General features: G+C 36.1%; 6 protein-coding genes, 1 long non-coding RNA gene and 1 pseudogene across 7 annotated transcripts in view; 5 read left to right on the top strand and 3 right to left on the bottom strand.

Moving 5' to 3' along the window:
- Nucleotides 1-14269: 14269 nt before the first annotated feature.
- On the bottom strand, nt 14270-34608 carry LOC110735455 (AP-4 complex subunit epsilon-like). Its single transcript, XM_021915645.1, has 12 exons — nt 34497-34608; nt 33402-34228; nt 26888-27073; nt 25459-25674; nt 25261-25371; nt 23533-23730; nt 23319-23450; nt 21681-21737; nt 21080-21196; nt 20124-20201; nt 16491-16634; nt 14270-15957 (listed from the first exon to the last, which is right to left on the bottom strand). The coding sequence occupies exons 1-12, from the start codon at nt 34606-34608 to the stop codon at nt 14893-14895; spliced, it is 3243 nt and encodes a 1080-aa protein (XP_021771337.1). The 3' UTR covers nt 14270-14892.
- Nucleotides 34609-37136: 2528 nt separating this feature from the next.
- Nucleotides 37137-51579, top strand: LOC110735428 (protein SIEL-like). Its single transcript, XM_021915620.1, has 9 exons — nt 37137-39116; nt 39522-39605; nt 41280-41513; nt 42696-42887; nt 46507-46647; nt 46757-46846; nt 47658-47874; nt 47976-48159; nt 49854-51579. Exons 1-9 carry the CDS (start codon nt 38469-38471, stop codon nt 50782-50784), a joined length of 2721 nt encoding a protein of 906 aa, XP_021771312.1. The 5' UTR covers nt 37137-38468; the 3' UTR covers nt 50785-51579.
- Nucleotides 51580-52353: 774 nt separating this feature from the next.
- Nucleotides 52354-53451, top strand: LOC110735454. Its single transcript, XM_021915644.1, has 2 exons — nt 52354-53146; nt 53249-53451. Exons 1-2 carry the CDS (start codon nt 52354-52356, stop codon nt 53449-53451), a joined length of 996 nt encoding a protein of 331 aa, XP_021771336.1.
- Nucleotides 53452-60407: 6956 nt separating this feature from the next.
- LOC110735453 (protein MAIN-LIKE 1-like) lies at nt 60408-61043 on the top strand. Its single transcript, XM_021915643.1, has one exon. It carries the CDS (start codon nt 60408-60410, stop codon nt 61041-61043), a length of 636 nt encoding a protein of 211 aa, XP_021771335.1.
- Nucleotides 61044-65428: 4385 nt separating this feature from the next.
- On the top strand, nt 65429-66907 carry LOC110735427 (serine/threonine-protein phosphatase 7 long form homolog). Its single transcript, XM_021915619.1, has 2 exons — nt 65429-66290; nt 66372-66907. Exons 1-2 carry the CDS (start codon nt 65859-65861, stop codon nt 66693-66695), a joined length of 756 nt encoding a protein of 251 aa, XP_021771311.1. The 5' UTR covers nt 65429-65858; the 3' UTR covers nt 66696-66907.
- Nucleotides 66908-75568: 8661 nt separating this feature from the next.
- LOC110735425 lies at nt 75569-85894 on the bottom strand (annotated as a pseudogene).
- A 30669-nt stretch (nt 85895-116563) lies between these two features.
- LOC110735424 lies at nt 116564-119479 on the bottom strand. Its single transcript, XR_002514108.1, has 4 exons — nt 119283-119479; nt 119090-119163; nt 118232-118477; nt 116564-116739 (listed from the first exon to the last, which is right to left on the bottom strand). It is a non-coding gene; the product is annotated as an uncharacterized LOC110735424 (long non-coding RNA).
- A 24448-nt stretch (nt 119480-143927) lies between these two features.
- The window catches only part of LOC110735451 (peptidyl-prolyl cis-trans isomerase FKBP62-like), a 507-nt gene continuing 255 nt past the window's right edge, over nt 143928-144179 (top strand). The window contains exon 1 of the mRNA XM_021915642.1: nt 143928-144179. This exon is cut by the window's right edge and continues 255 nt beyond it. Coding sequence (XP_021771334.1) covers nt 143928-144179 — 252 coding nt within the window.

Below are 144179 nucleotides of genomic sequence, written 5' to 3'. Positions count from 1 at the left end.
ACCTCTACTACTCAATCAAGATTGTGACAAAGACTAAGTAACTCCTATGTTACCTTAATAGTCACTCAAACTTAGTATGAAGCCTAAAAGGTATGAGTCGTCCACTTGTTTTTAATAAACAAAGGCTCTCAACCAATACTCTTGCTAGGTTAAAAAATAACGAGTTTAAAGCCAACATTGGCAATAAAGGGAAACAACCGGTACCCGCCGCTTGTTTTCCTACTTAAAATCCTTGGCTACTAGGTAATTCTATTTACTTGGTCAAATTGAATAAAGAGTTCGAATACCGATTGATTAAATGGCCGACTGATCATCTATCCTGAAAACAGACAACCAGTCGTCCAGGGGCATAGGCGGCATACTTACCTGTCTAAACGTTTGGCCATACACAACAGTCGGTCAAGTGAGCAAACTTCAAATACTTAGACAAATTTGAACAAAAACAAAATATTTGATTAAAATGAGCCGGCCATAAAAGACCAGCAGAATATTCAAAACCCCGGCCCCTGGCCGGGTAATTACAAAGCAAACGGCACGCAGGCCGTGAAAAGAAAAAAATATACTTAAAGCTTAAGAAGGGGGCAGTTCAGTATCAGCAGCAGCCGCCTGGTCAGCACTCTTCTTGCTGGACTCGGCCTTAGCTGCATCATTTTTTGATGCCTTACCCCCAAGTGGCACAAGCGCCACAACCGGCTCTTCCTCCTCCAACGCAACGTCCATCGCCTCTTCTTCAGCAGCCGCCAGGATCTGTTGATTATATATTTCCGAACACTGGCGGTACGTTCTTTCCCATGAGGCAAAGTCGGCACTGGGGAACAGTCGTTCCCAGGTCATGCGTTGGATTTGGGCGGAGTCTTCCACCATCTCCCGGACGAGCTCTTGTTTCTCTTGCTCGGCCTTGTCCGAGAGCTCTTGGGTAAGACTCTTCTCCTGGTTCACCAGGCGTTCTTTTACGTTAGCCAAAGATTTCTCCATGGCTTCGTAAGAGTGCATTTTTTGGCGAAGGGGTTTCAGCTCGATTTTAAGTTTGGTGACGGTCCCCTCCAGCTCGTCAACCTTCTTTTGGGCCGTCTCTAGCTGAGCCCGAACAGCGGCGGTCGCCTGCGCCTGATAATAAAGAAGATCAAGGGTCAGTACTTCATTTTGGGCAATTTGAAACATTGCCTTATCACAGCTGGAGGCGGCCATAGCCTTTGCGGCCTTTACCTCTTTGTTTTTCCGATCAATCGGCTTGCGAAGGCTGTTGACTCGGAGCAGGGCCTAAGTACAAAGAAAAACAGGCGTCAGTTTCCAATCAAAAGAGTTAACAGGCGTCCTGGAACTCAAAAGCTCAAAAAGGTGCTAAGTATACCTCAGCTAGGATCCCCGAAATTCCATCGAGGTCAAGGGTGCCGGCACCCTTGACCGCCTCCCTGTCAGATGGAGGAACTATTTTAACCATTGACTTGGCTACCTCAACCAAGTCAAGTCCCTGGGGGCCGGCTGCATTAAGCGAAAGGAAAAAACAAGTTAGACCTAATCAAGAAGGAAGCAAGGGTGAGTTTTTACAAGCAAGTGTCCATACATCTAGGCGGCCCCGCCTGGGTTTTTGAAGAAGTGGCCGGCTGCTTCTCAGCCGCCACTGTTTTCCTGGAAGACCCAGGAGAGCTTGCAACAGTCGTCCTCCGGGCCTTGGGGTCCGGCTGTTGCGAGGAAGAAGCCCTTGGAGTGCCAGACTGAAAACAAAAAGAGTTAGTATATGCATAATACAACTAAAAGGAGGAGTTTTCAAAGCTTACCAAGGGTGCCTCCTTGCTGGGGGAGTCGACATACGACTGCTTCATTAGTGAGACCCGCAGCATGGCCGCCGCAGTCTTAGATGCTGATATTTTACTCATGGCGTCGGCTGAAAGAAATAAACAGCAAAGTTAGTAAAAATTCCAAGTAAACAAGGCGTGAAAAAACAGAGTATTCGTCAGGCCGGCTACCTCTAGAGCACCGACTGCCGAGGCCACAGGCGGCCAAGAAGTACTCGTCATAGAGCCACTTGAAGCTCGGGACGCAATTTAGGGGTACTTGCTCTCGTACCCCTGAAGTAGAGTTCACCCTAGTCTCTACTTTGAAGAGTCCTTTGTCTAGGATCTCTTTTTTAGCCTTTGGGGGAACAGGCGGCATGCTGCGGCCGCCTGCGAGAAGAGGTGGATCCCTGTTCCACTTATTAAAACGTTTGTTCAGCTCCGTGTCTGAACTCTCGATAATAAGGAAGGTGTTCCGCCAATCCTTCCATTTGTTTGCCTTACCTCTCGTCATGAGGTAACCCCTATGGCTTGTCAATTGATACCAGCCGGTACCTCCCGACTTGGGGGTCCGGCTGAGATAGTTCATGTGGGCGAAAGCCTCAAAACTTGGCTCCACCCCGTTCAGTTCGCACCCGGCCACATAGCCGAGTACGTTTACCCAAGAGTTGGGGGCTAACTGCCATAACCCCAGATCATACCCATCTAAAATCCGCTGAACAGCCGGATGTAATGGGAAGCGCAGTCCAGCTTTGATGGCCGCCACATAGCAGCCAAAGCAGCCGTCACCATAGCTGGTACCAGCCGGCCAGACGACAGTATCTTCTGGATCCGGCACAAACAGTAAATACTCCGGGCCCATTTTGTGGTTAGCAATAAAGCTCGCCACGTTGTCTCGCATGGTTGCAATCCGGCCCCGGGGCACCCTGCAGTAGTAGGGGGCGTTTTCCTCTCTGTAAGAGGCGGACGGCTCTGCCCAATTATCCCCCTTCTCCACTGCATGAGAACTTCTCGCCTCTTGTAGGCGGCTATGTTTTTCTTCTGAGCCAGAAGAACTATGGTCAGAAGAGCTGGATTCGGACTCGTCCCCTGACGAGTCCGAAGAGGACGACTCCTCCCCTCTCCTAGAGGGGCCCGCCTCCTCTCCCTTAGAAGGAGCAGAAGGAAAATTAGACATGTCCACGGTTAGATGAGAAGGGAACACCTTGGTCCCTCTCTCAGCACTGTCAGCTTGACAGTCGCCTCGTTCTACATCTGGCGCCTGGTCAGATGTTTCGCTAAGGAGCACCCTTTGGGAGGAGCCGTCTGAGTTTGATATCATAGCAGTCTTTTTTGTTCTGGCCATCACGTTCTGCATAGACACAGATTCAGTCGGACTTTGTATAAAGGGCAAAGATGGGTCCAGAAAAGGGCAGGCGGCACTCCTAGTCCTAGATTCAGCCGTCCCCGGTGACCGGCTGATCACTAACTTAGGGCGTGTCGTGTGCTTCCATGGTGCCATTTCAAAAAATAAAAAGAAAATTAAGAGTAAGAGAACTGAGTTACCTGAACGGGTGACGGTTGATGAAGTCCTGGAAGTTCGGGTCAGTCGGCTTGTCAGAACAGGCGGTAGGCAGAAAAAGTCCGAAAATGTCAGAGCAAGTTCAGGGGTCCGAATGTTCTCGCAAAAGTTCTCAAATGTGAAAATGACCGAAGTCAGCACTTCCTTTTATAGGCAAAATGAGAAGGCGAAGGGTCGCTTCCAAATTCAAATTTGGGCGGGAAAATCTCTCGGCCGTCTGCAAGGTGACACCTGTAACGGGCCGTCGCCTGTCACCGTGCGACACCTGTCACAGGCGACACGTGACCAGTCGCGTGCCACCTGTGAGGGGCAAATGATTAGGGGATTTTTATCCACCAATCACCGTCTGACAAGTGGACCAACCAGGTTCCGCCACGTGTCCTTCACGAAGGCCAACAGGAGCTTGCCACGTGTCAGTCACAGATACGTCCTCCACGGACCACTTAAGACACGCCACGTGTCCACCCATGCCAAGTGGGACAACCGGCCATCAAGGCCCATTTCAGTCTAGAGGCCCGATCAGCCCTAGGTTTACCTTAAGCCTAGAGAGTTGCACGCTTCCCAAGGCTATAAATACTCGATTAATCCTCATTAATCAGGGAACAAAAAAACAACCGAATAATTAAGAGATCAAGCAGAGAAGAACAGACTTATTAACAACCGGCTAATCTCGCTAACGACGCAGATTACCAACACTAAGCACTCTCACCTAGAGAGATCTCATTACTTTACTTTCTGTATTGATTACTCCTTAATCAGGTACTAACTTGACCGTTGGAGGCGGAGCTCTCAGGAGTCTCCGTTATTTTGCAGGTACAGACGTCCGGTTCCAGTCTCGGAATTGTAACTCTCCCGCAGGACATCAGAAAACCCCGAAACACCGAGTATGTTTTATTATGTTAGTTAATACTCCCTCCGTTTTTAAATACTTGCTCCACTATCCTTTTTCAGCCGTTTTTAAATACTTGCTCAATTTCCTTATTTGGAAAACTTTTACAATATTTAATTAAATTCTCTCAACTAGCGGACTCACCATTAATCATATTTTATTAATTTCATGTTCTCTCTCCTCCAATTCTCTCCACTACCTTTGCTTTTTACAATTTTTTTATCTCTTAACTACCCCACTACCTTCATATTTTATTAATTTCTCCAATTTCTCCTAAAACTCCGCGCTAGGAAAATTGGACCAAGTATTTAAAAACGGAGAGAGTAATAAAAGTCAAAGTTAATACAAAGTATATAAATAATGAAAAAAAAAGTCTAACATGTCATTTATTTTGGGGACAGAGATAGTAAAATACATTATTTTATCAAAAAATGATTTGTATCAATACTTCCCGTCATTCTTTTATTATCGAACTACATAGGTTAGGCACAATATTTTTGGTACGATAGTGGGAAAACGGAAGAAAGAGAAGGGTAGAAGTACAACATTAAATATGTAATGTAAACATAAACTAAAGAATCAAGTGTTAAAAATAAGGGTATATTTGGTATATGTAATGGTGTAATTATGAAATTTATTTAAAAGGCAAATGATGCTATAATAAAAAATGAAAAATAAAAAATAAAAAATAAAAGAAGAAGAGGAAGTATATGATTTTGATAGTTGTTAGGAGCACGGTGCTAGCATTTTTCCTTGGACCTTGGTTGTCTTTTTTCAACTGATATCTCTCTCTAGTTTATTTCTCTAAATGGTAGACTAAAGAAGGGTGTAAATGGTACTCATACTTTTAATAGTAACTGGGTACGGTGGATTTGGGATTAAAAAACGGCCGTAAGTCGGTAGGTTGAATCCACATTTAGATGATGAATTGATGATAAATGTATGAAGGACAATGACGTGTTTTAAGTGGACTTCTATTTAATTACGAGTCTTTTTTTTTTTTTTTTTTTTTTTAATTTTTTTATCCATCTATCCTATCCAATTATTGTTTATTTATTACCACATTTAGTGTTGAACGGTATTGTTTAAATTCGGTCCGACCTTACTCACTCAAAACGAAATAATGTGTGAAATTATAACTAATTTAGCCCAAAACTTTATTACTCAAACTTTGACATGCGCTCAAAATGACATTTATTGACAACTCATCTGAGTCAATTGGACAATGAAATGAACTCGAACTACCAATTGCACCGAACACAATAATTAGGAACCCATTGTAATTTGACATAACCTATTTTTAACCCAAGCCAAAAAGAGGTGACTTACAACATGATTAGATGCAGGACTGACCCTTAATTGGTGTGCCTTGAACATTTGCAAAGGGCCCCAACTTTACAATCTCTCTCTCTCTTTTTCCGAAAAAATTATAAAGGCTACATATAAAAAGCTAAAACAAAAAGTTTGAGAATTTATAAACACTAATCACACCGATCTACATGTGTATTTTTGTCATAATTTTCTAAATTAATATACCATTGTGTTAATTGTTTATATGTATTGCTTAAGGCTATATGTGTCATTTGAAAATTCTACATTAGTTATTTGAAAATGACGAACATAATTTTTAAAAATGAATGGTTGTGAAAGGGTGATTGCTTGAGAAAAGTGCATATACTCGTAGACTGTTCTCATAAACTAAACTCAGCTGAACTGAACTGAACTAAACTGAGCTGAACTGACCTGAACTGAATTGAAGTGAATATTTTATAAGAGAAGGAAATTAGGAGCTGAACTGAACTGAAATAAATATGAGAACGGGCCCTAAATATAAATCAACTTAGCATAATTAAGTTGCCTCAAACATAACCTGAATATACTTGAACCCAAAATTTTATTCGGCTCAAATTCGCCTCAAATTGATCCTAACCTACATTGAAAGATGATCCATTAATGCTGGTGCACTCATACATATTTGATATTTTCATCCTTAATTGATTGGTTCTATGTTTTCATGCCCTACAATCATGTATAATCTCACAAGTCAAAAACAAAAGTCACCCTTATAACCTATTTGCCTATACTTCATGGGACTAATGAATGATCTCTCATCATTAAGACTTTATAATAGTGAAATTAATTTTGACTAATGGGATTGAGTAAAGGGATAATTGTTGGCTCTCTAATAGTCTAGCATTAGCTCCTATAAAAGAGAAGGCATGCATATATTGTTATTTGAAAAGTCACCTGGCCTCTAATCAAAAGTAATAAACCAACCCAAGTTAGTGGTAAAGTCGATTATTTGATTTAAAGCATATGATTTATGAAAATGTAGGTTGACTCACGCTCACCTCTGTCGCAAAGCAGCCATTGTCGTAAAGCCATTAATTCTTGACCCAAATTTAATATGGTAACTGCCTGAAATTATATAAAATGCTGCAAACCAAGGAAGGCTCTTTGATTGGTGGTTTCTAATTAAATTAACGTGGTGATATTTATACACCAATATTATTTTATTCTCGGTTGTTTAAAAAAAAGTGTCATTTGTCTTTAACACAAAGTTTTACAAAAATGATAGGGAGTAGTTTGTTGAATTCAAACGAAATACAAAAAGAAAACAAGAAAGTGATTGATTAAAGTGAGTTAAAAGAAATAGTGGAGCTAGGTAGATAAAAAAAAAAAAAAAAAAAAAAAAAAAAAAAAAAAAAAAAAGGTACTAATAAAGCTAGATTTTTATTAAGAACGAAATTTATTTTTGAAAGGAAAAATTATCCGGAATAATCCAATCTTTGGGGCGTCCATCCAAAATAATCTCACTTTTGGGATTTTTTTTAATAATACGACCTTTTATACCCAATCTGCTAAAAATGTTCCAAGTGACCTATAATCGGTTGAAGAGGTAATTTTTGTTTTTTAAGTTTAATTTACATGTATTACAACTTGATTTGTCCAAAATTAACAAAAAAAAATTGACAAAAAAAAATCAAATAAAAAAATAAAAAAACTACCACCATCTAAGTTTCAACCACCACCATCCCTAATAAAGGTGGGCATGGGCCGTGCTGGCCCACGGGTGGCACGAGCACACAGTGGTGACACGACCCGGCACAAGCCCGCCAGCGGCACGACACGACATGGTGACTGAGGAGTGGACCGTGGGCCTTGAACACGATTTTGATTAATCAACATGAGCACGACACGTTAATTTGTCCTGTCAGCACGACCCACCAACACGGCACGCGGCACGGCCCAGCACGACACACGGCATGCCACGGTCCGTGCAAATGAGTATATTTCACTGCTTTCAACAGCCATAAAACGGCTATAATAAAAAAGTAAAAGAACTATAATAATAAAAATAAGAATAATAAAAATAAGAATAATAAAAACAACAATAATAATAAGGAAAAATTGTCAAAAATAATACAAACTTTGAGCGTTCTGCTAAAAACAAGTCAATCTTTTAATTATTTCTAAATAATAAAAAGTTTGAGGGATATCCGTTTAAAACAAGTTATTTAACTTACGACTTATTTAGCCGGTTAATTTTTTTAATTTATCTTATAAAGTTGTTTGATAGTTTTTAAAAAATAATACAATGTCACGTGTTTTATATAAGTTGTTCATCAGGTAACTAATCGGTTTTAACTTGTTTAAAGTGGATACCCCTCAAAGTTCGTATTATTCAAAAATAATTAAAAGGTTGACATGTTTTAGTGGATTGCTCAAAGTTTGTATTATTTTTGACAATTTTTCCTAATAATAATAATAATACAAAAACACATATGTAGTATATAAATTAATAAAATTATTTAAATATACTTTTTTTCACAAGTTGTTCAAAATATAATTATTATTTAAATATAATTATTTCTAAATATATTCGTTTAAATATATATGCTAATTGAGTTTAGGGGAATTTTATATATAAATCAAGGAATAAATCAAGGAATTATATATATATATATATATATATATATATATATATATATATATATATATATATATATATATATGCTAATTTGCATCAATTTCATTCATGTATTATGTATTCGGTTTGTACCAAAATTATGAAATCATTACTAATAATTATTGTTATAAAAAATAAAGGTTAATATGTCATTTGGGGTTTTTTTTTTAGATTGAATAATTTATCTACATTATGAATTATAATCATGAATTGGGCATATATATTTGTTTAATATAAAGTTAATCAATGTAAATAACGGTTATTTAAAAATATTATTGTAATTTTTAAAGTTCTCCTAATATGGGATAAATTAAATTTAAGGGAAGATAACAACAAATTATAATTGATAGAGTATATGTTCAATTACTTGATTATTTTGTGTGAGTTGAATTATGTCAAATACCACCAAATTCTTTTACCTAATCCAAATTTGATGTTTAATTTGGTTAAAGTACAAAACAATTGAACATAAGGATTGAATGAGAAAAAAGGCACAATGACGTTATTTATTAACTATTACTAAAACTGAAAATGATGACATCATCACTGCCCATATGTCATTCTTTTAATAAAAAAAATTTCTGCCTAAATGCAATGATGATGTCTTTTATTTTATTTATTTATTTATTTTTACTTTTTTTTTTGTAGAGTTATTCTATTTAACATTTTTGAAATTTAAATATTAGAAGCTGCTATCTTACTACTAAAACCTACCAATTTATTGTTGAAAATTTCATCATACACTCAGGTGTACCATGCTCATGGTACACCTAGTCAAAATACAAGAATTATAAAAACGTGGAAAGAACATTGTGTACAACTACAAAGTATACGAGCAAAAAAAATTCAAATTGATTCTCTCCTTGATTTAAGGGATTAATTTGTTCCTTGATTTATTATTTACATTTTATATCACTTCTGATAAACAAAACTTTTTTTTTTGTTAAGAGAGAGAAATTGAGTTTATATATAGAGAGATAAATCATAATAAAACTTTAATTTTGAAGAGATTTAATGAAATTACGGAGTTAATTATATCATATTGATGAATCTTTTAATTGAAACATGTAATTGATGAATTTGTTGTTGAGGGAAAAGGTAATTTACAATTTTTTTTCCCCTTCTTTTTAATCTACTTCTCTATTCTAGTGTTATATTTTCTAAGGTTGAAGATGATGTTCTTTATATTCTGATAAATGTTCTTTTATCACTTTTTAATTGGATTGAAATATGTTTCCGGAGTTTAATCAATATGTTCTTTAAGTCTATACTATATGTTCATTACGTTACAGATAATGTTTATTAAGGTATATAAATTAATTATGTTCTTTGGGTATCAATAATACAAATTATGTTCTTTTTACTTAAATAGTAGTATATTTTTAAATTTTGAATTATATTTGAGCGAAAATAATTGTAAATAGAAGAATTTTTATATTTGAAATGATTTGAATTAATTTTTTTTGGTAAAATTCAATTAATAGTTATCTTTTACCTTATTTTAAAAACTATGCTCAGAAATATTGTATCTTTATATTTCAGTATTATGTTCCTTTATATATTCATGATGTTCTTTGTAATTATGTACTATGTTTGTTTTGGGGTTTTTTGTACATACCCGAATGGAGGGTGTGTACGTCCCTCGGGAGACAGATCTGCAATGCAACACTCGAACGACCCGATCACCTGCAAAACAACGGACCCCGGAGGGCCGGAGGTCCGCCTCCGACGATCAAGTCAGTGACCGAAATAATGTATTTTAGAGAGATAAAGTAGAGAGAAGGGAGAGTAAATGTGGGGGGCATTGCCCTTGGAGACAGAATTGGATCCCCTTAAACTGATGTAATGATCAGTATTTATAGAGCATTGGGATATGTGCCTCTTAGGTTATTTAACCTAAGTAGATTGGCTTCCCACCGTTTTACGGTTTCTAGGGTTGTGGGCTTAGAGCCCATTTTCACCCTTCTATCATTGAGTGACACGTGTCATGCTCTAATTGGCTCATTGAGCGCTGAGCTTGCAGACACGTGTCGAGGTGGCATTGGTCCACATATATAGGGGGTATTTTTTACCCCCAAACATTAGCCCCTCGGAAGGGGTAATTTCGCTTTCAAGAGGAATTACTCCTTTCGAAATCAAGGCTTTATTTTCCGCTTGTTCAAAAGCTCTATGGGCGGCATATGTCTAGTTCAATAAAAGAGGGATTTGATTAACTTGGAAAATCTGATACTTTAAATGGTATGATATTTTCTAAGTTAATCAATCATAATAATGATTGCCGCCTGAACTAGACAGATGACGACTTTTATTTCTTTCAGCCCCACTATGGTGGTCATATGACCTTTGGGAGACTTAGAATATTTTTGAGACGTTTGACATCCCATAAGGCAGGAGGCGAATGGCTGCCTGGGGGCATGAGGCAAATGGCCGCCTGGGGGCAGGCCGGAGGCAAATGGCCGCCTGACTCTTCACAGGGCAGGAGGCAAATGGCCGCTTGGAGGTAGGAGGCAAATGTCGCTTGGGGGCAGGAGGCAAATAGCCGCCTGACTCTTCATAGAAAAGGAGGCAAATGGCCGCCTGACTCTTCATAGTGCAGGAGGCAAATGGCCGCCTGACTCTTCATAGGGCAGGAAGCAAATGGTCGCCTGACTCTTCATAGGGCAGGAGGCAAATGTCGCTTGGGGGCAGGAGGCAAATGGCCGCCTGATAGGGCAGGAGGCAAATGGCCGCCTGACTCTTCATAGGGCAGGAGGCAAGTGGTCGCCTGACTCTTCATAGGGAAGAAGGCAAATGCCGCCTGGGGGCAGGAGGCAAATCGCCGCCTGGGGTGTTTGTAATCCAATTATACTCTCAATGTCTTTCTACCCCATTGGGAGGACTTGTATAATTTCGGAAGGTAATCTAGGTTAGAACTTTGGTCGATCACCGGCTGATGTCTTTTGGACATCCGGTTCCCGAAGACTTGGTCGTTCTTTAGATTACCCAGGTCAGGCGGCTATGAGTTGACCAATGAGGTCGTTCAATTTTTGCCGCCTGCATGCGTACGTAAAGCAAACGATAGAGTGCTTTCTGCGACGATTACACCCGGAGGGGTGTCACCGGACGCCATATTTCACATTAGAGCAGACGAATTTACAAAACTGTATAAACATCCGGCCATTGGCCTCATGTCTTTTTCAAGACGGTTGTATAGCCATTGCACAACTCTTTTTTCCCCAATGGGAGAGATTGTGAAATTTTGGAATGAAAAGCCTAAGTAAGAACTTCAGTCGATCACCGACTGATGTCTTAGGGCATCTGGTGTTCCGAAAACTTAGTCGTTCTTTAGACTGTTCTGGTCAGACGGCTATGAGTTGACCAATTTGGTCGTTCAATCTTTGTCGTCTGCATAGGTACGTAGAGCAAGCAAGTAGGCGGCTCTCTGCGACGATCGCACCCGGAGGGGTGTCGTCGGACGCCATTGTCCATGTTGGGACAAGAAATTTTATGAAAAAAGCAACCATCCGGCCATTGGCCTCTAGTCTAGATTGAGACCGGTTGTATAGCCACTAAGCAGTTTTGTGCCTAGTTTAGTTATCTGGCCATTGGCCGCATGTCACTTGGACGTTGAATTCGCTACTAAGTTTCAAACTTAGTTTATTATCCGGCCATTGGCCTCACGTCACTTGGACGTTAGTTTAGCTACTAAGTTTCAAACTTAGTTTATTATCCGGTCATTGGCCTCACGTCACTTGGACGTTTGTTTAGCTACTAAGTTTTTTTTATTTTAAAACTTAGTTTATTGAATTAATAAATCAATATTCAATAATAATAATAATGATTATAATGAAAACTCATTATAATTATTATTATTATAAGAGAATAAATCAGTAATTATTATACTGTTACCTCAAACATTCAATGCTTAGCGCGGCTTTGATTTGCTTTAAAAGCTTCCTTGTTGTAGTGCCATGCGGCATTTGTCATTGTTAGAGGACAAAGCAGCCCACAGCCGGGAGGGGGGATAGATGAGCAAAGCAGCCCCTTCAGCCGGGGTAAATTGGGGAAGGAAGTTGCTCATACAACCGGGATAAATTAATGAGCCGAATGCCCATACAGCCGCTTAATTGAGGCACTGCTCATAGCTTTGACCAGCTGCCGTATGGCTAGTAATCTAATAACTTGGTACACATGTATAATGTATACTTAAGTGTTGCATGCTTTTATTTTTCCACCAAAATGACCATGCAGTTAGGCGGCTTTCCCACTTTCTTTTTCTTTTGCATTTTTTTTAACGGCTATTTCATCAAATGTCACTGAGTAATTTCGAAATTCACCAAATACCATCGAACTTTTCCAAATTCACCAAATGTCACCGAGTTTTAACAAAATTCACCAAATGCCATTAATGACTGGTGAGCGCTGAGCTTGCAGACACGTGTCGAGGTGGCATTGGTCCACATATATAGGGGGTATTTTTTACCCCCAAACAATGTTGTTTCCGCTTTAATTCTGGTGCATGGTACACCTGGGTGTACGAACCACCAATTGATTTTGTTTAATTTATCAAGGTGATAAGTTTGTATCTCTTTATATATACCAAGGGGGAGATTGACCCTTTTAAGTTTAACACTCCCTCGGTCTCCTTTTGATAGTCACTTTTGGTAGAATATCACGGGAATTAATAAACATAAATAAGAAGTAGCAAAAGTACATTGAAAAAGTAAGTTTACATTAGGTATGCAAAAAATTAGAGAGAGAAAGTAATTAAAGTACATGGAAAAGTTAAATTTGCAAATATTTTTGCAAATGGGAGAGAATTTTGGTAAAAAAAAAAATGCTCCCTCCGTGTTTTTTCAAGTGTTACAGTTTGACCGGCACATAGTTTTAGGCAATTTAATTGACTTAAATAAAATAAGAGGTAAGTGAGGTACTTGGAGTATTAAAAAACTGTAAAAGAAAGATAGTGGAGTTAATAGTTTATTGAAAAGTAATAAATGTGAGAGGAAAGATATAATACAAAAGTAGTAGTGGGTTTGAGTGGGGGTCATGAGAGGAGAGAAATAGAATATTTTAATGTAGTTTTTTGCCAAAAAAGGAAATGTAACACTTAAAAAAAACACGGCCGAAAATGGGAAGTGTAACACTTAAAAAACACGGAGAAAGTAATAATAATGGTACTTAAAAAAAGCAAATGTGACTAACATTTTGGGTTATCGAAAATGGCATAAGTGACTATCAAAAGGGGACGGAGGGAGTAATATCTATTAACTATTACTAAAACAAAAGTTGCTAACATCATCATTGTCTACGTGTTGCTATCTCAATAAAAAATTTCCCGCCTTAATGCAATGATGATTTCAACCTTTTTTTTTTTTTTTTGGCAAAGCTATCATATTTAACATTTTTGAAATTTAAATATTGAAAGTTTCTATATTACAACTAAAATCTATCAATTTATCATAGTAAATTGAACAAATTTAAAATATCACACTAATAAATGACCTCCTACATTAAACTATGAATTAGAAAACGTTGAATAGATATATCATAATTTTGATTAAAATAAAAAAATCAATAATTACAAAATACGTAATTCTTATTTATATTCATGTATAATAGCGATTTATTTTTAAAATATACAAATTAAAAATAGATTTTATATAGAACTTGCATCGCACAGGTTCTAACCTAATTTTCTAATATTCCAGATAAAATTTCAATCAAGCAGTAATTGGAAAATTGAAAAAATTAGAGTCAAATACTTAATCAATCAATTTTAATGGAAAAAAAAATAAATCTAAAGTGATATAAAACTAACACTCTAAATTGGTAAAAGAAAATTAAGTATTACTATTTTTGAAAAAAAAATCAAGAAAAATGGCAAAATAAAAAACCAAAAATTTGAAGTTAGATTTTTGTTTATCACGAAGATAAACTTGTATTTTTGTATATAATAGCTCTCATCACATTACATAGTCCCTGCTCTTATATTCATCTAACTTTCCTTACCTACGTGATGTTCTAACCATTGCACATAATACTATTTTATTAGCAAACGTAATTTGGTTAAGCAAGCTAATGGATTCCAAATATAAATTAAAATTCGTTCATCAATAAACACTTGAAAAAGGTGATCAAAATAACTATAAGAAAATGTAAGCATCTTCAATGTTACACTCAAGAGCAAGCTTTGCAGTAGGTAGCTTCAGTAGCCGTTACATTTAAAAAAGAGGAACTATTTATATTAAAAAAAATAAAAATAAAATTACTGATACAAATTTTATTGGTACCATTATTACAACAGAGGATTATCAGTAAGAGCACCTACTTCACTTAGAAAAGAAACAAAGCATTGGTCAAAAAGCACCAAAATTGTTGAACATCTCTCAGCATATGCAAGGGGAAAATAGCCCCCATATATGAATAACTGGAAAGTGAGATCCAAAATCCCAAATATACACCACCAAACTCTTAAAATGGCACTAGTTGTACAAAGACATCACCATCGAGGAACAAGAACTGAACCAGAGGATCCGAATTTGAGAATGTACTCAGAAGTTTTTACCCATTCACTTCACTGAAATCCTTTACACGACATCATATTACCTAGACTAGCACAATACTTCTAGCCAGCAGCTTCAAGCATTGTGCCCTTCCGTATCTTTGCCAACCCAAGTGACTAGTGAGAGAAACTAGAGAATTGCTGTCGAGTAACTTAGCCAAACAAGTCCTTGAACAAGTTGGGGTTTTGACTTGTTGGGGTTACACCCATCTGCCTCACCAAGGCATCCTTCTGCAGTGCATCCTTCAGGTTAGGGCCTTTGCTTTCTTGGGATTGGTGGACATGACCATTCTTATTGGTTGCATCTGATGACCCAAAATTAAGGTTATCATCTTTACTGAGAGTATCAACAAAATCAGATTGTGTGCTCATAGGCATATCTCCATAAAGCGACATAAGATCAGACTCTTTAGCAGAACTGACGGAGCTAGAATTAGCTGCAGATGATGCACCCGGACCTGCCTCTAAAAGACCTTCCAACTGGGTGAAAGGATCAATTATTGATGAACCTCCCATGTTATCAGGTTCACCGAAATCTAGCAAGTCGGGAGGGGGAGGTGGTGGTGGTGTCATCTCTGCCACTGATCTTGTTTCTTGGGACTTCCCAACATGACTGGATGTTTTTGAAGATTTATAGCTGGTTGTAGACGGCCTTTTTTCTTCTTTTGAAAGACCACCAAACAGTGAAGCAGCAAGCCTCTGTTTCTCGGGATCAATTTCCACTGTCTGCTTCTTGTAACCATACGAAGTATCCTTAGATTTTGAGCTTACAGCGCCTACTTCATTATTCTGTGAACCTCCATTACTAACATTCTGAGAGGAAGAATTTGAAGTTGACGGTGGAGAGGAATAATTTGGCCTTCCCCATTTCTTTTGGACCCCATCAAGCCGTAGCTTGATTTCATTTGACCCAGCATCAGCCGATGGTCTCACTGATGCAGACTGTTGGAACTCTCGAGTATATGATGGCTCAGATACAGAGACAAGATCTGTCGAAAGAACATGTGAAGCCAAAGTAGGCTTTGGCTGCTCAATAGGCTTTGGAAGTTCATAGGCCTCAAACCTAAGTCCATGAGCGGATGACTCATGGTGAGTTTGGCTTCTAAAGTTGCTGATAACTGGCATTGCAGAATGTTGATTCTCAGAGACATAGGGTTGAGCCCCATTTTCTAGAGATTTTTGCACGTAACCGTTGAGGAATGAGAGGCTTTTGTCAACCTGCAAGTATTTAAGTACAAGAATGGGCGACACAAATAAGAATTATTGATGATACAAATTTACAAATGGATATTGATGACATTAAGTGTTATAATCAAAAAGGAAAAAGCAAATGTCAGAACCCCAACGATACAATATTTTAATGTAATTAAATATTTATGATGACAAAATAAGATAGGAAATACACCGTAAACATAACATTGCATAGTTAACAAGAAAACCCAAGAAATCAGCATACCCACGAACATGTTCTTTGTTTAGAATATTAAAAAGCAATTTATTTCCTCAGATTCATCGAATCACTTGTCCAACCCACATATATATCTAGCTTGTCCTCTTTCTAGACCCTCAAACAAATAAAGTGAACCTAATCTAGATGCTTTCAATATATATACGAGACATAATGTTGAGACTCTTGACAAATGCAGACTGTTTAGCTGTCAAGCTGATGTACCATGCGCAGAAAAATTAAAATAGTAAGGAAACCCTTGCAAGTAATTAAAGCCTCAGCGTATAAAGCTAGAGTATATGACCTCAATATCTTCACAGCTTGCATCAAATGGCAGTATAGTTTCAACAGCTTGAGAATCCAAACCAATTACAGCTTGCAGTTCATATGCACGCTGCTGCAAATCTGTTGAATGGGACGCTGACAGCTCTTCAATCAATGACTGACACTGAGAGGAGGACCAAAAACATCAGAATGTATAGCAGTAAATAATTTGCAACGTTCATCATTAGATGTTAAATAGAATTACCAAAAGAAATGCATGCAATCCAAGACTAGCAAACTTTTTAGTTTTTTCAAGATAACCAAAATATTTGCTCCAGAAGCATTAAACAAAAATTAAAAAAAATTAATAAAATAATCAAAACTCATAATTAAAAAAAATTAATTAATGAGACTATTATATTCACATTCAGCTGTTAAGTATTAGTAGTCTCTCTCCTCTCCCTAAAATACTAGCCTCCATTGTTGAATTTTGGAGAGGCTTTCATCAGTTTTTGTGGAAAGCCCCAATCTTTGTCTCTTGTGCATATTTTCTCTGTATTTTTGTTTGTTTTTAGGTTTATAATAACTCTTCCTCTTTTAGTAGGAAAGCTTCCCCCTCAAATGACAAGAGTTCATCTTCTTCTTTAGGAGGGTTTTTCTCTTTCAAAAGACCGGGTTTTTGTTCTCTCTTTTGAAGGAAGATTTGGTTTTTTGCTTGACGAATTGCTGTAAAGTTGTTTTCCGGTAAAGATTTTGCAAGGTTCGAAAAAGAGGTAAAACCTTCAATTACAATCAGATGAATCAAACAGCTACAACAAATTCTTACACCCCTTGTCGAAGAAAGCTATAAATCACAGCGATACGAAAGAAGGTTATGAACTACGTTACTCATACTCTTCATTTCACTTAACGTACCCATGTCAGACCCTCGACACTCAAACATGAGTATGACAGCCCGACACTTCACTTTTAATTCAAAATCATGGAATTTTTTAACAAAATAGCCGAGTCGGACGCTTGGACACGTATCCGCGTTGGACATGGGTACCCGAGTCCAAGTAACATAGGTTATGAAAAATGAACAATTTGCAATAAAGATTATAGTTTTGATGAAAGGATATTTTTTTTTTATTCAATTGTCATGTATTTATGAGGTATAAATCTTTTTATAGACTAAGGAGGTTAACTCGCGCATCACAAATAGCTAGCCATGTTTTGAAATCTCTTTCAATTTGGTTTTAAGTCACAACTTTAGTTTTAAAGGGAATAATTATCCAAACACTATTTATAAGAATTATCTAAAAAAATTTAAAAGTTAGGAAAAAAAAAAGGCAAAAAGCTATGATGGTAAAAACAAAAGGAAAATAAAAAGAAAGAATGTTACACATGTGATTTGCCTACATAAATGAGGGTCTATATGTAAACAGACATTTTAAGGGATACAAGCAACAACACACGCTACGCGTGTACATTATAGGAAATTTATTATTGTACTATATTGTTATTGTGGATTTTTTCTAAAATCAATACTTACATAAACTTTAAATTCTAGAACGAAAAAGAAAATTATCAATAGGACATCTACTCCACTTCGTGTACCTCAGTTAACCTTAAAAAATATTGTTGATCGTTGAGTTTTTATATAAAAGATTGAAAACTATAGAGTGAACATCTACGGTAATATTACATACATAGATTAGATTGATGTATAATTTTTCCTTTTATTTTTTCCAATAAATTTTAAGGTTTTTTTTTTTTCTTCTTTGTAACGTAGATTTTTTTGAGGGAACTACATTGGTATTAATTTTCCTTTTTTTTTAATAAAATCATGATATAGCTATCTTTCAACAAAGTTTAACGTGGTTTTTTCAATTAAAAAAAAAAGTAAATGTGGTTTATGGTTAGTTACATTCTTTTTTATTTATGAAAAGTAGATAATTTTTGTGTGTTTTTAGTGATAATGATTATAGTTAGTGGGTAGTTAGTTTTTAGTTTTTATTTTTTATTTGAATGAATAGATTTTTTTTTTTTTTTTTTTAGCAGTTATGAATGAATTTTTTTTTCAATTTCTTTTTTTTTAAAAATATTAATTAATGAATAAGTAATTTTGTAAATTAAGAAGGGCATTTTGGGAAAAGACAAATTTATCACCCAAAAGGCCTTTTCTCTTTATATAGTAGTATAGATAGTTGGCATAACACTATTCATAAGCTTTTGGTTACGCTTTAATAAGGTAGAGATATCATATGACTTTGTAAATATGAATCAATCTTTATTCAAAAAAAATTAATGAAAGAAAGATTGTCTACAAAGAGTCAAAAACCAGTTATGCACATGCAGAAAAGATTTTTTATTCTATACAAAATCCCAAAAGACCTGGATGTCAAGTTGAGGATTATTGCATTAATACACTAATTACCTAAAAAGCATGTAACACATAACTGGACCAAGCATCAACAAGTAGGAAACAAGAAAAATACCCAGAATAGTAGGAGACCGTGATTCAAAAGTTCACATCTACAGAATGATCTGCCTTTGGTTGACATTTTAACTTTAGAGAAAATTAACCATCCATACACTAGAAGATAATGTTCATTCTTAACAACAGAAAACAAGAACAACATTGAAGCCTTAATCCTAATGGTGGGTCAACTACATGAACCACGATTCAACTCCAATGATCGTCAACCATGATCCTCTCTCCCTCAACTCCCTTCTCTCAAGTGATATACACACCCAAATTTCTTCATATCCTTCTTAACTCCTTCCATCCAAGTCATCTTTGGTCTCCCTCTTAGTTAAAAAGCACAACTAAGTGCCAGGCAAGTTAAAGAGCATATCAAATTGCCTTAACCTAATTAGACACAACGCATTCCAAAAAGTAACAAAAAGTGCATGCCTCAAGCCACCTCAAACAAGGCACAAGGCAAAGGGCCTAGGCCACCTCATTGCGAGAGAAAGAGTAGATCAAAGGTCAAAATAAACACAATGCATTCCAAAAGGTGACAAAAGTGTGTGCCTCGGGCCACCTCAACCAAGGCACAAGAGGCCGCCTCATGTTCAAATGCAAGAGAAAGAGTAGACCAAAATTAGATTTATAAAAAAATTTAAACAAAAAAATTAAGGTTTCTTTGTATCTTTCTCACCCAACTCATTCAACCCATGCAATGAGAGCCCTACTACTAACTACTTCATTCTCTTTTTTCTATTTTAGGTGATGTGGGGTCCTGCACTTAGTTTTTCTCCATCAACCTATTAATTTATTCGTAATTTTTCACTATCTATCAAGGAGCATACACCATCCTACCATCTTCTCTGAATATGTGTGCCCAAGCCTAAGAAAATAATTTGAGGGTGGAGGGAGTATTATTAAAACTGCACATCCAAGATACAACAGTAAAAGTATAGCAGGACAAGGTATCCTGGGAAAGAGACAGAAGATCAGAACAGCAAGTAAGACCAATAAATTATTACACAATGATTATGCTTAGAACTCGTGACAAAGTTTCCAACAAAACTCAACTTAAAACAGCAAGTGTAGATACTTTATAGAAGGTCAGATAGAAAGGACATCCTTTTCATAGAAAAGGGAAAACTTATTAGGACACAGCATATATCTGCATACCAATAATTTTAACAAAGAATAAAATTGATTTTGAAGAGATGACACTACCTCAGGAAGCATGTCCACTTTTCGTCCCGCAGCTTTTTCAAATGCATAGATCTTCATAAGAGCTGTAAGTGCATATGCCTTCAAAAAAAGACAATAACATAAGCCATCAGAAGAGGCAAAACACTAAAACCTGTGCGTATATAAAATCACATTATCATCGTACAACAATAATTCAGTTAACCTACTAGGTTGCTTGGGAGAGGGGGGTAACCCATTAGTATAGCTGGCCCCCAAGCAGCCAAGCCCACATTGAGGAGGGATACATATAAGCAGCCTTTAGCCAGAAAAAGAATTTTGTCAGAGTTTCTTGCATCAGTCAGATAATAAGGTAGTTTCAAGTAGCTGCATATTGAATTACATGTTTGTCGGGCTCTTAAGTAAATATTTTTGCATTCTTACTAGATCTCAAGCATTTTCCTGGATTTTGTAATCCCTCCATTATGAATTATCATCAATTGGTAATCATCTGAAGCAAGAGAGCTGAATCCAATTGGCAACTGAAGGCTAAAGCCCTAATCTAGGGTTTTGAAAATCAATCAATGCTGTCAATCTAAGATTTCTGATTGCAAATTTGAGATTTAAAAGAGATTGGACTTCTTTTCAAATCCATTTGAATATTATTGCCTGTGAAGTATGAGCTGTGTCAAAGAGGTACCAAGAGGTTAAGTTATGAATTTTGGCTTATATGTGAATTCAGTTTCATATATGCACATAACACGAGCAATGTTTCAATATGTCCTATTTGAGCTCAAAATTGTAGATAAGTAAACAAAAGGTTTCTGAGATGTATTCTTTTTAAATATTTGCACCCTGTAGAGCATCAATGTGCAGATGTATCTGTCCATAGTGGAAATAAATACTAATAATGCAGTGGGAAAAAAAAATCATCCACGAAAATTGAAAGCTCTACAAATGAAAAGAGATGACTTAAGAGACCAAAAGGTTCAACGTTTTACCTTCACTGTGTCATCGGTCGAATAGGCTTCTGCCACATCACAGAGCTTTCCAGTAATGTATGAAGCGGAATATTTTCCATAAGCAATTCCATACTCCCCTAACACCCAACAAATAACCTGTAAAGGAATCAACAATAGAATAAAGTTAACTTTTAAACAAAAAAGACTATGTTTATTATGGCCTTGTGGGATATTTGAAAGCTAATTAGAGTTGTAATGCAGATCAAGGAAGTGGACGTTTATTGAGAAAAATACTTAATTAATTAGTGGTAGCAATAAAAAGGAGAGGAGGGCTTATTTTAACTTCAGAGTGGGTCTGCTGGCATAGAAATAAATTTGGCAGACACAAAATGCAGTTGTGTGCATTGTAGATGATAGCTTGTCTTCATTTAATTTGATAGCTGGTCTACAATTAATGTAAAAAGCAGCATCTCCGTCTAAATTTAGTGTACCTCCTTATCACGACAGTTTTAAACTTTTAGGAGGAGTTATAGAGTGAATCAAATTTCTTGTTTAATAAAAAGGAAAATGAAAATGTTTATACAGTATTTAAAAGAGCAAAAATGCTAGAGCAGAAGCACTGATAACACAGAACGCTTACTTGAAGGAAAGCAGATGGAAGCTTTGGTTCACCAATGATTCTTAAATAAGACTCAACCTGTAAATCCAAATCAAATGTACAGAACTTGATTAGTTGAGAATTACAATCCTACATAACTCAGAATTGATATGATATGCAAATCAATACATTCAATAATAATCTTAATTGAAGCATATTTTTCACATTGATCTAATCATCAATAGAGCATAATTTCTTTGGAAAACCATGTCTGAGTACTAAAGCAGACTTTCCACAGGAAAACACCTAAAAACTTAAAAGCCTTTCCAAATAAACTGATAAGGGGATATAGTTACAAATTTAACAGATTCTCTTGCAGATAAATAAAAGAACAGTAATAAAGTCTATTAGGCATCCCAAAAGACTTCCTAGAAGATCCTATATTTAAACGACTTTAAAAGTATGGCACACCATTTAAGAGCTCACTTTCAAGTATACCATCTAAGGGCCCGTTCTGATTGACTGAACTAAGTTGAACTGGACTTATTGGAGCTGAACTGGACTTATTGGAGCTGAACTGAACTTAACTGAACTGAATATTTTACGAGGAGGAAATTAAGAACTGAACTGAACTGAAAATAATCTGAAGAGAACAGGCCCTAAATATATTTTTTCACCCAAGTACGTAAGTCGTATAAAAAACTTTAGGTCCCAAAAGTTATTCTACCTACTCATCACATATGATTTAGAAAAGTAATGCAGTTATCTGGACAGGCTAGCACCAAACTGAAAATGTTTAACACTGCCCGCTTAAATCCAGTATCTACTAAATATTTAAGGGTTTGGCTATGTGGAATTTAGCCAATTCATGTAGCATCTTCAATCCATAGAGTAGACCTCACAAACAGGTAACCTTACTTTGACCCTACATGAATCAAATCAACCAACAATTAATTTATATAATTATCTTGTTGAATACCCATAAAAAGCTAATTAACCCAATTTGAAACAAGAAGAACAAAATATGAACCAAGCATGTTCCTAAGTATACCAACTTCAGAATCAAGTCATTTGCAAACAAGGCCATACAGCTCTGAGATTCGATAATACGTTATCCTGCCCTTTGTTCACAGGTTGAGTAAGGCCAACCTGAAGAGCCAATAAATAATTTTTCTTTTTCATCTGTCCCAACTTATATGTCCATCTCTAAAATTGGCAATGACAAACTATTAGTTTTATTACCTCTCTCTTCCCAATAACTTCTGGTATCACACTCAGTTCAGTTCAGTTCAATTCAATAAATAAATAAATAAATAATTTAAAGCAAACCTTTCCGCTATCTCCTCTGACATCTACCTTTTTATTAAGATAACATGTTATAACAAAAAATACCAACATACCTCTATAACTATGTACCATAATAAGTGAGCACACTAAATTGGGACGGAGGGAGTAATCATAAAACAAATTTCTTGAAGCTGTTTAAAGCCAGGTTAGTTTTTCCAGTTTTGATCCTATACTACAGAGATTAACATAACAAAATCATTGCCCAGAAATCATCCCAACATAGAATATTGAAAAAAAGTGTTTGGTAATTTTTTTTTTTATTCATAAAGCAGGCAGAAAATAAGCTTTAAACAGAAATATATTAACACAATAGAATCAGTTGTAGAAACGCACAGCAGATAATCTTAGCTGCCCATCTGCAGTATCATCCTCCTCTCCAAATCCCTCTGCAATCAAACGCATTAAATTGTGCACCACCTTAATATTTACCAAATCGCCAGCATGCTCGAAAACTTTGTTCATTGTCTGGGGAAAGCCAAAACATAGTGAGATCGGTAGATGTCAATTGCTAAATAAACAGAAGCACAAACTATGGAACTGAGCATACCTGAATAAACCACTGATTACTTGGGGCAAATTGCTCAGCAAGTTCAACACACCGTGATGCGATTTCAGTTTTATAATGACTATCATTTATACTTATCATGTACTCAATCATTCGGTCAACAATCACTTCCACATTAGAGGACTTGGTCATCTTATACAGTAGCTCAAAAGTTTTTCGCTTCAGGGAATCATCCGGATCCTGCACATAAAGGTCAGCAAACATTTTGTTAGGTAGCAAATTAACTGAACTCTATGGAAAATGGCTCTTTTTGAGAGCAAAAACATCATTGATAACATTTTTATTGTATTTATGTTTTTGAAGCATAAGCATATTAACATGGCACCTACAAAAACCAGTAGTTAGTTTACCCAGTGGCCAGCACATTATCCTGAAGCTGCTATGTGATGACTATCATCTACTTTATTTATACATAGATTTAACCACCAGCTAAGACGACTACTGTTGACCGAGAAATTCGTCAATTGCAACTATAACACTACAGTTTAAATGTAAAACACAGAGATACTCAATGGGCAGGTTCAAGCCCAACCCACCAAGAAAGAACCAGCTTGTTAAAGAGCTATCCATGTTTAGCGCAGTGGTTACCTGGCCCCAGTGGCCAAACTACCCACCTAAATTATCTTTGATACAGGCGGGCCACTGGTTGAAGTTAAGCCTGATCAGCCAAAGTCCAACTAAATAAACAACTTAAAGGATCAAAATTTTGAAAAGTAGATTTTAAATGTAACCCTTAGGGCTATGCTGCTATGATTAAGATAGAATATAAAGCATCCAATTATGATAAAAAAAAAAAACAAAAATTGTTGGATGCTTTTACAATGACCTAGATACGAAATAATCCTTATTCAAAGAAATACTAAACCCAATTCTTTTTCCAGGAGCCACCCATTTTTCCTCATTTCTCCCAAAACCCTTATCTTTCTCAAAGGTTGGATCAGTAGAGGCAGAGATTTAGAACTGACTAGCTAACTGCAACTGACACACGGCTAAGTTCAATTTCACTCTTACTGATGATCAAATGACTGACCACTTTTACATTGGCAATATGTTATGTCTCGCTCTTCCACTCAAATATGAAATTGTGAAGCAATCTAATGCCTAAGTTCAGCCAATCCACCTTAAGCCATCTATGAGTACTAGTCAACCAATTATCCCCTGAAGCCTTGAAGATTATTCATGGCAAAAAAAACCCACAAATTAAGGCCCTGTTTGGTAATTAGTTGTTAACTAATTGATATAGCTGATTGTATTACCTAATTTGTCTAATTGGTTATATTAGTTGATTCGACTAGCTGGTTGTAAATAGCTTATTGTGTAGAAGTGTTTGGTAAATAGTTTATTTTTAGCCGTTTCAGTGTATTTAATACCCAAAAAGCTAATTGTACAATAAGCTAATTTCAAAAACATTTCATAATGAACTTTTTTAAAAGAGCTTTTCAGCCCAAATAGCTCTTTTAATAAGCTATTTACCAAACGCCAAAATTAGCTTTCATTAAGGTCAAATTTCTAATAGTGCTCAATAAGCTAAAAGCTTTCCAAAAAGGCAAAAAGCTTTGTACCAAACAAGGCCTAAATAGCTTTCCTAAACATAATAAAATATAGGACCGGATTCTGAAGAGCAGTTACATCCAACTGATTACAAAATGGAAATTCAAAAATAAAAAGGACCTCAAGAGAAACCAATCTTTCGGGGAAAAATGTTCTCACCTCCAGGCAATCAATCACTGCCAGTTGATGCTGTTCTGCGACTCCGGGACTTAGCTTTATCAATCTTCCAAGGGCATCAATGCCCATGTATTTTAAATTATGACTATCACTCTGCTCATTAGGTAAAGAAAGTTGCATACGATCAGATAAAAACTATCAGTAATTAAACACTAATTAACAGCTTATCAGAGAATATACCTTCAAAAACTTCGATATTGCATCAGCTGCTGCTTCCAATAATTTTGTATTGGGATGGATAGCAGATGCACAACACACACTTTCATAGAGCACCGCATTTCCTATGTTGCTAGATGAATCAGACTTCCTAATTAAGTCACCTAGAACAGTATACATTTGTTCACTTGCATGCTTGTCACCACTGCCCAACAATGCCAGAATTTTGAGCAATTTAATCTGTATTATCAAGGTATGATACAAAGTCATCAGGTAGAGATCTCATGGCTTGATAGGGGAAAATAGCAGGATTCCATTTATAACTAAGACCATCAAGAATAGTCAGAGAACAAGGTGTTCTCACATAGAGATACAATACTAAACTAATCCCTGGTGTTAATCTATGGAAAGCCTGAGCTTGTCAATAGGCTTTATCTAAAAATAAGTCATGCTAGTACTCTAGTAGTCTCCTCAGTCTTGAGGTTTAACTATCTAACCCTTCAAGCAGACACTATAGATAGTATTTGGGTTTATCTTACCAATTCTCTAGCAAGGACCCAATTGTTCAAAAGGCTTTCAAGTTCTTGCTTGATCAGTTAGTGCAAGTAATTAAGGGTGTGTTCTATCTTCTATTCACCTGATTTTCACTTATATGAACTTATTTTACCTTAACTAAACTTATCTTATCTTATCTAAACTTACCTGAATTTATATGAACTTATCTCAACTTATTATACCTTATTTAAACTTATTATACAAGTAGTTGTAATTTGTAGTTGGGTAACCCTTATCCTAAAGTGAACTTATTTGAACTTAACTGAACTTATTACACCTTTAAGTGAAAATAAGGTGAACAAATTACACCCTAAGTTTGTTATTAAAAATATAGAGCAAACAGTGAAAATCCCAACATTTTAACAAAGCTAGTTAAAAAAGAAGAATGGGAACCGCCAAAAATAATCAATTTGCAAGTTTTCTTAATTCCTTTGTATCTTCTTGTATTAATAATTTGGGAAGGCGCCAGCAACTCTAACCCATAAAGTAACTGCGAAAAATCACAAAAGTAGAGTTGTTTTTAATCTAATCTATAATTCTAAGCATGTTTGACTCTTTTCCTTTTTCTTTTAATATCCCATTTACTGTCTATTTTGATTTTAGAAACAGTTGAATTTTCCTTTCTTTTCAAAAAAAAAATGTTCTTGGAAAATTAATCAATAAAAAGGATCTTACAACTTATTACTCTCAATCTGAAATTGATTCTACGAGAATGTGCTGATTCCTTTAACGAGAGACTTAGCTCCTATCATACAAAACGCACAATGCTTTTTAAAACTAAGTGATAACAGATTTAAAATCATGTTCAAGAACAGATAAAGAGTACAACACAACCTGCTTTATTATCCAATTTTAAGCTCTCCATACAACAGAATGAATTAAAATAGAAATAACATGCCTGAATGAATGGAGCAGGCATCTGATGATAGTCATAGCTTTTGGGCAATCTTCTTTCTGCTACTTGCTTTAAAATACTCACAAAGCTTCCAACTAGATCTTTATAGGAATTAGCATCTATCGTGATCAGATCAAAAAGAGGACATAATGCAGCACCCATCACTGAAGGGTCATTATCAGAAAGCTTCTGCAGAAACAAAAAAATCATGTAACCAACACAGCACAACAAAAGAAGCAAGTAAATATATGACAGCAAGTAAACATCATAGCAGAGCGCAGAAGCTACATTATTCGGACTCTTTATTTCACCTCAAGTACCCATGCCAAATCCTCAATACTCTGACATGGGTAGAAGTGTAGAACACTAGGATACTTCAACCAAAATCATATACACTTTTCACAAAATAGTTGAGCCCACCACTTGGACACTTATCTATGCCGGACACAAGTGCCCAAGCCCCATGTTATGGACTGACTTAGTATTTTCTGATTTAAAGACTAATTAAGAGATAAAAGCTTGATACTTCGATTAATAATGGCTGAAATTGGATGCAAAAGGATAGATTAATAGCTTAAGGCTACCACTCTTCAAAAGTGAGTTTAGCTCACAACTCTCCAAAAGTGACTTGAGGTCACAAGTTTCATCCAATATTTGCCTAGCCATTTCTTTCCCTTACCTCCCTATTTATACTAAGGACTATTAACCCTAATAAACTAATATTACTAGAATACCTATACTACCCCTCCAGGTTAGTCTATTACAATACCGGCCCCCTAAACTTCCACCTTGTCCTCAAGGTGGATAGTAGTTTGCACTGAATTTCCGGCCTCGGCAACATTGATGCTTGTTAGAACTCTTGAAAAAGCCAACAGTGAGAGTGAGCTGCTGTGAGAGTTGCTGTTCATTGTTGAAGGTTAGTACTCTTAACATGGCATAAGAAACTGAAAAATGCTGTAGCTTGTCAGGTAGGATAATTGAATTATGAGTAGAGCAAGTGGTGTCTACACAGAAGCAAGAAGTGTGGAAATAAGGATTACTGGGCAATGCTGACTTTAGGAAATAGAAGGTAAAGGGCTTTAAACAAAGGATGCTGGATGGAAGTAAGGATTGCTGGGTAATGTTGGGCTTCAGGCCATGAATTAGGAAATTGGGCCATGTTGCAAGGGGCCCAAATAAAAACCTGCCTTCAAAAAATAATAGATTCATTTCCAACGCACAGTAAGCAATCTCAGCATGATTATCATCCTTTCCCACATCATCAAGCCTCATATTTACAATTCTACCCTTACTAGTACCTTCTATGTTTGGCTTCCTCCACAAGCCAAAGAAAATTGCAGTCAAACTTCTGCCAAAAGCTGCTCCTTCTGCATACTTCAAGAACCCGCCAAGTAACCACTCCCATTGAAACCTTCCTTCTGCTTCACCTCCGGTCAAACACCCGCCGCCTGTAAAACCACCAGAGAAGTCACCACCCCTTTTTGCAACCAATGGTGGCGGTGAATCTGTTCCCCAGACAGACCCACCTTGACTTGCGCCGCTTCTCCTACCACCTTGCCGGTACACTTCACCACATTCTCCGGTGGACCTACCTGGACCACTGCCGGATCCGCTACCGTCGACACCGCCTTTTTCAAAAACCCCTTCTATCCTACCTCCGTCAAACAGACCAGCCTTTCCTCTCCGTACGATAAAAAGAACACCTTCAAATTCACTAGTCCCACCACCAAAATCGCCAGCAAAGTTGTCTTGACCTCTCTTCACGAAAATTCTCCCACCACTGTAGAGGTTGTCCACTGGATTTCCTGGCCCACCAAAACCCCCTGTAAAAACCACTTTCGAAAGTGGTCACTGTTCCACCCAAATCACCGGGGAAGCCACTTTCAGAAATTATTGCTCCACCATCAACACAGCTAGCACCGGCAGTTCCCTGTGCATACCCACCAACACCTCCACCCGATTCACCGGCGAAGCCACCTTGACCTCCACCGGTAAAACCCGCTCCGTAATCACCAAGCCTTCCACCAGGTTTAACTTTTCTTGCGACACCTCTAACTCCACAACCCAACTCACCGTTAATGTTATCGGAGCCACCACGAGTTACACCCCCAACAAAAACTCCGTTTTCATCTTTTGACATGGAGTGTACCTGCTCCTCCTCTTCATTACCTGCAATTTCCTCTTCTGATTTTGCTTGATAGTCTTCTTCCTTCATCTTCATTGGAGAAGAGGCTTTGTTAGTGATTTTGCCCAAATCCTTTAGAACATTTCCGATGATTCTCTTTGTGATTTCATCTACCTCCTTTGAAAATGTCTGAGATGACACCTTCGTTTCCTCTTCGATTGATTGTTTCAAAATTGGAGTTGGTTGCTTCTGCCAGGACGTTATAGATGACAAGCCGAAACGACTCACCAACACTCCCTTCAGAACCCGCCACTCACGTATTGATAGCCACCTGTGTTCACCTTCAAACCACTGCAACACTTTGCCATTAAGACCTATTATGGCAGCCTTAAGTTTAACCTCTTCACTTAAGTGAAAAAAATGAAAGAAATCTTCCATTTGAAAGATCCAATCATCCAAGTTTCTTCCATTGAACTCATGAATCTGAAGCTCTAGACGAATGTTTTGCTCTTCCTCATAATCTAAAATTCCGTGTTCTCTCTTGCTGGAAATGTATGCATACTCTTCGCAGATCCATTTATGCATCTGTTGTGCTACACTTCTTTCGGCAGACTCAAAGATCATTGCTGACTTTTTTTTTTTTTTAATGAAACGAAAATCAGCAGACTTCTCATAACAGAACTGCTCTGATACCAATTGTTATGAACTGACTTGGTATTTTCTGATTTAAAGATTAATTAAGAGATAAAAGCTTGATACTTTGATTAATAATGGCTGAAATTCGATACAAAAGGATAAATTAATAGTTTAAGGCTATCACTCTTCAAATGTGAGTTTAGCTCACAACTCTCCAAAAGTGACTCGAGGCACAACTCTCAACAAGTTTCATCCAATATTTGCCTACCCATTTCTTTCCCTTACCTCCCTATCTATACTAAGGACTATTAACCCTAATAAACTAATATTATTAGAATACCTATACTACCCCTCCAGGTTAGTCTATTACACCCCAGTAAGCAATTAATATAGGAGCAGATCATCCAAACAGCTTAAGCATCATGCCATCACTAGATACTAAGATCAAGTTTAGCCCCGAGTCTTAAGACTTGGGGTGACATCATCATCTTGAGTCGTAAGACTTATGTTTAAGACTTCTCCCATTTTTCTTCTTAAATCTCAAGCAAGTCTCAAGTTGAGTCTTGAAATTCCAAGACTCAACTTAACACTTGAGATTGGGACACACCTCAATTTTATTTTTATCATCCTTTTTTTTCATTCACTTTTCTACATATAATATGTCATATATTTGAGTCTTAGGGCTAAAGTGATAAATTTGGACAAGTCAAGTGAGTCTTAACGAGAATTTGATGACATAATTTTCAATGGGGACCACCAAAAATGATGTCACATCCGACTTGGGGGTAAACTTGCTCTAACACAGGCACCTTGCTGTTTGTAAATTATTCATCTAGTCATCTATTATGTCTAGACTATATGCCAGCCAAAAAGCAATAACAAATTCATAACTGAATTAAAAAGATAAACTACAATAGCCAGGAACCATATGCCCTGTTTACATATTCTCATCCATAAATATGGACCATAAAGAGTTCCAAGGTAGACACTGAAACTTGATAGGTAAAGCCAGGAAAGTAGGAACCAGGAGGTTGCAATATATTAGTATGAAAGATAAATACTATTATTTTCCAGAGTTGGTTACAGCCAGCCTTGGTGGAGTTTGTTAAGCAGTCAGATCTCTACCAATAGTAAATTCCTAAGAAAGCTAAGAATTCAAAGTATATCTTTATTCTCTGTCAGTTTTATCATAAACTTTGGTCCCCATACTAACATTTCTCATATATCACCATTATTCAGGGATGCCCTATGAGAATCACCACATCCCTGTAACAGAAGACGTTCTCAAATCAATTCAGGTTCATATTTTAACTAGGTATAATGTAGCTAGCAAATGTTCACCTGACCCAAAAACCCAATTAAAGCTCACTCTTGAGCACATTATTCAACTCAAAATTAAAAATTAACATATAATCAATTACAAGATATCTAAAAAAGATGACCCAAAATCACCAACAACTCAACATGTACAGAAGGTAACAAAACCAAAACTTATTAAACCCAGAACTAGACTGGAAGACAGGTCTAGAGGACTCTAGACTATTGTGTCACAAACTTAGCAAGAAGAATGATAAAAGGCTGATTGGAGATTATAGAAGTAAGAACCTTTGAAATGTTTGACACCTGTGATTAATCCACAAAACCCATTAACCCTCTCCAGTTGTACAGTAAGTGTTAATAGGTCATAACTAATCCCTCCTTCCTAAAGTGTCAGTCCCTTATGAAAAGTTCAGCATTTAAAGAGAAATAATAATAACTGAGCACACATAGAACTATATTGTTGTGACTTGAAAGAGTACAAAGTTGCCTCTAACAAGTAAGAAAATTAACAATAAGTAGAAGTGACTAGAAATCTTTTAATTGAATTTGAATCTTTCATTGTTAAGAAACATTTTTAAGGATTTACATTTTGCTCGGAAGTTGACTAAATGTATAACACCAGAATATATTAAGGGTCATATTATTGGTACTGAGGAATAATTAGAAGAAAAAAAAAAAGAAAAAAAATCAACTTTCAAAATGGAAATTTAACACCAATAACAAAAGACTAGTTTTTTTTCCGTTCACATAACCCACCAAACCACAAAGGTAGGCACTTCATTAATTCCTTATTGTCTGCTTCAATAAGGTAATACCATCTTCATAAAACAAGACTACCAAACCAATTGCTACAATGAAGCACTGAAGATTAAACACTTAATTAATCGCAGGTAATGACAAGAAGACAGCTTAACTGTATTTGACAAGCAGCACCACAATCTATCATCACTAAACCCCCTGTTTTCCTTGCATATTTTCATCCAACGAGATCTTCACGCTTAAGGGCCAAATTCAGTAATTTTCGTGCATACATGTGTAAACTCCTATCAAAGATTTTTAACCCAGATTTTTGGCACATGTAACCGATCCCACTTATGGAATTAAGGCTTTGATTAATTGATTGATTGAATCTTGGCACAGCCTCTCCTTAACACTCATCAACAATCCAACATAATCTACAAACTAGTAGCACATATCTGCAACTTTATTAAATTATCAGACTAAGTTAGACAAAATATCACAATCCTCATTAGCCCAACAATTCCTACTCTCAACCAAACAGCCTCAAAACCAAACAATATTGACAAATAGTCAAATTTCGATCTGTAAAGAGAAATGTACTACCAAAAAGTCAAAAACTGTCCCCAAAAAGCTTTACCCAAAATATATACATAAAACTCTTGATAGGCAAATATTAGCAGTGAAGTATGGCAAGAACAGCTACAGAGTGATGGTTAATCCTTGCCTTGTGGCCTAGTCTCTTTGCTTCAAGAAGTATCAAAGCTTACCAATATAACTTAAGATTTAGAACTCCCCTTCATTGGTTGAAACAGGGAATGAAAAGAAATATTTTAGATCAATAACCCTTTTTCCCATCTCTAGGAAGTCGAATATTCAGTTTTGCTCACAATTCACAAGTCCAAAGTTCCATCAGTCACATTCCTATCAGAAAATATATGGGAGCACTGATATTGAATCTAGATTACTGTGGATTGAGACAAAGATCAGGAAAAAAAACTATTCCAAGGGCCATACCTCACTACTTTAGAGTTACTTATACCTCTGTCTAACTTCATGTATCAGTGTTGCAGTGGCTCAAAATATGCACATATCCAAGGGGCCAAACTAACTTTACTGGGGTGATGAAACTAAGAATCATACTACATTTTTTTTCTAATATAATGCTACTTTTCAATTCCTAAAACCGGAAAGAAGTTTGCTTTGACTTCACTTAATTACCACCACGAATCATCAAGCAAAACTCTGCCAGGAAATATAAGGCATATCAACAATGCACAGCTCCAGAATTGCACCCTGAATACCCATGCTTTTGAGAAAATGATCAAACACAAATCTACTCCGAGGGCTTAAACTCATTACTTCACTACTTTAAGTTACATCTACCTTTGTCTAATTCCATGTATCTAGCCTTAAAATAGCAAATCATAAGCACAGAACTGGCGGTCGAATCCTCCTAATTGTGTTGAATCAAAAAGGCATATTACAATAGCCACAGATATAATGCTAAAACCAGAAAGAAGTTCACTTTCACTTCAGTTAACCAGGGCATCCCACATTGACATGCAAATCCTTCCGGTATTTCAGGGCACAAATTGTAACTATTACTAATACAATGCACAGTTTAAAACCCACAATAATTCAAAAAAATTACAAGTCATAAATAAACATTATAATCCACAACCAAAATTCTTTCACCTTGCGAAAATTCGAGACGAGGTGCGAAACCGAAGATGGGGACTGCTGATAAAACCGATGCAAAGCCATAACAGCCTTCTTCTTAACAGCCTCTTTAGGGTGATTAAGCAAGTCAACAACCTGGGGCAAAACCGCGGGAATTGTCTCCTCATTGATCAACCGACAAACCGCATTCAAAGCAGCACAAACCACAAGATAATTATCAGACTTCAAATCCTTCTGAATTGTATTAACAATCAAGATGATGAGATCATGATCATCATTGAGGAAAAGGGTAACAGCCAAATACCCAGTTCGCTTAAGAAGAATATTATCATCATGAGTCATTTTCACCGCATGAATGTACCCAAAAGAGGCGTCATGCCCAAGCATCTCAACATAGACGAGACGAATGATGAACTCCTTCATCTTTCGTTTGGGGATATCGGGTTCGATAATTCGGCGTTTTAGGGTTTCGATTTCGTTGAGAACGATGCGATCTTCTTCGGAACGAGATCGAGCTTCGCCGATTGATTTGACGAGATCTAGGAATTCTTTGGATTGGCCGAAACCGCCTTGGGAGCCCATTGCGAGCTCCCGGCCGATGGTCTTGAGCTGCTCCAGGTTTGCTCTGAGGGAGTGAGTGAGTGAGGAGAGAGAAAGTGAAGGGGGGTTTGATCTGAGAGGAGAGAGAAATTGAGGAGGAAGAAGATGAAGAAGGAAGTTGTGAAAGAAAGTCTGGTGAAATTGGACTCTTATTGAAGGGATGTTGATTGTACTGTGGAGTAGTACGAGTATTTGTTGGATTTGTTGATTTTTGGGCGTGTTAAATGTGGTATGAAATTTGCCTTATTCCGAATTGTACATGTAATTAGAGCATCCATATTAATGAGAATTTACAAATGGAGTAGTACGAAGTAGGTTTTTGCTATAAATTACTCCGTACTTGGAAGTTTTTAGTGATTGTTATTTTAATATATATATATATATATATATATATATATATATATATATATATATATATTATTAGTGTAAGTTTACTTGATTAAATTAACTATCTCTTGAGTTTATTCGACATGCGAGCTTATTATAAAGATAATTTGTAAATATTAATACACTTTTGAATATTGAGTGATGAATTATTTGTCTCTAGAAGTAGGTGGTTTTGTCCTGGTAGAGGGGTGGTTCGAGTTAATTCAGATGCTACTAAGGTGCCTGGTGGTCTCATGGGGATTGGTGCGGTTGTCAGGGATGAGAGAAATGTGCAGATTACTGATGTTGTTCGAAGAGTACAAGACAATGGGCCGGTTGTTTTGGCTGAAGCACTTGCTGCCATAATGGGGAATTTCCTTGCCTGCCAATTGGGGGTGTGTCATGTCAAGATTGAGAGTGATGCTGCTACTTTGTTTTCAGGCTATTTGTGTGCCGACGTTTGAGGATAGGACGCCTTGTGCATTGGTTATGGAGGATATCAATTTTGCTAAGGGGCGCTTTGATAGTTTTGCTTGCAGTCATGTTAAAAGAAATGGTAATGTTGTTGCCTGTTGCGCATCTAGCTGCTAGGTTAGCTCCTATTAATGGGGGTTAAAGAAGTATTTCTGATTTCCTTCCCTTAAGGTCTCATTAGCCTTGAGGAGTTGGACGTTGTGTAATTTTTCCTTAGCTATGAATAAAATCCCCCAGTTTAAAGTATTGAATAATTATAATTGAAAATGATGTTGTAAATGAACTTGCACCGATTGATCTATTATTCTATTATATTAACCAGTGTTGTAATATAATGTGCAACAATATTAAAACGTTAGTTCACAATTTGTCTACCTCAGTTGCTAAGTCAACTTTAAAGGAAACTGCCTGAAAATATTGTTTGCTAACTCTTTATCATTTGTCAACTCCAAGCTTCTTACACTGAACCTTCCACTGACACCACAACTAACACCATCATCTTCATCGTGTCCAAGCTTCGTCCATTGAACCTTCCACCAAAATCACCATTTTCGCCGTGTCTAAGTTTCCGCCATTCAACGTATAGGGTAGAGTGAGAGCTTTGTTAACGTGTGTATTTTCCTTACCAGCTTTATGCTCTCCCCTTTAGATTGAACCAATAATGACCCATTGTACGCTATGCAATTTATTGCTCATCAAAGTCATGGGTTGGTTCACTATCCATTTCATATCCCAATTTTTTTACTCCTCTTACCCATTAATATCAACAATAGTGCTACAAAAACCAACATGATCTTGTTGCAGCGGGTGTGGGATAGAACAAATAATAAATGCAAAATAAATAACACACAAATTTACGTGATTCACTAACGATGTGTTGGCTACATCCATAGACAGGTAAGAGGAAAAACTAAATTGATCTCGATGAATACCATTTGCAATGAAAAGGCTAAGAAATACCCCAAAGGAGTAAAATATATAGTGCTCCCAAGAATAGAAAAAATATATCCCACGGATAATGAACAAGCCTTGAGATGAAGTTAAAACTTAGTGCTTGAAGTTCTCAATTGGCGCAGGTGTGCCACAACGGACTCCTTACGATCCTTCAGGAAACTTTAGATGAGGCACGCCTATGAGGCCATGGCTCCATAAAGTTAGGGTTAGGGTTAGGGTTTAGGGGTAAAAATGATATAATGTCCAGTTTTATAACTAACATTGTCATTATAGGTAATTATTATGCAAGATCATTGATAAAAATCTTATTTGAAACTGAATAATATTATGATTTAAAACAATAAGTGCGATATCCACAAATCTTAACCCAATTTTTTATTCTCATAAATGCAACTCGAAACAGAGCAAATATAATTTTCTTGATTCATAATTTTTATGCAAAATCATACTTTGATGGATAGCCCATGAAATAAAAAAATCTGTAGATATCTCATAAGCCCAATTTCAATTTAAAACAAAGAAAATATGATTAAAACACTAAACACGATCGAAAACCAACACCTAATTTGGTCATATCTTAAGATCTAGAAATGAAATTTAACTAATTCTAATGGAAACATACACTTAAATAATCCCAACTATGGGCAATTTACTTCTAATAATCCCAACTAAGGTTTATTATCCAATAATCCAAACTATGGGGGGTCAGTTTACCTCCAATGGTCCTAATGACCGGTGACCTGCTGAAATAATTTTTTTTTTTTTTTTTTAATTGTCATGTGTCAACACATGAATGATCCAAAATTAAGAAAAAAAAACATAATTTAAAAAAAAAAACAAAGTTCTAGCGACCCTTTTCCCCACCCCCTGACACAATATATACTCCTAGAGTATTATGGTCATAGTACTCCTTACAAAATATATATGAGTTATTTTGTGCACACTTTATGTTATTTTGCTTAAATGTTGTGTTATTTTGTTACAACAATATGTTATTTACTTATTTATTACTTTAACCTCAACTCATGCTATTTTTAAGTTACATTAAATAACATGTACTTATTTAAAAATAAAATATATATAAATTGAAATAATAATAAATTCACATCAAAATAATATTAGCATTGTTGAGTTTTAAGGTATCGTGAAGAGAATCAAACATTTTAGAAGATACTAAATTTCTAGACATAAACACATTTAAACCCTTAAATTACCTTCAGATCAATTGATTTCTAAGAAACAAAGAAAATTAGACGAATAAAAGAGGAGAGACAAAGTGTGTTTGATTTAGAGTTGGAGTAGTGAGAGCAAAAGAGAGAGAGTGAGAGTGAGGTTGATTCCTCAAAAACCCAAAAATTGAAAGAAGAAAGGAGAGAGAAAGTGTATGATTTTGTTGGAGTAGCCGAGAGGAAGAGAGAGTGAGTGCGGAAGGAAGATGAATGGGAAAAGGGCAAAATAACATAAATATATTTAAAAATAACATATACATAATTTGAAGTAACAAAGAGTTAACATCAAAATTACATTAGCTTTATAAAACCTGGAGTACACGGAGTAGGATAGAAATTGCGGTTCTAGCCACCCTTTTCCCCACCCCCTGACCTCTCCGGAACCCTCTCTCCACCCTCTAACCTCATCAGAAACCACCCAACAACCCCCTTTATCACCAAAAACGGCCAGCCGACCTCTACCACCCATCCCCGACCTTAGAAATCACCCACCCAGCCCTCCCCGATCCCCAAAATCACCCACCCACCCCTCCCCGACCCTAATTCAACTCTCTCAATTTCTCTCTCCTCATCAACAATGGCAACGACATCATTCAATCGGAGGAGACTCCAATTCCATCTCCACAACAAGCCGGACACAACATCGTCGTCTTACCACCGCCGGTCGCAATTAGGGAAATTTTGTGGTTGCTGTGTTGTTCCTAGTGGCTGAAGTTAGTTGCGGTTGCCGCTACTGTGTTGGTGGCTGGAGTTGCGTCTGTAGTTGCTCTAATGGTGGTTGGAGTTGGAGGTGGTGGTGGTTTGATGTGTGTAGCGGCTGCGAGGTGGAGGAGGGTTGTGCTCTGGTTGTCAGGGCTGCTACTTGGGTTTGGAGGGAGCAGGGGATGGCGATATTGGTTGGTGGTGCGGTGTAGGTTAGCAGTTAGAGTGGTGGAGGTTAAGGTAGGCAACAATTAGGGTTTTTTTTTTTTTATTTTTTTAATGTTTTTTTATTTATTTAGGACCAATCTTGTGTTGGTGATGGCGATGTTATGAAGTCAAGGCTACTGCCTGGGTTTTGAGGGAGCAGGGGATGGCGATATTGGTTAGTTGGTGCAGTGTAGGTTAGGAGTTAGAGTGGTGGAGGTTAAGGACTTAAGGTAGGCAACAATTATTATTATTATTATTATTTTTTTTTAATTTTAAATTTTGGACCAATTGACACGTGTCATGATAACTTGCTATAACAAGTTATTGACTTGTTGTTGACCGTTGAGACTATTGTAGGCAAACACATAACATAGTTTAGATTATTAAATAATAATAAACCTTCTTTGAGATTATTAAAAGTAAATCGCCCAACTTAAAAAAAAAAAAAAAAAAAACACCGAAATTCCTAGTGAGAAACGCTTTGAAAATCTCAGGCGTTTTAGCGTTTTGCCTCTAAAAACAAGATGAACTGTTAATCCAGTGAGCAAAAATGGAGCAACAACTATGGCGGGAAACCCAGAAAAACCTCACCACCACCAACACCAACACCCTCTCTCTGCAACTCCTCTCACAACTCCAAACCCTCATCACCAACCCCTCAACCACACCCTCCACCATCTCCGCCATCCTCGAAACCCTTACCAACTCCCCCTCCCTCCTTCTCAACCACCACATTTTCTCTCTCCTCCACTCCCTCCATCTCCACCACCCTCCCTTCTCCTCTTCTCTCTCCTCCACTCTCCCCTCTCTCACCACCTCCCTCCTCTCCGACCCCACTTCCTCCGCCATCGCCGCCGCCGCCGCACTCTCTCTTCTCGCCTCACTCTCCGCCGCCGACTCCCTCGATCACAGTCTTGTCATCTCTCTGTGTTTCCGCCCGAGCGTTTCGGCTCGGGTTTGGGTTTTGAATAATGTGATCAAGTTATCGATTCCTCCCAATTTGTTGCTGCCGGTTATGCTAGGGTTTACTAAGGATCCTTACCCTTGTGTTCGTCAAGCTGCGTTGGAGGGGTTGGTGGGTGTTTGTCATTCTGGGGTTGTGGTTGAGGATTCTGAGATTGTTGAAGGGTGTTATTTTCGTGCCGTTGAGCTTCTTCTTGATCAACATGATTATGTTCGCTTGGCTGCTCTTCGTGCAGTGAGTTATTACTTCCTCCGTTTTTTTTAATTGCAACGTTTGGAATTTGACACTATTCACACACTCATTTGATTGTTTTTTGTGGTTTATATGTTGGAATAATAGTAATGTGGTATCATGTTAGGTGCAAGACTCACAATTTAGCTTTAATAGTTATTAGAATACAAAATACATATATTGCCTTAAAATGTGGTATATTTGGAGCCATTAAGTAAGTTGTGGAGAATTGAAAGAAAGAGAGCATAATTCAGGTGCGTTTTCGACTTTTCGTGTGTGGTAGATGTTTTCAGCAGTTCGGGCACTGGTTGCCACAACTAAGAAGGGAGGGGGTATAGTGACAACTAACAATACTAGGAGTGATTGAATCCCATGAATAATATATTTATTTATTTATCTATATTTCAGGTAAGAACGTGGGGGTGCATGCTTGCTGCATCTAAGGAAGAGGAAGAAGATAGGAGAGACTGTTCAGATGGTGTATTTTTGCTGGTACATGACCTAAGTAATTCAATATGTATGTTTGGTAGTCTTTGTGATGTTTACTTGGTAGTCTTTGTGATGTTTACTTGGGTGTTCTGTTGCTGCTAGTGCTGCAGCATAGATTTGTGCAGCAGTAATGTTGTGACATAGGAGAATTTCTTTAGTATAAAAGCCTTTCAATATTTAGTTGTAATGCTTGATTGGCTATCGACTTTATGTATCTTTCTTTGAAGGAGTTTATAATGCTAAGAAAAACCATTTACCAGCCTCTGTATTTGTAAGTTAGTTGCATAATTACTTGGACTAAATAGGATATATGTTTTATTATTTAACAATAATTTTTATGAGGAGTATATCTACATAATGGCACATGAAATACCTATTTGTCCGCACTTGTGATTGTTAATACATGTATTTTTCTATCTTTTCATCCACATCTTTTTATAAAAAAATTTCAAATAATTCTATCCTTTCACCCACATCTTTTTATCAAAATATTTCAAATGATTCTGAAATAAATGATCTACAGGTTCTTTAACCCTCTACAAGCCTAGAGTAGTCTATAGCCGCAAACTATAGATAAAAAAAAAATTGTTACATCTGGTTTGAGTTTGTTCTGTATCTTCTATAGAGGCATTTGATACAAACTTTGAAAACAGAATGGAAAGGAAACAATTAAGAGAGGGAAAGAAACTATCAAACTCTTACCTTTTCATTTGTTTGGTTTAATCGTGGAAATGAATCACTTAAATTGAACTCCCTTTCTTCTCGTGAAAGGAATCACTTGCAAGATAACATTTGATGAGGTAGAGAGCTGAAAAGAGAGAAAATGAAATTTTTGGAAGTGAGAGAGAGAAGCCGGAATTTTTTTGTGTTTGAGGAGGGTAATGGTAATTAATACCTTTTGTTTTAGAGAGGTAACAACTAGGTGGAAACTATTATCCCTAGGTAATGATAATTGTTACCCAAACCTTATTACCAAAACACTTGGAAATGGTAATGTTTTATTGAATCAGTTTCCAAACATGCTCTACATGTTTTAGGTTGATAAAGCTGGAACTTTGGGGATATTGGATCCTGACTTCCTATATTTTTAGTTGAGATGCTTCTTTGAGATGAAAAAACTGTGAGGGGCTGTAATTTGGTCCTGGAAGTTGAACTCTACCCTGAGTTCTTAATGTACATGGTGCCCTACAGCATCTCTATTTGTAACTCCTGAACTCTGGACTAAAACAAAACAGATTAATGATTTTGATAAGCTTAAATGGTTGGACGTTTAATCACCGAGGCATTTTAAGTTACAACTGATCTGTATCGTCCTATATCTAAACTTATTTGGTTTTGTTTTGCTTTGATTGTGTTTTACGTTGCAATACATGAATCACCATGTTGCTATCTTCAACAAATCTATTTCAAAGGCACCCTGATGCCTCATTGGCCTGATGACTGATGTTGTGACTCACTGTGATGTAGTCAGCCCTTGCCTATTGTAGGTTGTGATGTGGGCTAATGAGTAGAGGAATGCTTTTTTTTTTTTTTTAATCCTTTTTTTTTGTCTTGTATTTGTGGTGATCATGGTACTCATCTCCTCATTATGTCTTTAGTGGGTGCCATCCTGTAACTGCCATTAATTGTTTTCTTCATAGATCTGCTAACAAAGTTTTGCTTGGTTTGGCTTCACAGATATGTTCTATGGTCAGAGATATGAATGTGGGAGTCAGGGTGGAGGCTTTTACTGCCCTGGGAAAAATTACTTATGTATCTGAAGATATTTTGTCGCAGACCCTTAACAAAAAGGTTGACGAAGCAATTAAAGTGAAACAATCCTTAGCTCTGTTTAGCTCAAAATCACATGAAATTCATGCTGGTGTTGCTGCTGGTGCATTTATTCATGGTCTAGAGGATGAATACAGCGAGGTAATTGCAAAATTTTGGTTGTGTTCTAATTCAGTAATTTGTATTACTTCATGTTTTTTTTAAGCTAATCCTAAACTAATGCATTTACAAACTTTAGAGCGTAGCCTAGCCAAATGATATTCTATTCACCAATTGTTACAAAGGCATTTATGTCCATGAAAAACTAGTGTCTCTCTCGCTTTATATCATGTTATCTGACCTCTTAGCTACTACCTACTTTAATAATAACTTTAATGCTTCCAGTTTTGGATTTGGTAAAAGAAAGTTGACATTCCTTTTCTAGCAAGTGGTTTCCTCTTTCTCTCTCTCCTCACCGTATGGGAAATATATCTCGTTGTTCTCTCTCTCTCTCTACTCATCACTGTGCTGTATAAAAAAGCCTGACATTTCTCTGTGGAAGATATTGTGATTTGGTAGGAGTAACTTTTTTCATTCCATATTATGCGTTTCTCAACTGGACAATTATATGTTCATTTAATATACAAATCTAATCTAATCTAATATATATGTTTAAAGGGGAGATTTTTTCCCCGAGTATTTAGAGAGCCACGTAGGATTTAATTTTCTTAGCACGCCATGTAGGATTATAAATTTAAGTGGTATCCAATTAAATAATTCAAATGCCACGTAAGCAAAATTGGCGAATGAAATTTTAAAGTTTAAATTAATTAAATACAAAATATTATCTTTTGAGATTAGGAATTTTATCTAATATTTTAAAACTAATATAATAACAATTTTAATCACATAAATATGAAAAATATTTTTTGTAAAAAAATGCTAACAAACCGTGCGGGCTTCATCTAGTGCATTACAAATTGCCACTCTTGATTTCAATTTCAATAACCAGCTTTTAAAAAAAATTGTGCAGTCTTAGACAACAGTGATGAAAATGGAATAGTGGGAATATATTTTAGGTTTTATTAATGCCAATTTTTGATGGCTTCCTTTTGTTTTTGTTCACTGTACTTCATATTTATTTTTTTTATTAATTTTATTATTTATTTTTTTTACACCCAAAATTACTTGGCCATTTTAAACTGCCCAAACAATTTTAACAAAAGTTGTAGAATTGGTTGTAAGACAATTGTTTGGGATGGAGGGACTGCACATTCTGATGTTAAATATGTTTCCCATCATGCCACTAGCTGACCCTGTGTAATATGTATGGCTATCCTGAAGGTACAACGGGTTGCATGTATCTCCTTGCAAATGCTTTGTGTCATCTCTGGTCGATTTGCTCCTGATGCGGTTAATATATTGAGCTATGTTCTGAATGACGACTCGGTTATTGCCAGGTTAGAGGCATTAAAGACAATCCATTGCATGGCAATTTCTGGATGTGTAGTGATGAAAGAGGCACATATAGATATGGTATGCTTTTTATACTACCATAAACATTTTAGGTTTTTTTTTAACATGAGGTATATTGCTCTGAGATAACCTTCTTTTGTTTAAAATTATATTACTCTCCTTTTATGTAATAAGCCCACCTTAGCCCAGGCCTAAGGTGCAGCACCTGTAGGTTTAGGTAAGACACTAGTTTGCAGACATGGCGCAAACTAGACGCAAACCAGTGTCTTACTTACTGGTGCTGCACCTTACGCCTGGGCTTAGGCGTGCCTGAGTGCGCCTTTTGAATGCGGTTGAGCCTATCAATGAAAAGGTGCAAAGGCTTGCTCTCTGGTACATGGGATTTTTATAGGATTCAAGTTTTTTACAATGTAACATTACGATGTTTACAAAAGTTGAATGTGAAGGTCTTGGATTAACAAGCTTGATAAACAATTTACGCTGTCTTGCAATTTATAGTGAATACCCTTCTCTCTAAATATTATAGGGAGTTCCACAAAGTTTTAGTTTGTTATTAAAGCTAGGAGCTAGCTAATGCTCCCTACAAGTTCTTAAAGTTTACTGCTTATGATATCAACTTTTTAATTTTGTAAACCATCATATGGAAATCATGTACTATTTTCTTACCAAAGCATGGACATGGAGTTACATCTAACGAAGGTCCTATTCTCAATGGAATCAAACAATAACACTATGTTTGGATAACAATAGTGTAGAGAAAGGGAGGGGAAGGAAAAAGAGGGAAGGGAAAGGGAGGTGAGGGGAGGGAGAAGCAGACCTTCCATTTTCCTTCCAAATCTCTTCAACAATGGAGGGATTTGATTCATTAAAAGTAGAGGGAAAATATATCCTTCCAATTCCCTCCCCTTCCCTCCTTGTATTAGGTATCCAAACAAGGGAGGATGCATCCCTCCATTTCCCTCTATCCAAACATATTCTAAGTGCCAACAAACAACTTGTTTTGTGGGACAAATTTAATCTAACCAACTTTTTTAGCTTTCAGTGAGAAGCTGTTGTTCATCAATTAGTTGTGCTAACTAGTTTTTTAGCAACCAGTCTTCACTTCTAGAAAGACTTTCGTAGTAGTGGTAAAGTAATTCTGACGCAAAAAAATTCTCTTTATGGATAACTGGATAAGTAACCACCAAAAAAACTTTATAGTTCTGCCAGATTGACAAAAATATAGTCCATAACCGAAGCTCCGGAAGTAGTAGGCTTGGATCTTGGGCTTGGTTTACATTCTCAATCACCATTCGTAAATTTTGTGTTTTGACCCGGTTATTTGTCTGTACTCGATCTGGAAGGCTTAAAAAAAAACACTTATTTATATTTAGAATTTTGACAGTTTTTCTTTTCCTTTTATAATAGGAAAAATTGACATGAATATTATGACCTTTGCTCAGTCCGCCATAAATATAACCACCTTTTGATAATCCCCCAATAAAACGACCTTTAACATTGATCTTCCAAAAAATAGGACGAAACCGGTTGGTAACCAGTTTAATAGGTTAATATGACATGTGTCACTTTGAAATTGGTAAGTTTTTTTTATTTTTATTTTTTTATTTTATTTTTTTTACAATTTTCTTATGAATAAATTGGTTTTAACTCAAAAAAAAAAAAAAAAAACAACAAAAACCCCCAACAGCCACCTCCCACTCCGTCATCAGCGACCCTACCCCACCCACCACCTTCCCGGAACCCCTTCACCGACCACCCTGCCGAAATCCTTTTTCCGACTACCCACTTTGCACCCAACACCACTAACCCCAAAACCCCAGTCCCCAATCCCACCACCACTAGCCCAAAACCTTACCCACCGGCCACCGTAATTGAAACCCATTAAAAAGGGGTGGAGATGGGGAGGGTTTCAAAGATTGGCGAGGGTCATGGTCGGAGATGGGAGGGTTGAACTGGAGGGGATTATGGCGCTGCGGCGGTCGACGAGGCTAAATGGCGAGTTGTTGATGACGCCTTGTTGAATGGGAAGCAGGAGATTTTAAAGAGGGTGTTGGATTGGTGGTGGGACAGCTGGAGAAAGCTTTCGAGTTTGTGACCAGGTGGGGTTTGGGTTTCAGTGCAGAGCTTTCATGGTAGAGGTCAGTGGAGCTTCCATGGTAAGAGCTTCCATGGCAATGGGGTGTTCACGGTGAAGAAGTGGTGGTGAGGGTGAGTTTTTATTTATTTATTTATTATTATTATTATTATTAAAATCAAATATATATATATATAGGGGAGGGATCCGGTGAGAATAGGTTCATATGTGAGAATTCATACTTATATGAGAACTGATTTTAAATTTAGAACATGTGAGTAAAAGTTTAGAACATACGAGTAAAAATTTAGAACATGTGTCTAAAATTAAAATTTAGAACATCTGAGTTATATGTTTAGAACATTTGATTTAAGAATTAGAACAAGTGATTAAAAATTTATAAAATCTACTTTATGAAATTTTAAACATATGAGTAAAATTTAGAACATCTGCTTAAGATTATGAACATGTGAATAAAAATTTAGAACAAACTGATATAGAATATAGAAAGTGTGAGTAAAAAATTTAAAACATACGAATAAAAAAATAGAACATACACTTTAAAATTTGGAACATATAATTAAAAATCTTAGAACACACATTTTAAAATTTAGAACATATAAGTTAAAATTTTGGAACAAGTTATTTAAAAATTTATGATATTAAACTTAACTAATATATGGTTTAGAACATGTGAGTACTAAATTTGAACACTTGATTTAATTTAGAACACCTAAGGAAAAGTTTAGAACATCAGATTTAAAATTTAGAACATACGAGTAAAAATTTAGAACATAAAGAGTGTTCTCACATAAGAAAAATTCTCACATAAGAAAATTTCTCACGAGAGCCTCCCCCTATATATATATATATATGTTAAAATTGAAATTAAAAATCTAACCAATTATGATGTGACATGTGTCTTTCCATAACCTATTAAACAAGTCACCGGTTTTTTATCCTATTTTTGGAAGATGATGTGCAAAGGTCGTTTTATTGGGGGATTATCAAAAGGTGGTTTTATTTATGGCGGAACGGGCAAAGGTCATAATATTTCTGTCAATTTTTCCTTTATAATATACAAAGTACTTAATTAGGGAAACATATACTTTGTATTATTGTTCCTTTACTGTCATGGCTCAACCAAACAGCATAATTGGGAATCAGAATTCATTTTTGAAATGTACCAAACATACTAATAAGAATCAATGTCCAAACCATACCTTCCTAATGTCATTTTTTAATTCCAGACCTGTAGCGTATTTTGTACAATGATTACTTCTTCTTGGCCTATTGATATCTTATTCTTATTGCGGTGGGGGGAGGGTGACTGAACTGCGTGTAATGTCTCAAGCATGAATGCTTTGCTTTGTGCTTGTTCTAGATTTATTTGTTATTGGCGCTCTATACAGCTATGCTTGTTGCTAATCTCATTATTTTGTGTTCTATTGCATATGTAACTTTTCTGGCATGTAGATTCTGTTTGCCAGCATATCCTGTTGCTTGTACTAAGTTAATATAATCTGCATGTGTTTTTCGATATGCTATGCTGTGTTATTTATGGAATTCAGAGTTAAAACAATCTCTCATTTGTCCTTATTGCAGGTGCTTGGTACCCTTGTTGACAGGAACTCCCAGATAAGATCCAGAGCCTTTGATTTGCTTGGATCAGTTAAATTGCCTGACCTGAAAGTGTCCAAATTAACTGTTGAAAGCCTCTTTAGAAGTCTGGACATCTATCCTAAGGTTGTTAAGTCATGTCATATTAACACTATGTATTGCTTCATTTGATTCTTCATTGTTTAATCTTCCTGTCATTCTTTTTTAATTTATTGGGTTTCCTGTAATGTTCCAGAGTGAAGCCGAAATCTTTCGTACATTGTTCAATATAGGTCAAAATCATGGCAAATTTGCAGTCAGGATTGTCAAGGACCATTATAACGAGGTTAGCATTTTTTCAGTCATCATTATGCGTATCTTCTGTACATAGTGCTACAACTAATCAAATTTAGGTCCTTTCTCTTCACCTGATTCTCACTGAAGTGAATATGTTTACTAATGAACCTGGTTTTAATTGAGCAGAACTGATTAAAAACCGAATAAGTGAAGTCACTGCTTTTTTTCTGTGTACAATCTGTTACTTCATAACTTCTCTCTTATAAGCTGTTTAAACAAGTATTTGATTTTTGGTTGTTGGATGCATGTAAGGCGGGAGAAATTATGTAGAGGTTATGTGTAAGATGGTGTAAGTTATGCTGAGGTTTGATGTCCTCTTTATGTCCTGTCTAAAGCCACCTTATGCCTATGCATTCCTTGCTTGTCCAGTGTTCTGTAATTGGATTTTATCTTGGTACTTTGGCCTTCGATGAGGGAACTAATCCTGTCTCAGTTGAAGCCTAATGTATTAGCTGAAATTTTTTCTCTTAGAAGTGCTGTGTTTGTTCGTCTATCTTCTTGTCCAGGATACAACATTAAAAGGCCAGAAGTTATCATCTGTGACATAAGTAGTAGGTTGGTGGATCACTGGATCATAAATGAGTGTATAACCATGTGTTTACAGAAGTGAAAATTAGTATTTAAGTAATATTTCCCATCAATAAAGATGATGTGTTGCCATACTTCATTTTTTTGCTTGTTACGGATGTGCTCTTGTTATTCATTGCACATGGCTTATGCGTAGGATGTGTTCCCCTTCACTCTCTTCTAAAATTTTGCACCACAACTACTTTTCTGACAGAGTGTGCTGTATCCTTCAGATTAAGCCTTCCAATGATGAAAAATCTGGCTTTTATGGCTCAAGAATTGCTGGAATGTCAGTCTTGGCTATTTCAGCTTCCCTCAAACACGAAGAGCACTTTCATCAAATTCCACCAAGGATATTTTCGTATGCAGCTGCATACTTTGGGCGGATTGCTTATGCTCTTGGTGATATTTTGGATATTGATTCCCTTTTGGCCTACCTGTCTTGCTGCGGTATATCAAATTGTCATACTTGCTTGAACATTGGCCAATTTAGAATCTAAGTGATGCCTTGTCAAATTTTTTTTTTTTAATTTTTTAATTTTGTTAAATAGCTGAGCACCAATTTGAGGTACAGTCTGAAACCAGGGCTCAACCAGAGGTACTTCCAGCTGCAAAAGGTCAGCAGGAAACACCTGTGCATGTCTTCAGTGCAATACAAATTGTTCTTGCAACAGTGAAGAGGTTATGGCCGCTGGTAAAATGTGGATATACAAATGAAGTGTTTAAGGCTTTAAGGTGTGTGAGGATGGAACTTTGTGCCTTTTGTTTCTTTGAGCTCTTTTCGTTCTGTATGATCTTTCTATTCAAGCTTAGTATGATGGAAATAGTTCAGGATTGAATGCTGATGGAAACAAACTATTTCAAGTACACCCTTAGAACAGGATCAAATGAGAAAGGATAGAGAGAATAGTAGACTGGCATCATTGTTGAAACATACAAGAGATTTTTTATTGGTGTGGGGAGTATATTTTGCCATTTTGAGTTTGAAAGTGTGATATAGAAGTGAACAGAAGGGGATCACTCTTGTGCCTTTTTTTGACCTTGATCACACTTGTGCCTTCTCTCCACCCCCCCCCCACCCCCCTTTTCTTAAAATTTGAAATAGTAGTCTGGGGGAGGGAGGGGATGGGAAAAGGGAATTAATTATATGCATGATCATTGATCCTTTCATCAGCTTAGTATATGCTCTCATCACCTGAAATAGGGTGTTTAGATATGATTTTGTTAAGGTCTGGTGATCTGGTGTGACTAAACTCTTTGACCATATTATTACAACACTAAGAAAAAACAGTATAAATTGGGATCTTGTTCGCTTCATTTCCAAGTTTGTTCATATTTTTTTTAATTAATATGCAATAAAAGATATCTTGTACTACCCCCGTTTATGAAAATTCGTGACACTGTATTCTTTCAAGCTTGTCAATGTAAAACTTAGATTATTAATATCTCTAATAATTTATTTGTAAATATTATAAAAGATTGATATTCTGAAACTTCATATTGAGACGATCTATGATGACCCCACATGTATATGTATGATGGTTAAGGTGATATTTGTGAATAAAGCCAACGTCAAAAGTGTTAAGAACTTTCAGAAACAAAGACAGTAATAAATAAATGGAACTAATGGAAGTGTTATCTGGTCTGAATATTTGATCTGATCCAGTCTGATTTTGTTTGGTTCTGACAAGTAATAATTTTTGTAAAGAGAGAGTGTTCTTAGATGACCTTTGCCATTTTGAGCTCAACTGTTTGAGTTCGAAGGAGATCAATAAGGCAATTGCTTTGTGCCATTTTGTTACCTTTTATCACTCTTGGATTAAAAATAAAAATTTCTCGTGTAGACCAACATTTAATTGTTATATGATGTGAACTTATAGACTAATGGTATGAGCCACGAAAAAGGCACACATATCTTAATATCCATTTTTCCATTATATATCCACTTTCTAGGTCTATGTTATAGGCATGGGGATAATGGTATTAGTCAAAATGGTCGTTAATGGTTTTGTACTTGTTCACTTGTCGTCTAGGATTTGGATAACTTGCATGTATTGACGTTATCGCACCCTTGTAAATTTGTGGTGTCTGAACTCTTGTGAAGCTTCTGCAATGGTTTTGTTTTCTTTATTAGCCTGTCTTAACTTTTGGTTTTTTGTACGCTGTTGTAAGCAGTTTCTTGTTCTGCTGTTCATGCTCTTTCCTCTGTTGCATATTTGGCAAGTTTTGCTCCTCTTGTAAGTTATTCCTGTATTTGCATTAGCAGGCACTCACTAGTAACTAAGTTCACATTTTTTGTACCTTCTAGCATCAAGTATTTGAGGAGGTGGTATGGTGTTCACAAATTTACCCTAGTGATTGCATATTAGACTGTTTGTTGCTCTCTCTCCCTTGGAATTGAGAACTTGGCAAACTTTGTGTTTTCTCAGGTGTTGTAAAGAATCTCTTGCAGCTGTAAGGCCTGGCTCTTTTGCATATGCTGGTGCAATAGCTTTTGCCTTCCAATATATCCATATAGTGAAGCTTCTCACGAGGGTATGGAGACACTTTGAGGTTTCCAAAAATTGTCATTTGTATCAATTGGGCGACTTGGACTTGCTACTTGGGAAACTTGACAAAGCGATTCTAGCTATCAGATACGGGTTCATTGGGTTGAGTAAAGATGTTGAGCTTATTATAATGGAGTTGTTGCTTCTCAACTATCTGCTGCAATTTTCAAGCTCTCGCATGCATTGCAAAACCTTACAGAAATTATCTACTATGGTTGCTTCGGTGTGCCACTTACGGGATGCAAAATCCATTGCATGTTCGGACTTTGTGAACCTACTTGCAGAACTATCGTCCAATGGCAGTTTCTCTCTTGATGCAACTGGTGATCAATTTCAGTTGAAAAAACTGCGTGACTTATTTATACTCAAAGACATGGTACTCACTGAAGAAATCAGACACATCAGTGCAGAGCTTGTTGTTCTTGGCTTTGACTCAGTAAGTCCTTTGCGCTTCATCTCAGGATTGCCTGTCAGTATACCCCTGGACATTACTCTCTATAACGTGACTAATGAACATAGACTATGGCTTAAGATTGTCTTAGATGACAAGGTATCTGAGTTTGTTTTCTTAGACATGGAAGAATATGGAGGTCTTGACGAGGTCAAAAAGTTCAAGTTCACCGCCCCATTTTACAGAACACCAAAAACAGTTGCTTACACATTGAGGGTTAGTATGGGTATGGAATGTATGTCTGAGGATTTGCATTTGGTTAGAGGTCACGGGGGCCCTAAACATGCCCTGACTTACATTAGCCTGGAAATTGAAGCTTATTTTGTAAATTTGAATGCTGATAATCTTTTGATACGTTAAATTGCTTCTCCCTTAGTTCCTTTTTGTTCTTCTTGTTGCTTCCTTGTTGTTCCTTATGCATACTACAAATGTTAATATCTTATTTTCACTTTTAATCAATTCACTATTAGAAGGCAATGTGAATGCCAATAATTGATTTGATGTTACAATGCATATATGAGTCCAACCCTTGTGAACCCATATTGTCTATATGTATGAAGTCATTGTACTCTTAGTTGAATACTCATGCTATATATAGAGTGGCATGCAAGAGAAATTTAACGAGCAATACTTATCAGTTCCTCTATCTCCTCTTACTCCTTCATTTCTCCGAAATAAAACTTTCTATTAGTAAAATTTTTAACACGTTATCAGCACCAGTTTTCAGTCAGGTATATTTATACCTACTTATAAAAATTTATAACAAAATAATACTATCTACTTCTAACTGTTTCGAGGAGTATGCTCTATAGTTGCCCATATTTGGGATCCTCTATAAAAGAAACTCAAACATTTACTATATATACCTCAAAAAAAAAAAAAAACAACGGTGAAAGATCTCTTACTTGTGAATTTACTACTATCATCTTTTGTTTATTCATGTTGATGTTTCTTTGTTTGATCCATGTTGATATTACATACTCATTTTACGTAAATTTTTATCTTAGTTATTCTAATTGCTAAGTAGTAGCTTTGCATGCATATTATTATTAACTAGATTAACAAAAAGATGCAGCCTTTTTATACTTATTATTTTTCTTACTTTTACATACTTTTTTGTGTTTCTTTCCGTTTTCGAACCCATGATCTTTTATAGATATTAGGGCTCTCGGACCACTATGGCTTGCATTCCCAGTGTGATAACCTTTTACAATTATAAATATATATATATGGACCATAATTTTATGCCAGTACGTTAGACTATTATATGATATTTTTACAGTTGTACAGAACAGTAACGGATAAACCTACCTCTATAAAAGACGGATTTTTCCCCAATTTCACCACAAATCCTTTATCTCCTCCCACTTTTTATCCAAAAATCACCTAAATTTTTTTTTTCACCCCCTTCTTCTCCGATATGTTCCCCGACGACGGCAACCAAAACACCCACAACTTCACTTTTGAAGAAGATTTAAGGAAGATAAAACAATATTTTCTTCTAATTACGGCACTTGTAGTTCTATTAGTAGCAATATTAATTTTTGTCATTATGTATAAGTAAAACTCACTTATTTTGTCGTTTTAGTATATTAAAAACTTGTTTTTGTTTTATTATGTTGTTTGTTGTTATTAATCATCATTGTATAATATTACCGTTATCATTATAATTATTGTTACTACTGTCATTGTTGTCGTTTTGCTGTTTTTTTTTGCAACTAACATGATTAATTTTTGTCTAATCATATAATTACTCACAATAATAAACCAAGGGGGAGAAAAGACTATATTATTTATGGTTTATTATTATTAAATTTAATTATCACGTGTCTTATTAACTTAATTATAAATATGGAAGAACTAAACATGCGAGTTGTACATATAATTTGTTATTATAATCTAATTATCATGAAATTTGTTGTAGCTAAAATGGGAGACCTTATGAAAAGACAGTTCAGCATCTTAGATTTATCTGGAAAGAAATTTCTGGAATGGAAAGTGGATGCAATGATGAATTTGAAAGCTCAAGGTTTGGAGCACACTGTTAAAGAAAATAAAAGTCCCTCTGGTCAAACAACTGATGCTACCTCTTCTGCAATGACGGTTGAAAAACCTATCACTGAACAAGATAAGGCAAAAGCCTTAGTGTTGTTAAGGCATCATTTACATGAATGCCTTAAAACTGAGTACATGATGGTTGAAAATCCCAAAGAATTATGGGATTGCCTTAATGAAAGATTTGGACACCACAAAAGGGTGCTCCTGCCTAAGGCATTATTTGATTGGACAAATTTACGGTTCCAGGATTTCAAATTTGTAATTGATTATAATTCAACCATACATGAGATAGTGTCTATATTGAGATACTGTGATCATCCGGTTACAGATGAACAGATGATTGAAAAAACACTCATTACCTTTCATGCAAGTAACATACTGTTGCAAGAACAGTATCGTGAAAGAGGTTTTAAAAAGTTCAATGAATTAATGAGTATATTGCTTGTTGCGGAACAAAATAGTGAACTTTTGTTGAAAAATCATAACCTGAGACCAACTGGGTCTTTGGCCACTCATCATGAGGCAAATGCAACAAATTCCTATCCACCCGAGTCAAATGCTACAAGAAGAGGTGGACGTGGAAATTACAATGGCCGTGGAAGAGGCCGTGGAAATTATCGCGGACGCGGCCGTGGTCGTGGTAGAAATAATTTTCAAAGAAACAGTAATTTCAAAAATTTTGAAAAACAGAAGGGACAGTCATATGGAAGCCACAAACAAACTCCTTCGAAAGGAAAAGACACATGTTACAGATGTGGCATGACAGGACATTGGGGACGTACTTGTCGAACGGCCAAACATTTGGTAGACCTTTACCAGGCTTCTGTAAAAGGCAAAGAGAAAAATGCAGAAGCAAATTATGTTAATGAGGAAAATGCTCCTTGTCCCAGCCTTGATGTGTCTGATTATTTCATGGATAATGCTGAAATTGGAAATGATTTCATTCTTGGAGAAAACAACAATACTTAGGTTTCTCATCTACTAATGTAACATATGCTATGTTTTAATGTATTTTCTTAGTTCCCTGTATTTTAAATTTCTAGTCATGTACTTTAAATCTCTATCATCAATAAAAGTTTGTATGATATTATTCTAAACTAATCTCAAATTTATTTTATGAAGATATGGATCTACCTGAAGTTAGTTCCGAATATCAATGCCTTTTGGACAGTGGAACAACACATACTATCTTAAAAGATAGAAAATATTTTTCACAACTAAAGTTGTTTCAAGCAAATGTAAACACCATTTCCGGGTCAGCTAAATTAATTGAAGGATCTGGAAAGGCTTGTATAATGCTTCCAAATGGAACAAAATTAATAATCAATAATGCTTTATATTCGAGTAAATCTCGAAGAAATCTCATAAGCTTTAAAGATGTACGCCAAAATGGCTATCATCTAGAAACAATGACAACAGATCAAAAAGAGTATATATGCCTCACGGCAGAAAAACATGGCAAGAAACATATATATGAGAAATTGCCAGCATACTCTTCGGGGTTATATCGTATAAACATACGACCCGTGGAAATCAATATGGTATCTAACCAGAAGTTAGATGACAAACATTTGATTATTTTATGGCATGATCGTTTGGGACATCCAGCAACTGGGATGATGCAAAGAATAATAGCACATTCAGTTGGACATTCAATAAGAAATGTCAAAATTCCCCGATCAGATGAATTAACATGCTCTGCATGTTCACTTGGAAAATTAATAATAAGGCCATCTATGAACAAAATTGCTACTGAATCTCCAAAATTCTTGGAAAGAATTCAGGGAGACATATGTGGGCCAATTAATCCAGCATGTGGACCATTTCGATATTTCATGGTTTTAATTGATGCCTCAACACGATGGTCACATGTTAGTCTACTTTCAAGTAGAAATGTTGCCTTTGCAAAATTACTTGCCCAAATCATCAAATTAAGAGAACAATTCCCAGATCATACAATAAAGAAAATAAGACTTGACAATGCTGGGGAATTTACATCCCAAACATTTAATGATTATTGTATGTCAATTGGAATTGATGTTGAACACCTAGTAGCTCATGTTCATACACAAAATGGTCTAGCTGAATCACTAATTAAGAGATTACAATTGATTGCAAGACCATTATTAATGAGGTCAAGATTGCCATCATTTGCTTGGGGACATGCTATAATACATGCAGCAGCGCTAATTAGATTGAGACCTACAGCTTATCATAAATTCTCACCACTACAACTTGTTTGTGGTCGAGAACCAAGTATCTCACATCTAAAAATCTTTGGTTGTGTTGTATATGTTCCCATTGCTCCACCCCAACGAACAAAAATGGGTCCACAAAGAAGGTTGGGAATTTATGTCGGGTTTGAATCCCCCTCTATAATTAAATATCTTGAACCATTGACTGGTGACTTATTTACGGCTAGATTTGCGGACTGTCACTTTAATGAAACAGTATTCCCATCCTTAGGGGGAGAGAAAGTGGACCCACGTAAGAAAGAAATTGAACTTATTTGGAATGCAACACAACTGTTGATGTTAGACCCACGAACAAATATGTGTGAACAAGAAGTCAAGAAAATTGTTCATTTACAAAGTGTTGCAAATCAATTGCCTGATGCATTTGTGGACACAAAGAAGGTGACAAAATCACATATACCAGCAGAAAATGCCCCTGCACGTATTGAAATCCCAACTGGTAATAAGGCCATAGAAAATGAATCTCAGGCACGCAGAAAGCGTGGAAGACCACTTGGTTCAAAAGATTCTAAGCCAAGAAAATTGAAAAGATTGGATGGAATAGAAAATGAGACTAATGATGTTCCCCCGTCAGAAGGTCAAGAAAAACCAAATGTGGATGAAAGTAAAGAAAATGATGATAATCCAAAAGGGGACGAACAAGAAGACAACCCTACGGGGAATGAACAAGATGTTCAAAACATCGATAACAATGAAATTTCAATGAATTACGTCTCTACAAAGACTCAGTGGAATAGGAAAGATGTTATTGTTAATGAAACATTTGCAAATTCCATCGCAATCGACATCGTGTCTGATGAAAATGATGTTGAACCAAGAACTGTAGAAGAATGTCGACGTAGGAGTGATTGGCCAAAGTGGAAGGAGGCAATGCTGACTGAGTTAAAGTCACTTGAAAAACGAGAAGTTTTTGGGAAAATAACCCTTACACCAGCAGGTGTAAAACCCGTTGGATACAAATGGGTATTTGTGAGAAAACGTAATGAGAAAAATGAAATAGTTAGATACAAGGCAAGACTTGTAGCCCAAGGATTTTCTCAAATTCCAGGGATTGATTATGAAGAAACATATTCTCCAGTGGTTGATGCAACTACATTAAGATTTCTGGTAAGTTTGACAGTCACAAAAGGACTGCAAATGCGATTAATGGATGTAGTGACTGCGTATTTGTATGGGTCACTCGATACGGACATTTACATGAAAGTCCCCGAAGGACTAAAACTACCAGAAAACCACAAGCCTAGACAACTGCTTTCCATAAAACTAAAAAGGTCACTTTATGGATTAAAACAATCTAGAAGGATGTGGTACAATCGTCTGAGTGAATACCTTATGAGAGAAGGATTCAAAAACAACCAAGTTAGTCCCTGTGTTTTCATAAAGCGATCACAATCAGGATTCACTATCATTGCAGTTTATGTTGATGATTTAAATATCATCGGAACCCCAAATGAACTCGAGAAAACTGCAAAATACTTGATGAAAGAATTTGAGATGAAAGACCTTGGGAAAACTAAATTTTGCCTTGGACTACAAATTGAGCACTTGAGTCATGGAATTTTTGTCCATCAATCAAACTATACAGAAAGAGTTTTGAAACGTTTCTTCATGGACAAAGCAACCCCAACCAACTTCCCAATGGTTGTTCGTTCTTTGAATATGAAAAATGATCCATTCAGACCCCGAGAAGAAAATGAAGAGATTCTGGGTCCAGAAGTACCATACTTAAGTGCAATTGGAGCCTTAATGTACTTAGCTAACAATACTAGACCCGACATAGCTTTCTTTGTGAATTTGTTAGCCAGGCACAGCAATGCACCAACATATAGGCATTGGAAGGGAGTTCGACACTTACTCCGGTACCTACGAGGGACACAAGACCTTGGTTTATATTACCAACCAAAACAAGATGCTGCTCTCATTGGGTATGCAGACGCTGGATACTTATCAGATCCTCAAAATGCCAAGTCACAAAATGGATATGTATTCACTTATGGCGGCACTGCAATATCATGGAAATCAACAAAGCAGACATTGACCGCGACATCATCAAATCATGCAGAGTTGATAGCCCTCTATGAAGCAGGACGGGAATGTGTGTGGCTGAGGTCGATGATCAGTAATATCCAAAAGGAGTGTGGAATGAACGCAATAACAGAAGACCCAACCATCATCTTTGAAGACAATACAGCATGTATCGCTCAAGTAACTGAAGGATATATTAAGGGAGATAAAACGAAACATATTGCCCCAAAACTGTTCTTCACACATGATCTGCAAAAGGACGAGGAAATAAATATCCAGCAAATTTAGTCTTGTGAAAATCTTGCCGACCTTTTCACCAAATCACTTCCTTCGAAGAAATTTGAACAGTTAGTTCACAAAATCGGAATGCGACATCTTCGTGAACTATGCTGAGATCAGGGGGAGTATTATATGTACTGCACTCTTTTTCCCTTCGATCAGGTTTTTATCCCACCGGGTTTTTCCTGACAAGGTTTTTAACGAGGCAGTATACCAAAGCATATAATACTATATCGTTGTACTCTTTTTCCCTAGCTATGGTATTTACCCCATAAGGGTTTTACCTAGCAAGGTTTTTAATGAGGCAACAAATACCTTTTGTGTATAAGTATGGGCATTCAAGGGGGAGTGTTAGAAGGCAATGTGAATGACAATAATTGATTTGATGTTACAATGCATATATGAGTCCAACCCTTGTGAACCCATATTGTCTATATGTATGAAGTCATTGTACTCTTAGTTGAATACTCATGCTATATATAGAGTGGCATGCAAGAGAAATTTAACGAGCAATACTTATCAGTTCCTCTATCTCCTCTTACTCCTTCATTTCTCCGAAATAAAACTTTCTATCAGTAAAATTTTTAACATTCACTTTTTTTTTGTTTTTTTTTGAGGAAAATTCACCTTTCTTTTAATATTCCACAAATTATTGAATACTATAAATGTTCCTTTTGCTATTAATTGTAGTATCATCATCAAATATTTATTATTATTATTATTATTATTATTATTATTCATTACATGGTAACTAGATAGCAAATCGTCACAAAAACACATCAATTCTTAACTAATTTTGTATCAATGATATATATATATATATATATATATATATATATATATATATATATATATATATATATATATATATGTGGAAAGCTAAACGTCGCCCTCGAATATCTAACTAACGGCCGCAAAATAAATTAAAATTACAATCTTACCCTTTTTATAAAAAAAAAATAACCCTCAAACAAAATTACCCCCCTCCCCCAACAAAACCCTCATTCCTTACTCACTCTCATTCTCTCTCTAAACAAACCACCACCACCACATCCACCTCCACCACCACAACATCCACCGCCGCCACCAGTATCACCGCAGATAAAAGCGCCGGAGCAGTGGTTGAGTGCCGATCTACACCGTGATAATGCCGCGGAAGGACAAAGGCAAGTCAATTGCCGGCGGAGAAGAGGTTTGAGATTTTTTTATTTTTTTTATTTTCTGAAATCCAGGCAAACGCCTGATTTTTTCGCACAACCATAGTTGAAACGCCTAGTTCGTGCGTACAGCCGTGTGGTTGTACGAAAAATTTGGGCGGTTGAGGTGAAACGCCCAGTTTTTTCGTACAACCACACGGTTGTACGCACGAACCAGGCGTTTCAGCCATGGTTGTTCGAAAAAACTGGGCGTTTGCCTAGGTTTTTTTTTTTTTTTTTTTAAATTCGTTTTTTTTTTGGTATTGGGTTTTAATTGCTTGGCTTTCAATTTGTAAATTCGTTGTTGTTATTATTATTAAGAACTGTTTGGAAATTGGAAATTAAATAATCAACTAAAGTTCAAGATTTTTGGGTTTTAATCAACTAAAGTGAAGGACTTCAATTGCTTGGTTTTTAGTTGTTGATTTTGGGATTTGTTAGTGTAGATTTAATTTTTGTAATGCTTTAATTTTAATTCAATCATAAATGGTTTTAGCATCTTGTGTAACAAAGTAGTGAGATATCTATGCTTTGTGCTCATATATTCACACCCTATACATTTTAATATGACTTTACAATCGGATTATAAATATGTAGTAGTTAGTTGTATTGTGTTTGAGAAATGACGTTGTTGACAATATTTGTACTCTGTATATAATGGATTTTCTTTAAGTGCTGTTGGATTGATTAAGAGTTATTATTGTTTTAGATATTAGCCTCGTAGATGTTCCAACCATTACTATCTATCTCGATGCCTGTATAGAATTTCTTGGAAGTTTTTTTTGAGAATTTTCGTGATGTTTAGTTTGAAGTTTTGTTGATATTTTGGGTGGTTTGTGTTGATATATAGTTGATGAGGATTAAATATGATTTCGAATTCATCTATATGAAAATACTTGTTGAGCATTCTTGATTCTTTTTCATTTTTCAGATTTTCATACTATAAGCAATGGTTATTGGCTGATTTTTATATTCCTATAGTTGTTGATCCTTTTTTTTTATCTACTATAAAGATGTGAGTAGGAAAATGGGTTTTGATTAGATTTTAAATGTTGCTTGCTCCGTTACTTCAAGATTGTGTTGACTTTACCCTACTCCAAAATTGACTAGAAAGATAGCTTTTTTTTTTTTTACCGATAGAAATTTTAAAATCGGCAATTTGATTAGTCTATGTGCAAGTTCCTTAGATTTCTCGAATTAACGTGAATGTGTAATGATAGTTTGGTTTCGGTCATTATTTCTTCTTTCTTATAGTTGATGGTGATACTAGTATTATATCATTACTTTATGTCGGCTAATGCAAGACTAACTAAGGAATAATGTAGAAATATTGTTTGTTGGATTTTGTTATAAATAATTGGATGATATGTGTACTAGTTTATTATTTGGTTAAAAGTTTGAATATTTAGTTGTTAATTATTAGAAATTTGTTGGATTTTGTTATAAATAATTGGATGATATGTGTACTAGTTTATTATTTGGTTAAAATTTTGAATATTTAGTTGTTAATTATTAGAAATTTGTTGGATTTTGTTATAATTAATTGGATGATATGTGTACTAGTTTATTATTTGGTTGAAAGTTTGAATATTTAGTTGTTAATTATTAAAAATATTAGTTGGTTGATTTTGTTAGTATTAATGCCATTTTATTCTAAATTTTGAATGTAGTCGAGGGTTCTGGTCCACGGCATGCTAGATCACGCGGCATTAACGCGTCGGTTAGGAGAGATAGAGGGCCGGGGATTAGTATACGGGAAGGTAGTTCTTTACCGGAGCGCGACAGAGAAGCGGGTAGTTCTGGGACTTATTTGGATGAGCGGGAGGGAGCCGGTCCTAATCCTTTGTTGAGGACTACTAGCTCGGTTTCGGGTTCAGGTTCGAGATACGATGATGATGGACCTGAGGACGATGATGTTGATGCTGATGTTGATGCTGAGGAGCAGCCGACTGTCGTGACGAGAGGTCCTGATGGGAGATTTACGAGTTCACGACCACCTCGATTTGTAGCGCCTTGGCTTGTTCAGGGGCCGATGGACGGTGGACCCGATGTTGGGACCGTTATTCCTAGTTTTGGGGCCCATGTTTCTCGATATATTTGGGACGGGCATGATCGATGATTTTTGCGGTGTCATACTAGAGCTAGTGTGTGTAGATTGTTGAGTGAATGGATGGAGGGATTTACGGCAGACACTGCTTCGCGGATACGACAGACTGGGTTGTCGCACCTGCCGAGCATTATGCACGACCACCTTGATTTTCCGCTGATTTCTGCTTTTGTGGAGAGATGGCAGCCAGATACAAACACCTTCCACCTACCTTTTGGTGAGATGACCATCATGTTGCACGACGTTTACCACATACTTGGTATTCGGGTTGAAGGTGATATGGTTGCCGAGGATCTATCTAGTGACCGGTATAGGACATTTGCAGCTGAGTTGTTACAGTTGACTATAGAGGAGCTACAGGTCAAGACTCAGACTGCCATATATAGGAATGGTGGCGTCCATACTGACCAGATTTTTGATAGGTGTCGTACTGTAGAGACTACAGAGGAGGTTCAGGTCATTGGTTACATGTGGGTCCTTTTGGGTAACACGCTCTTTACTGACAAGAGCGGTTGTCGTACCCACCCTTCTTTTCTCACTGAGTTGTTTGTGGAGCATAACCTGGAGAGGTTGACGAGATACTCCTGGGGTTCAGCCACACTAGCGTACTTGTATCGTCAGCTCGGGCATGCCACCCGAAATGGATGTGATTCTATCGCGGGTTGTCTAACTCTTCTCCAGTCTTGGATATATCCGTAGAGCACACCCACAGCGTCGATGAATATCCGTACTCAACCCTCGCATTCTGTTTGTCTCACCGAGAAGAATAGACAGACAATAGTGGGATACCTTTCCGTTCAGCTGATGTAAAGGCTTATGCTTGTACTTCTGACCATGACTTGTTCTACATGCCTCCAATCCATTACGAATGGCTATGATCTTGTTCTCAATCGAGCAGTGCACTTGAGCCCAAACCGTGTCCAAAGAGCCTGTTGAACTGTCAATCCAACACTTCAATGCTGAATGCTGGCTCTCAACCCTGCAGTTGTTAACATTGCCAAAGTGTAGTACCTGGTTTGTCCAAAACAATACAAACTTCTCCTTGTGTACGAGCCAAGTGTCCATAACATATTCAATCACTTTCGACCATCGACTCCACTTGGTTTTCAGCACTGCAAGTTCTCTGTTATATGCCTCTTCAGATGTAGCATTAATCACAAGCCTCCACCTCCCATTTTTGAACTTGGCACCAATCTCCTTTTTTTTCAAACATGGAAGTAACCTTCGCCTCAACATCTTTGTTAATATGCCACACACACAACATGTGTCTTGTGTTTGGAAACACACTCTTCAACGCTGCACAAAGGCCAAGCTCCCTATCTGTTAGTAGTACCGATGGCTCTCTATGATAACCGATCAACAACCTCAAGCACCCACCGATAACTTTCCTGAGACTCTGGCCTCATGAATGTGTATGCAACAAGAAAGTTTTGATTAGTCGGTGTAACCCCAACAATCTCAAAGAATGGCATGCCGTATCGATTCGTCTTGTAAGTGGAATCCATACCTATCACGTACGGGTATGTGCAAAGCAAATTTGTCATGATCGGGTGTGCCATGAAAGCATGTTGAAACACATTGTTGGAATCAGTAAAAACCCAAGTGAGGTATTTGCTCTATCTGGCCAAATGAAGCACCTGGTGAACTACTTCTCTTCCTTCAAATTGCTCCATTCTTATTTTACTTCTGCAGTTGTAGACATGCCTGATGTTAGGATGGTCTCCGGGAAACTTTTCTACAAGAGTTCTCATGATATGTCGAGGTGGCACCTGTGCCCGAGTCATGTCACGCACTACCTGCTTAGCAGCAATACTAAGACCACTAATTTGTCAATGTCCCTCGGGATAAACTACCAAAGAATGATTGTGAGTTCCGTTCAAGCAACTAAGCTTCCAACCATTTACTACTTTGACATACTCAACCTTGAGTTTGAAGGGACAATTGTTTGCCTTGCTTTTGGTGTCTTTGCGTATCGCGTTCATCATGTCTCTTATCATGCCCTTTTTTCCACGATCACAACTCACATATCGATACGGTCGACCACTCTTATCGGTCTTGTAAGAAGCCTTCACTGACATAAATCCGAGCGGTCGACAAACATTTTGTGCCCATAGAACAGCATCCTCAAAACTCGGAAAAACTTCGTTTGTCAAAAAATGTCCACTATAGTCCACACCGTCACCATCCTCGGACTCAGAATCCTATATAAATATTAATAAAAGTTGGAACCAAAGAAGACGACTAACAGTAATAACAACAATAACAATACAACTAATTATAAAAAAAACTTTCAACCATAATAATGACAATAACAATAATAATAACAATAACAATAATAATAATAACTAATTTTAATAACAATAATAATTTCAAAAGTATAAAATCCAATGACAATCAACCAATACGTGAAATAAAAAATTAAAAAAAAAAAAGAAAAATCGAAACCCAGGAAACGCCTAGGATTTTCGAATGACCTAGGCTAAAACGCCTAGTTTTTTCGAAACATCCTAGGATATTCGAAAAAACTAGGCGTTTCAGCCTAGGTCATTCGAAAATCCTAGGCGTTTTCTGGGTTTCGATTTTTTTTAAAAAATTAACGCAACGTACCGCATCTGATCGGTTCGACGAGCCTTCGGCAAGCGTTAAAGGTTGTGTTTCTGGTATTTTGTTGTTGTCCATAAGATCTAACGAAATTGATTTTGCAAAATTTATAATATTTGTTTGATTTCACGGTGGTTGGGGTGGTTGTCCGATGAAGGTCGGTGGCCGTTCACCACTAGAGAGAGCGGTAAAAAATTTTGTGTCCAGTAAAAGTATGAAATTAAGGTAAAATTAATTATTTTTATAATCGTTATAATAAGTTTAAATACGTAATTTAATTTCATTTTGCGGGCGTTAGTTAGAAAATTGAGGGCGATATTTAACAAACCCCACATATATATATATATATATATATATATATATATATATATATATATATATATATATATATTTATATTTATATTGAAAAAAATATCAATGATATATTTTAAAATTTGATACATATATAAATATTTATCTTGAAATTCAATAAACAACCCGGGCAATGCACGGGGCACAAAACTAGTATTTATATAAATAGACAACAAGAAAAGTTTTATAAAGGTAATTTAATCACGTTCAATCACTAATAATTGATTTTTAGTTATTTAAAATGTGATTCTTTACTAATAAAGCGTAATAATTTTATTTGTATTGGGTTATTTTTATGCATATTTGGGTAACTTTTATTCATTTTAGGGGTAACTTTTGTTCATTTTAGGGTAACTTTATAACGGATGTACAATATTTTATAGAACATCCGATTTTTTTTTAAAAGTTCGTCTTATCTGTATCTTCAACCTTGAATCTTCCTAAAAATTTTAAGGTGCAGGCGGCTATACCTTGCTTGGTACAGCCAAAAAATGCAAAAAGAACATGTAACTATTTTGTACAGAGCATGCAGTTATTTTGTAAAGAACATATAGTTGTTTTGTAACGAACATCCAATTTTATATATTTTTTTCATATCTAAAGAACACCTGCCGTATTAATAAAGAATATGATAATATTATGTAATAAACTTTATCTATATATAACCACCCTAATTTGAAGACAAAATTTAATAAACATTTCACATTAAGCAATGATCATTATGTTGCAAATAAAGTACATTACACTGACCGATCAAAGAACATAAACATATGTTCTTTTTATTTATTTTTTTGGTGCAAGTATGTTCTTTTCATTCTAGGTATATGTTCATTACATTTTAATACTCTGTAGTATGTTATTTTTACTTTAGGTATATGTTTATTACATTTTAAATGTATGTTCTTTTCACTATAATTATATGTTCATTACTTTTATATATCATGTTCTTTCCTACAAAACGACTGTACGTTGCACCGTACAGGCGCCTGTAGGAACCAGCTATTGGAATCTTCCTTTTGCTATTCATTGTAGCACAATTTTGATATATAAGGATTCAACGTCATAGTGATTGTTGCAAGGTGCATAATAGTACAATTAGTGAATGTAATATTAGTGATAATGAACATAATATTTATTATAAATGAACATACATAGTTTTATAATCAAATCATATTAAATTGATGATATATATGAAAAAAGAACTAAAATGAACATACAACTTAAATATTGAGAATGAACATCCTATAGCATGAAAATGAACAGCCTATAACAAGTGAATATAAATAAGAAAATTCAAAATGGAAGTGAACATTTACTAGAATGAACTTCCTATCAAATGAACATGAACAACCAGTGTTATGAACATCTTATTGCATGAAAATGAACATTTTTGAAAAAAAAATCTATAACATGTAAATTTAAATATGAAATCAAAATGAAAGTGAATATTTATCATAATGAACATCCTACCAAATGAAAATGAACATTTAATTACTAAGAATGAACATCCAATAACATGTGAATATAGTTATGAAAATCAAAATAAAAGTGAACATTTATCAGACTGGACATCCTATCATATGAAAATGAAGAGCTCTTTCCCAAATTAAGGTCAAGAAGAACCGCAATTCCCAAATTGCAGCCAAAGTTTTAAGAATTCCCATTCTACCGTCCACGTCACCGGTTCAGGGGGAAGAAATTTTAAATCCGGTCTACAGCAAAACCGCTATCTGAAGTAGCGGTTTTTACTAATAAACCGCTACTTCAGGTAGCGGTTTCTTTTTAATAAACCGCTACTTCAAGTAGCGGTTTTTGTTTAATAAACCGCTACTTCAAGTAGCGGTTTTCTAGCAGGTATAATTTCCCAATTTCACTTTCCTCTTTCATTTTCGTCTTCTCACCAAAATCCCATCCACGCCTTCCACCAAAATCACACCTCCTTCAACGGAAGCCGGCGCAGCCAAGGAATCCACCGACGCCGCCGGAGCATTCCTCAGCAACGAAGGCCGCCGCTGTTGACGCCGAGGGTTCGACTTTAGTGGTCGGCTTCGCTAATTTCAGAAGAAACGTGCTGATCTTCTTGTTTGTGGTAAGTGCCCTAATTATTTTTTGTTGAGTTGGATAAATTTCAGAAGAAACGTGCTGACTTTCAGCTTTCACCGATCTCAAAAGATGAGTTGAATAAGCAGCAGGTCAGTTTACTTGGTCTAAATTTATTGTAGTTTTTAGTCATATACGAACTAGATAGATTTAGCAACAGGCTTATAAAACTTTGCTTTCACTGTTTGTGGCTTTGAATGGGTAGACACATGCAGCTAGAAGTCGTCAAGTTGATGCAATCATAAACCTACACTTAACTATTTTGAGGTTATCCCTCTGAGAACATAAATAAATTGTGCAATCAGTCAATTAGATGATCTTAGAATCCTTTAGATGAAAAACATAAGCTGGTGGTGATTAAATTAGTGATTCCTTACTTTAACAAAGACCCTATTTTTGTGCATTGTATTTCTTCCATTATGTTAGTCATATACATGTTGACATACTTGTTTTGGGAATTAGATGATTTGGCAGCCATATACTGAGGCGGTGATGGATCGACTTCCGGAGATTTGTCGCTCAGACATGCATATTTGGCGTTCACGGGCACCTCTGATATGCTTTGACGTCGTTGAGTTCCACCTCCCAGACCGAGTCCTTCGTCAGTTCGGGTTAGACCAGCCGATCCCACAGGATGTAGACACGGACGTTGCTCTACACAGGAAGGATCGAAGGGGACAGCGTAATTGGGAGATTCGGCATTCGGACCATGTACACGAGTGGAGTCGACGAGAGGCATTAGTCGTCCAGGGATACCCGTTCACTGGGACTTCTTCCCCGGCCATGACAGAGTACATGGCTTGGTACCGTCGCATCACGAGACTGGTCATTACTCCACCTTCGCAGGAGCGCCCCCCGAGTCATTACCAGCCAGCTACCTCGGACCTCCTGCTTGTATGAACTTCACTTCATTTCAATCTAGTTCTTACGTTTTTGATTTCATTTTACTAACATTAAAACTACACTTAAATATAGGCACATGCATTTGCTGATTTGCACGTCCAGCTATCGGGAGCTACTGAGACCATCTCCCACTTGCCACCAGAGACGGCTATACCATTTGCCATACAGACGATGCAGGGTTTTACATCATTTTGTGGCCAAACCTTGTCTAGGGTGGGGCAGTCACACCTTATTCAGCAGCCTCGACCGTCCACGTCTTCATCTTCTACTGTGCACACTATGCCGATCAGACCACCACCTCATCGTGGAGGCCATTCAGCACGTGCCTTCCGTCCACCGACTCCTTCTCAGCATACTATCATGACATCTCCTCCACTAGTGCATCGCCAGTATTAGAGAAACCGACGGCGTAGCAACACTACGTCTGGGGTTGGAGTTGGCCTGGATGACATTCCAGAGGAGACAGCTGCATCATCTTCATCGTCACCTCATGGGAAGAAGCAACGCCCGAGCTAAGTGTATATTTTGGAACTAAACTAATTTTTTTGTAAATGCTTAGAATTGGATTTTGTTATATTTAATCAATTGAAAAATATTCGACTTTGCAATTTTGACTTCCTTAGATCTTCATAAACTTGTTATTTATGGTGGTTGTGTTGAAAATATGCTATATATCTCATGTTTTACAGGTACACAACTTGCAGGTTTTTTTTTTGAGTGATTATGCAAGTTTGAAAAAAAAAAACCAGTCCAGGGTAAACCGCTACTTCAAGTAGCGGTTTTTAAAGTAAACCGCTACTTGAAGTAGCGGTTTTCCAAAATAAACCGCTACATTAAATAGCGGTTTTTTGTAAACAAACCGCTACTTCAAGTAGCGGTTTTAAACTAAAAAACCGCTACTTGAAGTGGCGGTTTATTGCAAAGAAACCGCTACTTGAAGTAGCGGTTTACCCTGGACCGGAAAAAAAAAAACCGGTTTTTTAACCAGTGCTTACGTGGACGGTAAAATGGGAATTCTTAAAACTTTGGCTGCAATTTGGGAATTGCGGTTCTTCTTGACCTTAATTTGGGAAAGAGCTCGAAAATGAACAACCAATGTCACGAATTATGAACATATAACAAATGATATCATGAATTGAGCATCCTTCAACAAAAAAAGAAAGGGTTTCAAATTTTTTTGGGATCAAACAAAATAATAAGTAATAAATCAACCCTCGTGTAATTTATTCATTTCTTGTTGTTAATTTAGACATTTATGTTGAATTTTTTGTTCTCTACAAAATGTAACACAAATTTGCAATTAATTAAACCAAAGTTGAGTATGTTCAAAATCACAAATAATTCAACCAAAATTGTAAATATAGTTGACAAATTATTGGAATATATATCAATTAAAATTTTTACATAAAAGTTTTTTTTTTTTAGAAGTTTAGAAACAAATTGTAAAATTACCTTTTTGTAGAGGTTATCTTTCAAATTCTTTAAGTACACTTTGAATTTCGTCTTTGATCTTCGTTATTTATTTTACAGCTTTTATGCTTTGATAATGGAGGTTTTTGGAGAAAATATAGAGAGTGAGGGTGGTTTTAGAGAGAGAAAATGATACTGTGATTTTTGAAAATGAAAAAATAAAAAAAAAAATTAGTGTTTTAAATGCAATATTATAGTGGAGTAGGTGGACAGGTGACATCATCTTCTACGAGACCACTATCAATAACTACCCTTAATGAGTCATTCAACATAGTACAACCTACATACTAATCAAGAACTTCACAATTGATTGGATCAAAATTAAAAAGTTGATGTAAGTGACAAAAATTACCCCAATGGATCTTTCAAGTCTCCAAGTAAACCAAAATTGTCAGATACAACTCAAACGGCTTGGTCCCTCTCTGAGATTTTTTTTTTTCTTTTTGACAAGAAGAAACTAAACTTCCACTAAAGTTAGTTCTACAACAGTTGGCTAGAAGGTGGGCTCTAGCCACTTGTTCTCTCCCAAACTTCCAAATGACACAACCCCGAAACATGCTTCATAGTCTTCGTATTTCCTTTACTGTCCACGAGAGTCCAATATCCTTATGATAAGGCATCTGCAATCTATACACTAGTGTTGAAGAGTCAGTGTAGATCTTTACCCTCTCAAAATTTTTCTGACATGCCCAGGTGAGCGCTTGTTGGCAAGCTTGGAATTCTGCCTGCACCACTGAATTGGTCTTTCCATACAACCCGAGAAATTTTCACTAGTTGAACTATTACTCCGTATTTTTTTTTACAACACTAGTTGGATCCCTCTGTTCAAAATAGGTGAAAATAGCTCTGCTTTTGGATTTGTAATTAGAAATCATAGTGGGATCTTATTCTTGTAAGGGCAAAGACTCTCAACCCAAACATTGGGTCAAAAAGTTGTATGACTAACTTGCAAGTTGTCTCATACACAGTGTCAATTACTCCAATACTTGAGGGAGCTGATATACATAGACTTAGTCTATGTGTAACCCCACATAGACATTCAATGGAATTGCGACACGTCAACGCTCTTAAAAAAGAAAGAAAGAGAGTTGAGCAGGAGAGTTAAGTGGTAAAAAGGTGTGAGATTCCCGCCTAAGAAGAGAGCTGCGGTAAAAGATGAAATTATGGCGCCATTTTGTTAAAAAATAGGAAAATTTGTGAGGAAGGTCCTTGTAAGTAGACCTTTTTGTGACAAAGGTCATTTTATAAAAAAAGATGGCACAAAAGGTCCTTATATCATGTTTAGGTTGTGAGAAGGAACCTTTGACCATTTTCTGGCATTGACTTTTTTATTTCCCGGCCAAAAAAAGTCATATCTAAGTTCCCTTTTTTAACCCTCCTCTTTTCTCTCGTTTTCCCCTTTTTTCCCCTACCAAACCCTAATTTCTGAAAACAGTTAACACCAAAACTTCATTTGTAATCCCATAAATTAAAAGTAAAGGCTATTCAAAGTAATTCAAGGCTAATCCTCCCCACAATGAGAGAAAACAGGGAAAAAAGGGAACTTAATAAGTCACGTGCTTTACACATGGCTTTTTTTGGCCGGAAAATAAAAAAGTCAATGCCGGAAAATGATCAAAGGACCCTCCTCACAACCCAAATATGATATAAGGACCTTTTGTGCCACTTTTTTTTTTTTTTTCTTTATAAAAGGGCCTTTGTCACAAAAAGATCTACTTAAAAGGTCCTTCCTCACAAATTTTCCTAAAAAATATTATTTCCTCGACCAAGGTATGTTATGTACTTTTAGAAACAATTTCTATGGTAATGGCCAATGAAGTTCTAGTCATTCGTTGAATCAAAGCTGAAGTAAGAAGCTCAAAACATTATTGGGCGACATTGACGGTAAGTTTTTTTCATCAATTGATTAGATTTAAAATGTATAATTGAAAGTTTTTCTCTTGATTTGACATAGTGTAGCAAGTAAATTAGGAAATATGTTATATGACAGGGTAAAGTCGTATCCCCTAATCAAAAGTAATTCCTAAATCCTCTAACTAAAGTAGATATGGAAGTAGGGTCGAACTCCACAGGGAAACAAGTCTTTCTATTCCTAATTAACTAATATAATCTAGATTATTAGGTAACCAATATATATGTTGAATATGAACTAAACTACGGAGATTAAGAATAAGGATAAAATAATATATAAAAGGATCTAGGGCATAAGTTCACCAATAAATAATATTCCAGGGTAGAATTTAATAATCATTCATCAATGCATACATCAATCAGATTATAAAGGGCTTTCGCTACGTATTATAATCACACAATTAATTTACCGGTATTAAATATCATCTTTCGAATCTCGTCCTAACCATTTATAAATTAACCTGCCTATTGAAACTAGACCTAAACATCAATTCTCATCTGTCGAATCTCGAATCAATATTGTCAAACACATGCATAAAAGATCTGCGCAAATCTAGTCACAGAGCATTAAATCAATCAATAGGAAATTAATCTAACATTGACAATTAACAATAATAAATTACCCCTTCATATTATTTATGGATCCCCATAAACCCTAGAAATAAAACTAATCACACATAATTAAAACTAAACTAATCAAGACAATTAGAGGAGACATGATAAAAGAAAGAGAATAGTACTGAAATTAAACCAAGAGTTATATAGAGAGAAAATAATACTAAGAGTTTAAGAGGAGAGAGAAAAGAGTTAGAGAGAGAAAGTCTCAGAAAAATTAAGAAAGAGTAAAAAAAAAGGTAAAGAAGTACTAAATTCGTTTTACGGAGAAGTATTTATACTCTGTAAGAATCCTAAACTAAAACAAACTTAAACGACGCTAATCGCCTCCTAACAATAACACGCGCCCGATCGGGCGCGCCTTCGGGCGCCAGCCTTTGCTTCCCTCGCCCGGCCGGGCGCGCCTCCGGGCGCCAATCTCTTTGGCCGGGCGCCGACCTTTGCTTCTCTCGCCCGGCTGGGCGCGCCTCTGGGCTCCAGCCTTTTTGGCCGGGCGGCTCTCTTGGGCCACAATTTGAACTACGATTGGGCTCCAATTCTTCGGGCCAATCTGGGGTTCCTCTTCGGGTCTTGAATACTCGGTCCAAATGCCCCGGTATCACACATACCAAGCCCTTAATCACCGGTTCGATGGCTCTAACCGACTCTGGGCTATAAAATCTGGTCGTGCTTCTCCAATGTTTGTGATTGCTCCAAAATATCTCGGGAAAATACTCCAAAAGTATAAATCCCTGCAAAAGTCAACCAAATCTACGATAACACTAGAAAACACCAATTAGTAATAAAAGTGACTCTAAAGAGCCAAAAACACTACTAATTATGACCAAGGGACGGGGGTAAAATACTATATAAAATAGACACATCATTATACTTGATGAAAATGGTTTTTACAAGGAAATATAATTGGTTTGAAGTTATAAGAATTGAAGAAGATATGCTTTTAGTTTTGTAATGGAATTCGAATCCATGGATTTATTTTTGATAAAATTTGAAATTTTGTGTTTTGTAGTTAATAATGTTTAATGTACCTTTCTCATGAGTTTTTAAAATTATTTTTAAGCAATTTCAGTGAGATATTAATTTTTTTAGTATGAATATAATTATAGTGGTATAATTATGTATTATTAGATGTACATAATATAATTATAGTGGAGAATAATTTATGAGTTTAACTGTGCTATGTAGGTTTGGGTTGTAGTGTAATGGCAAATGTGGAGGGCAATTTGGAAAGAATCATTTATCTAAATGAGGTGTTTGAGGAATGTGAAGAAGAGGACTGGGGAATAGCAAATGATCCAGAAGTTGGAATGACCTTTGTATTTAGAGAAGAGTATGCCCAATTTTGCCACAACTATGCTTTTAAAAAGGGTTTTATGTTCTTCACTGAAACTAGCAAACTAATGGATGAGTACAAGAACGACGGTATTCGAACAAGGATAGGGAAGTATGAGACAATGTACCATATGATGCAACGAATAAAATTTAAACGTAAACAGAGCAAAGGGTCAAACGTCACATGATGCTAAGTGTTTATTGATGCTCATTTAGTAGATGGGAAGTGGTTGTAAATTGGATTACAATCACCCAATTGATCCATCATGTAGCCAACCATCATACCAAATCGATTTACCTTTCTTAAAACCCTCGGTGAGAAGTGCAAATTCAATGTGAAAAAGGTGAGAGAAGGAAGTAGCTAATGAAACCAGAGAGTAGTCTTGTCAATCATGCTTATAAATCTTTACAAAATCTAAGAAAATAAATAAGAAATAGGAAAATAAAAATTACTTACTCCGTACTAAATAAAAATTGTAAAATATGTTAACAAAAATTGTAAACTAAGCACTTATTTCCTAATATTCTACAACTACAATTAATGTTGTGAATTTGGGTTGCAATTGTAAAATATCTATGTTGGCGGATATTGCTAAAAATTAACCATATTTTATTAAACTATGGTTAATAGCATAGATTTTTTTTTTTCAAAACCATATTATATGACATCATTAGTGAAACTAAAACATTTTAACATTGTTAAATTCCATAACATTACGCTTAGTAGATCAGTAAACTTTATATAAATAGAGTAACTTGAAAAATTATAGAAACTGCAACACTCAAGACAAAAACAAAACTGGACCAATTATTTAAAAATAAAATAATAAATGGTGCATGTAGTCAATTTTTTTAAAAAAAATATATGCCTCGACTAACCCCTTATCGAGAAACTCAAGTAAGCCCGAAAACTCTAGTAACCCCTGTCCAAGAAACTCAAGTAACCCCGAAAAACTCAAGTAACCCCTGATCGATAAACTCAAGTAACCCCGAAAAATCAAGTAATCCATGACCCCAAAAATTCAAGTAACCCCTGTCGCACGATACAACAAGCCGCGCATAAAAATTTGTGTTACAAAAAAAAAAAAAAAAAAACTATTGGGTTAAAGCGGTGAACATGAAAGAGAAAGAGTTAATATTAAATTGTACCTTAGTTTTTGGCAAAAAATGAAAGTACACCACCTACTAAAACACGACCGCATTTGATAAGTGTAATACTTATTTAATATACAGAGAGAGTAGGTAACTCTTACTTTTTACAAAAATATAAAATACAGAGTACTATATTCTTATATGTCTTCACCTTATATACACCTTATACAAATCTTATTTCAAGCTAATTGCCTTCACATTATACAAATTAGAATTTTGTTTTTTATAAAAATAAGTAAAATTACAATAAGGTTATTCAGGTCTAATAAATAATTTTAATAACTTTAATAAACTCTAATAAGTATAAATAAAGTCTTATAACTTCAAAAAACTACCATACGTGTGATAACATAAATAAAATCTAATAAGTTCTAGTAAGTTTAATAAAGTCTCATAAGTTCATAAGGTCTTTAATAAGGTCTAATGAATATAAATAAGGTCTAATAACTTCCAATAAGTTTAATAAAATAAAGTAAAATAGTTGAGTAACTAGATATCAGAAGTTATTTTTCCTAAACTAATAAATTTATCATATCTACACTTAACTGAGCTTAAGATTTTTTTTTATCACCTTCTTTTTAATTCTTTCTAGTGTAACAAGCTTAGATAATTTCAATTAAGGGTATGTTCTGTATACCTTATTTTCACTTATTCCACCTGTAAGAAGTTCACATTTGTTGGTATAGGTTTAATAAGTTTAGAAAAGAGTTACCCAAGTATAAATTACAACTAAAATAAGTTTGAATAAGGTCTAATAAGTTCAGAAAAGTCAAAATTAGGTGAATAGAACACAGTCTTAGTTCAAATAAATTCAATTCAGGTTTAATAAGTTCTTATAAGAGAACCCAAGATCAAATTACAACTAAAATAAGATTTAATAAAGTGTAACCAGTGCAGATAATTTCTTATCAAGCGGAAAAGAAGTGAATAGAATACCCCCTTAAACATTAATATGCCTTATATAACTTAGAATAAGGTGAACAATTTGGACCCTAAGTTTCAATAGGTAAAATATGGTCTAGTAAGTTACAATAAATTCTAATTAGGTAAAATAAGTTCAATGGTTTTATATATTACACTAAGGGTCTGTTCTCATTGACTGAAATCAGCTAAACTGAACTTATTAGAGCTGCACTGAACTAAACTGAACTGAACTGAACTCGAATAAATATTTTATAAGAGAAGGAAATTAGGAGCTGAACTAAATATTATTTTTTAGTACTGTATTGGACAAAATATTATTTTTATAATTGCATTTTTAATTTATATTATCGTATTAGTCTATTTATTAAAGAAGATGAATTAAAGTATTTTAATTCGGATTTTCAGATCAGATTCAAATAACAGAATTTTAATTTGGATTGGTTTGAAAAAGTAATTCCGATCGAGTCGGATTGAAAAATGAAAAACCTAATTATATTTCGGATCAGATTGAATTTGGCCTTAATCCAAACCGAAAATCGAACAAGACACCCCTAATACCCACTATTTCTTCTCAAATGTTTTCAATTACTATAGTTAAAGAGCTTTCATCTGCGGAAAGATCTATAACAATTAGAACAATTAACTTTTCTAAATTCACTAATTGTTATCTACATAACTACATTCACAAACTCTTTTCATTTTCAAGTTGAAAATCACATATTATATAACAACATCTAAGAATTACATTAACAAAAGTGAATACATCATAACATTTTTTGTCATTTATTATACTACAACTAAGACTTTGATATTAATTTTGAAAATGAAACATTTTTTTTTTCATACTAATATAATACATATACTCCTAAAACAATAAATTTTGATACTAAAATAATACAAATGATGAATTACAAAAATTTTCAAAACAATTTTAACACTACAAAAATACACTTGGTCACCGTCATCTCTTTCGCTCGCTCGTCAATACCTTTTATTTCACCATCCATTGTTCTAGCTAGACCATCTTATGGACCATATAACCTATGATTTCACCGACCCTCATTTCATACTCTAAACCACATCAATTTCTCAATAAGTCGACCATCGACCCTTCATTTCCTCTCAACCACCTTACTCACCTTATAGCCACCGTCGTCCACCCTCACCTTAAAGCCACCATCGTCCACCCTCGCCTTAAAGCCACCGTCGTCCATCCTCGCCTTAAAGCCACCGTCGTCCATCCTCGCCTTAAAGCCACTTTACTCAACTTAAAGCCACCGTCGTCCATCCTCGCCTTAAAAGCCACTTTACTCAACTTAAAGCCACCGTCATAGACCATCGCCTTAAAGCCACCGTCCGTCGACCCTCACCTTAAAGCCACCATTGTCGCCCTTCTTAAGTCTCTTCTCGCAAATATTCACCACCAAAAGTACAATTATTTTCAAATTATGAATTCGAAATTCAAAATTTTCATTTGCAAAATTTTCAGAAAGGCATTTTCAAAAATATTGGGGTGGGATCAAGTGGGCCAACTATATCAGCCAATAAAAACATTTGTCTATGTAGGGTACACAACTACACTTTTCGCTTGAAAAATCAAATGAAAGGAAGGTTCCTGCTTTTATATTCCCATTTATGTTCTTTTTTTTTTTTTTTTTTTTTTTTTGAAGAAATTTATGTTCTTTAATTACTCGTGTCACGGAGTACAGTATTATGCTCAATTTTTTTTTAAAGGATTACCATTAATCAAAACGTGTGGCAACATATGTTTTTTTCCCCTGCCATTCTGGTTTACTCTCTGCATCATAAACCCGAGGCCTATTATGCCTGCCCCTATGACTGTCAACAGTACACGAGACAATGGATAATAATGAACCATCGTTAGCTGACCGAGTTATTCATAAAGAAAAACACTAATGAACATCAGCCTACCATCTTTGGCTGTGTTGATTCCTATATATCTGTCGCTATACGTGTATGAAGATTCATATCAATCATATGTACCTCCAATTTACAAAAACATAGCTGAGACCAGAGAGAATAGCTGGATTTTGTTTCTCTATTCTGCAAGAAGCTCTGTACAAAAGTGGATTAACAGTTACACTGTACCTCCTATAAACAAAATTACAGTAAGCTTTAATGAACCAGACCCTCTGATATTCTAGCTTTAAAATCTCCTAGCCCTTTCAATGCGCAAGCTGTACGACTACAGCTGGAGCAAAGCACCTTTTCCCCACAGCCTTGAGGTTTGTCACTTGCCAACCAAGACCTTCCTGGTATCGCTCGACCTGTTATCACATTTCATGACAGATCATATACAAGTGTAAATAAATTAGAGAAGAAAAGGCATATAGGTGAGCACAGACATGACCAACCTACAGAATGAGGAAGAAACAAAATTCCAGCAAGAAACAAAATTCATTACAGGGAAACTACTAGTAATAGATATTGTAGAATGAGGAAGAAAGAGAAGGGAATGCATCTTATCCAGAACGTTCTCATTTCCTCCCATTCCCCCAATTGCATATATCCTATCACTCAATACAACAGCTGCTGAATATCCCCTTGAGTGGTTCATTGGTGCCTCACTCATCCAGGTCCCTCGACGAGGGTCAAATACTTCAACACTGGCTACCATAGTTCTTCCATCAAAACCACCAATAGCATACCTGTTAAAAGAGTTCCTTGCATTTTAATCTTTACTGCAGAGTTTAATAAAAAGCATTGTCTATTTATCTCTATCACAATCTCATTGTATAGGGCAATAGGCATCCAGTGATAGCGCATAGCTTACTAATCATCACCAGCTTTGATATTTCTAATTTTTTATTATTTGAACAAATATTTCTAATTATCAACAAGTAAAAAAAATATTATAGTTTGAATATACATATTGACTGTGTTAAAAAAAAAAAAAAAGAATAAACATATTGAGAATTCCGCAAATACAAGTTTATGTGCCAGATAAACAGATAAACGAAACTTTGTTAATCTGGTTGCATTTCTATAAATATATTGAAAAGTGTGGTCATTTGTTTAGTACTTTTGGTGAGGTGTCTAATTACTGTTTGCAACTTGCTTTTACTGTTTGGTGAGGAAATTATACATGTACCCCTCAACTACAACATGAAAACACGCATGTACCCCTATGCTAGTACTTGAAAAGACGATTATACCCCCAAATTTGTTTATCTGGGGAATTAACTGGGCACAACTCTTGAGAATTTGAGAGCAATATAACAAGATCTTACATGACTATGTTTTTTTAATTAATTAATTATTTATTTATCTATAAATCACAAAAGCTAATCAAACTAGAGTTTGTGAATAGTTTCAAAAGTTAAAAAAAAAAGTCAACTAATTTTGGATGGAGAGAGTACTAGATAATTTCCGAGCAATCGGGTTTTCAAATTATACTGAATATATAAAATAACTTTTTTTAAAAGATTGGGACTTATAATAATATAAATACAGAATACAATATATATATATCATAATATCAATATATGTGCTTTGAAAAAAAAAAGATAACTTTGTTTCCAAAGCACATTTATTATCTTATACTCCGTACTCAATAACTGTTTTCCTATATTTTTCATGCCATCATTTATATAGGTTGATTTGATAGGGAATTTTGAAAGGGAAAACAAAATGAAAGAGTGGTTATTGCTTTAGTACTCTGTATGAGAGAAGAAAATGCTTTGTATATTAGTCGCTTCCCTTCAAAAGGGGGGGGGGGGGAACTAAACTGGAAGGAAAAATAACCTTGTTTTACTGTTTCAAGGTCTATTAGCAACACGCCCACACCTTCTCTTCATACTACCGCATATTATGCTCATATAAGTACATCTCTCTCATGAGATATATGCCATCTTACATTCTTGCAATCACATGTACCAGTAAGCTCTACATGAGAATACATTGGTACCTTACTTCGAATGTTAATGTGCTTAAGATCCAGTATACTCCCTCTATTTCTAAATAATTGACACAGTTCCCTCTTTTGGTCGTTCATGAATCATTGACATATTACTAAAATGGCAAGGACCTACTAATATTTAATTGTTTTTCTATCTTACACAATGACCCATCGCTTTTAAGGTTTATATTAAAATAATCCTCACCCCCACTCAAACATTCCACAAGCTTCACTTTACAATGGCCCATGTACTATTTCTAGTTTTCTACGAATAAAATAGTATTACATTGACTTAACTTTACAATAAACAATTCAATAAACTACCCCACTCAAACATTTCTTAAACTCCCTGCCAATGAGTCAATTAAATGGGAACAGAGAGAGTAAAACAGAATGTTATGTGTACATTATTGTAACTTATTACTGCTAGTTCCCAGAAACATCAGCAAAGTGTACAATGACAAAATATTTTGAAAGGCGACTAATTGGAAAAACAAATTCATACTTTAAATACTCCCTCCATCCCCGAAAGAATGACCCTTATGGCCTAAATCTAGTCCCAAAATGATCATCCCATTTGCATTACAATACTCTCCAATTTGCAATAATATTTGTGCAAAGTTAGCTTCCCATGTAAATTTTGTTTTTCCATGTACTTTTATTACTTTATCTCTATACTTTTTTGCAAATCTCATGTGAATTTCACTTTCCGATGTACTTTTATTACTATCTTTTTCACTTTCTTAATACTCGCGAAATCAGCCCAAAAGGGTCGTTCTTTCCGGGATAGAGGGAGTATAATATTAAAAGAATAAGGTGCAAAAATAATTATATATAAATAAATCGATAACTTAAAAAAAAAAAGAAAGAAAGAGAAAAAAAAAACATATTCTCCTTACGGTTTTTCATTCAGTGCAATCAATGAATGACAGGCCCTTCTTGATTTCATGCTTTCAAGTCTGCTCCAAGAATGATCTCTTGGATCAAATTGTTCGGCAGAACTGACAATAGAAGCATAGAATTAGCTAAGTACGAAAAAAATAAGCAAAGGAAAAGTAGGACGGGTGCACGTAGAATGCCAATTCAAACATTAGAAAGCGTGGGAAATAAATAATATTAAGAACAAACACTTAACATGAATAATAGTAAATGAGAAACAGCAATTACCATCATGTAACTTGTTTAACTATACAATAAAAATTCTTTTTACTCCCCAGTCCCCACCCTTTCCTCAGCATTTCTTTGTCAAACTCAACCTTCTCATCCCTCCCCCTTTAGATACCATATTGGTAAGAGCTCTCGCCTCATTCTACGTCTCTACCCCCTCCCCCCACACCCCCCCCCCCTCAAAAAAAAAAAAAAAAAAAAAAAAAAAAAAAAAAAAAAAAACCAAGAAATTGTTGTCCACATAGCCTCCTGTGATCTCCCCTTTATTATCTTTTCCACCCTCCCTCTTAAATTTATATTCCTTCTCTCTGTTCTGTGTCAAATAAGATCAGTAATAGTCATGCCTTCATACCACCCAGCCCTGCCACAGCTTTATGCTCCATAATTTGCAACAGGTAACATAGCAACATAATAGTACCTCCCCAATAAAAGGCCAAATAACATTTCTAGGACAACCACATTAGCCAAGATGTGAAGGTCTTCAAAAAAAAATTTTAAAAAAATAAAATTAAAAGGGAGACAAAACATGCCCAATATGGAGGAGAGAAAGGGGGAAGAGGGGGGGGGGTGTCATGGTTGTTGAATGTTCACACTGTGTTTGGAGAAAACGAATTTTGTCAAAATGTTCCCTTCTCCTACCAATACAAAAAAAAAAAAAAAAAAAAAAAAAAAAAAAAAAAAAAAAAAAAAAGATTTCTTACTCTTATTCTCTAATTTCATCATCAATATAAGCTGTTAGGGGACTGAAAGCTCATGACATTATACCCCTTCTATCAAAGAGAAAGTGCACCTCTAACCCTGACATACTTCTATCCACCTCCAGAATTAAGTTAAAAAGATTTTGCACGATGAAACATACTGCTTCAGTGCTTCTCGCTTAATTTTGATGGCATTAACATTTCATAGAGTGAAATGGTACAAAAGTAAACAAACATTTGAATTAAAAAGGTTTTAGCAGAAGTGATGGTATAAAAGGGAAGCTTTGGGAGATATATATATCCTCAGTACATCCAAACTTGCTTGGGGCAAAGGGATTTTAAGCAATAAGATCCTTGAAATTGAGCCAAAACAAATTTATGTGCAAGGAGTCAGCCCAGGCCCATAATTACTTATGCTTGCAGGAAGGCCAAAAAGAATTCTCCAGCAACTTGATGCTGAGCTGGAATTCTGTTATGAGGTTGTTAGTGGGTTTGGGGGTAATATAGTAATTTTGGGATTAGTTTGTTTTTCCTTATGAGTGGTAAGAATTGGTTAGCAACTAAGCAATACATCATATCATCAGTTTGGCTATTTCTCGATTAAGCTTGTGTGTGTTTTCCCTCTGTTTTCCTAGCATTATGTTGCATAATTTCTTCTAGGCCAGAAGGAGTGTTACATGCAGGCAAAATAAAGTGAGACTGCTTCTATCAAATCTTATGAGTTATTTCCTCTAAAGAAATAACTACTAGCTAGACATATTTCACAGAGTAACTTTGATTGCCCCTTCAATTAAGTTCACTAATTAAGGTCCTGAGGCACTGGCTAAATTTGAGGATATATATTTGAATATAAATGTTTGATATGGATAAGGCAAATCTTCTGGCAGACAGATCAACTCAAGCAATTATGTTCTATGAACAATGGAATCAAAGTATTCAATATACTTCACTTAGGACCATAATGGACTACCAAAAACAGGTCATAAAGTTCTCCACTCACATGTGAGAAACATAATAAAGAGGGCGTAGTAGGTACAATACCTCAAATACTCGCTCCCATCATAGCCACCAACAGCGTAAATGGCACCATGAAGGTCCGCTGCTGCAAGGTCAAATCTCTACAAAAGATTTATTGACAGAATTTTCATAACAATAAAGGAATGAATCTACCTTAAGTTTTTAATAACTGTACAACAGTTTGAATTAAATTTGAAGTAAGCATTCTGATTGAAGCTCAGATGCAACATGCAAATGTCACTATGAAGTCTATGATAACAATCACTGACTCACTGTTTAGGTAATGTTCTTTTTCACCTTAAAATTTAAGTTTTTCAAATAACAAGTTCATAAATGGGAAATTAAAGTAATTATTATGAAATCTTAGATCACTTAAATCATATTGTATATAGCACATGAAGTTGAATTGGTGACAATTGGCTAATGAGTTGAATGCAAGTAACATACTAAAATTAATTTACTGGTCAATTTGTGTATTAAAACTCTTTCACCCCCACCCAGCGATGCACATGCACAGAGTGGACTACAGGAAGACTCTCACACACTTCACAGTTTCATCTGAAAGCACATGTTTCAGCACAAATAGGGTGCTAGTTACACAAGTTCCAGACCTTCCACCCTAGTTATAAGCATTCCACAGGTAACAACTAAAACAAGTTCCTTCAGTCTAATTCACAATCAAACAGATCCGGATCTATAATACTAAATAAAGGGACAAGTAGCAAGTTCACCTTATGCAGCATTGATCTAGCAGATATCCATCGTCCAACATCTATATCAAACATCTCCACATCAGAAAAGCAGTGAATTCCATTTCCACCACCAATTGCGAATATTTTGTCATACAACGTAGTTGCAGCTAAGCCCCCCTTTTGCTTGTTCAAACAAGGAAGTGATGTCCAATCATTGTTTACAGGATTGTAGGATTCAACTTCATCCAAACAAAGTGATATATTAATAGGAGTATTGCAAGGGAAACACAAAAAAAAAAAAGGAGAGCATAAAATACCTTAATACCTGTATTATACCATAAACCAGAATTCCCACCACCAATTACAAAAAGATCACCATTCAACATTGCAAGAGAGGCATGTGAACGAACAGAGCTCATTGGTCTCAGAGATTTAATTAAATCTTTTGATGGAGAGTAGGAGTCAAGTGATGCTAGCCATGATTCCCCATCAAAACCACCTACTAGAAAAATCGAATCATTTGGGTCCAGAAGCTGCTCACTGCTAAACTCCATTGTTCCATGTGCATATGTCTCTGACTGGTTAGACAAGGCCTCTAGCCTTGTACAACGATCTTGTAATTGCTGGACTTTTGAAAGCTGTGAGAACAAGAATACCATTAAAAAAAGAAACGGGAGAGACTTACAGAAAGAAGGATAGCCCTGTGCAAAAATCACGATTCTTTAGCCATCTAATAGGTATTAACTTACAAAAATTGTATACAAGGCTAAAAAGACTAGTAAGGAAATGTATAGCAAAAGCTGCACTGGTTTACAGGTAAAAATACTTTTCTCTCATCAATAATGATCTGAGTATCTGCTAAGAAACTATGATAAGATCATAACTACCTCAAGAGTTTGTTAAATTAGTCCACAAGTACAACGTCAAATTACTTAACAGATCATACAACCATATACTCCAAATTTCCAAAACATAATTTAAAGGGAGGAAGTGTGAGGGACTAGATATAAATAAGGCATCCACAAATAAGATCAGGGAGGGAGTGTGCGGGACTAAGTATAAATAAGCCATTCACAATACTTGCCTAGGTTAGATGTAAGAGAGAACCTTAAGATCACAGAATTTAAAGACAAAGACAATGCAAAAACAGAAAAGAAAAAAAAAAAGGTGAACAGAAGCGATTACCAGCTTCTTTTGGTTATCAATAGCTTCTTGCTTGAAAGCCTTCAGCTCTTGTAACTACATACAAGACAAGAAAATCAATCTATGCAGACTTATCTTAAAAATTGTTTATAATTATTTCAATGATTGAATCATAAATAACCTCAGCTATAATAGACTATAAATCTGAGGGTAATAAAGAGTTCTCCTTCAGATTCTCCTCTTGAACCCTATTGCCTTCGATTGAATCATCATACTCATCATGCATATTGTTGTTATTTCAAAACTCCTGAACCTCACTTGTGGGGCAGGAGTCTAAAGGTTCGCAATTCGCAGCCAACTTTTGCAATTTCACATATATCAGCTCTGTTTCATTCTTTTCTGTTGCCTCAATATCAGCTCCTATTCGCTGGGGAATTTCGTCAAGGCATGAAGGACCTGAGAGACCTGAATAGCCATTTGACTCACTGCAAGGAGTTGGATCAACATTTCCTCTAGTCCTTGGTTCTGATGGATTTTGATGTACTATCTGCCAGATTCCTGTAGATTTGGGCATTGTGGCAGATGGTGCAACCACTTGGGTTGAAAACAGAGCAATTAACTTGCTGACTTGAGCATGGTCTAGCTCAAACCGGAAATGGGAGTGAGTATAATAATTCCCCTTAATGATTGACATAAATTGATTCTCCACCAGGGGATGGCAATTATTTTTGACATAGATTTGGACCTATATATTAAAAAAGAAAAAAAAAAAACCACACACACACACAATAATTACCTAGAGGGTGAAGTTAAAGATAAAAAAAACTCCATCTGACAGTATCACATCTCACTTATCTCTAGATACAGAATGGCTGCAAGCAGCTTGTAATACCTGAGCAGGGAACATTGTTTTCTCCGAACCATCTTTCGTCCAACCATATGGATTTATATTCATTTGACCAGGGCTAGCAGCCTCAAAGATACCATGAAGTTGCCTCTTACTGTAGTTGAATAGAAACAAGGGCAAACCTGGATGAATATTTTTGACATACACAAAATGCTGAGCAGGCAAACCTGTCAAGAAAAAAAAAAAAGAATTTTGGGTAAAGAATCAAATCTACATGTGCTAAATGACCTAGGTAAACTCTCAGGATACATATAAATGCGCCAAATAGACTCTGAAAAACACATGACAAAATAGATTACTTGAAGCATCAGTGTCCCATGGTATTATACTTTTATTTTCTTTTAAGAAAATAAAACGAGAAATTAAGACAGAAAGTAGCAATGTATAATCGCCACACACATGGGCAATGAAAGTTCGTGCAAACTAAGAGGTTTTTATAAATTACAACTTTTCAAAATATAGAACTGTAGTGAAAAATAACCCACCAAAGAGCTGCTTAGTAAGACATTCATTGATCGTCGAATCTGTGCAACCAAATATAACACCGCCTAACAAAGCAGGTTTCAAATTTCTAGGAGACACTTGTGGTTTTTTCCCAGTACCCATCCTGAAAATTAGGGAGAGAAATGAAGCTCAAATTCATTTCACATGTCAGCTGATCAGCTACAATGAACAAAGTAAGCAACAACAACAACAACAACAACAACAAAAGTCTTATCCCATAATGATTATAGGTCGGCTAACATGATCATCATAAATAACCATCCGTAATGGAAAATGACAAAGCAACAAGCACCAAGAAAAATACAAAACCAGTCTTCCACATACAACAAACTTAAGAAGGGATGGATGTATAATAGAATAAGTTTCCAGCATACTTTTGCTAATACGTATAACATAAACTTCATAACAGGATTGAGGCCACACAATGAAAGTAAAGATAATAGCACAGAACTAAATGTGACATCTGATGTCATGGGTGGGATTGGGAATAACAAAATTTTGAGGCTCAAGTTGAGCACCAAATGATCAGATTCCATTTCTCACATGGCCCATGCAAGCAAAATGTCTTCTCAACCAAGATCAGCATTTCAAATGTGAATCAAGACGTAAATCTTTAAAGCTAAGGAACCTTACAAGAGGAGAATTCATTTCCCTAGAAAAGCATTTTACTTAGTCTTCACAGTATAATTTAATTTCCTAATCCAATCTCGCAATAAGCCCACTCTAAACAAAATTGCAAAATTCCAACATCCTGTTTAGAAACAATGCGACTCCAAATTTCCGAAAAGTTTAACGCCTATGAGGCTTGCCTGTACTCCAATATATACTCCTAGTCCTAGCACTGTTCACATGGAACAACAAATTATAATTAAGGACTCAAACTCATCAAGGTCAATACACTCAACTATTTCAAGCCCACTCTAAACAAAATTGCAAAATTTCAACATAATGTTTAGAAACAATGCGATTCCAAATTTCCGAAAGGTTTAACACCTATGAGGGCTTGCCTATAATCCAATATATATTCCTAGTCCTAGCACTGATCACATGGTACAACAAATTATAATTAAGGACTCAAACTCATCCAGATCAATCCACTTAACGATTTCAAGCCTCTATTAACTTCAGCAAATTCTTCATCACACTTTCACATCAATTTCGCTATAACCGAAGTTGAATTATGTATTGCATGCTTATGCATAAAAACTGGAGTAGAAAATAGATATAGCAGGATGTTTTTAACCACAAAACTCAGCGCAGTCCAATTGAAGAAATTAAAACACAAACAAGACTCGGCGCAATCCAATTGAAGAAATTAAAACAAAAACAAGACTCAGCGCAGTCCACATATGAAACACTATAGAGGGTCTGTATAGAAACAACAACAACAACAACACCGCCTTAGTAACATTCCTCCAAAGGTAAGGCAGATTCATTAGTAACACAAGATAATCAATCAGTGAACTAAATGTAGCAATTGAACCCATCTTACTGTAAAAATAAAAACTAATGAAAATAATTATCATAATAATATTATTACAATATAATTTCACAATAAGAACAAAATGAAGCCAAACCCAGAAAAATATGCAACAAAAGGAACGGAACTGATCAACATATATCATACTCAAAAATATTAATCTGCATTTTGCTGAATTAAGAAAAAACTAATAAAAAAATCAAGAAAACACCCAAAAATAAAGTAACCTCATTTTTACATGGAGAATTGGAGGGTTTGAAGAAGGTGAGATATAATTGCACCAAATACTCAACTATACAAGAACCCATTAAACCAATAACCAGAAAACCCCAGAAAATTCCAGAAAAAACCAGAAAGAAAAGAAAAAAAATCGTCACCCTAGAATTAAACAAAACAATCAGTAATCAAACTATGACTAAAAAAAAGAGAAAATTAGAAAATGAAGCAAAATACAGTAAAGTAGTAGAGCAAAAATAGTAATTGAAACTGAGAATGAAAGGGGGGGAAAAAAAAAGGTGAGAGAGAGAGAGAGAAATTACAGGGATTAGGCCTGAGTTTGAGAAAGAACAACTAAACAAGTGACAAGTTTTTATATTTTTGCTGGAAACTCAACTGGTGTTGCTCATTCAAGGGAAAAACACATTCTTCCTCCTTTAACCGGGGGGGGGGGGGGAATTATTTAATTGTTAAATATGGAAGAGAAAATAAAGAGAGATGAGGGAAGATTTTTTACGTTGTATTTTATATTCCATCTAGTACGGGATATATATAATGTACATTTCCTAGGGTTTCATCAATGGATAAGACCAAATATCCAACTCTAGAATATTTTAGATTGTACATGGGATAATAGTCATCCACATTTAGATATTATCATAACACTCCCCCTTGGATGACTATATATTGAATAAAACAATAACTAACATTTACTACAAAACCTGTACAAAATAATACACTATAATGCGCATAAGATGCTGCCTCGTTAAAAACCTTACCAGGAAAACCCAGTGGGAAAAAACCATGGTTAAGGAAAAAAGAGTGCAGCGCGCATTAACTCCCCCTCATGACTACATCACTTGAGATCTTTAAGACGACTCAATCCAATGCCGTAAGCTAACTTTTTGAATGTTGCTGTCGGAAGAGCCTTAGTAAATAAGTCTGCTAAATTCTCACTTGAACGAATCTGCAATACATTTATATCTCCATTCTTCTGAAGATCATGAGTGAAGAAAAATTTGGGTAAGATGTGCTTTGTTCTGTCGCCTTTGATGTATCCTTCCTTAAGTTGAGCAATACAAGCAGCGTTATCCTCATATAAAGTTGTTGGTGCCTCTTTCCCAGATGATAAACCACAAACTTCTTTTATATGTTGAACTACCGACCTTAACCATACACATTCACGACTAGCCTCGTGAATTGCTAAAATCTCAGAATGATTGGAAGAAGTAGCTGCAATGGTTTGTTTCATGGAACACCAAGAAATGGCAGTACCACCATATGTGAACACATATCCAGTTTGTGATCGACCATTATGAGGATCAGATAAATAACCTGCATCTGCAAAACCAATCAAATTTTCTTTGGACAACTTTGGGAAAAATAAACCCATATCCTTCGTACCTTGAAGGCAACGAAGTAAATGTTTAATCCCATTCCAATGCCTTCGGGTTGGACATGAACTAAACCTTGCTAATAAATTAATTGAAAATGATATCTCAGGTCGTGTATGACTTGCAAGGTACATTAGTGCTCCAATTGCACTAAGATACGGTACTTCAGGACCAAGAATTTCTTCATCATTTTCCCGAGGTCGGAATGGATCTTTCTCTACTTCAAGTGATCTTACAACCATAGGGCTGCTCAATGGATGTGTTGTATCCAAAGAAAATCTTTTAAGAACCTTTTCTATGTATGTTGATTGATGCACAAGGATTCCATTCTCTAGGTGCTCTATTTATAACCCCAAACAGAATTTTGTCTTTCCTAGATCTTTCATTTCAAACTCTTTCTTTAAATAATTGACATTCACTGAAATCTCTTCAGGAGTTCCAATGATATTTAAATCATCAACATACACTGCAATTATAACAAATCCTGATCCAAATTTCTTTATAAAAATACATGGGCTGATAGGATCATTCTTATAACCTTCTTTCAACAAATACTCACTTAGACGGTTATACCACATACGCCCAGATTGTTTCAATCCATAAAGAGATTTGTTTAATTTAATACAGAAATGTTCTCGAGAACTAGATTTTGCTGCTTCCGGCAGCTTGAATCCTTCTGGGAGCTTCATGTAAATGTCGTTATCCAGTGGGCCATATAAATAAGCTGTGACAACATCCATCAAACGTAAGTCAAGTCCTTCTCTTATTGCCAGACTAATCAAACATCTAAAAGTAGTTGCATCCACCATAGGAGAATATGTCTCCTCATAATCAATACCAGGTCTTTGTGAGAATCCTTGTGCAACTAAGCGTGTCTTATATCTTACAACTTCACCTTTTTCATTTCTCTTTCGCACAAAGACCCATTTATATCCCACTGGCTTTACACCTTCAGGTGTACGGACTACTGGTCCAAATACTTCTCATTTTCCAAGAGATTTTAATTCTGCTTCAATTGCTTCTTTCCATTTTTGCCAATCATTTCTTTGTCTACATTCTTCAATGGATTTTGGTTCATGATCCTCATTATTATCCATAACATCTAATGCTACATTGCATGCAAAAACATCATCGACGTCGATTTGATTTTGATTCCATGTAATTCCAGACATGATATAATTTATTGAAATTTCTTCATTATCAAGTACCTGAATTTCTTCTTGTATCATGTCTAAAGTCTCTTCTGGAGATCCTTCGGAAATTGTTTCTTCAATTTGACCATCATCAATCAATGCTCCTTTTCTTTTCCGAGGATTCTTATCTTTGGAACCTATTGGTCTTCCACGTTTCTGGCGTGGTTTAGACTCATTAGCAATTTTATTTTGTCCTTCCGGGACATCTATTTTAAATGGAGCATTAACAGCTGGAATATGCGACTTGGTCACTCTTTTTGGGTCAGCAAACGAGTCTGGCAATTGATTCGCTAATTTTTGTAAATGAATTATCTTTTGAACTTCCAGTTCACATTGTTTAGTTCGAGGATCAAGATAGGATAATGATAATTCATTCCATTTAATTTCATTTTCCAGCTCTCTCTTTTCTCCCCCTAATGTTGGGAAAAGTGACTCGTTAAAACGACAATCTGCAAAACGAGCCGTAAATAAATCCCCTGTTGTAGGCTCAAGATATTTAATTATTGACGGGGATTCAAACCCAACATATATCCCCATCCTCCTTTGAGGACCCATCTTAGTGCGTTGTGGTGGAGCTATTGGAACATAAACCGCACATCCAAAAATTCTTAGATGGGAAATATTTGGTTCTTGACCATAAACCAATTGTAATGGGGAGAACTTGTGATAACTTGTTGGCCTAATGCAAATTAGTGTTGTTGCATGTAATATAGCATGTCCCCAAGCAGAAATTGGGAGATTGGATTTCATAAGCAATGGTCTAGCAATCAACTGAATACGTTTTATTAATGACTCTGCTAGACCGTTTTGTGTATGAACATGTGCTATATGATGTTCAACATTTATCCCAATGGACATGCAATAATCATTAAAAGCTTGAGATGTAAATTCACCAGCATTGTCAAGCCGAATAGTCTTAATGGGAGTATCTGGAAAATGTGCCCGTAACTTAATCAATTGGGCAAGTAGTCTCGCAAACGCCAGGTTACGAGTTGATAACAAAGACACATGTGACCATCTAGTTGATGCATCAATTAAAACCATAAAATATCTAAATGGTCCACATGGGGGATGTATGGGCCCACAAATATCTCCTTGTATAATTGATTCAAAATTAATTTTAGCTGGTGATGGGCGAATAATCAACTTGCCTTCCGAGCAAGCAGCACATGAAAAAATATTATGAAGAATCTGCTGGCTCTTCAAAGAATGTCCACATGAATTCGTAATTATTTTTCGCATCATTATTGAACCGGGATGGCCTAACCGGTCATGCCAAACAACAAAATCATTAGTAAACTTCTGGTTTACTATAGCATGAGCTTCAATAACATTGATTTTTGTGTAGTACAAACCACTAGAGAATGTAGGTAGTTTCTCTAAAACATGTTTTGAGCCTTGAGTTATATTTGTGATTTGAAGGAATTCGTTATTTTCTTCATTGATTGTCTCAATATGATAACCATTATTGCGAATATCCTTAAAACTTAATAAATTTCTTTGAGACAATGGGGAGTATAAAGCATCAATTATTTTAATTTCAGTTCCCCAAGGCAACTTTATAGTGGCTCTTCCGGAGCCCTCAATGATATTTGTACTACCCGATATGGTACTTACATTAATCCTTTTCATCATCAAATGAGAGAAATATTTTTTATTTTTAAGTATTGTATGTGTAGTTGCACTGTTAGCAAGACATAATTCTTCACCATTCATAGCAAATTGAACTTGAGTAATATCCATGTTCTTCATGAAATAAAATACATGTCAAAATATTAAGCATAAAAATAAAGATGATAAAACAAATAAATCAATAAAAACACTCAAATAGTTCATAAATTTATAAAGCAAAAATCCTTATTACAACGAAAGAAATAAACTTAAATAAATTACTAGAATAAGCAAACATAAGTCTAATACTTAAAACTGACATAAAACAATATAATTTTAATTATTCCCTTCTGGGGCAGTGATGAAATCGGCAACTTCTAAATGAGTTGTACTGCCAAAATCAAAATTATTCCCTTCCGGGGAAGTAAGGAAATCACCAACATCAAATTGATTGGCATTGCCAAAATCAAAATCACCTTCACCATCTTCAAGAACAAGGTTTGCCTCAACTTTCTTTCCTTTCTTCAATGATTCTTGGTAAAGTTCAATAAGATGCTTTGGAGTTCTACAAACCCGAGACCAATGACCTTTTCCTCCACAACGGTAACATATATTGTTATCACTTTTCTCTTTTTCATCCCTACGTTCCCACTTCTGGTGGGAATGTGAGTTTGTGAAATGACCTCCACGACCTCTACCATATCCACGTCCACGACCCCGGCCGCGCCATTGGCCACGACCACGACCTCTACCTCTACCACTACTGCTGGAATGGTCTCTGTATTTAGTTTCTTTGCCGTTATGGGTTGTCACATTCGCTTCAGGGAATGGAGTAGAGCCAGTAGGACGTGACTCATGATTTTTCATTAATAGCTCGTTATTTTGCTCAGCCACAAGAAGACAAGATATTAATTCAGAATATTTTTTAAAACCTTTTTCTCTATATTGTGTCTGCAGGACAATATTATTAGCATGGAAAGTGGAGTATGTCTTTTCAAGCATTTCTGCATCAGTAATATTTTCTCCACATAATTTCAATTGAGAAGTTATTTTAAACATAGCTGAGTTATATTCACTAACAGATTTAAAATCTTGCAATCTCAAATTCAACCATTCATAACGAGCTCTAGGGAGTATCACTGTTTTTTGGTGGTCATACCTTTCCTTTAGATTACTCCAAAGGATTTGTGGGTCTTTCACAGTTAAATATTCATTTTTGAGCCCTTCATGGAGGTGATGGCGAAGAAAAATCATGGCTTTAGCCTTATCTTGAGGTGTTGCCTTATTAGCCTCTTTTATTGTTTCACCAAGCCCTTTAGCATCTAGGTGTATTTCAGCATCTAACACCCATGATAAATAATTCTTTCCGGTAATATCAAGGGCCACAAATTCGAGCTTGGCAAGGTTCGACATTTTCACTATACAAAATAATATTAAAAGATAAGTATATATAAATAGTATCCAAAATATGTACTAAACGTTATAATCATGCATAAATAATCCTGATACAAGTCATGCATAAATAAGAACGAAATAGAAGATGAGAACGTTAGCATGGAGAAAAATAAGAATGGAACCTTAAATTATTTATCATGCTCTGTATTCGTTATATATGTTGATATTCCAATAAATAAGCATGCAAAATTAGATAAATGTTAAATTATAATTGTTATGGGCTATGATCATACTTACATGATAATAATAATATGGGATTCTAGAAAAATGTTTGGTAATCCTACTCAGTTGACTAGCAATGGTGCTGATAACGTGTTAAATATGGAAGAGAAAATAAAGAGAGATGAGGGAAGATTTTTTACGTTGTATTTTATATTCCATCTAGTACGGGATATATATAATGTACATTACCTAGGGTTCCACCAATGGATAAGACCAAATACCCAACTCTAGAATATTCTACATTGTACATGGGATAATAGTCATCCACATTTAGATATTATCATAACATTAATTTTTTTTTTTTTGGTGGGGGGAGGGATTTTTTTTTTTACTTATTCCTTATTTTATGGTTAATATGTGGGGAGTTGGGTTGAAATTAAAAAGAAAAGTTATACAATATAATTATAAAAATAAATAAATAATAAGAAACTTAAGATTTTAACACCTATCAATAACCTGAAATTGGTTTTTAACACCCAAAAAAAAAAAATTATATTAACATCATACATTTTTTAGAAAATTGATTTTACTACCACTTAACGGATTCTTAGACGGAATCCGTTAAGTGAGGTCCACACTACCACTTGTTGTAATACTATTGGTTAAAAAAATAAAAAATAAAAAAATAAAAAATCTATAGCCACCCAAACACACCACCGCATCCCCACCTCACATGCACGACTTCAACCCGCCGGCACCGTAACCCACCCCTCCCCCAGCCCACCAAAAACCACTCCCCTCCCCAGCCCCCGACCGCCAGAACCCATTCCCCTCTCATCCCGCACTTGTAATTCCGTCCAAAACGAAACCCTAACTTCTAAAAACGGCCACGATTTCGATCATTAATAGACGAAATTGGCCGGTTTTGGGGATGATTGGCCTAAACCGGCCGATTTCGGCCATTAGTGGCCAGAATTGTGGTCGCTTTTGGGGAAAAGGGGATGCGTTCTAGTGCTCGTGCGACGGTTTTTGGCTGCAGGAAAGGGAAGAGTTGATTTCCAGAAATTGCAGTTCCTCCATAAGTGAAAAAATATCCAGTTTATGACTTGGAATTTTGTGGGCCTGATAGATATCGGCCTGATAGATATCCAGTATCTGCATATTTGATGACGATGGCACCTTGCCTTGATTGATTAAACAAACCAAGATCTTTCGTTTCTAGTAGATATCATAGTGTCTTTCTCCTTTCTAATGCCTATTCGTTGGTGCGTTGTTATGCATGACAAACAAATTCATAGAAAAAGATATGTCGGGTCTAGTATTGTTAGCTAGATACATTAAATCGCTAATTGCACTTAAATACGGCACTTCGAGATCAAGAACTTCCTCGTTTTCTTCTCGATGTCTAAATGGATCATTTTTCATGTTCAAAGACCGAACAATTGTAACACCCCCAAATCTCCCTCCACGGAAATTATAGAAAAAATACGTATAATTATACTGTAGAGATAGACTTAGGTATATTACCGCAGCGTGATTATGCAAGGCTACCAACTTACTAAATAAAATCAATACTTTGCAGCGGAAACTTCAATACTTTTTTATTAAATAAACCATAACAGTAACCATTGTCATGAGTACTCATAAATAAAAAACAAGAACCGACATTCCTAATATAGATGAAGACATTTGCGGGACTCCAAATGCTCACATATTGACTTCACCTAAAATTAGTCAACACTGCTTACCATTACGGTAAACATGGTAAACCAAATAAATAGGAAATACGAATTAGCAAAATATGCTAAGCATGATAAGTGCAAGATAATTAAATTCAATTTAGTAGCAAACATGCTTTTTAAACCAATTCCAATAATTAACCAATAATTCCATTTCATGATTCAAAATCAAATTCCAATATTTCAACCTTTCCAACAGTTCAATGATAATTAATAAAACTAATTTTCTTTAAAACCAATTCCATTAAATATCCAAATTCCTCACCCAAGTGTGCACACCCCCCAAGCTAGTCTCCTTATACTACAAGGATATTGTTGAGGAAATACTTGGTCATACAAAGTCCAAAGCCTTATCAAATAAACCAAATCCGCATAATGGGATTACTAACATGCTTATAAAGCTTTAATAATAATTATTCAATAATTCAATAAATCCTTTTTAATAATTCCAATATAATTCAAAACTCATTTTTATTAAATTCCACATGCTTTCAAAAATCAAACCTTTAAAACATGATTAATAATTTAATTAATCAATACATGATATAAAATCAACCTTTAATTTATTTATTAAAACCAATTCTTTAATCATACTTTTTATTTCATAAACCATAACTCAATAAAATCATAATATCAAGATCAATTTATTAAAACACATATTAAAATCATACTTTATTTCATTAATCATATAGTTCAACTCAATTTAATTCAATCACCAATAAAAATCATATAAACATGCTATTCAAATCATCACTTTCAAAGGTATCTAGCCACCTAAACGTACCTCGATCATTGCTTAGAAAACCACACAAAATAACTCAAGAACCTTGATTGAACACACCCTACAATTAAATATAACCTTAATTAATATAAGGTTAACAAATAATCACAATAATTAAATAAAAAAACCCCCAACTATATGTACATGAATCTTTTAAATTATTTTCTCATAAATATCATTAAAAATTTGATTTTATTTAATTAAAACTAGTCATAATAATTTTTATCAATCCCCCGTAATAATTATAATTAATTAAATAAGAAATGAGAAGAAGAAAAGATAGAAAACCAAGGAGAAAGAGTAGGAGAGCGGCGGCAGGGGGTGCCGGAGGTGGCTGGCTGCGGCAGGGGCAGTGGAGGTGGTGGTGGTGGTGCGCAAGAAGGAGAAAGAAAAAGAGAGAAAAATAAGAGAAAAGAATAAGAGAGAATTATGACAATTGGTGTAAGTGTTTGGTCATGAAATGAAGGGGTATTTATAGGCTAGTATGGGCATGAATTATGGTAGGAAAATGAAAGAAGAGTTATGGAAATACTTGGAGAAGTGAATAAATAAATATGGAAAGTTTTGATATTAAGGTGATTGTGTATAATAAAAATATGGAAGAAGTGTTGTCATGAAAAATAATATGGCAAGGAAGATTACTAGGGGAATAATCAAGGGAAATAAAAGGTAGGAAAATATGATGGGAAAATATTTAGGAAATGGAAAAATAGAATTAAGGAAAATACTAGATTTGAAGGAGATAATTAAAAATATAATTTTCTAAAATAAATCCCCATAAATCCAACTAGGATGGCTGAAAATTTTGAGCTTCCATAGCTCAAAATTTTGGACCACATAATTGTATTTATGGAAATATTTTTCTATTTTTTACGAATTAAAAATAATTATGTAAATAATATTTATTGTATAAAATAATTAAATAAATAAATAAATACCAATTATTCACCAATAAAATAACCAAGAAAATCAGATTTTCTATACATAGAAAATTCGAAATTCCTAGCTATTGTTGGGAATTTTCAGACCTTTTAATTAATTCCTAGCTATCCGAATATATAAATAATCCGGTCTTTAAAATAAAATAAATGGATAATAAATCTTACCCAAAATCTAAAAAAAATAGTTATGTTTCAAAATATTTTTGGCGCCAAAATTCAAATCATTTTGGCTCCAAATTTCAAATCATAAGTTAATTTACTAAAATACCCTTTTTATGAAATAATAATTAAGTAATTAACTAGGAAAATACATATGAAAATACGAGGTATTATAACAATCATCAGGGTGTTCATTGGTTTGCTTTGTCCATGTAAAAACGTTTTAACACTCTTTCAATGTAGTTAGACTGGTGGACAAAAATACCATTATTTAAGTGTTCAATTTGCAACCCGAGACAGAATTTAGATTGTCAAAGATCTTTCATCTCAAATTCTTTCATCAAGTATTTTGCAGTTCTTTCAAGTTCATTTGGAGTTCCAATGATATTCAAGTTATCAGCATAAACTGCAATAATTGCAAATCCTGATTGTGATCTCTTAATAAACACATGGACTGATTTGATTATTCTTGAACCTTTCTTGTGTTAGGTATTCACTAAGACTATTATACTACATCCTTCCAAATTGTTTCAATCTATAAAGTAACCTTTTTAATTTTATGGAAAGTAAATGTCTAGGCTTGTGGTTTTCTGGTAATTTTAGTTCATCTGGGACATATAAATGTCTGTATCAAGTGACCTATATAAATATGCGGTCACTACATCCATCAATCACATCTTTAGTCCTTCTAAGACTGTCAAACTTACCAGAAATCTTAACGTAGTTGCATCAACTACGAGAGAATATGTCTCCTCATAATCAATCCCAGGAATTTTAGAAAAACCTTGGGCTACAAGTCTTGCCTTATACCTAACAATTTCATTTTTCTCATTTCGTTTTCTCGTGTATACCCATTTGTATCCAACCGGCCTTACACCTTTTGGTGTAAGGGTTATTTTTCCAAATACTTCTCGTTTTTCAAGTGACTTTAACTCTATTTGCATTGCCTATTTCCATTTTGGCCAATCATGCCTGCAACGACATTGTTCCAATGTTCTTGGTTCAATAATCATTTTCATCAAATGCCACTTTAGTCACAATGGAATATGCAAATTTTTTGTTTACGATAACATCATTTCCATTCCAATAATGCTTGTTAAAAACATAATTCATTGAAATTTCATTGTTATCAATGTCATGGTCATCGTGTTCACTCCTTGTCGGATTCTCATCAGTATTTTGTATTTCTTGACCTTCTGTAAAGGGAATATTGTTAACCTCATCAGGTCTTTTTAGTTTTCTTGGTTTAGAATCTTTTGAACCAAGTGGTCTTCCACGCTTTCGGCGTGCTAGTGATTTATTTTCAATGATCTTTATCAATAGATGGAATTTCAATACGCGCAGGGGCATTTTTTGCTGGTATATGCGATTTTGTCACTTTCTTTGTATCTATAAATGCATCAGGCAGCTGATTTGCAATGCTTTGTAACTAAACAATTTTCTAAACTTCTTGATCACACATATTTGTTCGTGGATCAAACATTGACAATTGTGTTGCATTCCAAATGATTTCTATTTCTTTCTTTCATGGGTCCACTTTCTCTCCCCCTAAGGCTGAGAATACTGTTTCATTGAAACGACAGTCAGCAAATCTAGCCGTAAGTAAATCACCGGCCATTGGTTCAAGATATTTAATTATGGAGGGTGATTCAAAGTTTCAAACCCAACATAAATGCCTAGCATTCTTTGTGGACCCATTTTTGTTCGTTGGGGCAGAGAAAAAGGAACATACACCGTACAACCAAATATCTTTAGATGTGAGACACTTGGTTCTCGACCAAAAACTAATTGTAGTGGTGAGAACTTATGATAAGCTGTCGGTCTCAATCTAGTTAGAGCTGCTGATAAGTCTATTATATATATATATATATATATAATATATATATATATATATATATATATATATATATATATATATATATATATATATATATATTATATATATATATATATATATATATATATATATATATTTATTCCCCGTCCCACGGTCATATTTGTGCTTATTTTAGATCTACGGAGCTATTTTTATTACTAATATACGTTTTCTAGTGTTTTTGTAGAGTTGGTATTATTTTGTAGGAATTTGAAGAATTATGACGATTCCAGAGCTTATTGAGCCACTACAAAGATATTGGAGTTTGATCGTATTTTATGACCGTATATATGAAGCTCAAGGTCATACTAAATTAATTTAGTTTGGTGATTAAGGGCTCTATTATTAAAGAGGTCCAAGTTCTTAGAAGCTAATCAATCAAGTTAAGAGTTGGGCTTAAGGAAAACAGAAACCCAATCACAAGATATCAGTTGCTGGACTGCTAGCCATAATAAGCGGGCCCGATCGAGTGGATCAAAGTCCGATTGGGTGAGCTTGTATCTGGGCCGTTAGGATGCACTTCAATTTCGTTGGGCAGCTGCTTTGTTTCTGCCATTTTATTGGATTTGGGTTTGTTGTTTTTAAAACCAAGTAGGCTTATTAGTTGTCTTTAGTTAGGATTATGACTCCTAGGTAAGGCGGTTACTTTTCCTATTTATTTTAACTTTTAGTGAGATTTCTATGGAGTAGCTCTTCAAGTAGGATTTTCAGCAGTTTAGTTTAGTTTTATTAATTTGTTATTAGTTTTAGTTTAGTTTTCTTTTCTCTTTTTCTCTCCCTCCTCTTAATTAAACTCTTAGAATTATCTCTCCCTTATTTTATCTCTCTAAACTCTTAATTTATGCAATTTAATATTTCTTTCTTTTGGGTACTGTAGGCGTCGCTCGAAGTGTGCCTACGTTAAAGCATGTGTGAATATGCTTGGCAATCATAGGAAGTGGGAATTGACATTACGATTAGGGAAAAAGCAAAGTAGGGAGCCGCCAACAAGTTTTTAAGGAACTTGTAAACCGTTCACGGATCATAAAAGGCAACCACGAATAAGGGACAACGATAGGCAACAACGATTGACCTGTGAAGGTTACACCCCATTCATAATCCATGAGATTAATAACTCCATATGGTTCGGAACCACGAAAAGAGGATTGGGGATGATGGTAAGAAGTGAGTCATGGAGTCACATTCGCCCGTATTGGCCTCTACTTGATTCTTATAGTGAAAAGTGATTCCTGCAATCTCAAAGGCATACAAACAAAATATTCAATTCACTCCAAACTATTATTATGCTAAATTGGTTGAATATTAATGCAACACATAATTCTACAATATTTATGATCGCTTCAATTAACAACAAGATTAAAAGGAACCTAAACCGGCTGTCCAAATTATCTTATTAGGCGTGATTTTCAATTACATATTCCTTTTAATATGCAATATGGTGATCATAATAACAATAGAATAAACATTAATATTGGAAGCAATTTAACAATAATAGCGTTAGTCAAATCAAATATAAAATAACCCTAATCATGATACTAACAATATTAAAATAAAATAAAAGTAATTAAATTAATTAATTACTCACATTTTGCGCGTTCCTTTAAATTGCTACATCATGAATAAACTGTTAGTAACTTCAATAAAAATATAAATCAAGTGAAAATTAAATTAAAGTAGAGTTTATTTGGTCCCAACCCTCAGTCAATTATACCTTTCACGCCTTGGTTTAAGTATAGAACTTTGGGTATTGTATGAACTCCTTGGAGTGCTTAATTAGGGAAAGTATTTTGAGAAAATAGGATGGCTAGTATTTAGGCTAAAGAGGGAGAAGAGAATTATTTTATGATCATGCTTGTTGATGTTTGAAAAAAGGGGAGATATGACCTCTATATATAGAGAAAAAAGAAGGGTCGAAAAATTAAGATAAGATCCGAATTAAATCGGAATAAAACTCGATAGACTGCAATTTTTGCGGTTTTTGTTTTTATCATATTTTTTGATCCAGAAATCGGAATAAGATGAATAAGATATCGTTGGAAAGATCTTGAAGTCTAATTTCTAACCCAATTGGAATCAGGTTAAAATATTTTGTAGAAAAAAGATATAGCCGAAATAGTGAGACGATATCAGTTTTGGATAGAGTTTGACATTTTATTCATATCTTTTCCGTTATAGCTCGAAATTGATATTATAATATTTCATTATAAAGATAATTTCAAGGGCTATCCAACCATATAAAATTTGGATAAAAAATATGAGGCATGAAAATAATATCTGTCTATCTTTGAATGCTTTCAATTCGGATAGAATTAGGACTTTCAAAAAAAGGAGTTTTATTCAATTTCAAACTCTTCAATCTTATCTTTTCAAAAAGGATAATAAAGATATTTTAGAAACTTATAGAAGCTTCTAATTAATCCCAATTGGTTTAGGAATTGGATTAAATCATTTGGACCCTCCACATGATCATTGGGTCGTAGGTAAGGTGGGCTTAGGTTCGGTTTGGGCTCAATTTAATATTTTGGCCATAACTTATTCGTTATAACTCGGATTTGGGCTTATAATATATCGTTGGAAAGATCTTCTAAAGCCCCATCCAACTATTCAATCATTGGACCCAGATAATGGACCAAAATAATCTGGATTAAATGTTTTTATAAAAAGGACACGAAATGAATGATTTTAAAGGACACGAAATGAATTATTTTGGGTTTAAAGGCACGAAAAGTGGAAAATAAATTATGATTTGGGGAAATGGTCTAGAATTTGGGTTGGTTTATGAAATTGAAATATGGATTTAAGCACTCCAAGATTAAATACTCAACCCGACCAATAATGGCGGCGAAAGGTTGTTCATCATCGGGTTTGGTTTTGGGGAGACATTTTTAGGTGTCTATAGGTACTATCTCTTCTCTTCCTTATTAATTATTTTCTTGGGTTTTGGTCCTTATCATCTCTCCTTTAATTGCTTTGTTTATTTTATATTTAATTATGTCTGAGTAGTTTTCTTTCTAAGGTTTATGGGGATCCATAAATAATATGAAGGGGTAATTCATTGTTGTTAATTATCAATGCTAGATTAATTTCCTATTGATTGATTTAATACTCTGTGACTAGATTAGGCCTGATATTTTATGCATGAGTTTGACAATATTGATTCGAGATTCGAGATATGAGAATTGATGTTTAGGCTTAGGTTCAATAGGCGGACTAATTTATAAATGGTTAAGTCGAGATTCGAGAGATGAGATTTAATGCCGGTAAATTAACTCTGTGGTTGTAATACGTAGCGAAAGCCCTTTATGATCTGATTAATTGGTGCATTGATGATTGATTGTTATGTTCTACCCTGGAATATTGTTTATTGGTGAACCTATGCCCTAGGCTTTTATTTCATTGAATTTCCTCTTACTTTTATTCCTTCCTACTCTTACTTTTAGTAGCTTAGTTACCCTTTATAATAATAATTTGGTTACTTGATAATTTAGATTATTTTGATTAATTAGGAATAAATTAACTCGTTCCCCTGTGGTTCGACCCTTCTTCTTTATCTACATAGTTAGTGGATTTAGGTATTATTTTTGATTAGGTGATTACGATTTGAGCTTGTCAACTGCCGCATGTATTATGACATAACCCCGAGCAGATGAAAGCAATTTTGATCTCATCAATAATGACCTTGCAATCACTTGTAGTCTCTTAATGACTTAGTGAGGTTGTTTTGTGTATGAACATAGCTACTGGATGTTCTACAACATTTCCAACCGACATACCTTAATCATTGAATGTTTGGGATGCAAATTCCCCAACATTGTCAAGCCTTTTTCTTTTTATTGTATGATATGAAAATTATGCCCTCAATTTAATAATTAGAGCAAGTAAATTTGCAAAAGCAACATTCTACTTGACAAGTGACTTACATGTGACCATCGTGTTGAAGCATTAATTGATACCATAAAATATCGAAATGGTCCACATGCAGGATTAATTGGTCCACAAATGTCTCCTTGAATTCTTTCTAAAAATGTTTGAGATTCATTAACAATTTTGTTAATAGATGACCTGATTATTAATTTGCCAAGTGAACATGCAGAGCATGTTAATTCATTTGATCGAGGGATTTTGACATTTCTAATTAAATGTCCTATTGAATTTTCTATTATATTATGCATCATTCTTGTACCAGGATGACCCAAACGTTCATGCTATAAAGTAAGCAAATTCTTATTATCTAACTTCTGGTTAGATATCAAATTTATTTCAACTCTGGTCATATATCTATATGATATAACCCTGAAGAATATGTTGGCAATTTCTCATATATATGTTTCTTGCCATGGTTTTCTACCGTCAAGCATAAATATTCATTCTGATCCACTGTCATTGTTTCTAAATGAAAACCATTCTGACACACATCTTTAAAGCTTATAAGATTTCTTCGAGATTTACTTGAATATAAAACATCATTAATGATGAATTTTGTTCCATTTGGGAGTATTATGCAAGCCTTTCCATGATAACCTTTTATTATCTTGGTTGACCCAAAAATGGTATTAACATTTGCTTGAATCATTTTTAATTTTGAAAAATATTCTCCATCCTTCAAAATAGTGTGTGTTGTTCCACTGTCCAAAAGGCATTGAAGTTTGGAACCAACTTCAAGCAGATCCATATCTTCATAAAATAATAAATATGAGATTAGTTTAGAATAATTTAAATGAACTTATATTAATAATGAGAATTAAAAGTACATAACTCGAACATGAAAAACATAAAAGAGAAGTACATAGAGAAAACATAATACATATCATAGTATTTGATGAATTATCTAAACATGATTATTTTCTCTAAGGATAAATTCACCGCCAGCTTCAGCATTGTCTATGAGGAAATTAGACACATCAAGGCTATTTTCAGAGAAATTTTCTTCATCAACATAATTTTCTTCAACATGTTTTTCTTTCCCTTTAATGGATGCCTGGTAAATTTCTACCATATGTTTGGCCGTACGACAAGTATGAGCCCAATGTCCTGTCATGCCACACCTATAACATGTGGCTTTTCCTTTTGTAGTGGCTTGATTTTTGTTTCTTTGTTGATGCCCCTTTTGAGTGTTGTTTTTAGGGAAGAAATAACCTCTACCACAACCATGACCACGTCCACGTCCGCGGAAATTTCCATGACCACTGCCGCGGTTATTATATTTTCTGAGTCTACCTCTATGAACAACATTCGTCTCAAGTGGATTTCAACTTTCTACAACATTTGTTTCATTAAATGCTTGAGACCGAGTTGGTCTTAGTTTGTGATTCTTAAATAGAAGATCATTATTCTTTTCAACAACCAATAATGTAGAAATAAGCTCTGAATATTTTGCAAAGCCTCTTTCATGGTGTTGCTGTTGCAATACAATGTTGTTAGCATGGAATGTAAAGAGTGTTTTCACTATCATTTGTACTTTAGTGACTGGCTTATCACAATATCTTAATATTGATACGATTTTATAGAGTGATGAATAGGGATGACATTGGATCTAGACCCGACCCGGATTCGTGGATCCAGATCCGTTTTTTCACGGATATAGGTCCTTAAATTTTGGACCTGACGAATCCGGGTCTTGTTGGAAAAAATGGATCTGGGTTCGGGTCTAACTCCCAGACCTGGATCCGTTTTATAAATTTATTTTTTTTAAAAACTAAAATTTCTAATACAAGACTCACAACTTTTGGCCCATATCAGAAACAAAAATCAAAATAATTTACAAACCCTAACTTTCTCTCTCTATTTTCCATTCTCCACTACTCAGCCTACTCTCCAATCTCCACCCCGGTACTCCATGTCAGATCGGCGGCGAACAAAACAACATCAAACACCTTCTCTTAGATCTATAAGCCGTACTCCCTTCTCTTTTTAGTTTATTTGTTGTTTACCTTTTACAAGCAAATAAATTAAGGTAGTAGTTCAAATTAGTTTATGACGTTTTTGTACAAGTTTGCATTTGATTTGATGAATTTCTATCATGTGTGTATGCTGCAATTTCGTGGGTTTATATCGACAAGTGTTTGTACATGTTTTTGCTGCGATTTTGTGTGTATAATTATATGTATTTATGCTGCAATTTTGTGTAATTTGTGTTTATTTGTTTGATTAATTTGTAATGTACTACTGTGAATTTGATAGGAACTTGTAGACACCTGATTTTGTCTCCCCAAAACCAAACCTAGTGATGAGTACCTTCCACGTCATTTGATTATCGAACGAAGTGAAAGCGTGAAAAGTCTCTTGTGATGTTTTTGTTTTAATAAGTATCTTTCTTTTTGTTTTTGAAATGTACTCTTTTTATTGAAAATATCCGGTCTAATTTAGTTTGGTCCATAATAAGGGTCCAATAATAGCGTAGTTGAATTGGGCTCGAAAAGAGATTTCCAACGATATATTATAAGCCCAATTCCAATGAATAATGAGGAATTTATGACTAAAATACTAAATTGGGCCTGAAATGGTTTTATGGCCCAATGATCTAGTGGAGGGCCCATTAATTAATATTCCTAAAGTTATTAGGATTGATTTTAATCTTCTAGAATAATCTAAAAGGTTGTTTTGAGTTCTAATGAGATTAAGATTAATAATTATATCTTTTATGAAAATAAAGAATTATATTTGGATTAAAACAAGTGTTTTAAAGAGATTAAATCTGATAAGTACGGGCGTTGTTAATCGAATTTAATTAGATTAAGGATTATGTACGGGTTTTTAGAAAATGCGTGAATCAGCGCGAAACGAAAAAGCTGGCGCATTACGCGTAGCGTTGGACCCTGTTGTTCTGCGACAGTGACAGCTTTATTCCTAATAAGGATTCGGTCTTTTCCGATCGTTTCCGGTCTATTTTCTCTATGAATAGGGTCGTACTTCCCCGTTTTCATTCATTCACAATCATCAACAATATTCTATTCTCTTTTCTCTTAAGCTAATAGCTTTTCTTTCTCCCTCTTTCTAAGCCTTGCCTTTTAATAAAAAAAACTCGCGTTCACGAGTTCTAGACACACCTAGCCAAGCTCGAAGTTGCCTTCACCTTAAACGTGAAAGGTTGATAATTTCTGAGGGTTTGGTCTCAAATCTTATTTCAATTCTTTGAATAGATTTATTATTTTCCTTGAAGTTACTAACGTGTGTATGTTGTTATTAGAAAGAGATACGAGGCAACAAAGTAAGTTGTTTTATTGTTCTATTTCTTTAGAAAGTATGTTTATATTATTTTAATTCCTAGTATCATGTTAGGATGATTTTATTGCTTTCCAGTATCATGCTTAGGTTATCCTTTAAAATAATTTCAGTTTATTGTTGCACAATCAAATTTTAAAGATAGTAATGATGAACGACCAATTACCATTGTAATCCATTTGACAATGAGTCGTTTGGTAGGATATTGTAGACATCTACTTTTGGCCTCCTGTCCCGACAGGAAGTGCAATGACGATAAAAAAAACCATCTTCGTGTTGGTTCAAAGTGAAGAATACTTATGGATAACTAGTTAAGCCACAAAACACAAAAGACTAGCCCAAATTAAAGAAAAAGCCAAAAACAAAGGTCCAATTAACTAAACCCGATCATAATTAGGCTTAAGCCCGTGCTTAAACCCTAATAATGACGGATTTAGGAGCGCCTAGGTTAAATCTTAGCGCTGCCGCTGGAAAAGCTGCGCTCATCTCAAAGAGTCGCGCTGGGCTGCCGCGTGCAACTAACTCAGTTGCGCGCGACACCCATCGCAACTTTAAGAAATGCGCTGCAGAAGATTCATAATTATTCGGAATTATACGGAAAATATAAAATCGAATCTTACCACAAAGCCGCGCGCAAGACAATTAGTTGCGCTGCACATAGCAGCGCAACTTTATCACTTGCGCTGGGATGCCGCGCGCAACTCAATCTATTGCGCGCGACACCTGCTGCTGCAGAATGCTCGAAACCCTAAACCTAATAATTCCCCATAAATACAAGCTTAAACCGAGGCTTATACAGACATAAATTAACCTAAAACTCTGGCGAAATACTTGTGAACTTGTGCACGCAACCTAGCCCTCTTGTCCTAAACACTCACCCTTTCGATATCTTGATACTACAGTGGAGGTTCCCCAGCAAGAAGGAGTCCATAAGTGTTCTAAACGGAGATCTAGAAAAGAGAAGTGGTAAATTCCCGATCACTTAGTTAAATCACCTTTATTTTCTTGTTTAAAAGGACTTTGATTAATCAATTAGTGTTGTTTGATCACCTTTAAAATAATTAGTTAATCAATTCCACATAGTATCTTACGTTAAATAAAGATTAGAATTGAATTAAATAATTGTTGGTTGATCACTTAAGCCAAGGCGAATCTTGTTTATTTTCTTGTCCTTTTCACGAATTTAATTAAATAAGAATAACGACATTACGATGTAATTCCTACGTGAATTAATGCTTGTAAATAAAATCAATTAACATAGTTTTAGGTTTCGCGTTGCATATATTGTTTGGTGATGAAATTGTAAAAAGGGGAAGAGCTAGTAGAGGCCACACTAGGGTTAGGATAACGATTCCCCTCTAAAAGTAACGTGATTTTAGTACTCTCGCTCGCGAACTCATTTCTGGTTTATAGACCAATTTGGGCATGGGTAAACTTATGATTTGTGCTAATTATTCCATGAAACCCACATGGAAGAAAGGCATGAACGAGGTTTATGAGTTTTTCTTAAAACTCATTGGCGACTCCTACTTGTTTCTTACAAAAAAGCGTAATGATAGAATCAATTCTAATTCAAGGTCCCCAACACAGTAAGGAATTCAAATCCTACTACACCCTAACAAGTGTAAAGTCCTAGGCTTTTAAGTGGCCAAGGGCATTTAAGGAGAGTACTCCTTACGATGGGATCACCCTCCTTATAGATATACTAACATAATTGTGTTCGAATCAAATATTTATATGAAAAAATTATATATTTATTAGTAACTGGCCATTTAATAACTCGGATGAACCCTTATTTCCATGAGTGTTTTTCGGGTTAATAGAGCTTAAATCCCCCGGGGCTAGGACGTATGTAGAACTGATATGTCCAATTTATATAGTGTTTTACCCCCGTCCCATGGTTATAATTAGTAGTGTTTTTGGTTCTTTATGGCCACTTTTATTACTAATTTGTGTTTTCTAGTATTTTTGTAGTTTTGCTTGAGTTTTGTAGGAAATTGCATACTTGGAGCGTTTTTCGGGTTTTTCACAAAGCAACTACGAGCTTTAGGAGGACACGACCATCCTTGAAGCCCAGGATCGGTAAGAGCCGGTGATTAAGGGCTCGGTAGGTGATACCGGGGCAATTGGATCAAGTAATCAAGACCCGATGAGGAAATCCGGATTGGCCCGAGGAATCGAGCCCAATCGAAATCCAAGCCTCGAAGAAGAAGCCGGGCCCGATCGGGCAAGCGTACGACCGATCGGGCGGGCGCGAGCAAAGCAGCCTCAAGGAAGAAGCCGCGCTCGATCGGGTGAGCGTAGGCTCGATTGGGCGCAGCACACCAGCAAGGGCGTAGTAAAAAAGGCTGGCCCGATCGGGCGGCCCTTCGCCCGATTGGGCGCGTGTTTTTCTAAGAACCTGATGAGTTTTGTTTAAGGATTTGTTTGAGGGATGTTTAAGTACGAATTTTGTACGTAATTTTTTATTACCTTCTCTTTTAGATTTTCTCTCTCTACTTAGGATATTTTCTCTCTCTTAAACTCTCTCTCAACATTGTTCTTAATTACATTCATAATCCAGATTTCTTTTGGTAACAATTTCTTCTCTTTTAATTCCAGTTATATTATTTAATTCTTTCATTATGTCTTGCTTTATTTATTTGATTAGTTTAGATTTAATTATGCTTGAGTAGTTTTATTTCTAGGGTTTAGGGGGATCTAATAAATAATATGAAGGGGTGAATTTGTGATTGTTGATTATCAATGCTTGGTTAATTTCCTATTGATTGATTTAATGCTATGCAATTAGGTTTGACCAGATTTAATTGTATGAGTTTAGCAATATTAATTCGAGATTCGCTAGATGAGAATTGATGTTTAGGCTTAGTTTCAATAGGTGGACTAATTTATAAATGGTTAAGTCAAGATTCGACAGATGAGATTTAATACCGGTAAATTAACTCTGTGATTATAATACATAGCAAAAGCCCTTTATAATCTGATTAATCAATGCTTGAATATTGTTTATTAGTGAACCTATGCCCTAGGCCTTTTAATATTTAATTTCTCCCTACTTTATTTTCTCTTTTCATATCCTTCGTAGTATAGTCTTTAATTACAACAGCATTGGTTACCTTGATAATTTAGATTATAATAATTAATTAGGAGTAGAAAGACTTGTTTCCCTGTGGATTCGACCCTACTTCCCTATCTGCATTAGTTAGAGGACTTAGGTAATAATTTTGATTAGGGGATACGACTTTACCTTGTCAAAATTTGGCGCTGTTGCCGGGGAAACGGTTTTATTTTTATTTTCTGATTTTTTTTGTAGTCTAGATTATCCTCTTTTGTCTCAGAGAACGTTAGTTCTTTGAGGCAATTCTCATATTTGTCTTTTAGTTCCTTGTTTATGTCCAGGTGTTCCAGATCAGGTTACATTCCATTCGATCCTGAGATCGAGCGCTCGTTTCATAGGCAAAGGAAAATTTATAGACAAATTCTGGCGGGTTCTGAGGAGGAAAATAGTCGAAGAGACCCTCCCTCTGATTCTAGTGACACAGAAATTCCTTCAGATTCAGAATCAGAGATGACGACCCAAAAGAAACTCAGTGACTACTCGCAGCTGAAGCTCACAGATTTTCCGCACCTCACTCCCACTCCGGCTCTAGATGGAGTTCAATTTGAGATCAAGCTACAATTTATCACTATGATAGAGAGGAAGCAATTCAGTGGAGTTAAGGGTGAAGATCCTAATCTTCACATCGCAGATTTCTGCCAGTATTGTAACACCATTAGACAAGCCAGGGTCACGCAGGACTAAATAAGGGATATTCTTTTTCCCTTTTCATTATGTGGCAAAGCTAAATTATGGTTTAATGGTTTGAATAGAATTACACTTGATATTACTAACTGGGAAACTCTTGCTTTGAATTTCTATTATAAATATTATCCTGCAGAGAGAACAGCGGTACTAAGGAGTGCTATTCAGAACTTCGCTCAAGAGGCTGACGAAACGCTGGAGCGGTTCAAGGATCTACAGAGAGAATGCCCCCACCATAATCTAGCACAATGGAAATTGATCCAAGCTTTCTACAATGGACTTGGAAATTCTTCTAGATCAGTTCTAGATTCTGCAGCCAGTGGGAGATTCATGAATTTAAATGTGGATGATGCACGACAGGTTATCGAAGACATGGCAATACACAATTCCCAATACGGGAATCCGAGAGGGTTTGCAAATAAAGGAAAACATAATGTCGATGTCGATTCCGTATCATTTTTGCAAGCTCAATTAACGTTTATTTGTCAAAAATTAGATAATCTTACTGCTACTCCTAACTCTGTAGCTAATGTTTCTGCTGTTGCTAACAATGAAGCTTTTTGTGAAAATTGTGGAATTGTAGGGCATTGGGAGCAAGATTGTAGGAGTTCCATGGAACAAGTTAATGCCTTTCAAACTTATAGGCAGAATAACCCATATTCTAACTTTTATAATGTCGGTTACCGGAACCATCCATATCTTTCGTACCGGAGTACCAATGTACAAAACCCTCCACCTCCACAACAACCACAACAACAACCCCCACCACAGCAAATATATTACCACCCAAATTCTGGCCAGAAAAGCCAAGCATCACCCTCATCATCTTCCGACCCTGCCATGACAGAAATTAGAGCAATGCTTACTAATATGCAAAAGCATATGGAGAGTAGGGATGCGCAAATTGATTCTATTTTAGCCCACAATAAAATCATGGATAATCAAATTGCACAACTTTCATCTACCCTACAATCCCGTTAGCAGGGAGCTCTACCATCACAACCTATCCATCCTACAGATCATGCCAATGCAATCACTCTAAGGAGTGGTTCACATTATGATGAACCTCCTATGCAAAAGGAAGATGGACCAGTTACTGATCTAGATTCCTCTATACCAAACGCTAATCCTGCTAACCCTGTAGGGCTACAAACAGATACTAACCCTTCTAATGTTTCTGTGCAGGGTAAATCTCAGGATAAGGGGGGAGATTTGTAGAGCCCGGTTATCAAACTACTGTTCCATAATAGACAATTGAAGAGTAAGTTTGATAAACAATTTGGTAAGTTCTTAGAGATTGTGAAAAACTTGCAGGTAACAGTTCCTTTCACTGATTTAATCACTCAGGTTCCTGATACGCTAAATTTATGAAAGATATTCTGACTAGGAAAAGGGCCTTTAATGAAGTAGAAACTGTAGCTTTCACATAGGAGTGTAGCGCTCTATTGCAAAATAAATCCCCTCCTAAATTAAAGGATCCCAGTAGTTTTTCTATCCCTTGTCATATAGGGAATGTTTTTATTGATAAAGCTTTGTGTGATTTGGGTGCCAGTGTTAGTGTTATGCCATCATTTGTCTGTGCTAAACTTAATATGGGAGAATTAAAAGTTACTAATATAACTTTGCAAATGGTAGATCGTTCTGTAAAATACCCCTTAGGTATTTTAGAGGATGTCCATGTCAGAGTTGGTAAATTTTTTATTCCTGTTGATTTTGTTGTTTTAGACATGGCAGAGGATACGCAAATACCCATTATATTAGGTAGACCTTTTCTCCATAATGCAGGAGCCATTATTGATGTGAAAAATGGCAACTAACCCTTTCTGTTGGTGATGATAATGTTACTTTTAATCTAGGGAAAGTTTTGAAAGGGCCTATGCTAGAGGAAAATTGTTGTTATATTGATATAATGGATGATATTTGTGATGATAGCTTGCCATAGGTTCTTTCAAGGGATCCCCCTGGAGGAAATTCTTTGTGGGAATTTATCTACAGACAATGCAAGCGTTTGGGGTAATGAGGTACATGATATTGAAAGAGATCTTTCCTTAAAAGAGTTAGGCCCCAAGGAAACAATGAAGGTAGTAAATTTAGTTCAGGAATCGAAACCTGCAGAGGTCAAGAAACCTGAACTAAAACCTCTCCCTTCTCATTTAAAATATATTTTTTTGGATGAAAAGGAACTATACCCCGTGATCATCAGTACTGCACTTAATGACCTACAAACTTCCCAACTTTTAGGGGTCCTTCAAACCCATAAGAAAGCTATTGGGTACAGTATTGATGATCTCAAGGTTATTAGCCCTGATTTTTGTATGCACAAGATACATCTAGAGGATAACTATAAGCCCTGCATTCAACCCCAAAGAAGATTGAATCCTAACATGCAGGAAGTAGTCAAGAAAGAGGTTATGAAATTACTTGATTAAGGTATTATCTATCCTATTTCTGACTCCAAGTGGGTAAGTCCTGTGCAGGTAGTGCCTAAAAAAGGTGGGATGAATGTGATAACTAATGAAAAAAATGAATTAATTCCCACTAGAACTGTATTAGGGTGGCGTATGTGTATTGATTGTCGTAGACTGAATATCGCCACTAAAAAGGACCACTTCCATCTTCCCTTTGTAGATCAAATGCTTGAGAGGTTAGCTAACCATAAGTTCTTTTGCTATTTGGATGGGTATTCGGGATTTTTTCAAATTCCGATTCATCCTGAAGATCAGGAAAAGACAACCTTTACATGCCCTTATGGCACTTTTGCATATCTTAGAATGCCTTTCGGCTTATGTAATGCTCCCGCTACCTTTCAACGTTGTATGATAAGCATCTTTTCTGATTTCATAGAGTCTATTATGGATGATTTTAGCGTGTATGGTTCTTCATTTGATTCATGTCTAATTAATCTCGCTAAAAATTTAAAACGATGTGAAGAATGCAACTTAGTTCTAAACTGGGAGAAATGTCACTTTATGGTGACAGAGGGAGTAGTTCTAGGTCACATTGTATTTGATAAGGGCATACAAGTAGACAAAGCTAAGATTTCAGTGATTGAGAAATTACCTCCCCTAGTTAATGTTAAGGGAGTTAGAAGTTTCTTGGGTCATGCGGGGTTTTATCGTCGCTCTATCAAAGATTTTTCTAAAATTGCTAAACCACTGACTCAGCTTTTGCTCAAGGATGCTCCTTTTATTTTTACTGACGAGTGTCTTGAGGCTTTCAACGAGATTTAGCACGCTTTGTTATCGGCACCCATCATATGTGTTCCCGATTGGAATCTTCCTTTCGAGATCATGTGTGATGCAAGTGACTTTGCACTAGGAGCCGTGCTCGGACAAAGAAAGAGCAAGGTTTTGCATGCTATTTATTATGCAAGCAAAACTTTGGATGAAGCCCAAGTCAACTATGCCACTACGGAGAAGGAGTTTCTTGCTGTTATATATGCTTTAGAAAAATTTATATCATATCTTGTTGGTTCTAAAGTCATTGTTTTTACTGACCATGCATCGTTGAAGAACTTGATAGCTAAGGCGGAATCAAAGCCAAGGCTACTCCGATGGGTTCTTTTGCTCCAAGATTTCAACATCGAAATAAAAGATAAAAAGGGAGCAGAGAACGTAGTGGCATACCACTTGTCACGTATCAGGTATGATGAGGGTAAGGATTCTCTTCCTATAGATATTCTTTCCATGATTACAACCTATATGCAGTTGTAGAGCAACACCCATGGTATGCCGATTTTGCTAATTATTTAGTGGGTGGTACTCTACCTCTTGACTTATCCTACCAATAAAAAAAGAAATTCCTTTCTGATGTTGAGCATTATTTTTGGGATGATCCTTTTTTGTTTCGTGAGTGTGCAGATGGATTATTTCGCAGGTGTGTTCCTGAATGGGAAGTCCACGGTGTGCTTACTAGTTGCCACACCTCACCATATGGAGGACATCATGGCCCCACTAAAACGGTGGCCAAGATTAATGAGTCGGGTTTTTATTGGACTACAATGTTTAAGGATGCTAACACTTTTGTGCAGGCTTGTGACTTGCCAGAGGACTGGCAACATCTCGCAGCGGCATGAGATGCCTCAAACCGGAATTCTAGAAGTTGAAATTTTTGATGTTTGGGGTGTTAATTACACGGGACCGTTCCTTTCTTCAAAAGGGAACCTCTATATACTTGTCGTCGTCGGCTATGTATCCAAGTGGGTTGAGGCCATCGCTACTCCTACTAATGATGCCAAGGTGGTCCATAGACTTTTCAAGAAGACCGTCTTTCCAAGATTTGGCGTGCCTAGAGCGATAATCAGTGACGGAGGATCTCACTTTCATGAGCGGAAGTTAGACACCCTCCTTAAAAAGTATGATGTCTACCATAGGACAGGTTTAGCCTACCACCCCCAAACTAGTGGCCAAGTTGAAGTTTCTAACCGGGACATCAAGGCCATTCTAGAGAAGGTGGTAGCAAAGTCAAGGAAAGATTGGAGTGATAAATTGGATGACACCCTTTGGGCGTACAAAACTGCATTCAAGACCCCTATAGGTACTACTCCATATAGACTCGTGTACAGTAAAGCATGCCATCTCCCGGTCGAATTAGAATATAAGGCATATTGGGCTATTAAGGAGCTCAATTTGGATGCCAAACTAGCGGGAGAAAAGAGGTTACTTCAACTTAATCAATTTGATGAGTTTAGGTTGACGACCTATGATAGTGCTCGTGTCTACAAATAGAGGACAAAGAGGTGGCACGACAAGATGATCCTTCCGAGAGAATTCAAAGAGGGTGATAAAGTGTTGTTGTTCAACTCTTGACTTAAACTATTCCCAGGAAAGTTGAGGTCAAGGTGGTCGGGTCTTTTTATTGTAAAAAGGGCCTATAAATTCGGTTATGTGGAGGTTTTCGATGAACATGGTAACGAGTTCAAGGTTAATGGCCAAAGACTCAAGCTATATCATGAGGGGGCTACGATTGGTGAAATTGAATTACTTCACCTAAGCGGTTCCGATTCACTTTGAACTTCAATTTGGTAAGAAGGTCGTGCGGGACCTAGATAAACCAGCGCTTTGCGGGAGGCAACCCGTATTTCTTGCTTTCTAGACTAATTTTTTTTCGTTATTTTTATTTTTTTAGAGAGGTGAGGAGAGTGAAATTTTACCTTTCATGAGTGTTTTGTACATTTTAGATCACAAAGTACCGAGATTTCAAGAGAAAAAGGCGAAGAAAAGTGAAGTTCCAGGATTGGGTACGGGCCCGATCGAGCGAGGCTCGCCCTATCGGGCGCGCACCTAAGGGTCAGAATTGAGCATAATTTCGCCCGATCGGGCAAGGAGTCTCGATCGGGCGCGAAATATGGATTTTATCGGAGCATATAATCGCCCGATCGGGCGCGCAAGTGAGGAAGAAAATAAAGGGAAACTTCGCCGATTGGGCGGAAATTTGGAGAAATTAAGTGCCACGAAAAGAAATATCGGGCGAGCAATCTGGCGATTTTGAGGTTCGTGTTCGCGCCCGATTGGGCGCGCACTTCACATTCCAGAAGCACCTATATTCGCCCGATCGGGCGAGGCTTGCCCGATCGGGCGCGCCTAAAATCCGGAGGATTAATTCCTCCTTCCCCCCCTTTCTTTTCTTTTCCTTTTCTTTGAAACTTCTTCTTCTTTATTCACACTTTCTCTCTCTAAAACCTCCATTTTCAAACCTTCAACCTCACATTCTTTCCAAGATCTTCTCAAATTCATCCATCAAAACCTTAAAATTTTTACATATTCTTAATCCTCACACCTTCCTCTACATTTTCCACCCACTTTCTCCCACTTTCTCTCATAATTTCTTAAAACCCTTAGAGAGAGAAAGCTTCAATACCCAAATTTCTATCTACAAATGGCTTCCAAACATTCTAGACAACAAAGGGGCAAAAGTTCGAGGCAACAACAACCAATGGTCAACCCGGAGCTTCAAATACCGGGATGGGAGGAGGTTGTTATCGCCTCGACGGAACAACGGGCAAGGATGCTCAATCTCATCGAGAGGCAGGTAATCTCTACCCGTTTTGTTCATCATCCTACATTATCTAGATTAGGTCTTGATAAATATGTAGAGAAATTATTTAAGGGTATAGGCATGAGTGGTTTCTTCCAAATGCATCATGATACTTATGATTACTTGACATTAGAATTTATTTCTAGTTTTATTGTTATTAAAATGAATGCTTTGATCACTCATGTACAATTCCGATTACTAAACAACGATGTGCGATTAACTCTAGAAGAATCTGGGAAGTTGTTTGAGCTAAAATCGGACAAACCTATCGAACCCTCCCAAGACCACATTGTCGTGGTCTACAAGAAACTCACCAGGGAGGGTTTGGTTAACCTCCAACACGCCAAAGGGATGTGGATTCAACATCCCGTCCCAAAGTTTTGGCAAAGGTTTGCCGGCCTCACAATTTTTAGGAGGCATGAACCGGCAAACGTGAGGAGGGATGAACTAGAACTATTGACATCCTATATGATCCCTAATGCTGAGAAATTAAACATACCTCATAGGATTGCCAACCACTTTCAAAGGGCGGCCAATGCGGCCGAAACGGGTAGGTCTAGTTTTGACGAGGGGAAAACTAGGCCGTTATCTAATCTTCCCTCGGTCAAACTAAATTTATAAACACTTAACAAACCTAAATACGAGTATAGAGGCAAGTCAAGGGTCGAACCCAAAGGAACGGTAATGTTCAAGCACTTTCAATTATGTGCCTAAGTTAGGTCGAAGACGAAGGTAAGAGAGAATACTAACAACTAGCAAAACAAGTAACCAAGGAAATAAAACACTAGGAATGGGGATCAACAAGTAATCATGTCAATTGCAACAACTTGGGAAGAGCATGCCAATCAAAGGTTGTGAGGACTAAATGATAAGAGCAATCAATAGGAATCAAAGAGCTATCTCCTAATTGTTAAGCTAGGGTTCACTATGAATAACGAACTAAGAGAATCACAATCAAAACCAATTGATAATTGCAATTCCTAAATCAATTGTTCATGTCATTAGCAATTACAATGCAATCTAGCATAATTCTCAAGGCCTAATTGAATTACACACATGCAAACCTTAATTAATCACTTTAATCTCAACAATTAATCAACACAATTCCAAAATTAATCACAATTAATCAATCATACAAGTTTCACCCAATTCCTAGCCAACAACTACTCAAACAACATCATCAAATCAACTATCAACTATAGAGAACAAGAATCAACAAAATATCAAGAACAATTACTCTAATCAAACATCAAATATCAAAATTAAACCAAACAAACATCAAATTAAACAAAGCAATTGAATGAGATAGAGTTTAGAAATTCTCATTGATAATTTAGAAGATCTCCAACACAATTGTCACACTTGCATCTTCAATATCTCAATCACCATTGAAATTCCTCACTTTCTCTCTCTAAAACTACTCCTAATCTAGCCTAATCTAGAGAGAGAAGCTCTCAACCTAAAAGAGAGAAAATTATTCTAAAACTAAAGAATTATATGAATGAAGAATAAGGGAAACCAAAAACTATATAAACAAAAGGAGAAAAGAAGCTTAAAATTGTAAAAGACCCAGAAACCCGCGCCCGCGGAGAAATCGGCCGCGCCCGCGGAGGGGAACGGACACCCCGATAGCCGCGCCCGCGGGGCCAAGGCCCGCGCCCTCGGGGAGCCCTCGGGACAACCGCGGGTGCTTACTGCCCAAATACGGCAGTTTTCTAGGGCCAACTTCAGAAGGCTGTAACTTCCGATATAAGAATTTTATGAAGGCATGCGACCTATCATTGGAAAGCTCTTCAAGTCTAGTTTCCAACCCAACTTCGAATCGCCCTAATCCAATCTGTAGAACTTGAGATATGACTAAAACAATGTACAAAGGTCCTATTTGATACTTTGCAATCCTTCGTTTTCCTTTGTTTCAAAATCAAATTCAATTCCGAAAAGTGCTTGTTGATCCTAGTGGGTGCTATTTTCAATTCCCATGCATATAGCCCGTGATGTACCTACAAAACAAGATAAAGAAACGGAGAAGCAAGAGAAATAGCCGAGAAATGAATAAAATGATAAGAAAGCCATTAAAAGCATGCATTTCTCTAAACTAACACAAAAACACGTGAATCGAGCATTATTATCAAAAAACATGACATAAACGACTACAAAGGAGCATAGAAATATAAAGAAAACATAGCCTAAAGGTGCCATAAATGGCACGGATCAGGCGCCTATCTATTTTGGGGGTTGGTGACCTATATTGCTATTAAACACCTAGGATGGAACCCAAATGGGCATAGGAAAGTAGTGGGCTCAACCTTCATGGACCTAGCTTACTTAGGGAGCATAAACTGGGTGCAACCCATGGGCGGTGAGACTTGGTGGATAGTCCACCGGAAATCGGGTAGGAGAGACCAATCCTTTACCCTACCCAACCCCGCCTTGACCAAATTTGAGAAGGGGAAGCCTTCTTACACACTAGGCAAAAATAGCATTTGGCCACCGGTTCAAAACCCCACTATGCCACCGGTTTTGAACCGGTGGGCATTTGGGGGGTGGCGATAGTCAGATGAAAAGCCACCGGTTCAAACCGGTGGCAAAAACCCATTCCCGCTTTTTTTTAAAGGGGTTTTTGGCACCTGTTCCTGTTCAAAACCGGTGCCAATAGTGGCCAAAATTTCTTTTTTTTTTTTTGCATTTTTTTTTGAATTAAATTGATATATAAACACTAACATCTATATAAACTTACATATTTTCATTAAAAAAAGGTTGTAATATTACAATTTTGGTCCCAAAAAAAATAAAATACAAGTCACTGTTAATTACAAGTCACACCAAATCACCAATGTAAAACCTGGCGAGGCAGCAACTGTAGCAGCGAGCCTTGGCGAGGCAGCAGCAGCCTTGCGTATAGATAACATCTTCCGACAGCCACCTGCATCAACAAACAAAGATAAGAGATCTCGAAGTGTGTATTAATCAAAGACAACAAGCAGAGCAATACTACCTTAAATTCAACCATATATACATGCAGTGAGGAAGACCGAGAAGAAAAGCCTTGGCAAAATACATTTTCATATTCTAAAAGATTCTTAACACGGAGAAAGGACCAACCTAATTTTTTATTCAGCCTCTCCTATAACCCACATGCCCCTCCTCCATCCATTACTTTGCTTTCCTCAAAGGTTATAGATTAAAATCAAGCATAACAAGTAGCCTTGGCAGAGTAGTAGCAGTTGCAGCCTTGCTAGGGATGCTGCAACAGCAGCCTTGGCAGGGCAGCAGTAGCTGCAACCTTTCGAGGCCAGCAGCAGCAGCAACAACCACAGCAGGGCTGCAGTAGCTGCAATATTGCCAGGCCAGCTGCAGCAGCAGGCTCGGTAGGGCAGCAGTAGCTGCAACCTTTCCAGGCCAGCTGCAACGGTAGCCTCGGCACGGCGACATTAGCTAAGTCAGCAAATTCACCCAATGATTTACGTATAGCGAATTCAGCAAAATAATTTTTATTTATTTTTTTTTTACCAAAAACTGAAGTAGCAAGAATTAGTATCTTATCTCAAATTACAATAATTCCTACAAAACTTAATAGAAAAATCGACAGAGCTAACATAATTTCAAAATGCATCATTAACACATGTAAATAACAATAAGATGATAGCCCAAATTGAATGTGATATTGGAATTTACTCAACTCAAATTATACCAAAGCATAACCAATTCAATTTCAAGAGAGCCAAATTACACCAAGCATAACAATTCAATGTGGTACTAGCTCCCTTTCTACTCAAATTACCACCCCCAAACAATATAATCAAAACCTATTTTAAAATCCACTTTGAAATTAGTTCCTTTCTACTCAAATTACACCAAAGAAAATCAATCCCACTTCAACACAATCATAGAATTAATAACCCAACAATCATAGAATTAACACCAAAGCAAAGAAATACAGCAAGCTAAGCCCAATTGACAAATATGCAACATCATCAATCAAAACAATAGGGGTATTTGTAACCTTAATTCCTATTTCTTTAAAAATAGAATTAATAATCCTAACATAAAGAAAAGAAACAAACCAATATTCACCATATGTTAACCAAATTAGCTTAAGCTATAAGTGTCTCAAAGAAAATCAAGAAGACAACAGCAAAGAGATTTGATATTGTTTTAAGCTACTTGTATAGATTAACAACAAAATCATTGTTATTAGGAAAATTTTAAAGGGACCAAGCTCATTCACAATATGTTAACCAAATAATACAAAATAATTGCTTAAATGGAATTACTGCAGTTTCATGATTCTCATCAAGTAGCTCCTACCATTAGCTAATAGTTCAATTTATTTATGCATTTATAATTAGTGGACAAAACATGAAGAACTATTTGATACCTAACTAAGGAAAAGAGAGTAAAGTTAGTGTGCAAACCTTGAGATGTGCCTTGCCAGGAGCAGATATTGCAGGTCTTTCAGGCTCTTTATAATTAAGAGGAGGGGCAAAGTCCACCTCACAGTCTGTCTCGATTATACTGATTGCATGAGAGGGCTTTGTTTCAGTAATGTTAATGTAATACTTCTTGTTGTTATATGCCACCATGATGCTGTCTCTAGAGGTCAAGCATGAATAATGTCTCTAGAGGTCAAGCATGAATAATTTCTCAAAGTAGTCTCCAAACTGCACAAGGAGATAAGTGCAACACATTCAAGCAAGCAATAATTTGAGTCAAGAAGCATATGGATGCATGAAACTAAAAAGAATCAATATAGCATTCTATTGACATGCTCAACCTCAATCTGCCAATTACATTCTCAATCTGCCAATATTCTAATATTACTTCAACTTCCTACAGCTTCGGTAGAGAATCTGCTCCAATATCCACCACAATCAAATTTCAATATCCAAATCAGATATGACAGAAACTGAAACTATTCAATTAATCATTAAAGCTTCAATTGTTCACTCTATCAAATTAATGATCTAAGATAGTTTCTGCCAATACTCCACTTTGATATGCATGTTCAATCCAATGACAATGAAGCCAATTTCACAATAAATCAAACAACATAAGACCAAAAACAAGCGTAATTCAGAATATTATTCACAATAAATCAAACAATATAAGATTTCTACCTTCAAATAAATGCAAGAAGCATAAAGATTATATCTTTAAATAGACATACTAACCAAATTTCATACAAAAAAATGTACAGAAACAACAGCTTAATTCAGAATATTATTCAGAACATTTCAAATAAAATTCAAAAAAGGCAAAGTTAATAAATATACCTTCAAAATCTTCATCATCTTTAATAGGAGATGAGATCGAAAGCAATTTAAAAATAAAACAACCCAGAAATCACCTAAAATCCAAGAAAATCGATTAAAACCTATCTAACCCAGAATAATCAATTGCTCAAAGCAATTTCGAAAATCAATTATATTAAACCCTAAAAAGTACAAAATCGAATTAAACCCTAACCTCGAAAAATACCCAGAAATTGCTGTTGATGTTGATGTAGATCGAACAAGAAGGGGATGAGATCGAAGGTGGTATTCAATTAATTGGACGAGAATCGGGGAAGAACAAAAGAGAAAAAGAGAGAGAAGGAGATGAGAACGAAGGAGAAGAACAGGAGAAAGAAGGAGATGAGATCGAAAGAGAAAGAAGGAGACGAACAGAGAAGAGAGAGAAGGGGAGAGAAAGAGAAGGAGGAGAGAAGAGAAGTAGAGCGGCCGAGGAGAGTAGGGTTTATTTGGGTATTTATGGGGCGGTTTTTTAAAAAAAAAAATAGTAAAGCCACCGGTTTGAACCGGTGGGTTTAGTATTTTACCCACCGGTTCTCTTTGAACTGGTGGCATTTCCCTTCCCTCGTTTTTTCCCACTTTTTTTCCCCACCGGTTCTTAAGAACCGGTGGCCTTAGGGCGGTGCCAATTTTGTTTTTTCACCTAGTGACACTTTCGAGATAAACGGTCAAGGCGAGGTTCAAGAACCTCACCTTTCACCACAACCCCACCAATCATCCCAAGACCATTCACCACACTACCCCCAACCACCACCCCAACCCTTTACCTATAGCATGCCCACCTCCTCTGTTGATTGTAACATCGACCCCAATGCCCCTTATGACTTTTCGGCTTATCGGAGCCAACTAGACCGTATAGAGATGGGGCAAGGGAGAGTAAAGGGCATGGTGCAAAACCTAGATTCTAGGTTAGGCACTTTGGATAGTCGGGTGGGTCATATAGAGAGGAACCTCGGGAGGAGTTTATACCCGATGTACGATGACTAAGCACGCCGAGGGGCTATTCCCCCCGAGGCCTTAGTTTCCGATTGGTTCCAATACCCTCAAGGTGGGTATTCCACCCCGGAGCTTTTGGTACTTATGTGGACTACTCTTCAGTCCATGGATATGGGGGTGATGATCCTCTTGGGGGTCTGGGGGGAAATGTGAACCCTAACTACTTTGCAGGTGGTTCGGGTTATGGTGGTGCTGGAACGAGCCAGGGTGGTGCCGGCTCGAGCTATAAAGGAGGGTACGAGGGGATGGATGATGATAAGGAGTAGCTTCTCCTAGCTACCTTCCCAAGTCAATGAGGGCATTGCTTGATTTGGCTTGGGGGGAGATTTCTTGTATATATGGTAACTCTCTTTCTCTTTTCTCTCTTTATTGCTTTCCTAGTGTAGTTTTTATTGCTTTCCTTTATGAAAAAAATACAAAAAAATTTGAAAAATAAAAAAAAAAATTCAAAAATACGTTCCAATGAATTGTAAATCATGCTTCCCTGTGTCCCATACTTAGAAAATATTGTTTTGATTCTTGTTAAATGATAATGAGCTTTGTGAATTTGTTGATCATGATTTGAAGTTTAATTGTTTGGATTCCTAAACATGCGTCAATTTTGCCAACTATTTGTGAATATAGTGCTTGACTAGTTGATTTGGTTATGAATGTGTGATAAGCCAAAACTTTGCTTGTCCCTAAGCAAAGATCTCATCAATGAATCAATAAATATGATTCACCCCAAAAAGTAAAAATCAAGCACAAACGATTCAGGGTAAATCAAATAAACATGCTTCAAAATTAACCAATCAAATCCATCCAATTACCTTTCCTCCCTAACAATTGTCAAATAGAGCAAACTACAAGAGCATATAGAATTCAAGACTAGTGCTCACACACTCAACTCTCATTTATGTGGCGAGTAAAAGATGTACTCGTTCGCTCTCCAACCAACCCCTTTATTTGAACAATGCCCTCCCAACTTACACTCTCGTGTGTATAAAACAATGAACGCTCAACCTCCTAGTCAACTCGAAATATGTCAAATCATAACTTGCATTGATAAACAACACTTTCACATTCACATAACTCTATGCACAAAGGTCAGAAGGTCTTTAAAGCTTGTAATGTAAGGCTAGGGTAAAGGGTAGGATAAATTTAGGAAAATGTGAGAGTAAAGCCATGCTTAAGGGAGCCATATCCTAATAAAACCCAAGGTCACAACAAGTGATGACCAAATCATCTCCAATCACAACTCAACTCCACAAAAGTTCACCAAATAATCATATATACAACACAATCCCAACACTTACATATTCACTCACAAAATATGATAATATGGAATAGAGTGAATTAAAACAAACTTTATTTTCAAACTTGAATTTTTTTATTGAAACTCTATTTTTTTTCCTTTTGATCAACCTCCAACTAGAACATTTAAACATTGAACAATTTTTCTTTCTTTTTGCCTTTTTTTTTCTTTTGAAGTTCACTTTTTTTTTCACTTTTTTTTTTCTTGAACTTTTTTTTTTTCATAACATCATGCTTTATTTTTTCTAGAAAATATAACTTTCAAAATCATCAAAAATAAACATGATCAAGAACAAACAACTTCTCAAATCCCACCCAAATTTTGCAAATAATAAGCACACTACAAACTCCCTCACCTCCCTCACTAATAGCTCCCCCAAGCCAAGCTTGGAACTAGTAACCAATGGGGCAAAATAGGCTTGTAATGTGGCTAATAAACAACAAAAAGTCAAGGCAACAACATGGGTAGCAAGAAAGGAACAAATGTATTTACAATTATCTGGAGGCTACCTAAAAGAATGAACGCCTTCGTCCTCCTCAATGTGCATAATAATGAATCATATAAACATTAATTATAGTTGAAAACCAATACTCAAATTCATTGACATACCAGGAACTAACACACATTCCTAACCAAATCAACTAGTTAAGCACTATATTCAAAAGTAGTTGGACAAAATTGACGCATGTAAAGGTCTCAAGGCAATCAAACATCAAATCATGATCAACTAATCCACAATGCTTATAATCATATACCAAGAATCAAAACAATTTTCTCAAGTATGGGGCACAGGGAAGCATAATTTACAATTCATTAGAACGTATTTTTAGATTTTTTTTATTTTTCAATTTTTTTGTATTTTTCATATATAAGAAAGCAATAAAACTAACCTAGAAAGCAATAAATTTAACCTAAGAAAACACACCAAAAATAAAATAAAAGAGAAAAAGAAAGATACCAAATCCAAAATCTCCCCCAAGCCAGAATCAGACAATGTCCTCATTGGCTCGGGAACTAGCCCAGCATAGCTAGTCCTGATCATCCTCATCCATCGAGCCGAATCCTGCACCTCCACTTCCACCTGCACTAGAAGAGCTACCACCAACATAATCAGCCTGAAAAGTCCCCTCCGCCGGTCCCCCGAAAGGAATGTCCTGGTCGTACCCGTGGAAGGCAGAATAGTCAGTGTAAATACCATGGGCAGTGGGATCCCTATCGTATCCCTGGGGTGGAGGCTGAAACCAGTCAGGGTAAATAGCATCGTCGGGGATGTTGCCCCGACGAGCATAATCATCGTACATAGGGTAGAGAGTTCTACCCTGGTTCCTCTCCAGGTACCCTAACCTCTGGTCTATAGAGCCTACCATCCTCCTAAGGTCAGTATGAGAATTCTCGATACGTCCTAAGGCGTGACCTATACTCTGAAGGTCCCAAACTAGGTCAGAGTCAACATGAGGGATGGAGTGAGACATATGAGGTGGAGAAAACGCCACCTCGGGCTGAGGCTGGGGCTGAGGTGGTGGAACTGGTGGTGGTGGTGCTTGTCCCCTAGCGTTGGAAACTAAAAGGTCATACATGTAGGATGATTGCCCTGGGGGAAAGGCGGTCAAGTCAGGACTAGGTAGGGGAAAGATGGGCAAAGGTTGCTCGCTCCCAGTCCTAATACACCAAAAGGGTGTCTGCTCGCTATCTGGTCGTACCCACCCCAACTCCTCAAAATACCTAGTAGTCATATAGGTATCTGGTCTACAGTTGGTCAGTTGGTGGGGTCCATCCTCTACAAAACCGGCCTTTTTCACTGCTATTCGAGTGATAAGGCCTCCTATACGGATGGGGGTGCAAGATGTGGTACTGGCCGTGGCATGTCTGCTCAGATGGTGAATAATATACCTACCTATGTTCAATTTCCAAAACCCATACACATAGTGTCCTATGACAGCTAGTTCGTTAGTTTGGGCGTTATGGGGCTCGTTCCTACCTATAAAACACAAACCCGCAAATCTTTGCCAGATTTTTGGGACAGGGTGATGAATAGGTTTGGTACTAGCATGTTGGGGGTCGGGATTAGGCAAACCAGTCAGAGCAAAATAAATGTCACCCATTTTATAGTCCGCATGCCATTGGTGAGGTAACTCAGAATTTAATTCAAATAATTTACAAAATTCTACATAAGTTAAACTAATATTCCTATTGTTCAACCTAAAAATTAAATTCGGCCCATTTCTACTATTTACAACTTTTAAAGAAGACAAGAATTCACAAGTTAATTCTCGGTAAGTAGGATAATGCATATCAACGAATTTTCTCATGCCAATGTCATTTAAAAATCGTTTTACAAAATCATACAAACCAAACGCTTCTAAAGTAGGGCGGTGTAACCACCGTGAAGGAATTACCTCACGCCCGACTAGGTGTTCTAGTCGCTCCTTTTGCTCCTGACTAGTGATGCGGATCGTCGGCCAGTACGGGAGTTGCAAATTCGGATCGTATTCCTCCCTCGAACTAGAGCTCCTACCAAAAATAGACCGAGCCCTCTTTGAAGCCATGGTAGAAATGGGTATGAAATTAATTTGAAAGAAATTCGAAAATTTTTATACAGAAATGTAGAGGATGAAGAGGGGATTACAAATACCCTTGGCCTAACGCTTGATCGGGCGGTTTCTCACCCGGTCTAGCGGTGTTTTGGCTACGACGCGGCTTCCTGACATGCCCTGTGGGACGCCAATTCACCTTATCTGGTGGATCCTCCTTGACTTGGGTAAGGGGATCTTCAATGTTACGCACCAAAGATCCTTCTTTGATCGAGGGTTGCTTCAAATTGTCATTGCATTCAACACTTGCAACTCGATCTGGCGGAACACTTACCGTAGGCTCAAATCGCACAACTTGCTTGATTGATTCCACCTTTTCTTCCACAAAACCAAGACCAAAAGTGTAGAGGGCTCTTTCTATTGCATCGACTTCCTTCTGCCATTTTTCTATCTCAACTGAAAGGGATGCAACACAAGATACCGCCTCCAAGGGATCTTTTTCAAGAGCTTGGGGCTTGTTAGAATAATTATGAACCACATTAACACAAAAGCATTTCTCCTCTGTCATGGGGCTTTTAGGGGTATTATTAAGATTAAAAACAATTTTATCATCCCCTACTGATAGTGTTAATTTACCACTTCTCACATCTATGATTGCTCCTGCAGTGTTAAGGAATGGTCTACCCAAAATAATCGGGGTTTGCATATCCTCAGCCATGTCAAGAACAACAAAATCAACAGGTATATAAAATTTACCTACTTTAACGGGAACATCCTCTAAAACACCTAAGGGGTATTTGAAAGAACGGTCGGCCATTTGTAGAGTAATATTAGTAGCTTTTAATTTACCCATATTCAGTTTGGAACACACAGATAATGGCATAACACTGACGCTAGCACCCAAATCACACAATGCATTAACAATCATTAGATTGCCTATATGACAAGGGATAGAAAAGCTACCCAGATCTTTTAATTTAGGTGGAGATTTATTCTGAAGTACGGCACTACACTCTACAGTGAAAGCTACTGTCTCTACCTCACTAATAGACCTTTTTCTTATCAGTATTTCTTTCATAAATTTTGCATAAGAAGGTATTTGTGTGATTAATTCAGTGAAGGGAACTGTTACCTTCAAATCTTTCACCATCTCTAGGAACTTACCAAACTGCTTATCCAAGTTTGTCTTCAAGTGATGATTGGGGAATGGAAGTTTGATAATTGGCTTTGGAGCATTGTTGCTCTTGTCTGGAGTAGCCACCTTCTCTGGAGTCGTACCCTGAAATGTAGAATTGGATATATTAGTACTATCCTTTAGCTCTGCAGGGCTATTAGCTACATTGTCAGGTTTAACAGAATCAAGATTAGCATTATTTATTAAAACAGGTTCATCAACTCTGGGCATAGGGGGCCCTTCATAGTTTGAACCACTCCTTAGAGTAATTGCATGGGATTGATCCGTAGGCCTGGTCGGCTGTGCCGGCAGAGCTCCCTGCTAGCGGGCTTGTAGAGTAGCGGAAAAGTTGCGCAATTTGATTATCTATAATTTTATTATGCGCTAAGATTGAATCAATTTGCGCATCTCTACTCTCCATATGCTTCTGCATATTAACTAACATCGCTCTAATTTCCACCAAAGAAGGGTCGGAAGATGAGGAGGATTGTTGTGGTTGGTGACAAGCGCACTTTAGGGTGCGCTTTAGAGCATATTTTAGGATGATTTTGGATGTATTTGGGGCCGCTTTGGCCGATTATTACCTTGTTATGCTTACGTTCCCCATATTACGTGCTTCACGGGTTTTCGGTTTGTTTTTGATGTGTTTTAAGGTAATATCAACCGAGTTTAATCGGATCCCAAGCCCTTGATGCGTAACCGAGCTAGCCTTGACCGGAGTCCGAGGAGTTAAGGAAGTTCAAGTGCCGTGCATTGATTACATAGCACAGGCAGCACGACCGTGTTACCATAGGCACACCCGTGCTGGCCTATAAGCAAGCAACCCCAGGCAAGGCAGCACGGCCGTGCAAGCCAATAGCACGGCCGTGTCAGTATCCACGCACCCGCACGGCCGTGCAAGCCATTAGCACGGCCGTGCCAGATGTTGCACGTGCCCGTGTCAGCTTCTGTATGAGCCCCGTGCTAGAGCATATTCAGCATGGCCGTGCCATTTTTAGCACGGCCGTGCCAGGAAGCTGCACGGCCGTGCCATATATAGCACGGCCGTGCCAATTTGAAGAAGAAATCCGGTTTACTTACTGACAAGCTAGCACGGCCGTGCCAAATACAGCACGGCCGTGCTGATCCAGGGTTAACTGCGCGCTTGACTTCTCCGCATTAGAAGACGTATATAAGGCCCAACTTTAAGAGGATTCCTCAAACAGTTTTAGAGATAGTTTTGAGAGCCTTTGTAGAGAGTTATTGGAGAACGTTCTTAGTATTAGAGATTCATTAGTTTTCTTAGAGATATTTCTAGAGATTTTAGTTTTCTTGGATTGATTTGAAGCAAGATTTGCGAAGATTCTTTGTATTATTCATTGACGACGGATATCAAAGTTCTGAACTTTTCCATTGATTCGCATCAATACAATTGGTATTATTCATTCTTGTTTATTAATCAAGCTTTATTATTCCTTAATCAGAATTCATGTTTATATCTATTATGCTTTTGGAATTCATTATTGCTTTGATTATGAATATGTGTGAGTAGTCTCCTAGCTAGGGTTTCGGGATGAAACCCGGCCTAGGTAATCTATGTAATTGAGGATTGATTTTGATAAACGGATTGTGATTAAATTGATTATATGCGATTGCATGTTAATTCATTATAATAGGAGTAGCTAACCTAGAATCTTGAATTTGATTGCATGATATTCTTGATTTGAACAAGAGATTGTGAATTGAGTATTTCATTATTGAATGTGGTTTGATTATGTATCGAGTAATGTTAAGTGCATGAGAAATCCAAGCTTAGTATTGCCCGTTGTCTTCCTATCACATGATATTGATCAGACTTATAGTCTTTTCATATCCCGTTTGTCTCTGTGATTCCTTGTTGCTTAGTTACCAATGGTTAGGCGGATTCCCGTTCTCCCTAGTGTCTTAGTTTATTGATTTATTCCATCTTATTAGTATTATTTTAGAACACCATTTTCCATTGATTTCGAACTAGCTTAGGTTTAAGATTGATTTGCAATTACTCTCGTTCCTCGTGGACCGAACCTTTATTTGCCATTGTACTTGGTTATAGGGTGTTCGTATAAGTATTGTTTGATTGAGAGTTAGATTGTAGCAACCGATTTAACCCTTGTCAGTTGGTTTTTCTGGCCAGCATTGGGATGGTAATATTTCTGCTGCTGTTGCTGTGGCGCCTGTGGTTCTTGTGGCGGTGGATTTTGAACATTGGTACTCTGGTAGGAAAGGTACGGATGATTCCGATACCTAGGATTGTAGGTGTTGGAGTATGAGTTATTCTGCCTATAAGCTTGAAAGGCATTAACTTGCTCCACGGAACTCCTGCAATCTTGTTCCCAATGATCTAAAATTCCACAATTTTCACAAAAAGCCTCATTAGCATTATTATTAATTGCAGAAACATTAGCTACATTAGCAATTCTAAGATTATCTAATTTTTGGCAGATAGAGGTTAGTTGAGCTTGCAAAAAGGATACAGAGTCAATACTATGCTTCCCCTTGTTAGCAAATCCTCTAGGATTCCCATATTGGGAATTGTGTATCGCCATATCTTCAATAACCTGACCTGCATCATCAACATAAAATTATGGTGGGGGCATTCTCTTTGTAGAAGAATTTCCCACTAGCTGCAGAATATAAAATTATTCTAGAAGAATTTCCAATGCCATTGTAGAAGGCTTGGATTAACTACCATTGTGCTAAATTATGGTGGGGGCATTCTCTTTGTAGGTCCTTGAACCTCTACCAAGCCTCATATAAAGATTCATCGGCTTCTTGGGCAAAATTCTGAATCGCACTCCGTAGTACGGCTGTTCTCTCTGCAGGATAATACTTGTTATAAAAATTCAAAACAAGAGTTTCCCAGTCATTTATACGAAGTGCAGTTCTATTTAAGCCATTAAACCACAATTTAGCTTTTCCAGTTAAAGAGAAGGGAAAGAGAATCTCCCTGATTTGGTCTTGAGTGACCCCGGCTTGCCTGATGGTATTGCAATATTGACAATAGTCGGCAATGTGAAGATTTGGGTCTTCACCCTTGGCTCCACTGAATTGCTTCCTCTCTATCATCGTTATAAATTGGGGTTTAATTTCAAATTGTACCCCATCAAGAGCCGGAGTAGGGGTGAGATGTGGAAAATCTGTAAGCTTTGGTTGTGAGTAATCACTAAGCTTCTTTGGAGCCGTCATCTCTGATTCTGTGTCTAATGATACCTCTGAATCGCTAGAACCAGTTGGAGGGTCGCGGTGATTATTATTATCACCATAGTCCGCCAGAATTTGCTTGTAGAGATTTTTCTGTCTATGGAAGGATCGTTCGATCTCAGGATCCAATGGGATGTACCCCGATCTGGAACACCTGGGCATAAACAAAAAAAACTAAAAGCAAATATGAGATTTTCCTCAAAGAACTAACGTTCTCTGAGACAAAAAGAAATAACCTAGACTACAAAAATAATCAGAAATAAAAGAAGCCCCCACTTTGACTAAGTTTGGAGAAACGCAAGTTTCGAAAACGAAAGTCAAAGTATTAATAGGGACGGAGAATGATTCAGAACGTTCTGCGATTCTAAATCATTCTTGTAACGCCGATACCAGCAAACTAGCGTTAGTTAAAACAGATAAGAGAGTTAAGAAACACGTATCTTTCACCGTCGAGCACACGTCTCTTTAAGTAACCGATTTGTTGTGACGATCTTTTTCAAGATAGAGAATACCGCCTGAAGACTGCTACACCTGTAACTGCCTCCAATTTCCGCTGTGATAGTCTTCGAAAAGATCACTGCTTGTTGATCCTGAATGCTGCTATGCCAGTACGTCGACGCTTTGCTGCTTGTGAACCAGTATGTCGGTGCTTTTGTTGTGATGACAATCCTGTTTTCTTTGGGAATAGTTGCCAACACAACTCTCTTGTATGATGCATGACAATCCGATTCAGGGAAAGTTGTCAATGCTTCGTAACAATCCATCCTTGGAAATGTTGCTACAATGAAGCGACAATCCGTATCTCGGAAAATTTTCCAAAATCCAATTTTAAGAAAAAGTTTCCAATGCTTCGTAACAATCTGTCATAAGAATTTTGCTACGATCGACAATCCACATCTTGAAATTTAACTCTTGAAAGCAATCCACCTTGGAAATTTGCCAATGCTATGAGACAATCCTTTTAGGAAAATATTGCCACAATTGACAATCTGCGTCTTGGAACATTTGCAAAAGAAGAGTCAATCGACAATCCACTTCGGGAAAATTTGCCACTTGCTGAAATGAATGACAATCCACGTTGAGGAACTTTTGCCGAAATTTATGATGAGTAGAGAGCTACAACAATCCTTTGGGAAATTTTGTCATAGGGAACTGGGTGTATGACAATCCAATCTCGGAAAACTTGCCAGCGATGACAATCCAAACTTGGAAAAAATTGCCAAACAACGAAGGAGCATGACAATCCACGCTTGGAAACTTTGCCAGAGATGACAATCCAATCTTGGAAAAATTGTCGTTGAAGAAGATGCACGACAATCTATTTTTTGAAATATTGTCAGTTGGGGATGACAATCCAATTTTTGGAAATATTGTCGTTTAAGAAGAATGCGCGACAATCCATATTTGGAAATATTGTCGTTTAAGAAGAATGCGCGACAATCCGTATTTGGAAATATTGTCGTTTAAGTGCTTGTTTTTAAACCGATACGTTGGTGCTTGTAATGAGCCAGTGTTTTAGGCGCTTAAGCTAAGTGAGACGATTTTTTGTCAGGTCAATCACTTACTACGATTGTAATCGAGCCGACTACTAATCATGTCAATTTGCTTATAGGGGCTAACTGGCGTACCAAGGAACCCGAAATTGATGTATGAGGTCGAAATAACCGTTCTGAGAGGCTTCGAGCTCTGTCGCTGCTGAAATATCTATGGCGTCAAGAATTGGCTCTGTCGCCAGACGCTGGGATCTAGATTCAGGCGCTGAAATCTATTGCTAAACGCCAGATGTTGTTGCCAGACGACAGCCTTGTCGTCTGGTGCTGGAGTCGGGTCTTCCCTACTCTGCTCTTGCTGCCGATGTTGCTTGGTTTTGCTCCGAACTTTGAGCTTGGTCGTTTCCTTTCAACCAAATTCGTTCAAATCTTTTGTAAATTAAAGCTCTTCATCTATAATTTACTGATCTATGTAACTCCTCTTATCTTGGAGGAATCTCCTATATCATATTCGCGATTTTTCGAAAAAAATCCGGGAATGTCCTCGCTTGTTGGGATGAACCTGCATTTAATCTTTGACTATAGGACTTTTCTTATCTTTCTTTAGGGTTGACCTAATACTTAGTGTTGCTTGACTAATTGACTTGTCGTGACTCAAGGTATGAACTTGACTCGCTGTAATTGACTCGAGGTTGACTCGACTCGAAGTAAAATGACACGTGTGACTCATGACCCGTGTGTGCATTGTATTATGATCGTGGGACTCGAAAATGCAAAAAAAAAAAAGCAAAAATTTTCCGTCATTTTTGTGGAGGGTACCGACTTTCTCCCGAAAAAGAAAAAAACGAAAAAGAATCGAAGTGAAGTTTTTTTGAAGATGCATGTTGAATGAGCTTAATCAAATGTTGTCTCTCACCGCACAAGGATTGTAACATCTTAGACTATCCTAGTTGACTCGATAATGAAAGTATTTAGGTAACTTAGGCACGGAGGCTAAGCACTTCATACTTCGATGCAATGATGATTATGAGTGATGTTGGGCATTTTGACATGACAAGGCATGCTTAGCTTCAGCGTCGTGTTAAGATCTCATGAGAAAGGATTCCTAAGGGAAATTATATTTGGTCATGTATATGTGCGGTGTGTGAAAGTGATACTAAAGTTAGGCCGCAAAGGCTAAGTGTGTGGAAAGATATTGAAAAGAGTCAGATGGTGGTGACTCTTTAGGCTAGGTAGGCTAATGATGTAAGGATCAAGCCCCCAAATCTAGCTCTAAGTGAATAGGGATGAGCATATGACATCCCTTGATATGATCATGATGTGTGAATGTGAAAGTGAATGTATTTTTATTACGGCCGCACCTCGATGCACATGTGAGGTTTCCTACGTATCCGTTAGGAATCAGGCCGAACGTAGCTCTAGCCGAACCTAACACAAGTGTGTGTAAAACTCAAAAAGGTCTTTTTAAGGGTTGTAACATGGTTAGGCTAAAGGTTGAAGAAGAAGGGGATAAAGGCTCAAGACCCTAGATAAGCCCCCAAGGTGTGCAACTTTGCTTTTGAATCTTTATGTTTTTATGCTTGAGGTTTTTAACTTTTTTTTTTTGGTTTAGCATTTATTTTTATTTTTATGAGTGTGGGAAATCCCGATCATGCGGTCTATCACTCACTTGGCATTCATATTTCTCAGGCACGGTACCGAGCACTCGATAAGAGACGCAATCTGAGACGTGTTCTTATCAAAGACATTTTCATATCAAAGACATTGGAACACTTGCCCTTTTGTACACTTTTTTTTTTTTTTGCTTTTGCTTATTTTTGCTATTTTAATTTTTTTTAATCACTCAAGCTTTTTTTGAAAATTGCATAAGTTGCACACAATCTCATCCCAAAGTTAGGTAGATATGGGTTGAAAAATGAAGGGTCTATCGTTAGACGAGGCTCAAAGTGGTTATCAAAAAAGGATTGCATATTTGAAAGTGAAAAACAATATGATGTGGCTACAAGGGGTGCCTCAAATCATTGGTATACCTTGTGCTTAGTTCGAAAATTTATTTTTTTTATTTTTTTAATGCAATGCAATGCGATGGTCATATGCAAGAAAATAAATGCTCATTTTATTAAAAGGGAAAAAGAAAGAATCTACAAAAATAATCTAAGGGAAGAGAAAGTTGCCTATGCTAGAATTATTAGGTAAAGGAAAAAAATCGAAAAAGAAATAGAATAAGAGGTCATGAAATCTTGTCGTTGAAGTTCGCCTCTTGTCTTGTGTCATTCGCTTCATCATCACCCAGTCTTCTCGATAGCTAGAGGCAATGGGATCTTGTTTACTTCTATGAGATCTTGAATGAGGTTTTGAAACCTGTAGCATTCATCAGTGGTATGACCGTTTCCTCGATGGTACTTGCAATAGGAGTTGGGATTCCATCTTGAAGATCGATTTTCTGGCGTTGGATCCTTAGTAGGGCCAATAGGTTTGATTAATCCTTGATCGTAGAGACGGTCGAAAGAAGCATCGTAGGTCATTCCAATGGGTGTGAACTCTCGCCTGGGTTTCCTTTTAGATCCTTGATTTTCCATGGCTAAGACACCATTATAGTCAAAGGTACTAACATTATTACTAGACGGCTCTGAAAGTATTCAAGTTGTGTTGATATTTTAAGTGCTTTGAATACTTTTCTTGGAGATTCTTGATAAACATCCTCACAGACTCCTTTTTGGTGGGGACCTCAATCATCTTAGCGGAAGTTTCCCTCCATTTATTAAAGAAAGAAGTAAAGCCTTCATGCTCTTTTTGTCTTAGCATCTCAAGTTGTCTATAATCGGTTTCAACTTGAATATTGCACTTATATCTATCTATGAAAGCGTTTGTTATCGACTCCCAAGTAGAGGTTTTCTCTTTGTCAAGGGAAAAGAGCCATTGTTGACAAACGGTCTCAAGGGATAAAGAAAACAGAGAATGAAAGACTTTCTTATCAATTCCCTTAATGTTCATTATGGTTTCAAAAGCTCTTAGATGAAAATAAGGGTTGTCAGTTGCCTTGAATTTCGGGATGTCGTTGGCATTGAACTTATGCGGAAGAAGTTCTTTATCCACCAAGACCCCTTGTGAACTGATGCCCTTAAATTTATAGTCACTAGATAGCTTGCTCAAACTTTCTTGCATGAGGTTCATTTGTTGTTGCTTCACAGGGTCATCAATTTTGAGGGTTAAAGCCTTTAACACCTTAGTCACGTCAGTCAATTGACTCCTAAGTTCATTAACTTCCTCTTGAGTTGCCATTATCTTTTTAGCCTTCCTCTTTTGACGAATCGGTTTATCAAAAAGTAATACTTGAATAAAGAGGTTATCCTTGATTAGTCGCCCTTCTCTCCTCGACCAAGTACTTTGGAAAGGGAATTTGGGGATATTCATTGTTAGTTATTTGAATCAAACTTGATTAAACATGTAATGGATAGAATAAGGTAGAAAAATGAGGGTGGTGATATGGAGAAAGCATGTAGATGGAGAGATGTGGAAAATTAAGAATAGAATGTACCCCTAACTCAAATGACGGAAAAAAACCGACTCATGCATGAACCTAAGACATGGTCATGGTGACATATACACAAAGTGTGTGCTACGACTAGTGAGTGTAAGTGACATGCTAAGACTCGTGTCATGACCATGTGACTAGACTCGAACAAAGACTAAGTTAAGACCTCACGTATATGCATTAAACTGGACATGCTGTGGTATTTTAGTCATAACTTTTGATCTGTGACTCTTACTGAAATGAAACCAACGCCAAATTAAAGATAAAACTCGGGGCTACAGATCCATTGGTTGTAAGACTCGTAGTTCTTCCTAGAACTCCGGCTATGACCAAAACAAGTTGACGCTTGTGCAGTATACGGGAATAAAAATCCGGGTTGACTTAAAGTAACTATGACTCGATTTTAGACATATTTATTAGCTAAAATTAACTAATTAATTAATTAAACAAAGTTCTTTAGTCATTAATTATTTTATTAAGTCTTAACACATGTCAAACAAACGGTTAGGAAAAAAACATATAGTATGCACAACAAATAATGCACAATTAGTCAAGTAGGCACAATATGATTCAATGAGTTTGCAACCTAACCATGGCTCTAGTTCTCTAAAGTTCGGGATATGGGTTAGTCAAAGAGAGTCCATGGTTAATTGTCCGCATGAACCGCGCGGAAGCCTAACCGTGAAGGGTTGGCGCGAGTGGATGGGACACCCCGAGTTTAGAAAAACTCGCTTCCATGATTTGGTGAATTCAACATTCTCGGATGTACCCTTTGTTGCTCAGAGCGTTCAATCAGGTAGATGGAGCATGAATTCCCAGAGGGTTATGTCCATATGTAGAACACATATGGGTTTCAGAAAAATGAGAAAAACTAAATCAGGAAGATATTCCTCAAATTTCGGTCCTAGTTGTGAAAGATATTCCTCAAATTTCCTACGTGTAAAAATCCTATGTTTTAACTCATTATGGATGGTATTTCCAATGAGATCTTTTTTATGCATATGACAATAATGTTAATCAAAATTACGCACATGAAATACTTAGAACATTTCGAGTCTCATCCACTCATTCAAAATCATTGTCGAAATAAATTTCAGGAATTAAAAATAGAAATCCTCCCCAGTGGAGTCGCGAAAAAACTGTAGGGAATATTTCAAGCGTTAATCCCTAGCTTGAACCCCACTGTGATCATACACTTAAGCATGGTGGCGTCCAAAGGGAAAGAAGATAGAGCAAAAGAGCCGCCAACAAGTTTTTTAGGAACTTGTAAACCGTTCACGAGGTGAAGGTTACACCCCTTAACGATCCAAGAGATCGTCAACTCCATAAGGTCTTGAAGCAAATAGGGTTTGGGGATGAAGGTACAAATCCAACCTAAAATAGATTGAACCTGCCCTAATAATAGGCCTCTACTTTATTCTGATCGTATTCATGTGCGCTTTCTGACTAACATGCAATCAATAGGATTAACCCTAAACCTGTTTAATTTATGTTGGTTTAATTTAATGCACAAATAAATCTATTATTGGCGATCACTTGAATTATAATCAAATTAACCCTAAACAAGATTATTAATTATCTTATTAAGCGTGATTACAAGTACCAATTCCCTTTAAACATGCATAAAAGGTGTGATCAAGCAATAAATAATAATATATCAAACACCATAATAACTAATAATAACAATTATAAAAATCATAAAAATTATAAAAATAATCATAATAATAATTATAATCAATAATCATGTTAAAGCATAATAATAGCAAGATCCTAGGCATGATACTAACAAGATTATTAACAAACCCTAGCATGTTACTAAACAATAAAAATCAAAGCTTTAACCCTAACATGATACTAACAATCATAAATATTAGGAAGAACATAAAAGGCATCATACTTTTAATCATACTTGATATTAAATTTACCCTAGACATGATACTAGGAATTTGTTTTTGTCACCCTAAACATCAAATTAAGGAAAACATCCTAACATGATACTAGGAATCATAATAACAATCTAAGCATGATTTCTATCATAATATCAATTAAAAAATTAAAGCACTTACTTGGATGCCTCGTACCTCTTTCTAATAACAAAATACACACGTTAGTAACTTCAAGGAAAATAATAATTAAAACAATTAAATTAAATAATTGAAGTAAAGATTTATGACCAAACCCTCAGAAATTAAACCTTTCACGTCTAGGGCGCAGGCAACTTCGAATATGGCTAGGTGTTTCTAAGTCTAATGAATGCGGAATTTTTATACTTGAGAGAAGCTAGTTTAGAAAAGAGAGAGAGAGTAATCAAGAGAATCTTGATGAGAGTTGGTGAATGAAAACGGAGTTTTTAGAAAGATATTTATAGAGAAAATCAACTAAAAAGATAGAAAATCGAAATAGAGTTCTGACGCGCATAAAACTTGATTAGCGTTGACGCTGGCAATTAGCGCCAGGCGCTGAAGGTTTGTGCCAGACGCTAATGCTTAGCGTCAGGCTCTAATAATCAGTTTCACGCATTTTGTTTTTATCATATCTTTTGATCCGAAATCCAACATATAATATGTCGTTGGAAAGCTCTTGAAGTCTACTTTCCAACCCAATTTGAATCAGATTAAAATCTTTTGTAGATAAAAAGATATGGTCGAAATAGTGGAACAATGTCAGTTTTGGATAGAGTTTCATATCTAATTCATATCTTTTTCGTTATAGCTCGGATATAATATTATAATATATCATTGGAAAGATAATTTCAAGATCTATCCAACCATATTTGGATAAAAATTATGAGTCACGAAAATAAAATCTGAATGTCTTTGAACATCTTTAAATTCGAATATAATTAGGATTTAAGAAAAAGGAAAGTTTTAAAAAAGGAAAGTTTTTATTTAATTCAAATTCTTTAATCTTATCTTTTCAAAAAGGATAATTAAGATATTTTAGAAACCTATGGAAGGTTCTAATCAATCCTAATTAGTTTAGGAATAGAATTAAACCTTTGTACCCTCCACATGATCATTGGGTCGTAGGTAAAATTCGGTTTGAGCCTAGTTTAGTATTTTGGCCATAACTTTCTCATTATTCATCGGAATTGGGCTTATAATATATCATTGGAAAGGTCTTTTCAAGCCCCATCTAACTAAACCATTATTGGACCCATATCATGGACCAAACTAAACTGGAATTCACGTTTTTCAAAAATAGGGTAAGAAAAGAAATATTTTCAAAAACAGAAAGAAATATTTTAATAAAAGCATCCTCATCGCTAGACTTTTCACACTTTTTCTTTATTCGATAATCAAATGACATGAAAGGTATTCATCACTGGGTTTGGTTTTGGGGAGACACATTTGGGTGTCTACAGTTCCTGGTATGTCAAAGAATTTGAGTATTGGTTTGCAACTATTAGTAATGTTTATATAGCTCAATATTATGCACATTGAGGAGGACGAAGAGATTTGTTCTCTTAGGAAGCCTTCAGATGATATTAGATACATTTGTTCCCTTCTTGTTACCCATGTTGTTGCTTGTGCCCTTTTATTGTTTATTTAGCCACATTACAAGCCTATATAAGCCCCATTGGTTACTAGTCCCAAGCTTGGCTTGGGGGAGCTATTAGTTGGTGAGGTGAGGGAGTTGTGGTGTGCACATCATTTGCACAATGTGGGAATAAAAGAAGAGTGATTGTTCTTTGATATTATGATTGGAAAATATTGATGTTTTGTGTTTCAAAGTTGAAAATTTCCAATATGAGGTAAAAAAGGAAAAAATAAAAGCAAAGAAAAAAGTTGTTTCATATGTTCAAATGTTCTATTTGAAGGTTGCTCAAGAAGAAGGAAAAAAAGAAAAAAATTCAAAATAAAAAAAAAAGTTCAAGTTTGAAAAAAAAGAAAGAAAAAGAATAAGTAGTTCAAAGTTTGTTTTAATTCGCTCTATTTCATATTATCATATTTTGTGAGTGAATATGTAAGTGTTGGGATTGTGTTGTGTATATGATTGTTTGGTGAACATTTGTGGAGTTGAGTTGTGATTGGAGATGTTTTGGTCATCACTTGTTGTGACCTTGGGTTTTATTAGGATATGGCTCCCTTAAGCATGGCTTTACTCTCACATTTTCCAAAACTTATCCTACCCTTTACCCTAGCCTTACATTACAAGCTTTAAAGACCTTCCGACCTTTGTGCATAAGAGTTGTATGAATGTGAAAGTGTTGTTTATCAATGCAAGTTATGATTTGACATATTTCAAGTCGACTAGTAGGTTGAGCGTTCATTATTTTAAACACACGAGAGTGTGAGATGGGAGGGCATTGTTCACAAATAAAGGGGTTGGTTGGAGAGCGATCGAGTACATCTTTTACTCGCCACATAAATGAGAGTTGAGTGTGTGAGCACTGGTCTTGAATTCTATATGCTCATGTGGTTTGCTCTACTTGACAATTGTTGGGGATGAGGGATGATTAGATGAATGAGATTGATTGACATTGAAGTATGTCATTAGATTTATCTTGAATCGTTTGTGCTTGATTTTGTTTATTAGGATGAGGCATGTTTTATATGTTACTTGATGAGCTCTTTGCTTAGGGACAAGCAAAGGTTTGGCTTGGGGGAGTTTGATATGTCCAATTTATATAGTGTTTTACCCCCATCCCATGGTCATAATTAGTAGTATTTTTGGCTCTTTAGGGCAACTTTTATTACTAATTTGTGTTTTCTAGTGTTTTTGTAGTTTTGCTTGAGTTTTGTAGGAAATTGCATACTTGGAGCGTTTTTAGGGTTTTTCACGAAGCAACTACGAACGTTAGGAGGACACAACCATCCTTGAAGCCCAAGACCGGTGAGAGTCGGTGATTAAGGGCTCGGTAGGTGATACCAGGGCAATTGGATCAAGTAATCAAGACCCGATGAGGAAATCCGGATTGGGCCGAGGAATCGAGCCCAATCGAAATCCTAGCCTCGAAGAAGAAGCCGGGCCCGATCGGGCAAGCATACACCCGATCGGGCGGGTGCGCGCAAAGCAGCCTCAAGGAAGAAGCCGCGCCCGATCGGGTGAGCGTAGGCTCGATCAGGCGCAGCACACCAGCAAGTGTGTAGTAAATAAGGCGGGCCCGATCGGGCGGCCCTTCGCCCGGTCGAGCGCGTGTTTTTCTAAGAACCTGATTAGTTTTGTTTAAGGATTTGTTTGAGGGATGTTTAAGTACGAATTTTGTACGTAATTTTTTATTACCTTCTCTTTTAGATTTTCTCTCTCAACTTAGGATATTTTCTCTCTCAACATTGTTCTTAATTACATTCATTAATCCAGATTTCTTTTGGTAACAATTTCTTCTCTTTTAATTCCAGTTATTTTATTTAATTCTTTCATTATGTCTTGCTTTATTTATTTGATTAGGTTAGATTTAATTATGCTTGAGTAGTTTTATTTCTAGGGTTTAGGGGGATCTAATAAATAATATGAAGGGGTAAATTTGTGATTGTTGATTATCAATGCTTGGTTAATTTCCTATTGATTGATTTAATGCTATGCAATTAGGTTTGGCCAGATTTAATTGTATGAGTTTAGCAATATTAATTCGAGATTCGACAGATGAGATTTAATACCGGTAAATTAAATCTGTGATTATAATACGTAGCGAAAACCCTTCAATCTGATTAATCAATGCTTGATGATTGTTTATTTATGATTTTCCCTGGAATATTTTTTATTAGTGAACCTATGCCCTAGGCCTTTTAATATTTAATTTCTCCCTACTTTATTTTCTCTTATCATATCCTTTGTAGTATAGTCATTAATTACAACAACATTGGTTACCTTGATAATTTAGATTATAATAATTAATTAGGAGTAGAAAGACTTGTTTCCCTGTGGATTCGACCCTACTTCCCTATCTGCATTAGTTAGAGGACTTAGGTAATACTTTTGATTAGAGGATACGACTTTACCCTGTCAAGAACACACACGTTTTTTCAGAAAAATTGAAGGAAGCTGACTGTGAGAAGAGAAATCAAGCTACAAGAAGGATTTCAAGACTGTCGTGACACGGCAAACCCTGCCATGGCGCGGCAGTCACGAAATTTGACTGGTGCCCCTATTTTCTTCGTTCATGACCTGATTATCCAATTTTTCCTACGGGACAAACCTGAAATACGACGTAAAAACATCTATGCATATGTAAAAATGCCAATTTAATCACAGGAATATGTTCAAGAATCTTTCAAGTCTCATCCACTTATCCAAATTAAATATCGATCACTCAAATCGATATATAACTAAGAATCCTCCCTAGTGGAGTCGCCAAATTGTAGGCGTCGTTTGAAGTGTGCCTACGTTTGCATGTTATGAATATGCTTTGCACTCATAAGATGTGGGAATTAACATAATACGACTAGGGAAAAGGAAAGTAGAGAGCCACCAACAAGATTTTTACCTCCCCAATGGAGTCGCCAAATTGTAGGCGTCGTTTGAAGTGCGTCTACGTTCGCATGTTGTGAATATGCTTGGCACTCATAGGATGTGGGAATTAACATAATACGATTAGGGACAAGGAAAGTAGGGAGCCACCAACAAGATTTTTAAGGAGCTTGTAAACCGTTCACGGATCATTTAAGGCAACCACGAATAAGGGACAACGAAGGCAACAACGATTGACCCGTGAAGGTTACACCCCATTCATAATCCATGAGATTACTAACTCCATATGGTTCGGAACCACAAAAGGAGGATCGGGGATGATGGTACGAAGTGAGTCATGGGGTCAAATTTTCCTGTATTGGCCTCTACTCGATTCTTATAGTGAAAAGTGATTCCTGTGATCTCAAAGGCATGCAAACAATGATTCAATATGCTCCAATCTAACATTACGCTAAATTGGTTGAATATTAATGCACCATATAATTCTAAAATATTAGTGATCACTTCGATTAATAACAAGATTAAAAAGGAACCTAAACCGGTTGTCCAAATTATCTTATCAGGCGTGATTTTCAATTACATATTCCCTTTAAATATGCAATATGGTGATCAATAAATATAATAAAATAAACATCAATATTGGAAGCAATTCAACGATAAATTATTAGTCAAATCAAATCATAATAAATTAACCTAATCATGATACTAGCAATATACAAATAAATTAAAATAAGTAATTAAATTAATTAATTACTCACATTTCACGCGCTCTTTTAAATTGCTACATCATGAATAAATTGTTAGTAACTTCAATAAAAATATAAATCAAATTGAAAAAATTAAATTAAATAAAAAGTAGAGTTGATATGGTCCAAACCCTCAGTCAATTATACCTTTTACGCTTTGGTTTAAGGACGGAACCTCGGGTTAAGTATGGACTCCTTGGAGTGCTTAATGAAGGAATGATGTAATTAGGGATATAGGTTTAAGGTTGGAGTATGAGAGAGAGAGAGAGAATGATTTTTTTTGGTGTATAAGAGAGGAAGAGAGAATGAATTTTTGTGCCCCGAACTGTAGAAAGGAGGGGGTATTTATAGGGAAAATGAGTAGAGGGAACACACGGAACCCTAAAAAGATAAAATCCTAAAATAAATGTCGTGACACGTCAGCAGCATGTCGCGACACGATATAATTTGGTGTGACGGGGGAAATCAGCAGCCCTAAAAAAATAAAGCTCGTCTAGGTGTACACGGAGAAAACACGGGAAATTCCCGTGACAGGAAACATGTACCGTGACATGGCACAGGCCGCCACGACGCAACATTGTCCACCGTGGCACGGTACAGTACACCGTGTCACGGTAAAAAAGCGCGTGAGAAAAATGCGAAAATGACACGGTAAAATCACCTTGTCACGGTATGTGTACTGCGACACGGTAAAGATTGTCATGACAGGTAATAACTGCCATGCCACGTCAGATATTGTCGCGATGCGACAATTTTGCTACTGCCCGGTAATTCCAGTTTTTTACGCGTTTTTAAAACTATGATAAATTTTATCAACAACTTGGAATAAGGCATTTGGAAATCTTGTCATGTATAATTTCCAACCCAATTAGAATCAGGTCAAAATCATTATTAGATTTTAAGATATGGTCGTTTTAGGGAAAGGGTGTTGGTTTTGGGTCGAGTTTAGTATTTTGCTCATATCTTCTTTGTTTTAAATCGGAATTGGGCTTATGATATATTGTTGGAAAGCTTATTAAAATTCCTATCAAACCAAATAATAATTGGATCAAAATTATAAGGCCAAAAAATCAGTTCTCTTGGTTTTTTGATGTGGACACGAAAAGTGGAAAGTAAGTTATGATTCAGAGAAATGAGCTATGAATTGGATTGGTTTATGAAATGTATTGAATGGAAACATGGATCTAAGAACTCCAAAGATTAAATACTCAATCCGACCAATAATGGCGGTGAAAGGTTGTTCATCATCGGGTTTGATTTTGGGGAGACATTTTTAGGTGTCTACAGATAAACTTATGATTCATGCTAAATATCCCTTGAAACCTACTTGGGAAAAAGGCACAAACAAGGTTTATGAGTTTTCCTAAAAAGTCTTGACGACTCCTTATTAGTTTCTTACAAAAAAGTGTAATAATAGAATCATCTCTACTTTAAGGTCTCCCAAACAATCATGAATTCAAATCCTAATACATTCTAAAAAAGTGTAAAGTTCTAGGCTTTTAAAGGGTCATGGAATAGAGGAGAAGGATCCCCTAAGATGGGCACACACACCTTCCTCACAACTAGTTGTGGGTGCACCCACAACGCGGGTAAATTTGGTGAAATTAAACGTGAAATATAAAATGTGCCACTTTTTTTTATTAATATTATGGTATACATTTTATATTAGGGCTGAGCAAAACTATCCAAAAAACTTAAAATCCGAAAAACCAATCTGTAACCGTTCCGAAAATTAGGGTACCCGATCCGGTACCCATAACGGTTTGGGTACCCATTCTGATAATTTGTTATCGGGTATGGTTATTGGGTATCATTTTAAAATTAACGGTTACCCAATCTGATCGGATAAGCATTTTTTAGTTTTTTTCTCTTACTTAAATCTATTTTTTTGTTACAATCTAAACTCTTACTTTATTTCATAATTAATTTATAATATTTATGATTAGTAATATTATTAATAATTTGGTCAAAATCATATGATATTTTTTGTTAATTAGTGGTACATTATATCATAATAACTAAATAATTAAGTTTAATTATCATTATTGGATATCTTATTGGGTACCCGATATCGATCCGAAACTCCAGGTACCCGAACTTATTGGTTCGAGTTATGGATATCACTTTTAGGGATTTTGGTTATCGGGTACCCAAACCGTTAGTACTAACGGTACGAGTACCCGTCCCATGCTCACCCCTATTGTATACACAAGGTTAATAAGGTTAGGCGAAAAGTTTTTAACATATTAATCTTAATCTTATTAGTGTGGGGCCGTGGGGGTGCATATATATGTTCAAGAAAATTGAAGAAATTGCATTGCTATGTTGTTTTAAGAAAAAAAAAAAAAGATAACGATAACAATATGAATTGAAAAATAGGAGAACAATATTTAATAATAAATATTCTTTACATATCTATACAATGTTCTTTACAATTTTATAACATCTTTTTTTCACTTTAACTAAATGTTTTTTACATTTCTATACGATGTTTTTTTTTGTTTTTTTGTTTTTTTTTTTTTTTTTTTTGAAAGAGATGCCTCAAGCTGATCGTGCATCCGCCTGCAGGAACCGCGCATTGCAATCTTTTTTCCTTTTTTTTTTACAAAAAATAATACAACCTTTTTTCCATTCTTTTTTAATATACAACATTTTGATTCTTTTTTAATAACACTTTTTTTAAGGGATAATATCACTTTTTTAAATATAGTTACAACACGGAGTACTTGTATTATGTTCACTAAAATAAAAATTAGACATACAACATCACATGAAAAAAAATTTAAGGTGAATTCATTCTCTCTAAAAAAAACGCTCTCCCTTCTCTCTAAAAGCAGAGAACTACTTCAAGATTTCCCCTGCTGCCGGCGGCCTGACCAACGTTAGCTTAATTAAGGTCATCGACGAGCAATTCTTGACGGCCTCGAGGCTAATTAGGAGCGGTGCTTTGCTTAGCTAACTCAATTGCTCGAATTTTCCTTTAGAAAAGTTAGGGTTAGGGTTTGGTTTTTCGACTTTTGGGGATTTTATGGTCTTACAATCTCAGACCATTCTCGCATCAAAGGACTAGTGAATTGGCATATAACTACGGATACTCCAAGTGGTATAGGTGCAGCGGCGGCGGCGCATGTGTTGGGGGTCTCTCGTTCTTGTGCCAAAGTATTCTCGTCAAAATGGTTTCTTTTGGTATGGCTTATTTATGTTATGGAGAAGCATGTTTGCTTTCTGTGTAATAGTTTGATTTTTAATTTCTATTTGCTTTTGGTGTGGTTCGTTGTTATTATTCATAATTTTTTATGGATAACTTTGAAGAACTTAGGGGGATTTTGTGTATTGCTCATGTTGAAGAGGGTGATCCTTTGGTATTCTGAACTTTGTTAGGGGTTTGAAAGATGAAGGTAACACTTTTTACAAAGAGGGTAATATGGGATTATCGCTTGCAAAATACTCTCTTGCACTCAAGATCTTATCTTTTGTTATGGTCTATTATTATGAAGATAAGTCAGTTTTTTCGAGCCTTGCTGTGTCTCTTAATCTTAACTTAGGTGCTTGTTATGTCAAAGAGAAAAACTTTGATAAGGTGGGTCAGTTGTGTTCAGCAGTTTTGTGTTATGATACTACTAATGTGAAAGCTTATTTTAGAAGGGTGGTGGCAGCTGTAGAGCTCAATAAACCC

Source organism: Chenopodium quinoa, unplaced genomic scaffold (assembly GCF_001683475.1).
Source record: "Chenopodium quinoa cultivar QQ74 unplaced genomic scaffold, ASM168347v1, whole genome shotgun sequence".
NCBI classification, from domain to species: domain Eukaryota; kingdom Viridiplantae; phylum Streptophyta; class Magnoliopsida; order Caryophyllales; family Amaranthaceae; genus Chenopodium; species Chenopodium quinoa.
This window is presented reverse-complemented; position numbering and strand designations above follow the sequence as displayed.

Bases quoted from the DNA above. Each gene is read 5' to 3' on its own strand.
- LOC110735455 (XM_021915645.1), bottom strand. From the start codon at position 34,608: ATGAGACCACCAGGCACCTTAGTAGCATCTGAATTAACTCGAACCACC. The intron at 25,675-26,887 runs GCATGTTATTTC...TTGATAATACAG, and splicing joins TGCCTGCTCCATTCATTCAG to ATTAAATTGCTCAAAATTCT. The intron at 21,197-21,680 runs GTAAGCGTTCTG...ATTCCTTTACAG, and splicing joins TTCCATCTGCTTTCCTTCAA to GTTATTTGTTGGGTGTTAGG.
- LOC110735428 (XM_021915620.1), top strand. From the start codon at position 38,469: ATGGAGCAACAACTATGGCGGGAAACCCAGAAAAACCTCACCACCACC. The intron at 39,606-41,279 runs GTACATGACCTA...TTGGCTTCACAG, and splicing joins CAGATGGTGTATTTTTGCTG to ATATGTTCTATGGTCAGAGA. The intron at 46,847-47,657 runs GTTAGCATTTTT...TGTATCCTTCAG, and splicing joins TCAAGGACCATTATAACGAG to ATTAAGCCTTCCAATGATGA.
- LOC110735454 (XM_021915644.1), top strand. From the start codon at position 52,354: ATGGGAGACCTTATGAAAAGACAGTTCAGCATCTTAGATTTATCTGGA. The intron at 53,147-53,248 runs GTAATTTCAAAA...GTGGCATGACAG, and splicing joins AAATAATTTTCAAAGAAACA to GACATTGGGGACGTACTTGT.
- LOC110735453 (XM_021915643.1), top strand. From the start codon at position 60,408: ATGGAGGGATTTACGGCAGACACTGCTTCGCGGATACGACAGACTGGG.
- LOC110735427 (XM_021915619.1), top strand. From the start codon at position 65,859: ATGATTTGGCAGCCATATACTGAGGCGGTGATGGATCGACTTCCGGAG. The intron at 66,291-66,371 runs GTATGAACTTCA...ACTTAAATATAG, and splicing joins CTACCTCGGACCTCCTGCTT to GCACATGCATTTGCTGATTT.